A 144,179-nucleotide genomic window follows, 5' to 3' on the forward strand; every position below is an offset into this window, starting at 1 on the left:
AACTCCTCGCCAGCAAGGGAACAAAACTGGACAGAGAATGAGCTTGATGAATTGACAGAAGTAGGATTCAGAAGGTGGGTAACAACAAACTCCTCCTTTTCTTTAGCCTTGTTGTTCTCAATGTTCAAATATGGTAAATAGTTACTTTAGTCTATATAGATCTTTTAATCTAAAGTATTGTGTGATTCAGCTTGAGACATTTCCTACATTATTTCTTTGAAAATTTTCTCTTATTTTTTTTATTTTCTCTTCCCCAAGCTCCAATTAGTTGGATGTTTGACCTCCTGTTTCAATTATATATTTCTAATTTTTATGTAACGTTTTGTTATTCCCTTACCAAATCCATCTTGTATACCTGCGTATATAGAGTTCTTTTCTACTATTTTTTTTTCAAAAATCTGATAATCTTCGGTCCTAAGAGGGAGACAATACCTAACTGAGTGTGACTTTTCAGTAGTTTGCATGTCTCATCAATCATTGTTCTCAAGAGGATTGGGATTTCACACTTTGGGACCCCAAAACGAGGATGTTCTGAGACTTCTGTGTCCACACTAATTACCTTAGTTCTCATCAAAGAGTGCATTCAGTTTCTTTAGTGATGAGCAAGTTGTGTTAAATGTCTAGAATGGAGAGAGGTGACTAGTCAACCATATTACCTACTAATTTGTAATTAATCTCCTTCTTTTAATCCCCATTCTTTAGTTGGCATGTCAAACACCAATCCTTCTGCCTAAGATCTACAAAGCACATCTGCCACCCTCCTTGGCTACAATTTTCTACTTTCTTATCCTAGGCTGCAGTTCTGACTTCATTAGCAAGCATTCCTCTATTTCCTTTCCATATACCTAAAGAATGTTGACCTCATTTCTTTAGTCATTCTCATTTTCTTCATCACTGTAAATGTAAACTTTTTTTATTCCATTAACATCATCTCAATGTCATCTCTGGAGGTAAGAAAGTTAAAAATACATATTCAATCTCTCACTCTGATCCAGAATGCACATTTCCATTAATAATTTTTGAAAAAAGTAACAATAAAACTCATGATGATTTAATTGACCTTATTGGGTAATTAAAGTGGTACTGTAAAGTGGTAGTAAAGCAGGCACTAATTTTTTACAAGTAAATAGTCATTCTTTCTCTTACGATGCCTAACTTTGTGCTTGCTTAAAAATTTCTGGAACTTGTCTTGAGATAAAATCAAGGTTGGAAAACACTCCCTTGTAGAAAATGCTGAGCAGCTAATCTACAATACCGTTGCAGTCTAGCTGACACCAGCCAGACCACCAGATGGCCCACTCAAGATAATCATCAGAACAAGACATGCTAACCTGCACGTAGTTTCCCAAGGCCATTATCCTTTAAAATTCATTCAGCCAGCCTGTGGAACCAGAGATGGCCTTTGTAACACTAGACTACCATCTCCTCAGATTGCCAGTTCCTCAATAAACCTGCTTTTCCTTCCACCAACTCTTGTCTCTTGAGTTTGGCTTTCAAATGGCAAACAGTGGAACCTAGATTCTCAGTTAAAATTCCTGGCATCCAATGTGGGAGGTGTGTCTTGGGTGGTCCTGTCTGCCTGGTTTCCAATGGATGGAGCAATAGGCCATGGAAGTGTGCCAGAACTTATCTGTTCACACTACCAGACAGGATGACAACTACTCATGAGTACCAATTGCTCATGGCTAGCTAACCCCCTAGCTGGGATTTTAGGAACACCTTAGCAACTAACAAAACTTTTCTTGAGTATTTTGCTTCTCTGCATGGCCTCTGCTGCTTGTAGTGCTCAGCTGGTGCAAGGGAAAGCAGCATCTGAGGAGCTGACGGCCTCCAAGACTGGGTAAGTCAAACTAGTGTGCACACCAGGATTCCTCTGTTTCTGCTGTTTGGGCTTCTGTGCCATTTGGACCAGGCACAGGTTGTTTGTGGTACAATCTGTTGTGATATAAGATTCTAAAAGACACATCTCTGGTGTCCTTTTTCAGAAATTAGTTTGGGAGTGCTACATTTGTTTTGTTTTCTGTGTGTTTGTAGGTTTTTAATTGTTTAAAAACATGAAAAAGTTCAAAGGCATGCCAGATTTTCTGGGACTCCAGCTGGTTACATATTATGGCTCATTTTTGTGTGCATTTTTAAACTAGAGGGCACATTACAGTAGGAAAAATTTAGAGCTCAAATGGTTAACCTGCAGCTATAGAGTTAAGTAGGGTCTTCCAGAACTCTCTATTTTCCTATTTTCCTTCCTGCCTGCTTTGAATCTGCTGTTATTAACTTATTGGTGCTGAGATAAAACTCACTGTTTATGGTAACACTGATTCAAGGACACTTGGAGATTTTGTTTGCCTTACATAGCCCAGCCTATTTGAGCTAAAATATAGACAATGAAAATTAATTTAAAACTGAAGAAAAAAAGAAGGTAAAAGAGATTTAAAAAAAAAAAAACTGCCATGAAAACTGCTTTGCCAAAAAATTTGGTCTACACCCTGTGTTAGGTTACCTATAAGAGAAAACAAGGTTAGACATGTGGACAGGTCTCAATTTTGTCAAAAATAATTTGGATCCAGCTACTTTTAGTAGGCTAGTGAATTTTCAATGCTGTCTCATGACTAGTTCTGAGGTAAAAGCTATTTGATCTTCACTTACATTTATGTATATACGTTTAGATGTGTTTATGTATATATACATGTATTATATTGTATGTTGTGTCTACAATGCTACCAAATTGGGTTACAAATAAATGAATACTCATAAATTAAGTGTTGGAAAAAAAGCTGAGGGTTGGGAAGAAAGCTGAGGCAGGACATGCATGACTGACATAATGTCCTCTGGAATGTGTCTAGACTTGCTGGCTCCTTGCTTCTAGCCCTCCTAGGCTCCTATTCCCATTATCTCAAGTAGCAGAACATGTTTCTTATAAATGCTAAACCATCACAGCTGTAGATCATGTGCCTGCCCTTTTGACCTCCACATTTTCACCACCTGTTTCCCTGTTGGATTACCAATAAATAGCGTGGGCTCCCAGCGCTCAGGGCCTTCGCAGTCTCCACGATCACGATGGTCCTCTGGTGTCCCATCTTTCTCTCTCAAACTGTCCTTTCCTCAATCCTTTGACTCCGCCGGACTTTGTCACCCCCACAACCTGGTTTTGGGTCTGGCCACCCCAACATTAAGTAAGTGCAAATGCTTTTCAAGTTCATATGAAATGAGTAATCTTTAGTAAATAAAAATGGTTTTAAAATTACTAGCAAAATAAAAATGTCTTCAGAATTGTCAACATAGATTTTTGTATGGGTTTACTGGTTATTTTATATTTGCCTCTGGTAGAGATTTTAAGGTGCTAGAGTATGGCATAAAGATTATAATACTATGAACTCAACCAAAAAACAGAATAACCTTTGTTTGGGTGGGGTTTTTTTGGCAAATAAAACTAATTTAAGATTGTTGGTTCAATGAAATAAGAAGAATTTTCGAAGTTATTGGCAAAATACCCATGAGTTTAAGGTTCTTACTTAGGTGAACGCCTGATGTTCACAGGCTTTAAAAATGGTTAACAGGGAAATAAACTTAAATGATGATGAACTGTGTCTAATTGCAGTATCTCAGTTTTCAGAAGTCACCTAGATAAACTGTTAAAAATGAAAGAATTGAGTACATGTAAATGGGAGGAATGGTTGTAGGTGAAGTTTTTGCGTAATTTATTTTAAAATTATTCTGAATTTCATTATGGATGCTCATTGGATGTCTGGTCATTTCCAGTGAAGAAAGTTTTATGATATGGGGAAATATGCTTCTAAAAATTGTGCAGTAGTTTTATCTATAAAATGCTAACATCCAAGATAGTTCAACATTTCTTTCTTCCTAGGATTTCACTAAAATTTCAGGTCATTAAGAGTAAGAATTCTAGTTAACATATAATTCTATCAGTTGTGTTCTTATTGAGAAAATCAATAATGTTACATAATTTAGAGGTTATTTAAAAGTTATGTATGAAAGAAGTTAGAAATGGACCATTAAGTAGAAGACAGAGGTGTCAAGAAAGTTATGAATATGAAGGTGAATTTTTGGTAAGAAAGATTATTAGAATAAATTTTTTATGAGAAAAGATCTTATATGATAAATTTTTGTCCTAAAGTAAAATGACTGGTTATTTAGGAAAGAAGTAGTATAGGATAACTCAGAAATTTCAAGCATGTTGTAAGTAGTCTGTGTACATTGTTATAAGGTTTGTGAAAGAGCATTTATAAAAAGCATTTTGTGTCATTAAATTGGCTATAATTAAAAGAGAAACATTTATAGCGTTCTCTCTAAGATTGATTCCCTATGTTAAAACAAGATTTTCTTAAGGTATTGATTAATGAATATTCTTAATGAAACTTCAAAAAGGTTTTATTTTTAATTATATTACCTGTTTCTTTTTGAACACTTTCAGATTTATATCTAAAAAGTTCAACTTTTACTCTGTCTTCCTTCTTTCAGTTTTTTCTTTCCTTGATAATTCTCTCCAACTTTTTGTAAGCTTCCTCTGGATCTAACTATTGTTGTGGCCTGATGATGAAAAGTTTTACCTTGAAGATCTAGAAAAACAATGTTTTTTCCCCCTGAATAACTTGATTCTATACTTTTGGCTTTTCTTTACATGACTAATTTTTTCAATTTATTTAGGACAATTCTCATACAGTTACTAAGAATTATATATTCCCCTGCTATACTCATAACCTTGAACACAGTCTTCCTAGGTTTGATGAAACACAAGTACTTTTTTTCATCAGCTTTGGTTTCCAAGTTATCTAAATGAGCTTTCCATAGGAGAAGCAATCACACTGCAAGTGTTTTTTTTTTTTTTCTTTTTTTTTAATAACTGGCCTAAGAAACAAAGATTTTACATTTTATCAAGATAATTCCTGTGTTGTCTTCTCAGGTTTTTGATTTCTTAGGAAAACTGAACTTTAAAAGAGTTAAGGTTTTATATTCGTGTAACTTTCTGTATTGATTTTTAAAAGTTTTTTATTACTATTGGTTACATGAATAACTATATTTCATTGGCCTCTGATTCCATTTTGATCACTTATTTTGGAGCTTTTAACATCTTTGACAAACCTCCTCAAAATAAAATAAATATTGCTCATTCTTTATATTTTTTCCAGAGACAGGAAAATCTTTTTTCTTTTAACTATTTATAGCTTACAAAAATTGAACATAACAACAAAGATTACCTTTCTCTCTCTACCTAATAAGTTCAGAATTTCAAAACTGTTCAATCCTAGTGGGCCAGTCTGTTTTGCATTGCCAATGCACTGCTGCTAAAGCTAAACAAGATTAAGCACCCTTTGTTTAAGCTCAGGGACTATCATGGAAGGGGTTGGCGTGTGATATTGTAAGGATCGGTTCTGAGGGATAAAATTACTTTAGACCCTTCAAATCAAAGACAGATACACAGGTGCCTAAACAGCTAATGGCTCAATACATAAGACTTATAGACAAGTCAACTTTGTAATCCTGCTTTTTGGCTTTTGTTTTCTGGCTCTTGTGTTACTTAAAAGGGGTCAAAGTGTTAATTAATGCCTGCCCACTTCTATTCCTATCTGGCTCAGAATGGTTACTTGGTCTAAGTCTTTTGACTCTAAGTCCCTTGGCCATAGGGGTCCTACAAAACAACATGATGAACTCAGGGCAGGTAGCCACACCACCCCAGCATCCATTTGGAATAAAATAAAACTTGACCACCAATACTGCCTCTGGCATATCTTTACCAAAAAAGAGGGAATATAAAATAAAGAATAAAATTATAAGACCATCACCAACTGAATGGAAACTTCCTTGGTCAAAGAAACCCCAGGAAAGGAAACCTTAAAAACGGTTTCCAACATGAAATGGGAGAATCAGACACTCCTCATTAAACTCCTTCCCTTTTATGGTTTAGACACAAGTGACCAGCACTAATGTTTACATAGAAATCATGAACTGATAGCAGACTCTCTGTGACAATAAGATACTGAATTAAAAACAGAACCTAAGGCTATACCAGGCAAGGGTCTCACGGCACACACCCCTACACTTAAAGAATATGCTATGTTCTAACTGTCACAAGGTTTTTATTTTTCTCTAGCAGCTAAACAAGCACTGGCCTTGCGATAAGCAGTATTAAAATAATTTGAAGTTCCCCCAGATGTTGACTGAACCCCAGCTCCTGTGTCACCAGCCATAACTACAACTTTGATTGAACAAGAGACTGGTTCCAGTAACTTTTTCCTGATACCACTGACCATGGATTAGTTCTGGCCAGTTTACAGAAATTATGTACTTGTGTGCTTTTGTGTCCTGAAAAGAACCTTTAACATATAGGGCCTAATTGTAATACAATTAAATGTTAAGTCTCTACCCCAAGGTGAACATGAGTGGTGTGTTACATGCATATTTGTCTAATATACGTGTGTCAGGACCACCTTAATAAATATTCATAGCTCTTCCTATAACCTGTTAAATACGTATGTTTAATCAACATATCATTATATTCTCACAGGAGACCCAAGTATAACTGATAGTGGGGAACAAACTTATTGACTTTCTTATTGACATGGAGGCCATATATTTTGTAGTTAATACCAGTCTATCCCAATTTTAAAAAGACGATGGTAGTTGCAGTAATGTCAGGAAAAGCTGTAACTCACCCCTTCCTGCAAACTTTAAATTGTATTTTGGAGACCATAATGGTGGAAAAAGCTAAAACGATAAACTGTACTCTTAAAAAAAATCCCTATATATGTCAAAAAAACTAATTTGACTCAACACAAGGTACTGACAGTTGCCCTGTTGTAAATCAAAATGGCTCCCCAAAATAGGCACAAATTGACTCTCTTTAAAGTTATATGGCTGGTTATTCCAAGTTTCCACACTGGGAGGAGAATCTACTAATACTTTAAGAAATCTAGCAATAGTAAAATATATTAAGGCTCTAAGGACTAAATTAATTTCTCTTCGTAAGTTGCTTCTAGCAGGACCACTCAACCCACAGATGTGGCCCAACATCTTTTTCAACTGGGAGATCAATTCCTAAAAACCTGAAAACAAACAAGATCCTGAACATCAACTCACTGCCTGGCCAAATGTTTTCATATCTATGTCCCCAGTGGAGCCCCCATTCAGCAGGAAGTAGCCAGAATAGACTTGCTCCATTTCCATAGAAATGGATTTAAAAATTGGCAGTGAGGAATTTGTAACCGAAGCAGTCACTCCATTTTAGAATAACCATTCTTTCTCTTCCAATGCCTAATCTTTGTGCTTGCTTAAAAACTTCAGGAAGGAGCCCTGAGATAAAACCAAAATTTCAAAATGCCTTCTCAAAATACAAAGTTGAGCATTAATCTACAATCCTCTTATAGTCTAGCTGAGACCAACCAGACCACCAGATGGCCCACTACTCAAGATAATCATCAGAACAAGACATGTTGACCTGCACATAGTTTCCCAAGGTGCTTCCTTTTTAAAATCCCTTCAGCCAACCCGAGGAACCAAGATAGCTTTCGTCACACTAGTCGGACAACTTCTCGGGTTGCCAGCTTCTTGAATAAACCTGCTTTTCCGCCCACCAACTTTTGTTTCTTGAGTTCACTTTTGAACAACAAGCAGCTAAATCTGGGTTCTGTTACAATACTTTGGCCAAAACATACGACTCAGCCATATAGACCAAAATTAATTGAGAGGAAGTATCTGGAACATTACATGCCCTCAATAAATGGGTTCTATTTGCTAGGAGAGTTAACACTTTTTTAGTCTTCTGGAATAAGACAATCAAATTAGCAAGGAAGATGTTTGTTTTTATTTGTACATATCTTGGGTAGTCCAAAAGCTATATTTCCATATGTAACATTAATCAAGACATAGCACATTTTATTTCCTTGGTGACCACTACCAGGATAGCTTAAGATTATGTAACTGATCTCTATATCCAATTTTCAAAAGTGAGTGGCTTTCAGACTTAATTATTTTATCCTACTTCTCTCCTTGTCAATGTGAATTTGAATATGCATTTAAAGTATTATACATCTTAAGGACTCTCCATTATCTCCCTCACTCCAGTCCCAAGTTGATCACACCCAAATGTACATCTGAGAATTCTAAAGCACTAAACCACACGTAGTTTTTTCACAGCAGGTTGCTATATGACTCCTTTTGTTTGTAGTTTCCTCTATCTGAATTTTATTCCTCTGTGCTCCACATTTCTATCCACTTTTTCTCCACTACTTGAAAATCTTTTCTTTCAAAACTCAAGAATCATGTTACCACTTGTCCCACCCCAATCTCACAAAAAAAAACTCCTGTGGCTTTCACTGACCCTCCACCATCTCTGCAATCCCTGTGTAATTCTATCTAAGGTTCCTACCAAATAAGTTAAATGTCTGCCCATGTGTAGTTTAGCCTCCTCTTATGTGCTATAAGATCATGAGTCTTAATGAATGCACTTCAAAATTAATTGGAGAAGTTTTAAAATTAAGCTAGTCACTATCTTCTGTGGTAGAGCTCAAAGTAGTTTCCAAGCTCCCCGGCTGATTCTAATGTACAGACAGGGTGGAGAACCACTGCTATTAGGACCTCTGGTGTGGAAACATGTTTTATTTGTCTTTGAAATTTTAGTTCCTGATAAAGTGCCCAACACAGAGTAAGATATGAAAAGGATACAATATTAGCCCATCACATTTTATTAATCAAAGTGAAATGACTTCAAAAGTGTATTTTAAACTTCTAACGCTTCAAAACACTGAAAATTAATCAGCTATGTTTCATCAAATAATTCAGTTGCTTAGTTGAAAAAATCTTTCCAAGGGTTATTAAATAACGATCCATACAAGCCAATCTATGCATAAAACATTGTATGAAAATATGAATATTTATCCTTGTATGTGTATATTGCTCTATGGATAACCAGTTACACATAAAACTAGCCATGCACACACATAGACACACACACTGGAAAATCTAGATTGTGTACAACATTCTGATCTTTAGGTTTTCAATAAGCGGGGCTGGGGGGGCTAGGGGGAGCTATAATAGTTTCCAGAAATTAAATAAGACTGCTGTGAAACATAATTTAAAAGAGTCTGATAGAAACTAAGTAGATATTAAAGCATGCCGTCATAACGGGATTAGTTACATTTTTCCATCACATTGTTAAAATAAAAATAGGAGAGAAGAGGGATGGTAGGAAACAAATACAAAATAAAGTAAATCTTATCTTGAATTTAAAGCTAAAGATTAGCACTGCAGGTAGACAAAGATTTTACTAAAGAAAACATTAACAGAAAGCTTGGATTTCTATTGCCTGACACTGGTGCTGAAAAGAAAAATACATATGGATAGACTGATGGATTGATAGCTTTATTTCACACAGAAAACAGGACTCCAGAAATAGTTTCTAATTCAAAAGAATAGGAAAGTATTTCGTTTTGTTTCTGTTATTGCTGTCAGCACCCATCTCAAAACTGTCTGAATAATAGAGATTGTTTTAAAATGCCTTGTGTTATAAAGAAAGCATTCAGCAACCTTATCTGAAATAATTCGAAATGTAGAACCATTCATTGCCCTTATCTAAAAGAATCTAAAGTATAGAATACCTTATAAAAGTTAATTTATCACATTAGATAAAATACTTCATTTTAGGAAAAAAAGTCTAAATATTATTGAGAACTCAATAAAAATAATGTGGTAACTGTGTCAGCAGTTTGTGAAATAATCTAAGAATCATGTATCTGAATCCTCCTTTTAAAAAGGCAGGACTGTTTGTCCTCACCCATGTCTTACTAATGACATCTTGTGATGTGTTAGAAAGACACATTCTGCCATTTTTAAAAAGTTCTCACAATGCAGCCTTTCAACATTAAGAATGGGAGAACAGCTTTGACTCGTTAATGGCTAGGACATTTTTACAACTGCAGTACAATTTTCTAGGAACAGAGCATTTGAAAGCGTTTTTAATACCAGATATGCACCTCCCATTTTTCAGTAGTGTGGGGATATTTGAGCGTGAGACATCAAAAATAAAAAATGCTCCAGAGTTCAGTAGGGAAGGAAGACTACATTGAAGACTGTTGCAGGAGGGGAAAGAGATTGAACTCAACTCCACAGAAACAATTAGAGGATTTTTAAGCATTAGGGTGAGCAAGTGGAAAATTACTGGAGGATGTGATGGGGGCGATTGGCCAAGGTGACTAGGCTATCTATGTTTGCTAATTGTTACTTATCTATTTTAGGGTTCTATGCTGCCACAGAAACTGGGAGATAGAGGCTCTTTCTTTTTGGTGATTACATTTTAAAGTGGCAACTCCCACTTCCTTGAGAAAGAAGATCTTGGGTCATGAAATTGGCAGGGGGCTTAAATAAGAGTCACATGTCAAAGAGACAGAAAAATATATATATACAATGGAAAGTTCTGTAATGTAAATATTCTTTAAAAAGGGAGGTCAGGAGCCTAGAGTCATGAAGAAATCTGTCTGAAGTTTGATCAAGCTGAGGGAAACATTTAGACAGATTTTGTATGACATAAAGCAACAAGATTAGCTCTCAGGATATCAAAAGGCTCACAAGGATGAGGACCAAAAATAGTATTTCTATAGTGCAGCCACTAAGTGTGGGAAAGTGCCTGGATTCAAATCTAAGCTTTGCCATTAACTGGCTATGTAATTTTATCATTCTAAAACGTAAGCAAAAACAAAATAATTACAGGCAGATGTCAGCATTTCTGAGTAAGAAATTTGTTATATTGTATAAATTGTCTTAATACATCATCCAGACGCTGGATAATTAAACTTCAGGCCCTAATGTGGGAAGACTTTGAAAAGAGTCATTAAAAGGAAAAATGTTTTCCATAGCGAAATAAGTATTTGATGCATTTGGCAGAGGATAGCCAGTGGAAAGAAAGAAGAAAAGAAGTAAACTTAGAGAAATATTGTGAGAAGGACCAGATCCCTGATAGGAGCATGGAATCTAAAAAGAACAGTAGTCTGTGAAAAATTGGTGGTGGCATGGAGGGAAAAAAGACTTTGAGAACAAGTATGTCTATCACTCAGTTTTAAATTGTTTGCAATTTTTTTTTTAATTATTAAATTTTGGGGTTTTGTTGGTACGTAGTCTATATATTTATGGGGTACATAGGATATTTTGATAGAGGTATGCAATGCATTATAATCACTTAATGGAAAATTGGGTATTCATCCCCTCAAGCATTTATTCTTTGTGTTTCAAACAATCCAATTGTATTAGTTCATTCTCACGGTGCTGATCAAACCATAACTGAGATTGGGTAATTTATAAAGACAAGGAGGTTTAATGGACTCACAGTTCCACGTGCTGGGGAGGCCCCACAATCATGGCAGAAGAAAAAAGTCATGTCTTACATGGAGGCAGGGAAGAGATAATGAGAGCCAAATGAAAAGGGAAGCCCCTTATAAAACCATCAGATCTTATGAAACTTATTCACTACCATGAGAACAGTATGGAGAAAACCACCCTATGATTCAATTATATTCCACCAGGTCCCTCCCACAATATGAGGGAATTGTGGGAGGCTACAATTCAAGATGAGATTTGGGTGGAAACACAGCCAAACCATATCATTCCTCCCCTTGCACCTCCCAAATCTCATGTCCTCACATTTTAAAACCAATCATGCCTTCCCAACAGTCCCCCAAAGTCTTAACTCATTTCAGCATTAACTTGTAAGTCCACAGTCCAATGTCTCATTTTGTCTATGAGTCTGTAAAATCAAAAGCAAGTTAGTTACTTCCTAGATACAATGGGGGTATAGCAATTGGGTAAATACAGCCATTCCAAATGGATGCAATTAGCCAAAATGCAGGGGGCTACAAGCACCACGCAAGTCTGAAATCCAGTGGGACAGTCAAATCTTAAAGCTCCAAAATTTTCTCCTTTGACTCCTGTCTCACATCCAAGTCACACTGATGCATGAGGTGGGTTCCCGTGGTCTTGAAGAGCTCTATCCCTATGGCTTTGCAGGATATAGCCTCCCTCCCAGCTGCTTTCACAGACTGGCATTGAGTGTCTGCAGCTTTTCCAGGTGCACAAAGCAAGCTGTCAATGCATCTACAATTCTGGGGTCTGGAGGATGGTGGCCCTCTTCTAACAGCTACACAAGGCAGTGCCCCAGTAAGGACTCTGTGTGTGGGCTCCGACTCCACATTTCCCTTCTGAATTGCCCTAGCAGCGGTTTGCCATGAGAGCCCCACTCCTGCAGCAAAATTCTGCCTGGACATTCTCTGAAATCTAGGTGGAGGTTCCCAAACCTCAATTCTTGACTTCTGTGCACCCACAGGCTCAACACCATGTGAAAGCTGCCAAGGAGGGTTTGTACCCTCAGAAGCCATGGCTTGGGCTGTATCTTGGCCCCTTTTAGCCACAGATGAGACATGGGACACCAAGACCAGAGACTGCACAAAGCAGGGGTCCCTGGGCCCAGTCCATGAATCCAATTTTCCCTTTTAGGCATCCAGGAGTGTGATGGGAGGGGCTACCACAAAAGTTTCAGACATGTCCTGGAGAGATTTTCCCCATTGTCTTGGTAACTAACAGTTGTCTTCTCATTACCTATGCAAATTTCTGCAGCTAGCTTGAGTTTCTCCTCAGAAAATGGGTTTTTCTTTTCTATCACTTTATCAGGTTGAAATTTTCTGAACTTTTATGTCCTGTTTATTTTTCAGAACTGAATGCTTTTAACAGCATCCAAATCACCTCTTGAATGCTTTGCTACTTAGAAATTTCTTCCACCAGATACCCTAAATTATCTCCCTCAAGTTTACAGTTTCACAAATCTCTAGGGCAGGGGCAAAATGCCACCAGTCTCTTTGCTAAAACAAAGCAAGAGTTGCCCTTACTCCAGTTCCCAGCAAGTTCCTCATCTCCATCTGAGACCACCTCAACCCAAACTTAATTGTCCATATCCCTATCAGCATTTTGATCAAAACCATTCAAGAAGTCTCCGGGAAATTCCAAATCTTCCCACAACTTCCTGTCTTTTTCTGAGACCTTCAAACTGTTACCTCTGCCTGTTACCCAGTTCCAAAGTTGCTTCCATATTTTCAGGTATCTTTACAGGAGTGCCCTACTCCTGGTACCAATTTACGGTATTAGTCCATTTTCACCCTACTGATAAAGACATATCCAAGACTTTATAATTTATAAAGACAAGGAGATTTAATTGCCTTACAGTTCCATGTGGCTACAGAGGCCTCACAATCATGGCAGAAGGCAAAAGGCACATCTTACTTACATGGCAGCAGGCAAGAGAGAATGAGAGCCAAGTGAAAGGGGAAACCTCTTAATAAACCATCATATCACATGAGACTTATTCATTACCATGATAACAGTATGGGGGAACCACCCCCATCATTCAGTTATCTTGCACCAGGTCCCTCCCATGACATTTGGGAATTATGAGAGGTTCAATTCAAGATGAGATTTGGGTGGGGACACAGCCAAACCATATCACCAATCATTCTGTTCTAGCTATTTTTAAATGTACAACTAAATTATTATTGATAATATTCACTCTGTTGTGCTATCAAATAGTAGGTGTTATTTATTCATTGTAACCACTTTTTTTGTACCCATTAACCATTCCCAATTTCTGGGTAGTATGGACATTTTAACAATATTGATTTTTCTTTTTTTTTTTTTTATGGACTATGATAACAATTTTATTGTGAACATTTCTTTTTTTTATTTTTTTTATTTTTTTTTAATTTTTTTAATTTTTTTTTTTTTTATTGATCATTCTTGGGTGTTTCTCGCAGAGGGGGATTTGGCAGGGTCATAGGACAATAGTGGAGGGAAGGTCAGCAGATAAACAAGTGAACAAAGGTCTCTGGTTTTCCTAGGCAGAGGACCCTGCGGCCTTCCGCAGTGTTTGTGTCCCTGGGTACTTAAGATTAGGGAGTGCATGTTGATTTTGTATTCTGCAACTTTACTGAATTTGTGTATCAGTTCTAATAGTTTTTGGTGAAGTCTTTATGTTACTCCAAATGTAAGATTATATAATCTGCAAACAAGCATAATTTGACTTATTCCTTTCCAAGATGGATGCCCTTTATATCTTTCTTTTGTCTGATCACTCTAGTTAGGACTTCCAGTACTATGTTGAATAACAGTTGTGAAAATAGGCATCCTTGTCGTGTTCCAGATGTAAGTGGAAGGGCTTTCATTTTTTCCCCATTCAGTATGATACTAGTTGTTTGTCTGTCATATGTGGCTTTTATTATGTTTAGGTATGTTCCTTCTATAACCAGTTTTTTGAAAGTTTTATGAAGAGGTATTGAACTACAAAAGATTTTTTTAGCATCAGTTGAAATGATAATATGGTTTTTAATGTTCCTTTTGTTGATATGATGCATTGCATTGATTGATTTTTGTATGTTCAACCATCCTTGCATCCCAGTGGTATCACACTTGGTCATGATGAATGGTCTTTTTACTGTATTGTTGAAATTGGTTTGATAATATTTTGTTGGGGATTTTTGCATCAATATTTATCAGAGATACTAGCCTGTAGTTTTCTTTGTTTTATATATCTGTCTGATTTTGGTATCAGGGAAATATTGGCCTCATAGAATCAGTTTGGAAGTAATCAATTTTTTTGAACCATCTGAGTACGATTAGTGTTATTTCTTCTTTAAATGTTTGGTAGATTTCAGCAGTGAAGTCATCAGGTCCTGGGCTTTTCTTTACTGGCTCATGTTTCAAATTTCTTTCTGGTTCAATCTTGGTTGGTTGTACGTGTCTAGAAATTTATTCTTTTCTTCTAAATTTTCTTATTTATTGACATATACTTGTTCATAGTAGCCATAAATGTACTTTGATTTTCTGTGATCTCAGTTGTAATGTCTCCTTTCTCTTTCTCAATTTTATTCATTTGGGTGTTCTCTCTTTTTTTTAGACTGGCTAAAGGTTGGTCAATTGTGTTTATCTTTTCAAAATAAACAACTTTTTGTTTCATTACTTGTTTTGTATTTTCTTTATTTCAAATTTACATATTTCTTCTTTGCTCATTATTATTTATTATCTTCTACTAATTTTGGGTGTGTTTTACTCTTGCTTTTGTAGTTCCTTATGTTGGATCATTAGGTTGTTTATTTGGTATTTTTCTACTTTATTTATGTAGGCACTTATAGCTATAAACTTACCTCTTAGTACTTGTTTTGCTCTATCCCATAGGAGTTGGTATGTTGTGTTTCCAATATCATTTACTACAAGAAATTTTCCTTTTTATTTCTTCATTGACCAACTGGTCATTTGCATGTTCTTTAATTACTATGTGTTTGTATAGTTTTCAAAATTTCTCTTATTAATTTCTAGGTTTTCCTGTGGTCAGAGAAGATGCTTGATACTACTTTAATTTTTTGAATGTTTTAATACTTGTTTTGTGACCTAACATATGATCTACCCTTGAGAATTATCTATATGCTGAGGAAAATAATGTGTATTACACAGCCATTGGATGAAATATTCTGTAACTATCTCTTAGGTACATTTGTTATATAATTTACTCTGAAGCTTCTTTGCTATTTTTTTTGTCTGGGAGATTTGTCCCATGCTGAAAGTGGGGGGTTGAAGTCCCCAGCTATTATTGTATTGGGATCTATCTCTCTCTTTAGGTCTAATAGTATTTACTCTATATATATATCTGGGTGCTCCGTGTTGGGTGCATATATATTCATAACTATATTATACTCTTGCTGAATTAATCCCTTTATCATTATATAATGATCTTCTTTGTCTCATAATTTTGTCTTGAAATCCATTTTGAAATAAATATAGCTACTCCTTCTCATTTTTGGTGTCCATTGGCATTATCATGGGATCCTTGGGGTGTTGCTTCACCAGCTGCCAATCTCTGTGTCCAGCCGCACCTTCTGTTTGAGTATCTCTTGTGCTTTCTTGACTCATTCTGCCACTTGGCCTGGTAGGCTGCACTTGACTTGCTCTACTGGCTTGGATGCCACACCTGCCAAGAGCATGCCAGGCAAGCAAGGGGTATGTGGGCAAGCGAGCACAGGATCTGACCACAGCACAGAGCCAGGCACTGGTGGCTATGGTGGGATGGGCAGCTCCAAGCACCAGCACAGGTTCCGGCTCTGTGTGAGGCTGTGGCTGGACCACATGTACTGCACACAGCTTGCACTGCAGGCACCTATGTCTAGACAAGGGGAACACAGTGGCACTTGGAAGCTTGGAGATGCCAGGAACTGTAGAGCCCCAAAGACGCTGTCACAGCCTGGCTCGGGCAATCTGTAGATCTGGGCTCCCTGAAAAACTGCAGCTCTTCTCTCCTTCTCATCCACAACATGGTGAGTGGGTTGGGGGAGTGTGTTTCAGCTGTGTTTGTGTTACACCTCTTTCAGTTCTGCCATTCAGTGGGTCCCAAGTTCTTGTACCACATCCAGGAAGAATTAGGTATACGAACAACTGGAGGGTGAGCAACGCAGAGAGGAGCTTCACTGAGCAACAAAATAGCTCTCAGGAGGCCCAAACCGGGTAGCTCCTTTCTATAGGTAGGTCATCCCAACAAGTTGAGGTGGCCCTGGAGTGGGTAGCTCCTCTCTGCAGCTGGTCTTCCTGACATCTTTTTCAAGTCTTGCTTAGTCTTGGATTTTTAATGGGCTCAGAAGAAAGGAAATACCTGCTGATTGGTCCATGAGCAGCCATGGATGGACCCAGAAGAAGCACCACAAGTTCTCACTGTGGGCCATGGATTTCACTTGGAACTGGTAGCCTGGCCTCCAGGCTTCAGGCTATCCCAGGCTTGAAAGTGGGGCTTCATTGGGGACCCACTCCTTTCCACTCAGGAACTTGTCTGCCTCCTCTCCTGATGCCATCAACATGCTTTCCATGGCACCCAGGCTGTTTGTCCAAAGAAATGCCAGCAGGCTGGCACCAAGACACCCTCAGCCCCCTTCAGCCTCCCTCCCATGCTCTTCAGCACCCAAATTCCAGAGGGAGTCAAGGCGGCAGGGGGCTGGTGTGTCAATGCTTCCCTAAGCATGGCACACTTGGCTGGTTTGTGACAGGGTCTGTGCTTCACCTCAACTTTGCTCCAGAATCAGAGCTGGTGCTGGGAGCAGGGAGAGGCCAGGCTGTGGAAGAAGGCACGTCTGAGCCCGTGGGGGCAGTGGAGCTTCCTGGAACTCCAAGAGCACAGAGATGCCTGAGTCCAGAGCCATGGCTGGGCAGCTGCAGCTGAGCCCATGAGTGCAGGGCTCCCACCCTGCCAATTTGGTCGGGGGCAGGGCTCCCACCTGTTCTTAGCTGCTGCCAGCTCCACAGAGGAGCCTGGCCATGCCTTCCCGACTGCAGCAGGCATCTTCACAGTGACTCCTCCAGACAGACTGCTGCTGCCATCAGCATGGAATGTCTTTTTCCATTCTTTTATTTTCAGTCTATGTGTATGTTTATAGATGGAGTGTGTGTCTCATATACAGTAGATCATTGGGTCTTGTTTTTCATCCTTCAGCCACTCCATATTGTTTCATTGGAGAATTTAGTCCATTTACCATTCAATGCTATTATTCATAAGCAGGGACTAACTCCTGCCATTTTATTATTTGTTTTCTGATTATTTTATGGTCTTCTCTTCCTTCTTTCCTTCCTTTCTGTCTTCTTTTTAGTGAAGGTGATTTTCCCTAGTAGTATGTTTTAATTTCTTACTGTTTATTTTTTGTGTATCTGTTGCATGTTTTTTGGATTTGAGGCTACCATGAGGTTTGCAAATGGAATCTTATAACCCATTATTTTAAACTGATATCACTTTAACACTGTTTGCATCAATGATCAAACACACACTCAAAGAAAACTAATAAAAAATTCTACACTTTAACTTTGTCCCCCACTGTTTAACCTTTTTGTTGCTCTTTATTTCTTATTGTACTGTCCATGTCTTAAAAAGTAGTTGTAGTTATTAGTTATTATTTGCATAGGTTCATTATTTAGTCTTTCTATTTAAGACAAAACTAGTTTACACTCCACAATTAAAGTGTTATACTAGTCTGTGTTTTTCTGTGTGCTTACTATTGCTAGTGAGTTTTATAACTTCAGATGATTTCTTCTTGCTCATTAACATCATTTTCTTTCAGATTGAAGAGCTCCCTTTAGCACTTCTTCTAGGAAAGTTCTAGTGTCAATAAAACCATCCCTCAGCTTCTATTTATCTAGGAAGGCCTTTATTTTGCTTTCATGTTTCAAGGATATTTTCACTGGATATACTATTCTAGGGTAAAATTTTGTTTCCTTCAGCACTTCAAATATGTCGTGCCACTCTCTCCTGGCCTGTAAGGTTTCCACTGAAAAAGCTTATGCCAGTCATATTGGAGCTGCATTGTATGTTATTTGTTTCTTTTCTCTTGCTGATTTTAGGATCCTTTATTTATCCTTCGTATTTGGGAATTTGAATGTCAAATGACTTGAGGTAGTATTTTTTGGGTTAAATCTGCTTAGTGTTCTATAATGTTCTTGCACTTGAATGTTGATATCATTCTCCAGGTTGGGAAGTTCTCTGATGTTTTTCTTTTGAATAAACTTTCTATCCCTGTCTCTTTCTCTACCTCGTTTTTAAGATGAATAACTCTTAGATTTGACCTTTTGATGCTGTTTTCTAGATCTTGTAAGCAGGCTTCGTTTTATAATTTTTTTCTTTTGTCTCTTCTGACTATGCATTTTCAAATAGTCCTTCTTTAATTTCACTAATTCTTTCTTCTGCTTGATCAGTTTTGCTATTAAGAGACTCTGATGCATTCTTCAGAATGTTAATTGCATTTTTCAACTCTAGAATTTCTGCCAGATTCTTTTATTTCAATCTATTTGTTAAATTTATTTGATAGGATTCTTAATTCCTTCTCTGTGTTATCTTGAATTTCTTTGAATTTCCTCTACACATCTATTTTGAATTCTCTGTCTGAAAGATCATGTATCTCTGTTTCTCCAGGATTGGTTCCTGGTGCCTTATTTAGTTCATTTGGTGAGGACATTTACTGAGTGGTGTTCATGCTTATATATTTTCATCAGTGTCTGGGCACTGAAGAGATACATATGTTTTGTAGCCTGGGCTTGTTTGGGGTTGTCTTTCTTGGGAAGGTTTTCCAAGTATTCAAAGGAACTTGGGCCCTAAGCCCAATAATGCTGTGGTTTTTGCAGACTCATAGTACTGCCTTGGTGGTTTGGGATAAGACTTGGAAGAATTCTCTGGATTACCAGGCAGAGACGCTTTTCCTTTCTCTCTCTCTCTCTCTGAGTGAGTGTGTGTGTGTGTGTGTGTGTGTGTGTGTGTGTGTATAGCCACCTGGAACTGGGCGTATAGTAATGCAAGCACCCCTGTGACCATCACCAGTGGGAATGCACTGGGTCCATACTGGGTCAGCCTTGAAGCCAGCACAGCACTGGGTCTTGCCCTGGCACTTCTGTTGAGGGCAGCGAGCTCCCATAAGCCTCAGACATGTCCAGAGATGCTATCTGGGACCTAGAGACTGGAGTCAAAAGCCTTGGCAATTTACCTGATGTTCTATTCTACTGTGGCCAAGCTGTCACTCATACCACAATACAAAGTCCTTCCTGCTCTTCCTTTCCCTTTCCGCAGGCAAAGGATCCTCTCCTTGTGGTCACTACCACCCCTGGTCCACAGGGGGCTCTTTCAGGACACCACTGATGTTTACTTAAAGCCCAAGGGCTCTTCTGTCAGCCTGTGGTGAATGTTGCTAGGCCTGCGACTCACCCTTCAGGGCAGAGTGTTCCCCTCTGGCCCATGACAGGTCTAAAAATGCTGTGCAGGAGCCTAGGCCTGGACTTGGAAGCCCCAAGAGCTTGCTGGGTGCTCTATCCCTGTGGCTTGGTTAGTACCCGATTTTTGGGTTTTGTGCTAGTTCTTTTCTGTGTGCAGATAGTTGCTAAAATTTGGTATCCCAGAGGGGAATCAACAACGTAGACTTGTATTCTATCATCTTTCTCTGCCCACCTATTTGCGATTCTTGTAAAAAGTCTCTCTTTAGCCTCCCTCTGGCACCCTCAGAAAAACTGGCTACACACAACTGCCTTGTATGGGGGTTGCTTCAAGGAAATAAGTAAGGTGAAGGTAAAAAGCAGTCATCTTTTGTGAGAAAAAAAAGAGACAGGAAATTTAGTATAAACAGGAATTGAGAAGTACAAGAGGCCTCTCCCTGACAGCCACCCCATTCCCACCCTTTTCAGAAATACTAGAGGATAAGAAATATAAAATTTTCCCAGGCAGTAAAACTTAATATTACCTGAAAGGCAAAACTGAAAAGATACACAGGCAGTTGAAACTAGGTTATATGAATATAATAGCAGTAATCTACCAGATAGGATTAATGTAAACATTTAACAAGATTAGTGAATGTGCCTGGTTTCCGGTAATGTTAACCTATTATTGTTATTATTAGTTATTCTAAGTGTGGAATTAGGAAGAAGTACCAGGATCTATTAATGAGGTAGTTAGTAAAGATTGTAAATATAAGTCCCTCAAGTAAAATCAGAAAGGTTTTTTTGTACATTTCTATGAATAAATTGTCAGTAAGATTTGAATCCCAATAGTACACAATGACTAATATGCTAAAACTTTTGTAGATACAAATGCAGAATTCAGTGTCTACCACAGCAAGTATATGTCAAGAGTAGATTCTTTACTCCCAGTTTTTGAGCAGTTATCATAAGCATAAACATACATTGCAATCAACCTTTATAATTATTTATGTGTGTATACATACATATGTGTATATGTACACAGTAATTTCTGTATATGTATATAGAGCTCGGATTCATGTTCTAGTCCTTGCTTTTGAATATTTTAACTATATTGTTAGGAGATTTTTATCAGCCTACAAAATAAGTAGAGTTTATTGACTTCTTCATAATAGGTCTTATGGTTACATATATACACAATTTTGCATTTAATGGGCAGAAATAACACCTAATCTCAGATGTTGCAGGAAGTCAGGGACCTCAAATGGAGAGACTGGCTGGAGCCGTGGCAGAGGAACATAAATTGTGAAGATTTCATTTTGATATGGACATATATCAGTTCCCAAAATTAATACTTTTTAAATTTCTTACGCCTGTCTTTATTGCAGTCTCTGAACATAAATTGTGAAGATTTCATTTTAATATGGACATTTATCAATTCCCAAAATTAATACTTTTATGATTTCTTATGCCTGTCTTTAATCTCTTAATCCTGTTATCTTTGTAAGCTGAGAATGTATGTCACCTCAGGACCACTATTGTGTAAAAATTGATTGTAAAACATGCGTTTGAACAATATGAAATCAGTGCACCTTGAAAAAGAACAGAATAACAGCCATTTTCAGGGAACAAGGGAAGACAACCATAAGATCTGACTGTCTGCAGGGTCAGGCAGAATAGAGCCATATTTTTCTTCTTGCAGAGAGCCTATAAACAGACATGCGAGTAGGGAAGATATTGCTGAATTCTTTTCCTAGCAAGGAATATTAATAATTAAGACCCTGGGAAAGGAATGCATTCCTGGGGGGAGGTCTATAAATGACCACTCTGGGAATGTCTGTCTTATGTGGTTGAGATAAGGACTGAAATTCGCCCTGGTATCCTGCAGTACCCTCAGGCTTATTTGGGTGGGGAAGAAACCACCCTCGTAAATTTGAGGTCAGACTGGTTCTCTGCTTTTGAACCCTGTTTTCTGTTGTTTAGGATGTTTATCAAGACAATACGTGCACAGCTGAGCATATATCCTTATCAGGAGTTTTTTATTTTGCCCTTTGCCTTGCGATCTTTGCTTTGCCCTTTGCCTTGTGATCTTTATTGGCCTCAGAAGCATGTGATCTTTGTTCTCCTTTTTGTCCTTTGAAGCATGTGATCTTGTGAAATACTGCCTGTTCTTGCACCCCCTCCCCTTTTGAAATCCTCAATAAAAACCTGCTGGCTTTGCAGCTCAGGTGGGCATCACAGTTCTACCGATATGTGATGTTACCCCTGGAGGCCCAGCTGTAAAATTCCTCTCCTTGTACTCTTTCTCTTTGTTTCCCAGCCGGCCTACACTTATGGAAAATAGAAAGAACCTATGTTGAAATATTGGGGGCTTGATCCCCCGGCACTCAATTAATTTGCAATCTAGTGGCAAAGACTATCAAACAAATGAGCAAAAATAACACATGCTGTCTTTTGGAAAGTATGTATTTGTTTACCTCTAAGTTTTAGAGGTAACATAAACTACCTCCAGATTTTCTTTCAAGGAAACATAAATTCATATACAATTGCTGCTGATCCCACCTTCTTGAGAAACTCAGTTTGAGACTTCCTGGATCTTAAGAAAAACACCTCATTTAAAGACAGAATTCTGGTGAACAATTTGGACACTTTGCAGGCCATACAAATCAGTATAAAAGCCATCATTTCATCACATAAAATTTACTGTCATGATCAATCAAAAGGCAACCATCTCAGAAAAGATGAGGTGTCATTTCCATAAAGGTTTCTGTCATTCAAAAAATGAGTATGCACTTGTTGACTTTATCTGATAGATTGTTCTATAAAATTTCTACATAGATACTAGTAGGTTCTGCCTTGCCTAACTCTAGTAATTCCAATTTAAAGATATTCGTCTAACAAAATGAACACAAGAAGGTCAGTATCTAAATACAGTGTTCACTGAAGACAAGACCTATTCTTACTACAATTTGTGCTATATATTTGTACTTATCTCAAGTTTCTTTATATAGAAAGCCTTAACTATTAATTTCTGTGATAGGAAACATATACAAATGATAAGCTAGAAAGTAATTATCTTGCATATAACAACAATATAGATATTTTGTCTGTCTTATTTTATACGTATATATATTACCATGTGGTGAAAGTCTACATTTGTTCAAGATGTCATTAAAAGTTTTCCTTTCTTCATTATGTCCTCCAACTATTCATCAGCCTTTGAGGAAAGAATGTGCTTTAGGCTTAACAGCAATGGAGTTAAAAACAGAATATGCTAAAGAAAGTTAATATAGTAACACATGAAAGCCAGAAGCTCCAATAAAATAACTATCTTTTTCTGAAAAGAAAAGGGGAAAATAATTCAAGGGAAGACAAGTAGGAAAGAGGAATTGTGAGTTTAAGATTAAAAATGAAATGCATCATGCATATAAATGTTTGGATCAGAAAACAGAATGGCAAGACTCCTGAATGTTTAATCTTCAGAAGCAGCAAAAAGAAAATTAAAAGTTAAAAGGAAAAAAAAAAGACTGTTTGTTTTTGATCAAACCCTCATCTAAATAATTTGATGGATATGTTTTCCAGATTCAGGTTTTCTGGGGACACAATCTGTTAAGAGTCTTGTTAGACCTCACTCTGATGACCTCCATCTATGGCTCTGTTGCTCCTAGAATGTGAAACCATGAATGTTAGTGTCACTATTAGGCCAGAAATTGGTGACCCTTGAGTTCTTGCCCAAGGAATTCTTAAATTGCACTGCTCTTTTGACTTCACCTCTTGCATAGTTGGTGTTGGTCAAGGCCCTAATCAGAGATTCTAAACAACAAGTAGAATGCTTCATTATCTAAAGTTTTATTGAATTTTCTCTGTTGGTAGAATAATCATTCTATTTTTATTCCAAAAATAATTATTAAGCATCTCCTGTATACTAGGTTCTCTAAGGAGAAGAATACACAAATGAAAAAGATATGCAGTCTGAATGCAAGCTACATTCAGCGAGCTTATTTCTCCTTTGCTTTCTCTCTTTGGGTTTCACAATGAGTAAAATATTTGAACTGCTTCCATTTATTCAATAAATAATTATTCACCACGTACTGTTTTGTCAAGTACTATGCTAGAATCTGGAAATACAATATTAAGTAGATTAATATGAAATTTCTGGTAATATACGGAATTTAAGAACTGAGCTTTAAGGAGCTAACAAGCTAAAGATGCTACAAGAAAGCAAATAATATTTACAAGATTGTGGCACGTATTGTATTAGAGTAAGTACAGAGTGTTTTAGGAAAATTAGAGGGGAACATAATTCAGATGGAGATGAGTAAGGTGTCAGGAAATATTTCTCAAACTAGGTTCAGAAATATAAGTAAGAGGCCAGGCATGGTGGCTCACGGCCTGTAATCTCAGCACTTTGGGAGGCAGAGGCAGGCAGATCATGAGGTCAAGGAATCGAGACCATCCTGGCCAACATGGTGAAACCCCATCTCTACAAAAAATACAAAATTTAGCTGGATGTGGCGACACACACCTGTAGTCCCAGCTACTTGGGAGGCTGAGGCAGGAGAATCATTTGAACGCAGGAGGCAGAGGTTGCGGTGAGCCGAGATTGCACTCCAGCCTGGCAACAGAGCAAGACTACATCTCAAAAAAAATAAATAAATAAATAAATATATATATATATATATATATATATGTAAGAAAAGTGTCCTTAGCAGAAGGAATAGCAAATGCAAATATCTGGAGGCAAGTAAGAACATGAACAATGTGACTCAAAAAGATAAGTTTGTACTGAAGAGATGAGCAGGGACTATACCAGGCAGAACATTGCCTTATATTATAGTTTGTGTTGAGATGTGTGGACTTTATCCAAAGAACAATGGGGAAATATTTAAGCAAAGGAGTAATAAAATAATAATTATAGCTTAGAAATTACTACATTAAAAATGTATGATAGACAGCTAAATTAACTCACTCAACAAACATTTATTGAACTCCAACTGTGTGCCAGGCATTGTGACTCAAGAACTGAGATAAGAGCTATTAAAGAGCTCTTAGTCTACTAAGTCCCCTGCTATTAAAGAGCACTTAGTCTACTAAGGGAGCTGAGGGGAGGGAAAATAGTTAATTACAAGGCAGTATAAGACACAGGTTTTTCTGGGAGGTCCCTAACCTACTCTGGAATTCAGCGATGTCTTTCTAAGGAATATAGTACTTGAACAATGTGCGATATTAGTCTCAAGAAATAGGGGAGAGTGGTAGTAGAAGCAGCATTAACTAGGCCCTGAGCTAAAAGGTCATATGGTTTTAAAATAAGTTATTGCTGGAAAAATTTTAAGAAATTTTGCAGCAATGTTGGATTTGAAAAATTGAGTGTTGAGGAAAAGTATTCCAAATTAATGTAAACTTATTAACATGAAACAGAAATACAGAGGACATATTAAAAGAAGAATGAATCCACTTTGGCTTTGGCTGGAGTGTAGAATTGATAAGACAGCAAAGAGAGAAGTGAAGTTTTACAGGTGGGTTGGGCCATTTAGGAAATAATACATTTATAATAATTGCAGATTCTATGCTCAAGATTAAGGGGAGAAATCATTAGAGTCTGTTTTGTAAAGGAGAAAAAATCATATTTTCACCCGTAATATAGGTAAAAGACTCACTGAAAGCAGAAAAGCCTGTTAGCAGCTTGTTAAAAGGATACCCTAGTAGTCCAAAATATTCTCAACTCAGGCAGTGGCAGCTGGGATGAAAGGAAGAGAATGCTTCTTGGAGGTTTAAAGGCTTAATGATGTCTTTTCATAGCTTGATAGCTCGTTTCTTTTTAGTGCCGATTAACATTTCATTGTCTTGAATTTCCAACACTTTTGAGATCTTTTAGCTGAGAAAAACCTGGAGATGGTAAGATAGTTGTATCAAATTTTTAAAATTGCGTGTGTGTTTGTGTGGTGTGTCTGTGTTAAATTTTAGATTTCTTTAAGGATATTCATTTTAAAGTATTTATATTGCTTAATCTTAATATAACTTTATAAGATGGATGCTATTCTTTATGCTTTAAAAATTAGAAGTCTGAGCAAAAGAGTCCCTGAGTGAATTGGCCAAAATTAACAAGCCAGTATTTGAGGGAAAATGTCATGTGAACACATATGATCTGATTTTATAATCCACTCTCTTAGTCTAGACAGACTCAAAAGGAAAAAAAGGCAAATAGTTCCCTCTGCAATTCATTCTCCATATATGCACGTCTTTACAATGTTACTGAATATTAAGAAAAATTTTTAAGTAAAACTTTTCTCTCTTGCAAGATTTCTAACACTCTTTGCATTTCACTGCTTTATTTCATTATTTTTTCAAATGTTAAAGATTCATTATTATTTCAATAGCATTTTAATCTATGATAAAATATAATTAATATTGCAAATAATATACCAATGTACCATGCATTATTAAAATCATAAAAAAGAATATGAAAGTTTGAAATATGTATCTATAGAGTTCAAGTTCCAGAGAAATCAAAGTTAGTGCCTGAATGTAATTATGATTTCTTAAGATATAAAATCAAATGCGTTACTTTGTAGCCTGTAGAATGATGCTATTTTCTATGACAGTGAAACAGACATTCCTCTCTTTATTGGAACCCATATATAAAGCAAAAATTGAGCATTGACCCATAATGAGATTGAAATGTCAAGTATAGAAAAATAAATTAGATATGAAAAAATATTGTATATACACATGTAATTTGATAGCAATGCTTACATGCTATATAAAGCAAACATTCTTACTCAGAAACATCCATTTCTATGGCATTCATCACTCAGTCAAAAGGGTGCTTTTATTCCTTCATAATAGGTAATTTGCAGCTGAAATGGCTTTATTTAAGAAGAGGATTTCTAAAGGAAAATGTACCCACATTTTGGAGACCCTTTAAAATTGCAAACTCATGGCTGAAAGCTGGAAATACAAGCTAGACTGTAGTGTGGGAAATAGAGAATATTCTGGGAAACAGTGCACAGACATGCAATTATTCAAATCGGCACATTACACTTGACATCAAATAGAATTAGAAAATATTCTTAATAGCAATTCTTAATTACCTAGCAAGTATCCTAAAGGTTTTGTTATGAAATCTTCCCAACAATAAAAAGTATATAAAAGCTATAGTTTAAGTGTGTGGTTTTGGGGGCAGTTTTCAGATATGCAATTCTTTCAAAGTTTAGAAACTACATGGATGTCAATGCTTATTGACACATTTGGCTCACAGATGAAGCTAAATTGCTGAACTACAATTAAAGTTTTACATTTATTCTCAGCCAAAAGTTAGGGACTTTTAAATAATTTTAAAATTCTATTGAATTTTAAATTCCAAAAAGTACTTTTTAAATACACCTAAGCAGCCCAAGCATGATAGGAACAGTAAAAATTGAGCTTTATGGAAAAATCTAGAAAAAATAATTGGTTCCTAAGTTATAGAGACATGTTTGTAACTGTCTATAACTTTTATAAATCATTACTTTGCTCCCACATACCTTCATGGTCTCAAGAACTTGCCTATATTACATTTCCCATTTTTTTTTCACATTACTTTCTGTGGAAAGATTTTCAAGATTATCACACTACAGCATCCTTTTGGAACTGCCCAAATATTCATACTATTTATTAGATTTTTTTTGGATAAGGAATCATTTATACAAGAATGAAAGAAGAATTCTAAGTTAGAAAATTCAAACATCAAATATATTGTCCTTCTTTGTTGTTGAACATATCTCCTGAGAACAAGAAACAGTGGCTTAGCCCCTGTAAATATAGGCTACAATTGCTATATGTTAAGGCCAATTTTGTGTTATTATTCTCCAAGGTGAAAGTTATTGTCTACTGTTTATATTAGGGGAAGAAGATAGGAAAGACCATGACTAATAATAGGAGTGAAATTTCTGATAAGTTTTGTGTCAATTAAAGAAAAAATAATGTCTTTTAAACTTCTCCTTGTTAAAATAGTTACTCCTTACAACCTAGTTTACATCTATTATTTTATTTAAATTAGAATTTTTTAAACACATATTTTGTTCATATAACCAGTGTGAATGTACCCCTAAAGTCAGTATGTAAATAGAGTCAGTGCTTATTCATTTCTTCAATTAATTATCTGAGGCCCCACACACCTTAGTAGCAGTATATTGAGTACTTCTATCCTTAGGCAACGCTGCAACAGCCCCAAGTACCAGGAGAGGTAGTATAGCTGTTATACCTAAGCCACAGGATGAGCCCTCATATCTGATGAGTGCAACCCACTCCTGCTTTTCCTGGAACTTGGTGTTGCTGTGGAAGCTTAAGGGGTGCAGACAGTGCTCCTCTAAGTTCCCTGTAAGAAACTTCCAGGCCTGTGCATGGGTCTGAACAAGTGAGGCATTAGAGGAGTGTGATTTATGTGGTCTTTTGTGACTGGCTTGTTTCAATTTTTGCAAAATTCATCCATGTTGAAGCATTCATCAGTGCTTCATTAAGTTTTCATTGCTGAATAATATTCCATTGTATAAACATGTCACATTTGTTTATCAATAGATGAGTTGTTTCTACTTTTTGACTATATGGAATAATGCTGCTTGAAAATTCATGTACAAGTTTTTTGGTTGTAGTATATTATCTTGTATCTTGAACTTGGAATTGCTGAATCAAATAGTTACTCCATGTTTAACTTTTTGAAGAATTGCCAGAAAATTTCCAAAGCAGCTGTATCTTTTACATTCCCACATTCAAGATGTGAGCGTCCTGGTTTCCCTACATTCTCACCAACGCTTATTATTGGATTTATTATTATTATTATTATTATTATTATAGTAATCATAGTGGGTCATAATTGGTATCTTTTTAAGGGTTTGATTTGCATTCCCAGATAACTAATTATCATAAGCACTTTTCATATGTGTGTTAGCTATTTGCATGTATTCTCTGTAGAAATGTCTATACAAATCCTATACCTATTAGTTGGGTTATTTGTGTTTTATTATTGAGTTGGAAAAGTTCTTTACATGTTTTTAATATATGCTGCTTATAAGATATATAATTTTCAAATAATTTTTCCCATTCTATAGTTACTTTGTATTTTCTTGAAGTGTCTTTAGAAGCACAGAACTCTTAAATTTGTATTAAGACAAATTTCTCTATTTTTGCTTTAGTTGTTTGTGCTTCTGGTTCTGTATCTAAGAAAGCTTTGCCTAATTCATGTCACAAAAATTGACTCGTGTTTTCTTCTTTTTTTTTTGACTCCTGTTTTCTTCTAAGTTATATAGTCTTAAGAATCTTAAGCTCTTACTTGTAGACGCTGATTTATTTTTGTATAATTTTTGTTCACACTGAGAAAGGTCCAACACAATTTTGTCACATGGGTATATCCAGTTGTTTCAGTACCACTTATTTAATTATTTTCCCATTGAATTATCTTGGCATCCCTGTTGAAAATCAATTGAGTATTTTCAATTATGCTTCTATAAAACTGGGAGGAAGAAAAAGAAAATAAATTGAATATAAATATGTATTTATTTCTAAATTCTCTATTTTAGTCATCAATGTGTCTATTCTTTTTTACTTTAAAATATTTAATTGAAGGAGATTGTATATATTCAAAGTGTAAAATGTGATGATGTGATACATGTATGCACTGAATAATTATTACCATGTTCAAATTAATCAACACATCCATCAAACCCTTGCCGTGCGTTAAATCCCATGAATTTGTTCATGTTATATTATAACTTAAAGTTTGTATCCATTGAACAACAGCTCCCCATTTTCCTCACCCCCAGGCATGACAACCACCTTCCTACTCTCTGCTTCTATGAGTACATTTTTAGATTGCACATGAAAGTGAGATCATGCAGTGTTTGTCTTTCTGTGTTTCATTTATTCTACTTAATATAGTGTTCTCCACATTCATCCATGCTGTTGCAAATGGCAGGATTTTTTAATATCTGAATAATATTTTGTTGTTTATATGTGTATCAAATTTTCTGTATCCATTCATCCATCAATGGACATTTGTTTCGTTTCTGTATCTTGGCTATTGTGAATAATACTGCAGTGAACATGTGGGTGTATATATCTCCTCAATTTACTAATTCCAACTCCTTTGTATATAAACCCACAAGTGAAATTGCTGGATCATATGGTATTTCTATTTTTAATATTTTTTATAAAACTCCATATTGTTTTTCATAACTGTACCAATTTACATTCCCACAAACAGTGTATAATGGTTTCTTTTCCCCACATCCTCACTAATACTTGTTATCTCTTCTCTTTCTGATAATGGCCATCCTAAAAGGTGTCAGGTAGTAGCTCATTGTGGTTTTCATTTGCATTTCTCTGATTAGTGATGTTAAGTACCATTTTATATACCTGTGGGCCATTTTCTTGTCTTCTTTGGAAAAATATCTATTTAGGTTATTTTCCCATTTTTAATAGGGGTCTTTTTTAGCTATTGAGTTGCTTTGGTTTCTTATGTATTTTAAATACTAACTTCTTATCAGATATATGGCTTGTAAATACTTTTACCCATTTTGGGTTTTTTTTTTTTATTTTGTTGATTTCTTCCTTTGCTGTGAAGAAACTTTTTTGTTTGATGTATTCTCACTTGTTTTTGTTGCCTGCGCTCTTTGTGTCATATCAAAAAAAAATATTGCAGAGACCAATATCAAGGATCTTGTTCTTTTTGTTTTCTTCTAGGAGATTTATGGTTCTAGATCTTACATTTAAGTCTTTATTTTGCTTCAAATTAATTTTCCTATATGGTGCAAGACAAGGTTCCAATTTCATGCTTTTTCATGTGGATAACCAGCATCCCCAACACCACCTGTTGAACTGACTTTCCTTTCTCCATAGTGTGTTCTTGGCAATCTTGTCAAAGCTTAGTTGACCATAGAGATGTAGGTTTATTTCTTGGCTCCCTATTTTGTTTTGTTCGTCTACATGTTTTTTTCTTTTTTTGTTTTTGAGACAGAGTCTCGCACTGTCACCCAGGCTGGAGTGCAGTGGTGCGATCTCAGCTCACTGCAACCTCTGCCTCTTGGGTTCAAGTGATTCTCCTGTCTCAGCCTCCTGAGTAGCTGGGACTACAGGTGCACACCACCACACCTGGCTAATTTTTTATATTTTTAGTAGAGTCGGGGTTTCACTATGTTGGCCAGGCTGGTCTCGAGGTCCTAACCTCATCATCTGCCTGCTTTGCCTTCCAAAGTGCTGGGATTACAGGTGTGAGCCACTGCACCTGGCCAGTTTACATGTCATTTTTTAATACCAGTCTCATACTGTTTTGATTAATTATTTTTGCAATACAATTAGATATCAAAAAGTGTAATGAGTCCAACATCGTTTTTTCTCAAGATGGCTTTGTTATTTTGGGGGTATTTTGTGTTTCCATATGAATTTTAGAATTTTTTTCTATTTTTGTGAAAAATAATGTTGGTATTTTGATAGTGGTTACATTTACTATGTAGATTGCTTTAGGGAGTGTGAAAATTTTAACAATATTGATTATCCTATTCCTTACACACTAGATATATGTCGATCTATTTGTGTCTTCTACAATTTCTTTTATTAATGTCTTATAGTTTTCAGTGTCAAGATCTTTCAATTCTTTAGTTAAAATTGTTCTAAGTATTCTATTGTTTTTCATGCTATTGTCAATGAGATTATTTTAATTTCTTCTTCAGATAATTCATTCTTGGTATAAAGAAATGAAACTGATCTTTGCATAATTATTTTGTGTCTTAGAACTTTACTGAATCTGTTTATTATAACTATTTCTGGGTGGAGTCTAGAGCTTTTCAATATAGAATATCATGTCATCTGCAAAGAAAACTTAACATCTTCCTTTCCAATTTGGAAGCATTTTGTTTCTTTTTCGTGTTTAATTGCTCTAGCTAAGACTTCCAGTCCTATGTAAATAGAAGTGGCACAGGTGAGAAAACTTGTATTGTTCCTGATCTTAGAGAAAAAGCTTTTGGCTAATCACCATTGAGTATGGTATTTGTTGTGGGCTTGTTATATATTACCCTTATTATGTTGAGTTACATTCCTTCTATACCTAATTTGCTGCGGGTTATTATTATGAAAAGATGTTACGTTTAGTCAGATAGTTTTCCTACATCTTTTGAGATGATCATCTGGATTTTATACTTTATTCTGTTAATGGGCTGTATCACTTTTATTGACTTGCATATGTTGAAACATTCTTGCATGTTGTTTTAAAAAAAACACAACTCTTAGTTTTGTTAATCTTTTCTATTGCATTTCTAGTCTTTATCTCCTTTATTTATTCTCTGAGCTTGACTATTTCTTTCCTTCTGCTGATTAGGAGTTAAATTTGTTTTTCTTTTCTAATCTCTTTATGTGTGAAATCAGGTTGAGATCTTTCTTTTGAAATTTTGAGGTTTTTCTTTTTCTTTTATTTTGTATTTATTTATTTATTTATTTTGAGGCAGAGTTTCACTCTTGTTGCCCAAGCTGGAGTGCAATGGCGCCATCTCGGCTCACTGCAACCTCTGCCTCCGGGGTTCAAGCGATTCTCCTGCCTCAGCCTCCCAAGTAGCTGGGATTACAGGCACACGCCACCATGCTCAGCTAAATTTTGAGGTTTTTCTTTAGAGATTTTGAGGTCTTTCGTTTGAGATCCTTCTTTTGAGATATCTTGATAATATATCATTGTAGTTTTGATGTGCATTTCCATGTTGATTCATGGTATTGAGCATATTTTCATATACCTGTTGGTCATTTGTATATCTTCTTTTGAAAAATATTTATTCATGTCATTAACTCACTTTGTAATGGGATTATTTGTTTTTTAATGTTGAGTTGTTGCTTTTTTTTTAGAATTCTCACTTGTTTTACTTTTTACACTTTGACTATAATGTGCCTTGGAGAAGACATTTTTGAATTTGTATCTTTTGGGGAATCTCTGGGCCTCCTGGATCTGGATGTCTAATTTTCTTGCTAGACTTAGGAGGTTTTCATCTACTGTTTACTTGAATAGGTTTTCTAAACTGTTGATTTTATCTTTGCCTTCTGGGACTCTAAAAATTTGAAAATGTGGTCACTTTATAGTTTCTCATATGCCACACAAGCTTTGTTCATTCTTTTTTTTTTTTTTTTTCTTTACTTTTGTCTGACTGGGTTATTTCAAAAGATCTGTCTTCAATTTCTAAGGTTCTATTTTCTGCTTTATCTAGTCTACTGTTGAAGCTTTCAAATGTATTTTATATTTCATTCAATACATTCTTCAATTCCAGAATTTCTTTTTGGTTCTCTTTTAGGATATCTATATTTTTGGTCAATTTCTCATTTATTTCCTGAATTCGTTTTATCTTCTGTCTTACTACCTTAAATCATAGTTTGAACTCTTTTTCCAGGATTTTATAAATTTCTTTTTGAGTGGGATTTGTTGCTGGGGAAATTATTGTATTCCTTCAGTGGTATCAAGTTTTCTTATTTTTCTATGTTTCCTATATCCTTACCTTGATATTTGCGTAAGTGGTATAACAGTTACTTCTTCCAATGTTTTGAATTTGCTTTCATAGGGGGGTACTTTTTCCTGAAGTGGACCTATGGTGTTGATTGGGTAAAGCACTTTGGCTTTGATTGTGTGTGCATGGAGTAATGTAGTCTCTGTATTATTCCCATGGCTGTAAACAGCATTAGTTGAATTTGAGATTTCCATGGATTCAGGTGAAATTGAGCGGAGGCTGTGGTGAAGTTGTGCTTGGTACTGGGACACCAGGTCGACCAGTCTTTGGGCCCCAGTGGTGGTAGCAGTAGGCTGAGCATACCTGTCCTTGGGCCCCAGGGTGGCATAAGCTGGCAATGGTTTTAGCAGACCCAGTCAGGGTAATTATTAGGCCTCCAGGTGACTTGCTTGGGTTCTGGGAGTGGCAGCAGTGGGCCAGGTAGGTGGACAGGTTCTCAAGACCCTGGGCAGTGGACATGGCATGGGCAATGGCAGTAGCACTGGTGAAACAACCCAGGTGTCTGGCAGTCTGTGTTGGTGTTGAAACAGGCTGTGACAGGCTGGGCAGCCAGTCCTTAGGCTCACATCTGGCACAAATGGGTGGGTGCCAGCTGTGGCAGTAGTGGCATGTTGAATAGGTCTGACCTCAGACACTGAAAAGAGTGCTTAGGTGCCAATGGTGTTACTCTGGGCTGGGCAATTTCCAGGTCCCTGGACAGTGTGCTCAGGGGTTGGCAAAGCCAGGCCAGGTGGTCCTAACCTCAAGCCCCCACAGTGATTCATTCAGGAACTGGCCATAATAGGCAGGAATGGGATGATCCCCAGGCTCCCAGTGGACTGGTGTGGCTTTCAGTCATTCCATAAGTTTTTGTATGTTATGTATTCATTTTATTTTGTCTGAAGATAATTTTTGATTATATTTTTGATTTTTTCTTTTAACAATTAGTTGTTCAAGGGTGTCATTTTTAATTTCCACATATTTGTGGATTTTCTAAAATTTCTCCTATTGTTTATTTCTAGTTTTAGGCCATTGTGATAGGAAAGGATACATGACTTCATTGAATCTTCTTAAATTTGTTAAAACTTATTTTGTGGCCCAACTTATGATGTGTCCTGGAGAATGTTCTCTGTGTGCTTGCAAATAATGTGTATTCTGCTACTGTTGGTTGGCATGTTCTATATTTATCTTTTAGGTCCGTTTTGTCTATAGTGTTATTCAAGTGTACTGTTTCCCTATTGATTTTCTGTCTGGATGGTCTATCCATTGTTGAAAGTGAGTTATTAAAATCCCCTTCTATTATTGTATTGCTGCTTATTTCTCCCTTTAGTTCTGTTAATATTTGCTTTATATATGCAAATGCACCAATGTTGGTTGCACATATAGGCCTATTTTTATGACAGAATCACATTGCTTTGAATATTGTAGCTTTGTAGTAAGTCCTGAAACAGCTTGGTATCAGGGTAATACTAGCCTCATAGAATTAGTTAGGAAGTGTTCATTCCTCTTCTTTTGTTTTGACTTATATATGAAGAATTGGCATAAATATAGTAGACTTTACCATCTAAGCCTTTCAGACCCAGGATTTTATTGGTAGAAAGCTTTCTAATTTCTAAGCCAGTATCGTTACTTTCATAGACCTATTTAGATGTTCTTTTTTTTTTTTTTTTGCTAAATAAGATTTATTAGTTTTGTTTTTTAAGAATTTGTCTATTTTATCTGAATTATCTAATTAGAGAGCATCCAGTTTTTCATACTATTACTCTGTCTTTTCTCTTGATCCTTGATTTTATCTTTTACTATACTTCAGCATGTCTTATATGAAGGGTTATACATTAGGAAGAAATCAAATTTGTAAAAGTATAAATAATTATTAATGCAAATTAGTAAAAGTAAATTTGTAAAAGTGTTTATAAACATATATATGAATAGATAAATATATGACTATACACATACATATATGTATATATGTAACTTTTTGCAACATATATTTAGTTTATTCAGTTCAAAATACAATAGAATATTAGTAAATATATTTGTGCTTTTAGTATTTTATTTAAGTTCTGTTATTTTATTTTTTATGACTTTAATGTTGTATAATAAAAGTATCAAATATAGTCATATTAAACAAACAAAAACCCAGGAAACTATGGTATAAGTTGGGGTTAATCAAAACGCCATAGTCACTGGTGAATATTAGCTATTTTTCTCCCTAAACTAAAATATCATGAAGAACCATCTATTACTATTTTGAGTCCATATTTTTGGTAATAATAGAAATTTTGATGCTTTCTATGTGCTAGGAACTATGCATTTATCTTATTCATCCCTCACAGAAATTATATAAGGAATGCTTTCAACATCACCATTTAGTAGAAGACTTGAACTTGTAGATAATATTAAGAAAAACAAAACACCTATCTAGATGGTGAGGTTCAGAGTTGTGAGTTTCTGCTTTCTCTAGGAGTCATAGAAAAGCTCTCTGGCCCAGACAGAATCCATTAGCATTGAGAAGTTAGTGGTTCAAGAAATATATATGTGATGTGATCCATAGTAAATTACATTAAAATTGTTAAAGTGACCAGAAATGTGTTCATATATTCACCACATCTTTTGCTAATTCCCCACTCTTTTTCTTGGTCTGCTCTCTCAGGCAGCATTGCCACCAAATTATGGTAGTGGACATTCTAAGTAAAATGCTTAACTATTATTTTAATTTATTTAAAATAAAGTAAGCATCTTGGTTTTTCTGAAATAACAGCATAAGGAGGAAGGTTTAGTCATTAAACTTATCACTGGTTTGCTTTGCTACTTTTGTCTTCTTTGTGGCATAATATAGGCTCTCATTCTGTGCTGAGTACTAGGATGATGTCCATGGCACCAAAAAAAAAAAAAAAAAAAAAAGAAAAGAAAGAAAGAAATAAGAGCTTTTCTTTCTTTTATTTGTAATTTTTTTTTCCGTCCCAAATAAGAAAATCATTAGAGGAGCATAGTAGGGAGGTGTCTCCACTTCCTATTAAGAATCACATATTCTATAAGCAGACGATATTGAAGAAACAAGCTCTGTATTTTTAGAATATTATTTTATTTGGGGCCCATAAAAGTTTAGTTGTTGATAAGGTTCTAAATATTCTAGGATGATTCACACAATTATTATAAGATTGTAGTTTTTCTACTTTGTGACCTATTTACTAATTGTAAAGGGTTGACATTTCAAAATTTTATAGATTCATTTCAATTCTTTTTTGCATCTGAACTAAGCAGCTTCTTCAATAAATCATAAATAATGGGAAGTAAGGTGCTTAAAAATACCAATAATGAGATAATTATGTATAAAATGGAAAGTGTAATGGGAATTTTGTCTAAATAAAAAATATAAATCCCATTACTTGTTGCATTTAAGAATATGAAAAGATACATTATGAAGAAAAATATAATTTAAGTGTGCATCTAAGCAGCATTATTTCTTCATATGTAGTCAAGTAGGAAAATTAAGAAAAAGCTGATTAGATCCTTAAGAATTAATCAGTAATTTCTGAGAATGAGAAAGAAGAATCAGTGAACAGTAGCACAACTGAATGATTATGTACAAGATTCTTTATAAGCTAAAGGGTAGCTATTTCTTTAAATAAGACTTACAAAGTGGGAGAGCAGAATAAAAAAGTGTATGGAAACAGAAAATAAACAGATTCTGACAAGAGAATTATTCAAAACGGACAAATTACAAAAGTAGCAAACATGCACTCAGGCTGTGGATTTGCCTTTGGAATTTCACTTAATACAGTATTGCCAGTCAGTCATTCTTGCAAAAACAAAACAAAACAAAAAAATAAAATATGTCAGACATTAAAAAGACAGAATGAGTTTCCAAGTCAGCAGTGTTAGTCTAAACTCTTAAAGGGAAGGGGGAGGGGGAACCTATGTTTCAGTGATGCAAATAGCATATAAATCAGTCTAAGAAATTTCATCTGAGAAATGAAACTTCTTCCAAAATTGTCAAAATGCCAGGAAGATTTCATTAAGATAAGAGTTCTGAGCAACATGATACAATTTTTTGTAGTGTTACAATGCAATAGATTATCTTTTCCAAGTAGATGGACAGTGACCTTAGAAATTAAGTTTAACAATGGTGAATGTCTCTGAAAAGTTCAAAAGTGTAGGGCTTAGCAAAAACCTATAATTCTTTAAGGAGTTTCTTTTCTCTTCTCTTCTCGTCTCATTTCATTCGCTTCTCCTATTTCTTTTCTCTTCTCTCTCTCTCTGTTAGTTTATGTGTTGCACTAAGAAGTACTGAAAGTTTAATTTTATATTTATTCCAATATAAAAGATACTAAGTCATCATATTATTTGTTTCTGATGCCGTGTAAGGATTTCTAGGGTGAAATTTCTTACTAAGTTGCACTTTCTTAATTTTAGTTTTAAGTTGAGTTTATTCCTAGCCTTTTTGCTTATCTTTAATTGGAAAGAAAATTTAGCTCATACAGAGTTGGTAGATGTACAGTTTTACTGATTCCTTCTCCACTAGCCCACAAGAAAACTGGGTATGTGGTTAAGCTTAAAGGTCAAGGAAGAGCAATCATTATGTTGTATAAAGTTATAATAAAATGGTTAATTCAATAGACAAGATCACCTCACTCAATGCATTGAGTTTGTTTTGATCTTGAAAAAAAAATTTCACCTCATACCATTAAAAATTGTACATATCATTACATGATTGTACAAATAAATTTGCAAGAACTTACATAGTTAACCAAACGATAAAGACAGCTTGACAAATTTAAGACAGGGAAAAATGTCACTTTTGCAGGGAGGGAAAAAAAAATCATTTAAGCAATCCTATTTACATGGTAGTTCAGTTTTAATGACAGCATATGAGCTTTGGCTGAATGCCCAGATGCTGTAATTTTTTGCCTTGCTAGTGTAGCGAGTGCTGAAATCCTAAAGTAGCCATAGAAGCAAGTGATGGAACAGGAATGAGTCAAGAGTCTGGAACAACTGACTTTTTACCTTTTGCTACATTTGACTTTACAGGTTTTGAATTCAGGATAATATGTTTTTATTAAATATTCTCCTTGTGGAAATGGCTGTCACACTAAAAGCTGTAAGAAATTAAGAAAGGAAAGACATGCTTTTGCCCTCCAAAACCTGTCAGGGTATTGAAAGCATATCTATATCTAAACAGGGAAAGTGAAATTGAAAGTTAAGAAAATGTATCTACGTGACCTAGAGAGAAAATTTCCTCTTCTATTAAAGAAATGAGAAAATGTTTCAGGGTGGATGATTCAGGCTAAATGTCTATATTGTTCAGACACCTGCTGTAACTCACCACACCTGGTAAATGCAGTGTTTCATCCTTATTGTACTTAAAATACCTATCATTAATATAAAAATGAAAATAATGTCCAGCGTTTCTAGTCACAGCCTGAAAACAGACCGAGTCATTTTTCAGTAGTAGAGAAAAGGTTTTTGGAGGTGCTTTTGCAAATGATTTTGGTGCTGGCTCTCTATCAGGCCAAGTAGCATTATGAATCATGGGCTTTAGAAAGTGAAACTTCTCATCTCTCTGATACATGATGAAGAGATGGCATGATTATTAAATGGAAGATTGTGCTGTGAAATGGCACACAGCTCTGGCAAAATCAAAATAGCTGCTCTTAATGCAGGAACTGTGCTATCTTTAGATATTCTTAGATATCAAAACTTTACACTTTTGCCACAGTTTCCCTATTGAATTATGAGTCTACTATTCACACAAGAAGTTTCCTTTTTATATATAACTGGCAAATTAACACTTAAAAATCCTGATTTATTATCTATAAGTCATTTGATGAGTCGTGAAATTAATGTATTATAATTATTTAGCTCATTTTTCTCTCCCATTACACCATGGACAGGAAGTCTCATATTGTATTCATTGTGTTTCTAGTGCCTGGTAATGCTTTAGAAATATGTCTGAATGAAGAATTATTATTTTGTTTGTTTTTATTTATACGACAAAATCAAAGAAAGGAAGGAAGGGGAAGAGGGAAGGAGGGAGGGAGAAAAAAGGGAAGGAGGAAAAGAGAGAGAAAGAGACAGAGAGAAAGAAAAAAAGTTTCACTACCGAAGACACTCATTTATTGTTTGTTTCAGCAAAGCTTACTTGAATGGACAGGAATACTAACACAATACTTTTGACTGTACAGATAAATCTTAGGAGAAAACGTTAGCTTCTCTTTTATGGAGATGCTCAGAAGTATACAGTATGATTAGTAGGCAGTAAAGAGAAATAAGTATCACAGTTGCTCTAGGAATGTCACTGGGGTCATCAATCCATTTAAACCTTTCAAGCACGAGTCTGGCAAAGATAGGTCTAGCTGGATATGCTTTTGATCCATCTTGAGTGGTAACAGAGGTTACCACTCAAAGGATAATCAGGAATGATTACAGGGGACTGCTGATGCAGTCTAAAAGAAGTTATCTCTACTGCTGCAAGCCTTCTGAGTCAGTGTACCATCAGCAAGAACAAACCCTTGTATGCCAGTAAATGAGAGTAATTTGGCTTTTATTCTCTGCCATAATATCTCTACAGGAGGAGAATGATTTTAAATTAATTGTGTATGTTAAATGTCATTTAGAGTGAATTTGTTTGTGTGTGTACCCTAAAAGGATTTCAAAGAGGGGAATTGTTAATAAGTATAAATAATGAGTAAATAAAAAGAATGGCCTAATTTCCACCCTTTAGCTGAGAATTTATATATCTGCTCTTGACCAGCCACTGGCAATGAAATAATTAGCTACTTAATGGAGTACTGTGGGATCATGGATAAATTATAGATACCCAATTAAAACATATATGATCAGGTCTTAAATTCATTGACATTATAGCAACATATACTAAAATCGTGGTTAAAATAATACCTTAGGAAATATTATTAATTTAAGGAATGCCACAAATGTTCAATATTCAGAATTATTATAATTGCACTATAACAGGTAAAACTAGATCAAAAGTACACTTTTTATTTTAGTGTCATTAAATTAAAACATCAGTTTGAACAATGCTCTGAGAATTTTTGCCTCGAAACATACCTCAGTTGAGGAGAAAATAAAGTTGAGTTGGCTTGATTTTTATAGAACTAGAAATACCATTTGACCCAGCCATCCCGTTACTGGGTATATACCCAAGGACTATAAATCATGCTGCTATAAAGACACATGCACACGTATGTTTATTGCGGCACTATTTACAATAGCAAAGACCTGGAAACAACCCAAATGTCCATCAATGATAGACTGGATTAAGAAAATGTGGCACATATACACCATGGAATACTATGCAGCCATAAAAAAGAATGAGTTCCTGTCCTTTGTATGGACATGGATGAAGCTGGAAACCATCATTCTCAGCAAACTATCGCAAGGGCAGAAAATCAAGCACTGCATATTCTCATTCATAGGTGGGAATTAAACAATGAGAACACTTGGGCACAGGAAGGGGAACATCACACAGTGGGGTCTATTGTGGGGTGGGGGGACGGGGGAGGGATAGCATTAGGAGATATACCTAATGTAAATGACGAGTTAACGGGTGCAGCACACCAACCTGGCACACGTATACGTATGTAACAAACCTGCACGTTGTGCACATTTACCCTAGAACTTAAAGTATAATAATAAAAAACTTAAAAAGACATATTAATATGCATCATTTATTTTTAAATGTAATTATAAATTTTTTAATAGACAATAATAACCAGCCAAAGCTTATGTAGGTCCTTTCTACTTAAACCTAAAGGGAAATTAACTGGAGCTTATTCTGAGCCAAATTAAATAGAAGCAAAAATTAGTGTGATTGAGACTGCTTCAGATACTCAGAGCCATAAGTTTGAGCATACTGTCCAATGTGTGGCTGCCCCACTCAGCAGAGCATGTGTACATGTGAAAGAGGTGACATAGGAAGCTTATGAAAGTTACACAGAGTGTTAGGCCATCTAGAACAGAAAAGTACTGGTCTTAAAGAAGAAATGAATTGCTGGTTTTGTTTTTTCTATCTAAAATGTGAAGTAACTGGGATCAGTTTTGAGGATTTGCATCACTCTTCTCCATACGTGTATTATAGATCCTGTAACACATAGTTATCATACCTCCACTACTTTCCCCTGATCCAATTGGTTTTAAACATAGCCTATTGTTACTATTCTTAAACAGCTTAAATCTGTTTAAGAATAGTAGTTATTCTCCAAGTGAGTCATGTTTGGTAATTTACTCTCTCCCATTTGCAAATGGCAATCGATCGATAAAAATGTCAGAGTAATCCCTGACTCCCATTGCTTAAGCCCAGTGAAATATTTTTCCAGCTGGTTGATCATAGGTAGTTCCCATTCCTATAGCTTTTTTTATTAATAATAAACTTCTTGATGACCTTCATTTATTCAAAAATACATAGATCTTCCTTCACTGAGCAATATGAAAATCCCAGCATAACTCTATTATCATTAATTTAACCCCTTAAGGATGAATATGCCTATTTTATTTTATTTACACGTGTAAACTACATCAAGATTACCTTGGAAACTTTAGGATAAATGAATATAACATGTCTTTTCCTACTGCAGTAATTTAAGGCTTCCATTTCTTTTGCCATTTCATTTTCTCTTATGACCCATACTACTCTTAGCCTTTCTCCAGGGCTTAGATGAAGGAATGTTTCAGACTAATGGTAAAGGACGGAAGAAGGAGCTCCACTTCCCTCCTAGTGAAAATGTCATGTGTTCATGCCTAAGCCTGGGGAATTCAACACTCCCAATAGCACATCTTCCCATAAGGCCTATAGCGCTAGGCTTATTTTTCTCTTGGATATTTTTCATATTCCAGATCTATCAAAAATATTTAACAGAGCATGTCTCTGAAATGTTATTAAATGTAACTTCACATTTTTGTATATTAAGTATTCCTATAACAGTCACAGATTGCTTATCTTTTTTGAAAGTGTAAACTTTGAAGAAAGAAATGAAATAGGAACAGGTGAGAGAGTCTTTTATGCAATTTTTCCTCATGGTTGCTTACTCTTTCAAAACTTCAGAAAGCTGTGAGTTGTTGAGGGAAGGAGAGCAGGACAGATACTGTGAATCTGCATTAGCAGGCAAGAAAAGAAGGAACCGTAGTCAGAAGCAGTTGGATATACCACAAGAAAGGATGGAAGCATTAAAATGTGTCCTAAAGAAAGGCATGGCAATCAGAATTTATAACACCTAACCTAAATGGGAAGTAAGACTTTTTTGTCAATAAAATAAATGTTAAATAGGAAATATAAAATTACAGTAAATATACATGGAAAAAACAGGAATCAATATTTTATTGTCTAAATGGAGCCCTCCCTACTATAGATGACGCCAAATAGACAGCTGCTTCAGTTCTTCATGCAAAGTGCTAGGGTTGTATAAGCTTGGTCAGGAGCAGACAGAGATAAGAATGGATTTCAGCGGGAGGTGACATGTTCACTAAAGTTTAAAAATGAAGTTAGCAATCAAATGTGTAGATTTTAGCTATCAAAATGGCCAGGAGCCAAAAGAGAGAGAAGTCAAGCAGAGGCATGAATAGGCCAGAATCACAGACTGCAATTAAGATAATTTAGAATTGTGGAATCGAGCAAATTGTGTTGACCAAGTTCTAATGCCACTGAAAGATGATGAGCCCATATTTCATCTACTATGATTTTCCTGGACCTAAATATAGTGCTGGGTACTTGGCAAGTGTTCAATGCATGCTCCTTAGAGTACAATTCCAGATGAGGAAAATGAATAAAGACTGATGCAGAAGTAGGAATACATGCAAAGACTGGGAATACATGCAATGACAAGATTGGTTTCTCTGAAACAGAATAGTAGAGACATGATTTAAACCTCACTGTAAATCCTAATAGGATATGGCATTTGCCATCAGTTTTTCCCAGTAACTGTTTTTCCATCCTTCCTTAAAATTAATCAAACCTTCCTTACTTTTAATTAAGCACACAATCCCCAGACTGTCCAATGAGAGAATTCTCCATGGTTCTCTCATGCACGTGTTTCTGCACATCATCTTTTGTTCCAGGATAGCATTTCAGAGATATTTGTGTAGCAAATAGCCTTGGGAACTATAGATAGGCTGTCCCTCCAGGTTAGAGGACAGATACATTTCCTAAGCATATAATACAAATAGTAACTTAGTGTGGGCTAACATTTTGACAGGTTTGTTAGGAATTTCCTTATAAGGTTGGGAATTTTCTCACCTTAGATTTCCTCAACCATGACACAGACCCACTGTGTATATGGCATCCATGTGGGCCCACATATGTGTGTGCCCAAAGGGAGTTGGGGAACAAGGAAAACTGATATACATATAAAATTCATAATGCCTGCTCTATTGTGAATAATAAAGTCCTCTGGCTTTTTTCTGGAGTCTCATGTCTCCTGTCAGCACCTATTAAACTATGGCAGACTAAGTGGTAGGCTTGTAACTAGGATCAAACATTTTCTCAGTTTTGGTATAATCAAAACTATATTTATCAGCCTACCTTCAATTAGGTAAAAGACACAGCTAACTTCTAACTTCTGACTAATAAGGTTTTATTGAAAGTGTTTTATGATTTTCATGACACATTCTTATCATTAGAGACCATGACATTCGTATATTCTTCTTGCTGGATGAAATATAGATGGAGGTGTTGGGGCTTTATCATCCACCTTGGAATATAATGTGACTTTAGAAATAGAATCCATGCAGGACTGAGCAGTAAGATAAGTTTCATGATCTCTGAAACTGTGTAAGACTTTATACAATACATTTACATAATATTCTCTTTAAATTAAGCACCACAAGGTACCAGTCACTTGCAAAAAAACACCACTTATTCACTCAGCCACACCTCTCAAAAAACTGTAATGCAATACTTATTTTATAGATGACATAAACTAATGGTTATCAAACTTAAGAAACTTTGCCACCTGGCAAACTGCATAGAGCTAGAAAGTGGCATAAAACTAGCAAATGGCACTGAATTAGAATAGAGAAAGGCTAAAGTGAACTCAGTCTTGTTGATGCTACCAAGCACTCTATTACCCTTTTAGCTCTACAGGGGCAAGGGCCGTGCCCGCTCATTTCACTACCATATACCCAGCATCTAGCTAAATGCCTGATACAATCTGGTTAATCATAATTTATTGGCTCAATTAGAGATGTGAAGTCATTTAGTCACTCTGGCCCTCAGCCCCCTCATACATAAAACAAGAGTAATAAAAATTTTGCAAAAGTTGTTATTGGGATTAGAAATAATACGTGAATAAATGTATCATATATTCAATTTATAATTAAAGGTTTTTGAAATTAGTGAACATATAAGAAAAGTGGCAGTTGATTCATTCTGCTCTTTTGTTCTTTATTGACCAATTTTCCTTCCAGGGTTTAATTATGACAAACATATTAAACACAGAAAGACCCTACTTTACTTGACATCTAAATGTGAATGAATTTATTAATGTCACATGTTGCAACATTAAAGGGACAACTTGACACAGTAAGTAATTATAGCATCTATTGGACTTTAGTGTTGTTTTATTTTTCACAGTTTTATTTTTCGCACTTTAAGTATTACTGAGGTCAAAAATTGTCTTCTCTGCAAAAACAAACAAAAAACCAAATGCCAAATTAGTTAGCCTTTACACAATAATGAAGCCTAGAGATGAATATATTCCCAAACAGCTGCAACACATAATTAAAATCCACATGTTGGTTGACAGCCTGCGTCTTCCTAACCTCCAGCATTTCTCACAAGTCTGTTTTTACAAGCAAACAGAAAGAATGAGCTATTTCTAAAAACAAACAAACACACACACACACACAAACACACACAACTCTATACCCAATATTTAAAAACATTGAGCAATTACAGCCTGAGACACTGAAAACTCGATAGCTAAGTTATCAAATCTAATATAAAGAGAGGGTCATTCCAAGATGAATGGACACAGGTCAACAGACTGTAGAAGATAACAAGGATGAGAGAAGCAGCACAATTAAAGACAAGGAGGCAAATGGAAGAAGATAAGTATTTCCTTTGTTCTTCCTGGATAAAAGCTCAACTAGGTGCCTATTGAAATGAAATTGGTTGAATACCAAATAAACTCAATTTTTAATTTGCTGAAGATCAAACAAGAAGTAAGAATTCAATCTCCAGAATTATTTGTATAGCTAAGACATTATGACTGCTGTAATGTAGCTTATTCAATAATGTGGGCTCATTACTTATCAAAGAGAAAAAAAGAATAATAATTTTGTCCTTAAGATTTCTATAAAATCCCAACAATAAGTAAATGAAGCTGATTGTCCCAAATGATAATTATCATTAACAGTCTACTAAATATATGGGAATATTATATTTTAAGATGGCATCTCCTATAGATGGTAACTGCACAGGCCCTTCTAAGCTGAGAATGCCTTTTCTTGAAAAACATATGAAGAAATCTAGTAATTTCTAATAGGAAGAGATTAGAAAAGGATATATATAACTTATATATGCAAACAAATATTTTAGATTATTATTTGGTGTTTCTTTTTAGACTAATCTCTGTCTTATTTAGACCGTAAGTCTATAGAATATATTTCTATAAAATTAATACTTTAAAAATAAGAGAGAGACTTAGTAGATCATTAGTATAATATTTTAGATCCAATTTTTCCTCACATAGCAAGTATAAAATATTATTGCTGCCCCCATTTCTTACTACAGATTTTACAACTATTTTGGGATACGGTCTTATTTCAGTCAGATTTAAACTCATTACTAAATTCACTTGGTGGAAGAGAAATTATCTGTCATCTTATTTTGACAGGATGTTCTCCTGGGCTGTATATTTTAGTTCAAATATAGATTCTGCCTCCTTCTGTCGTTTTGAGTCTTGTCTAGTTGGAAAGGGTAACCAGGTAGAGAATATGGTATTTATTTAATGCTTACATCTATTGATGATCTAAAATAGTCGTTGATATTTTCTTTTATTTCAACACTTTAAATGTTCAATTTTTTCACTATTTGTTACAGCTTAAATCTTAGATGCATACTAATCATTGTTTAAGAAGTAGAATCCACACATTTCATATAACTATGAGAGCTTGGCATGAAAGCTGGGACAGCTATGTTTTGGAAGACATACACTATTACTAGTTCTGATATATTTGTATGATTTACTATTTTTGAATGCATCTTATGAAAGAACAGTCATCCCATGGCTAGAAGATGAAGTCATTTCAAGCTACACAATAAGAAAAAAAAGTAATTTTTCCCTTAAAACCAATTCTGCAAGTGTTCAACAGAATTACTGGCTACAAAATTAAATGTATTTCCCATTTTGTGTTATTAGTACTAGTTTTTTTTTTTAAATTTCAGCAGTGTTAAGGTTTTCTATCTATTTCAGTGGCATTTTGTCAATCTTCTTTTATAACATTATTCTCAACTTATGTTAAAATATTAAAAATAATTATTACAAAATGTAGGTCCTTTACTAAACTTCTGACCTGTTTCATATTGCCACCAGTGTCTTGTTTTAATGATTCTTGAGTACTACTCTTTCTCAGATAGAAAATTCTTATTTCTAATATTTTCCGACAATATTATAAAACAAATTGATCTTAAATTCATCTTAAAATATAATTCAGATCATCATGACAAATTAATTTTTCAAACATATAGCAAGTAAGCCAACTATATCAAATAGAAAAAAATTCTAAATTTCAAAATTTGTAGATATGTAACTATAAATACAATAACTGTGAAGTGACAGCATCAAAACTCAGTAATTGATTTCTAAAAAAAAATTTGCAAGAATATTGCAAGAATTAAGCCCTAACCACATTAGGGCAAAATATTGCCAACATTTGTTAATGTATTTAAAAATATGCACATATCTGTAAAACTACATTTTCAATGCCAATGTTATTTCTTGGTAGGTAATAGGAAAGGACTCTCAGAAAGTAGGCAGACAAGATTGTGGTGGGATAAGAAAATGGCATTGGCTCAAAAGTTATAGAGGACAAAAAAGTAAATTTTAAAAAATAGCAGCAAGGAGAACTATAATAAAACCTTATTGCTCCTTCTTGGTCAGTTTTGAGTAAGTTGGAAGTTAATGATCTGAAGATTTGCCTTTGACTAGAGTGACCAAATAAATATTGTCCAAACTGCAACAGTTTTGAGAGAGAAAAGAGTCTCTGTTAATCACAACAGGACAATAAGTGCAGGCACAGACTGTCCCAATCAAATCAGGAGTATGGTGAGCAGACTACCAAAGATAAACGAACAAGTTCTGGAGATACTGTTAAAAAATAGAACTATTAAGGTGGGCTAGACACTGTATGAGGCCAACTCAAGTATATCCTGAGATTTATGAACTCCAATCTGAATATATACATATATGTATATATAAGAAAAAAATAATTGATCATATATATACATATATATAAAAACATTATATATATACATATATATGTATATATAAGGAAGGTTTATTCCTTTTCCACAGTTTAACAATTTTACTGTTTTAAACTAGAATATATCCACAGATTTTAGTTAAATGAAAAGTGATTTCTAGGCATTTCCTTCCTATTTCCATTGAACCCTTCTTTCTCTCCACAATAACTGTCAAATAAGAAACTGAAGAGGAAAGTATGGCTGAAATAAATACTGAGAGTTTTGACCTACTGATATTGTAATAAGAGAAGCAACAAATTCATAGATAAAACTGCAAAGAAGACTGTGACTTATGAGGAATCCTGAATCTGTAAAGTGGGTAGTAAGTCATTTCTGATCAAAGAGTATAATGGGATAAACTAATAGGTTTAATGATAAGATTAATTTTTATTATTATTAATGGCTAACACAGAAACAGCACCTAGTATATAGCAGGCAGTCCTCTAAACATGCCACATATACAGCCATGTATCACTTAATGATGAAGATACTTTCTGAAAAATGCATCCTTAGGCAATTTTGTTGCTGTGGGAACATCATAGAATGCATTTACCTAAACCTACCTTGGTAAAGCCTACTACACTGAGGCTATATGGTATAGTCTATTGCTCCTAGGCTGCAAACCTGGACAGCATGTTACTGTACTGAATAATGTAATGACAGCTATAATGTCAATAAGCAATAGGAATTTTTCATCTCCATTTCAATCTTAACAGACCACTGTCGTGTATGTGGTCAGATATTGACAAAAATGTCGTTATGTGGCACATGACTGTACAACTATTTTAAACCTCATTTCAACCTTACGAAGTAGATATAACCATTAAAGCCATTTGACAGATGAAGAAACTGAAGTACAATATAGTTTGTAATTTGCTAAAGGTCAAACAACAAGTAAGAATTCAATCTGGTCAAGTGAAAGTCATCCCAGGGATGCAAAGATGGTTCAACATACACAAATAAATACATGTGATACTTCATATCAGTAGAATGAATGACAAAAAACAGGATCATTTCAATAGATGCCAAAAAAAGCATTTGATAAAATTCAACATCCTTCAGGAAAAATACTCTCAAAAATGGGTATAGAACCTCAATATAATAAAAGCCGTATGTGACAAAAGCATAACTAGTTCCATATTTAATGGGGAAAGATGGAAAGTCTTTTCCCTAAGATCTTTATCAAGTTAAGGGTGTCCACTTTTGTCACTTTAACTCAACATAGTACTAACAGTCCTAAGCAGAGCAATTAAACAAGAGAAACAAAAAATGGAAAAAAAGTCAAATTACTAAATTGGAAAAAGAAAGTCAAATTACTCTTATTTGCAGATGATATAATCTTTTATTTTAATGACTCCACTAAAAAACTATTAGACCTGATAAACAAATCCAATAAACTTGCCGAATACAAAATCAACATACAAAAACCAGTAGCTCTTCTATGTGCCAACAGTAGACAATCTGAAAAATAATCTCAATTACATTAGCTAAAAATACCTGGGAAAAAAAAACCTAACCAAAGAAGTGAAAGATATCTACGGTGAAAACTATAAAACAATGATGAAAGAAATTGAAGGAGATACACAAAAATAGTAAGATATTCCATATTCATGGATTGGAAGATCAGTACTATTAAAATATCCATACTATCTAAAGCAATCTATGGATTCAAAGCAATTCCTATCAAAATACCAATGAAATTTTTCACACAAGTGGAAAAAACAATCCTAAAATGTATGTGGAACCACAAAAGTTCCAGAATAACCATAGCCATTCTGAGTAAAAAGAACAAGTCATGTAAAAACAGTAACTTGTATAAAGTGCAACTCAAAGAAATCAAAGAGAAAATTACAAAAATACAAAAATGTGACTAAAGAACTCATGTGAAAGAAAAAATTGGACAGTAAAAGCATGTTAATAATATGCCAGAGGATGAGGCAATTGGAAGATTTAATGTGTAGTTATAATTCAAATAGGAATAAAAAATTCTAAAAAAGTATTATTTTTATGGACAAAAATCATTCATCACATTCCAAAGTAAATCAATTAAAAGAAATCTTCATCTATGTACATATTGGCATTGTCTGTTAAAACTTACAAATCACAATAGATAAAACAACATGCTTAAAATACAATGTGATAAAACATGAGATTAATGAAAATTACCTAAAAATCCAGTATGTTTCTTTTAATCAATGTGATAAACATTCTTAATGTTACGTAGAAATTAAAACTGCAACTAATCATTATAAACAAATAAGCAAATAAGAAGCTATGTATAGAAATACATTAGAAAACAGGAAATCAAGAGAAAGGACTAAAAACTAGTTCCACCTCTGCTTCTTAAATGCACGCACACACACACACACACACACACACACACACACACACACAGAGAGAGATTCAAGACAATGTATTCAAAAGAAAAATGAAAAAAGGCCAAACTATATAAATTATACATAAGGAAGGCAATATATTCTCCGATATGGAAAAGATTTTAAATGAATAAAAAGATTGAAATTAGTATGTATTCCAATATAGTTGACATTCTCCATGAAGTAAATGTGTTTCTATAAATGGTAATCAAATTTCTTCAGAAGAACAGGCCAACAAAAATAGAAAAAAAATAAATTTTCTTTAAGAAAAGCCATGGGATTAGGTGATTTAAAGGTAATTTTTTAGCAAGTCATTCCAAGAAGTTAGTTATCATGCTATGTTAGCTGTACCTTAGTATGAAAAATGTTGACTTATCAATTCAATACAAAAGATACTGCTGGGTATGGTGGCTCACACCTATAATCTCAGCACTTTGGGAGGTCCAGGCAGTAGGATCACTTCAGCTCAGGAGTTTGAGACCAGCCTGGGCAACCTAGCCAGATCCTGGTTCTACATAAAAATTAGCCAGGTGCATTGGCATGCATTTCTGGTCCTAGCTACTCAAGAGGCTGAGGTGGGAGGATCACTTGAGCCTGGAAGATCAAGGCTGCAGTGAGCTACAATTACACTGCTGCACTCCAGCCTGGGCAACAGAGCAAGACCCTGTCTCATAAAAGAGAAAGGTACCCAACCTCACCAAGTACAAGAAATGGTAGTATGTATTAGTATTATTTCCAAAATAAATACAGAAACAGTAAAATAAAATGTGGGTAAACTGATTTTGACTTTATATTCAACAGTGATACAACATGACTTTTTGGACTCCCATGATTATTTGATGCTAGTAAATCTAACTTGTAAATAAGTTCAATATATTAATACAGAAACATAATCATTTGGATCCAGGACAAAATATATTTTTGATATCAGAAATATTACTGGATTCAAGGGAATATAGTTTTAGATTTTTAAAACAACTAAATATTTCTGTAAAAATGCATATTCACTGAAAAATAATTTATACGTTTAATATGATTCCAATCAAAATTGTCAAATATTTGTGGGAATCTAGCAAAATAATTATCAGAGTCATCTGAAAAAGTGCATCTGGAATTACACACCCCTCAAAAAGTGGGATGTATAGATATCCTTGTTAGTTGACTACTGCAGCTCAAAATTTTACCAAAGACTTAGCAACTTAATACAAAACAACTTTATTCTCTCACAGCTTGTTTGTTCAGGATTCTGGGCAGGACCTAGGAGAATCCTCCTCAGGGTCTTGAAATCAAGTTGTCAGCCAGACTACCTTTTCATCTAGAGGCTTGACTGGGAAAGAATCCACTTCCAAGCTCATTTAGGTTTTTGACATAATTAATTGCTTTTTATTTTATTTTATTTTAATTTTTTGAAATGATATCTTGTTCTGTCGCTTAGGCTGGAGTGCAGTGGCATGATCTTGGCTCACTGAAAACTTCGCCTTCAGGGTTCCAGCGATTCCCCTGCCTCAGCCTCCTGAGTAGGTGGTGTTACAGGTGCCAGTCATCACAACTAGCTAATTTTTGTATTTTTATTACAGTCGGGGTTTTGCTATGTTGGCGAGGCTGGTCTCGAACTCCTGACCTCAAGTGATTTGCCCGCCCCGGCCTCTGAAAGTGCTAGGATTACAAGCGTGAGCCACCGCACCAGGGCTTAATTCTCTTTTAATTGTATGACTGAAGTACCCAGCTTCTTACTGACTATCAGATGGAGTCCACTCTCTGGCTGTAGAGACACCCACAACTTTCTGCCATATGGCCAGTCAAGGTCAGCAGAAGAATGTGACTCTCCAGTCTAAAGCTAAGACAAAGTTATATATAGTATAACATAAGTGAGTGCTATTCCTTGCCATGTAAAGTAATGTAATCAAGGAATTGTCATCCCACTACTTCAGCCATATTCTATTGGTTAAAAGTAAGTCACAGGTTCTACCCACATTCAAGGGGAGGGAATTATACAAGGCCATAACTTATTGTGAGTCAGCTTTGGGAATGTCTGCCACAGTGTGTACACTAATAGATATCACTAGGTCACAGTATTTAAAACAATATAGGCAAAAGCATAACTGCATTTAAACAAAATATAAAGAATAGCAATGGACTGTATGTGTGTAGTACAATTTAAGATATACTAAAAATAGCATTTAGGATAGAATGCAGCTGAAAGAAAACATGGTTGTATAAATAATGGATCTTTGAGTTACATAACAGATAGGGGGGGAAATACGAAATAAATTTTTAATTGTTTCTATTGTATTATGAAGATTTTAAATATACCTGGGCAAGAGTTTCTTGGACTAGATCCATTGGCCTCATATATGGAGAATTTTCTCAGAATGTGGTAATAGGTTAGCTTTCCATCACAGTTTCCAGCATTGTATTGGGTGAGTGAATCTGTATGTGTGTGTGTGAGTGCACATACATACGTATTTTAATGGAAATTGCTAATGATTGTATTAGTGCACCAAGCCAATACAGATTTCTGATTACAAGAATTTTGTACCTTATTCCATTACAGTGATGGTATATATAGAAATCAAAAATTTGAAGAGCCAAAATTACTGTGGGCATTGTCAATATTGGAATGGAAGTGAATTCAATACAGATTATAGAAGCAAATATGTTTTTCTCTGTTCTGTTAAAAATAAAAAAGAAAGAAAAAGAAAAACAAGACCTCTTCTAGTAGACAACTAACTTGCTGCTAACATAAGTTGAGCCAGGCAGGTGGCTTGTGTCCATGAATCCTATTTACTTGAAAGGCTGAAGCAGGAAGATGGCTTGAACCAGGAGTTCAAGGCTGCAATGATCTATGATCATAGCACCACATTGCAGCCTGGGTGACAGACAGAGATCTCACCTCTTAAAAGAATATATTGATAAGTTGTAGTGAAGGGATAAATTAAGACAACAACAACGAAAATCATAGAAAGAATAATTTAAATGGCAGAATAAAAATTATGTTTTAGTAATCTTTTTAAATCTAAAATTGATTTTTTCCTTAGCCATCTTATTTGCCTGTCTCAGAAATGGTCATTTTTTCTATAAATAAATCACATAGACATTATAATAATCAGCTATCTCTTGATTTCTGAAAATCATGATAAAATTAGCAAAATTATAGAAAATTAACATTTTCACAAACACTGATAGCTCTCTAGAAGATAAAATTTCTAAATGAAACAGGAACAAATGATAAAAAAGATTTTAAGACAATAAAAATGATCTGACAAAAAGATATTAATGTAATAATATGGAAAGCAAGCTTTACAACTTAAAAAATATAAAGTAAGTAGAGAAACAAGTTTTAGAAAAAGCAGGGGGTGGAAAGAGGAAGAAAATATTTTTTTCTGGATTATAAAAAATTATTTCCACAGAATTTTTATTCAATTGTTATATTTTCATCAAAAGTAAAAAGGTTTCTCATCTGTTTTTTAAAGGATACATTCGACTTGTATCTCCAGTGCAGTCCTTCTAGGTTATGCAACCTAAGTTCTCAAAGTCAAAAATAAGTTTTTTTAGAGAACTAAAAGTTTCCAAATGTAAAAGCTAAGATCACTATTTGGAACAGATTATGGTTTAATTTTACACAAAGTAAAATATGATTTAATTTTAAAAAAATGCATAAGATTCAAAAGTCCATCTCAGTCATGAAACATAAAAAGCACCACCACCACCAACCCATAAATAAAATACATAGGCCGGGCACGGTGGCTCATGCCTGTAATCTGAGCACTTGGGGAGGCCGAGGCAGACAGATCACCTGAGGTAAGGAGTTCAAGACCAGCTTGGCCAACACGGTGAAACCCCATCTCTACTAAAAATACAATCCCAGCTACTCGGGGGGCTTAGGCAGGGAGAATTGCTTGAACCTGGGAGACGGAGGTTGCAGTGAGTCGAGATCATGCCACTGCACTCCAGCCTGGGTGACAGAGCGAGGCTCCATCTCAAAAATAAATAAATAAATAAATAAAATACATAAATAACTATAAAAGATATTTGGAAGGAATTCAAACATGTCTTTTTTTTGGAAATATCGAATTGTTACTACATTTATGTCTATTAAAATGTATATTTAACAGGAAAAAAATCACTGGATATTTTCCCAGAAGCTTCAATTTTGTGAAGAGGAGATACTGTTTTTTTTTCAGCGTTAATATTTCAAACTTAAAAAATACAAAGCAAGGTTTCAAAAGGTCAACTTTCTGGTAACTACAAGTCTTCAGATTGTGAGTTCAAAAGCAATACTGAATTTCAAAGAGAAAATTTTTTTTTCCTTTCTTAACTCCAGATTCAAGAACATGACAACTTAAAAGTCAATCTTAAAAGTCATTGTAAAGAACACCTGGCAGTGAAATGGAAAGTGCTCACTTGCTCAGTTGTACCTAGCCAAAACGAGCAACACATACCTGTATAAAACATTCATGCATGGAGACACAGCTAGTACTAATCCATCTGTTGTTGAAAAATATATAAATGAAGTCAAAGAAGATGAAATAAACAATCCGAATATCCCTCTGAAGGAACTTCTCCGCTCAACGTTCTGTGGCAGCTGGTCTAATATGATTCAACTGGTCTTCTGTTTATGTTTCTTACATTCTAATTTTGTTTTGTTTTGTCCATTTTTCCCTGTGAAACATGACATATTTTTCAGAAGACTTCTATGTTGTTTACAAATATGATGTCAGTGTGATTAAAATTTCAGTAGATGGAAAAAGCAAACTAAAGCATTCTTTAAATTAAAATTAAATAGTTTTTCCATAAATATTTCTAAAGAAGGAAGAAAAATCTTATGAGGTACACTGTCTGTTTTAATAACGTGTAATCTGCTAGTTAAACATCAAAGAATAAAATCTGATAGAATGATTTATGGCTATGCAATAAAAATGTACAAGTCATTACTGGCAAATTATCAGGATAGCTTAACACACTTGGCAATTTTAATGAAGCCTACATAATTCCTGTCTTATTTATTTATATTTTAATAATCTGTGCTTTTATGTAATCATTGTTGCCATAATAAAACAACATGCATGCAGAAGTGATGGCAGTTAGATACATAGACCAAGATTCAGAATTGAGCATTGACTTTATCCAGATATTTGAAGTTATCTATCACACATAACAGATAAGTTTTGAGTAACTAATTCATCAGATGTGTAGGAAATTTTACTCCTGAAATGGAGTTACCATTGAAATATGCTCAGGTCTCTAATGTATGTTTCATTTATTTAATTAATTCAACACATATTTATTATGTGACTACTAAGTGTATGCTAACACTGGGGAATATTATTTTGAAACATTCTCGCTCCTTGTTGAATTTACAGTTTAATGGAGGAGGATAACAAATTTTAGTTCAATGTTATAATGTACATAAGATTCAAAATTGCACCTCTTTTTGTGTATAGAAAGGGCTTAAGGGTGTTAGTAATCAGTAAGATCAATATGAGTAATAAATATGATGAGCTATTCATACAGAACCAAAATTCACTAAGGAGTTGCTAATAACAGAGCAGTTTCCAGAACAAGAAAAGCAATAAAATGACTTTTCCTGACATTGATCCCACTGCTCTTTAATTATCACATCCTATTATATGTAAAACGTTGGAGAGTGACCACAATACAGAAGCAACATGGAAGTTATGTTATGTGAATTTTCTCGTGACTTAGTGAACCAAATCTATTTAACGTTTTTTCTATATTCAGGCATTTATATGGTCTCCAATTTTTCAAATTCAATAAACATTCTTCATTTTATAAAATTTTTTCATTTTTTTTTAGGTTTCAGGGTACATATGCAGGATGTGCTGGTTTATTACATAGGTAGATGTGTGCCATTGTGGTTTACTGCACCTATCAACCCATCACCTAGGTATTAATCCCAGCATCCGTTAGCTCTTTTCCCTAATGTTCTCCCCTCTAGCAACAGGCCCCAGTAAGTGTTCTTCCTCTCCGTGTGTCCATGTACTACATTTATTGTACTTACCATGCTATTTTCTTACAATAAAAAGCTAAATTTGAAATTTTTAGGTTAAAGAGAATATATTTGGATAATTTTGATGCATATGGTTGGATTTCTTCAAAAATGCTATGTTTGAGCTGGGTGCAATGGCTCACACCTATAATCCCAACACTTTGGGAGGCCAAAGCAGGCAGATCACTTGAGCTCAAGGGTTCAAGACCAGCCTGGTCAATATGGTGAAACCCCATCTCTACTAAAAACACATAAATTAGCTGGGCATAGTGGCGGGAGCCTGTAGTCCCAGCTACTCAGGAGGCTGAGGCAAAAGAATCACTTGAACCCCGGAGGCAGAGGTTGCAGTGAGCTGAGATCACACCACTGCACTCCAGCCTGGATGACAGATCAAGACTCCATCTCAAAAATAAAATAAAGTGGTATGTTTCGGTCATACTGATCATATGTGGAAAAGAATATATTTTAGTGAAAACTCTGTAACTGTACTTTCCAGTAAGGTAGTAATTATCCTTAGAGGGCTATTCAAATTTTAATTAAAAAAAATAAAATTGAATTTTAGTTTCTTAGTTACTTTAGTCATATGTCAACTGCTCAATAACCATATATGTCTGATGGCTTTCATACATGATATTAAAGATATGAAAGCATTTCCATCATATAGAAATTTCTGCTGGACATCATCACTTTGTAATATACTTTTGTCAATATTTTTAGCCCTTTTCTATCTACTGTACTAAAGTACTTTTTTGTTTAACATTTTTTAATGAGGTTGAACACGTGTGTGTTTTTCTTTTACATTTCAAGAAATTTTTACATATCATAGATATGAACTTATGTCTTTTAAATATCAGTCATTTTATTTATTTTCCATACAGAGATTGTTGCTGTTCTTGCTTGATATAGAAGGTAGTTGTAGAGGGGGATGTTTAACAATGAAAATATAATAAAACCTTCTTTTATTCTGAGTTTGTGTTCCTATCAAACTCTCTCAAAAACAAAAATTATAAAAATTATTTTTAAAAAGTATGTCTTTGGTAGAGACCTGGGAATAATTCATGTTACACATGAGGTAGGGGATATAACTTTTATATTTACATATGGCAAATCACCTGTCCATATATTTATTGACTAATTTCTCCTTATTGTATTATTTTGAAAAACTTCCCAATATAATTCCCTAAAATTTCAACTATATCCAGGTTCTTTTCTAGACATACATATTTAGTTACATTGGCTAGTCTACTTTTGTACCTTGCTGACTAGTGTTAAATAATATGTTTTAAAATATGTTTCAAAAATTTAAAAAGCTAATCCTCATCTATTATTCTTTGTCTTAAATGTTCTAGGTATTTTCACATAACTCTTTGTAGGTGATATCAGAAGTGATTTAAACTGGTTTCATTTTTGAACTTAAAATTAAAAATGTAACTGGTTGATATAATGTACATATAGTCTTAAATTTTATTTTTATTTCAATTTAATAATATAATGTTTAGACTATTTTATTTTATCAAGAAGTTACATTGCATGTCTCTATATTTATTCTTTTCTCTTCCTAGGTAAAATTGTATATATAGTCTTTTCACGCAAATCTTACACGTAAGAAAAACTATTCCCAGCAGATGACATGATTGTATATTTAGAAAATCCCAACGTCTCAGCCCAAAATCTCCTTAAGCTGGTAAGCAACTTCAGCAAAGTCTCAGGATACAAAATCAATGTGCAAAAATCTCAAGCATTCCTATACACGAATAACAGACAATCAGAGAGCAAAATCATGAGTGAACCACTCACGATTGCTACAAAGAGAATAAAATACCTAGGAATACAACTTACAAGGGATGTGAAGAACCTCTTCAAGGAGAACTACAAACCACTGCTCAAGGAAATAACAGAGGACACAAACAAATGGAAGAACATTCCATGCTCATGAATAGGAAGAATCAAAATCGTGCAAATGGCCATACTGCCCAAAGTAATTTATAGACTCAATTCTATCCCCATCAAGCGACCATTGACTTTCGTCACAGAATTGGAAAAAACTACTTTAAATTTCATATGGAACCAAATAAGAGCCCATATAGCCAATACAAACCTAAGCAAAAAGAACAAAGCTGGGGGCATCATGCTACCTGACTTCAAACTATACTGCAAGGCTACAGTAACCAAAACAGCATGGTACTGTTACCAAAACAGATATGTAGACCAATGGAACAGAACAGAGCCCTCAGAAATAATGCCACACATCTACAACCATCTGATCTTTGACAAACCTGACAAAAACAAGCAATAGGGAAAGGAGTCCCTGTTTAATAAATGGTGTTGGGAAAACTGGCTGGCCATATTCAGAAAACTAAAACTGGACCCCTCCCTTACACCTTATACAAAAATTAAATCAAGATGAATTAAAGATTTGAACATAAGACCTAAAACCATAAAAACTTTAGAAGAAAACCTAGGCAATGCCATTCAGGACATAGGCATGGACAAAGACTTCATGACTACAACACCAAAAGCAATGGCAATAAAAGGCAAAATTGACAAACGGAATCTAATTAAACTAAAGAGCTTCTGCACAGCAAAAGAAACTATCAACAGAGTGAACAGGCAACCTACATAATGGGAGGAAATCTTTGCAATCTATCCATCTGACAAAGTGCCAATATCCAGAATCTACAACGAACTTAAACAAATGTACAAGAAAAAAACAACCCCATCAAAAACTGGGTGACAGATATGAATAGGCACTTCTCAAAAGAAGACAGTTATGTGGCCAATAAATATGAAAAAAAAAAGCTCATCATCACTGGTCATTAGAGAAACGTAAATCAAAACCACAATGAAATATCATCTCACGCCAATTAGAATGGCAATCATTAAAAAGTCAGGAAAGAGATGCTGGAAAGGGTGTGGAGAAATAGGGAGGCTTTTACACTGTTGGTGAGAGTGTAAATTAGTTCAACCATTGTGGAAGACAGTGTGGCAATTCCTCAAGGATCTAGAACCAGAAATACCATTTGACCCAGCAATCCCATTACTGGCTATATACCCAAAAGATTATAAATCATTCTAGTATAAAGACACATGCACATGTATGTTTATTGCAGCACTATTCACAATAGCAGACTTGGAACCAATGTAAATGCTCATCAGTGATAGACTGGATAAAGAAAATGTAGCAAATATACACCATGGAATACTATGCAGCTATAAAAATGACGAATTCATGTCCTTTACAGGAACATGGATGAAGATGGAAGGCATAATTCTCAGCAACCCAAACAAGAACAGAAAACCAAACACCTCATGTTCTCACTCATAACTGGGTGTTGAACAATGAGAACACATGGACACAGAGAGGGAAATGTCATGCACTGGGGCCTGTCAGGGGGTGGGGAGCTAGAGGAGGGATAGCATTAGGAGAAATACCTAATGTAGATGACAGTTTGATGGGTGCACGAAACAACCGTGGCACATGTATACCTATGAAACAAACCTGCAGGTTCTACACATGTATCTTGAAACTTAAAGTATAATTTTAGAAAATTCCAGCTATATAATTATCATTCCTGTTTAAAAATGAGCATTTTAATTTTATTTTCTAAGCAATTATTGGTGATTTTTAAAGAATCTTGATGTTTCTATATTAATCTTGAAACTGACCAGGACCCAGACCTATTTTGTTAATTTTAATAGTTTTACTTTAATAGTCCTGGATTTTTAGTACACATGATCATTATCTCTGCAAATAATGATACTAGCTAGAGAGAGAAAAAAATCTCATTAACATCATCTTTGGTGAAGATGTGTGTGGTTCCTTTGTGCTTTGACTCCTCCATTATGCAATTAGTCCTAATAGATCATCTTGTCAGTGGTATGCACTTGTTTCCAGACTTAACCCCTCTAGGAAGTATTTTCCCACGTAGGAGTAAATTGTTTGTATTTTTAAGAACCTGGTTTAGAGGGAGAAAATGGCAAGAAGTAATCCTGTTTTATCTTAGAGCTATTGAACTATTAAATGCTGCTTATTTATGGCAGGGGAAGGAATATTCCACTTATTCTATGGTCTACCCATGCATCCATCATCAATCCTTCCAAAACAGGTAATGGTGATGGAATATGCCAAACTGTCTTTAATTTCCTTCCTGAAAAAGCGAAATACTTTCCCAGAAAGAGAAATCGTGTATCAGTTTCAAGTGTCTTCATCAAATTACCTACAGCATTTTGTATCTGGCAAAATTTACTTGAGGCTGTGATTTGCTCCCGTTTCATTTTGCACTTCACTGCTGATGAATTCTTCGTTTTGTGTTTACTTTTATTTTCTTATCTCTTTCCTCTTTTTTTTTTTCTAGATTTATTGGGTGTCTTTGATCAGATTCTGTTTCATCCCCTGTAACTGTAGAGTTTGGGTATTTACCTATGTGTTACAGCTACTCCTCCCCTAATTAGGCTGTAAAGCTCTATGTAATTCCCAGCTAACCTCCAGCACCATCTTAGTGTTTCCAAAGGTTTTTACAGTTAAACACTGTTGTGAAACTAAAGGGGGAAATAAATGTGAAGTTATTCAGGTTTCAGAATGGTATAAAAATTTTACAGGAATTATGACTTTAGTACTTCCAACCATGTTGATAAGATGGCATCTTGAAACCAACATGAGATCTTCAGCCTTAGATTCTTCTGACTTAATTGACATTCTGTCTACCTCATCCCAGAAGTAAGCTTGTTCTCTTTTCCACTTCCTGAAGAATTTTATCCCAGCTGAAAGGCATTCTGGAATGGAAAGGGCAAATAATAATAATAATAACAATAAGCCTCAACTCCAGGAAAGTTCTGACTTTTAGGATTTCCAGCACAATCACCACCACCACCACGACCACCACCACCACCACACATTACCTTATAGAAGAGATTTTCATCTTCCTTGTAATTCCTAAAAGAATCACTGGTCCCAAAGGCTAGAGATGCTGGGGAGGGGCTGCCTGTTTCACTCACGCAGCAGCTTCCGCCTCCCCCATCCTGGGCGCCCATCCTCCAGCTTAGGTGTCAGCTGTCCATCACCTCTACCCCCACTGTCTCATTTGTGCTTTTTTTCTCTCGTAATAGAAAAGTGGGGAGCCGCTGGGGAGCCACCCCATTCATCCCCATATTTCCCCCTCTCATAACTTCTCCCCATCCCAGGAGGACTTCTCAGGCCTGGCGTGGGGCTCCGGGTGGGTTCGGGGGCGATTCAACCTGTGTGCTGGGAAGGACGAGACTTCCTCTTGAACAGTGGGCTGTTGTAAAGATATTTGAGAAGTTTTACTAATAAAGTTTTATTTAAAAAGAATCAGTGGTATCCAGCCACGCACATTCCAAAGGGTAAACACATATGCACCAAGAAGATTTTCTTGCGTTAATATTTCCAAAATAATGTGTCTGGAATTCCGGTTGATATTAGCATCTTTATAAGAAACTAGATAATTGTAATATCACTGTGTACTAGAAGCTGTGATAAAAAGTGATGCAGAATAATGTGACAATTGATTACTGAATACACATATAGTATTTCTCAATATTCATTTTTTATCTCAATATTCATTCATTTTAAAATGAATATTCATTTTTCTCAATATTCATTTTATTGCAAAGTATCAAGATGTGGTTAGATTCATATTATTCTGAAAACACTGATGAGCTCATCTTTTTCATGTCTACATAGAGGCCAAATTGACCAGGTTCATGACCAGTACAAACATTTCAGCTATTTTAGCAGTCAGTACCAATCACTCTAGCTAAATTGGTCTGTCCATGATTAATATCAATTGCTAAGCTGAAAAGTTTATGTGAATGCTTAGGCTGCAGTCAAGTGGTCATGTGAGTTAGGTAAACATCAGTGGGGTAATATTATCGATAATATGTTATCTGTTTTCCCATTATAATCTTTATTGGATTAAGAGTCTAACATATATTAATAGCTTGATTTTTTAATTAGAAAAAAATTAAAAATGTTTTAACATTATTTAAAACAGTATATTTATGTTGATCTCTTCCCTTCCTCCATACTTCCCACATAAAAAAGAGAATGGATGCATTCAATTCATATCAACAACATTTATAATGCCACTTACAGCTGTGCCTTAGGCCCAGAGGAGAACTTGGGAAAAGAAAGTATTTTATTTGTTAAGTGTGAAAAAAGCGTTTTGGTGTTCCTTTTATATTCTACATGTTCATTATTCTTATTACCTATGATTTCTCAATATTTGAATGTAACCAACATTGTGATTTTCCTATAAACAAATTATTATTTTTCTTTATAGTTCATCACATTTTACCCAACATTAACAATCTATCGTGCTGTTAACTGACGTGAATGTCTCTAAATAGATTCATTGGTATTTGTTCTTATTTTAACACATTTTATTTAATATAAATAATATTTTTTAAACATTTCCAATTATTTACAGAGTTTAAGGAAAATGATTGAAGCACTGTTAAATACCTAGCAGCAACACTTTGTGTTCTTCAGGTTTTGTCTGGGTGTCATATCCTGGTCAACAGCCCCAAAGTATTTCTTGGAGGTAGAAAAAAAATGGAGATCTGATAAACAGCAAAACTGAAGGGCAGATTGCAAGCAAGGACCCAGGTTTCTATCAGCGTTGACTTTTGAACAAAACACGATCGTTTAGGAAGTCTGCTTCTGTTTATGTACTGAAAATATCTGTTCTATATTCTATAGTGATCACTGGTCAATTTAAAGTTAACACACGCACGCACACACACAACATATGTATTCGGTCCATCATATGGATAAGATAATTTGAATACAGATTTGCAGTCCATAATGAAAAGAGAGACTTGAAATTTTAAATTCTGAAGTTATAAGAAAGATCATATACTTCCTGAGTTCTATAAATTCACCAAGCTTTATGGATGAGTTGAAATCATCCATAAAGGCCCTGAAATAGACTTCCTGTATGCGTCCCTCCACTCTTCACTCCTCAATATGCGGGCAGGAGCCATTAAAGAAATGACATCTGCCCAAGGAAAATACATTTTGTTCATAATCTCCTCCAAGTTTCAGAAGGTAAATTCTTTGAAATCTTTGTAATTATGGCATATTGATTTATGTGTTCATGAAGATATCAAATGTATTGATTTGAGTTTCCTTGTAAAATTATAAAAGACTAATAAAGCCATTCTACAAACACAGTAAAACAAAACAAAACAAAACAAAAAGTGCACTTTTAATCTGGTCTCTATCTACTCTTGGCTGAATCTGTCATTGAAGAATAATGCTGATGTTTCACCCGCTGTTTCTCAGCCTGCCACGTTGCCTAAAGACACTCTCCAGATTGTTCCAATGTTTCCTTAGTATTTTTTGTTAGCGATCTATAATGTCAAATATGTTTTGTTAACTAATACAATGAAAAGTCTCATTTTTCTTTAATATATTGCTACTCTGCCACTATTTGGGAATAACGTGACTTTTGCTCACTACCAGATACTAAAGTTTCATAAAAGAATATGTTGTTGCATTTGACATTTAGTCACTGAATAAAAAAGTAGTGGCCAAGATATGGCCAGCCGCTGAGAATAGTACTTTGTATTGGTTAACTTAATTAATTTACCTTTAATAATAATGTCTGAGACTGGTGGCTATCATTTAAGACTCTATGCCCATTTGTCGCTCGTTACTTCAGCAGACATTTATTGAGCATCTAATATAGTTTTCATATGGGTCAAGACTAAAAAGATTAAATACTAGTGCTTTCATGTCCTTTGTATAGTTTAAGACATATTTGTCCAGAAAGTGCTATGTTTAATTAAATGTAGTTAAGTACTCTGAGTTAAAAGAGAAAATTTTTAATAAATCTTTCATAGTTTCTAATTTTATCTTATCATTCATTATATAGGTGTACCCCACAAACTAGTCTATCAAAAATCAGTCTGTTAAAAACTGTAACATAAATGAATAATCTTTGTGGTGACCTGCAGAACCTTGCTTTGGAATCAAAGAAAATAATGCCATAATTGAATAGCCAATTCTCTTCCCTGTTTAATGCACTGAGTAACAATAGGCATTAACAGCCTTATCAAATAACTACTTCAAAACCAGAGTCCAATCTCTTACAAGTTATGTGATCTGAGGTAGGTATATCAACTATTTCAAACTTCCGTCCCATTTTCATGTGAATATTTCTCCCCATAAGATTGTTGTAAAAGCATTTCACAAGTAATAATCATTTTGCATGTTGAAGAAATGATAATAATAATAGTAATAAAATATAATAATTGGAATGTTCATGCCTAATCTAAAAGCTACAAACTTAATGCTTTATCTCTGAAAAAATACAATCCATTTAAAGTTAAGCATATATTGCTTTCTTTCTTAGAATGTTGTACAACATTCTAAAGTTTTTACCGATTATGGGTGTATATGGTACTAATATATAGCAGACGTATAGAGACTGATTATTTCTAACCCAAATATCACCATTAAATGACCTTAAATTAGGGTTTTGTTCACCTTGAATTATGTGAGCAGTGAAAATTTTATGTACGTATTTTCAGGATTGATTATCTGATTATTGATTATCATCTAGAGACATTTTTAAATTATAACTTGCACTCAAATGCTCCTTATAGTTAGTTATAGTGCTAATAAGCTATTTGTCTTAACACTAAGCACCAATCTATTAAAAACTGTGACATAAATTAATAATCATTGGTGGCGATTGGCAGAAAATAATCTATATAAAATTACCGCAAAAAAAAATCAAGGGTGAAGTTACAAAAATTGAAAACGAATGCTACGAAATGTTTAAAAATGGGGAAGCTAATAACAGTAAAAGTCTTAACATGTTACTATTTCTTATTTCTGGAAGCAGAAAGGATGTTATGAAAAATACAAGTGCCATTATATAAGACTAGTAGGGATCTGTTAGTGCCTGCTCTTATCTAGAAAATATTACATATTATCATATCTGTAAAGGCAATCGTTTTTATGACTTTTTTTGTAACTTTGGTTATTGTTAACATTTGCTTAACTTTTTTTGTTAGACTTGTATTTTTCTTTTTTTTTCTTTAAATTCAAACTGTGGTAAAACACATGTAACATGTAAAGTTACAATCTTAATGATATTTAAGTTTACTGTTGAGTAGTATTAAGTACATTCACATTGCTATACATACAATCCCCAGAACTCTTTTTGTCTTGCAAAATTGACATTTTTACCTTTTAATCAACTCCCCATTCCCTTCTTCCCCCAGGTTCTAGCAATTACCTTTCCACTTTCTGTCTCTATTAATTTGGTTATTTTAGGTACCTCACATAAATGGAATCATACAGTATTTATTTTTTGTGACTGTGTTGTTTCACTTAATGTACGTCCTCAAGTTTCATCCATGTTACAGCATGTGTTGAAATGTCCTTCCTTTTTAAGGCTCGATAATATTTCATTAACATACATATCATTTTCTGTTCATCCAGTTATTCTTTGATGGACACTTGAGTTGCTTACACCTTTCACTATTGTGAATAATGCTGCTGTGCATGTAAGTGTACAAATATCTTTGCGATGCTGCTTTTATGTCTTTTGGGCACATACAGAGAGACAGAATTGATGTATATTTATTACACAGTAGTTCTATTTTTAAATTTGTGAGGAACTGCCTTACTGTTTTCCATAGTGGCTGCACAACTTGACATTCCTACCAACAGTGTGTAAAGACTCCAACTTCTCTGTATTGCACCTAACACTGGCTATTTTCTATTTTGTTTGTTTTTAGTAATGATACTAATGAGTATGAGGTTTTATGACTTTCAACCAATAGCTGGTTGTTACACATTTCCATTTATAAATTTGCTTCAAAATGTAGTGGCTGAATCATTTATTGTGTGCTTTACTATACTTTATTTTTTAAAGGAAGATCTCAGATCCACTAAAATGTCAACATTGAAATCAAGATAAAGAGGAGAAAGAGGAGGAAAAAAGAGGAGGGTAGAGGAGGGGGTAAGAGAGAAATGTTCATACCAGTGGGATAGAAGAGTATGTGAACTAAATAATGCAGTGGTAACTGCATGAATCAAATTCTAAGTGGTATGACAAATGGTAATAACTGATGAGTACTCCCCACTCTTAGCATCATAAAGATGTTGTATCTTTAACCAAATTATGAATGACTGAAACAGGATTATACAGTGGAGAATCAATGTATATTTTTTAAGGACAAAATTATTTTTGTAGATTTAAAATATTACAGTAATTCATCTTGGCATTATGCTAGATATCCATACAGAAAAAAGACTCTGGTGTCAAATAAATGACTCCAAATTCAGTTGTGCTACTTAGTAGTACTCATATGAGTTTTGTAATTCTCATTTTTTCTCTACTTCGTAATGAGACTAATAATGCCTTTGCAGACTGAAGTTAAATAAAGCTATCTCTATTTGCAGATGACATAATCTTGTGTATATGGTATTCTAAAGACCCACTAAAATTGTTTAAGAACCAATAAACAAAGGTGTCAAAGATGCAGGATACAATATCAATGTACAAAATCAATTGTATTTCTATACACTATTAGACGGATAATTAAAAATAAAATCAAGGGTTAATTCTATCTACATTTACATAAAAAATACCTAAGAATAAATTTAACACAAATTAAATCAGAGTATGCAAAGCACATACTCTGAAAACTACAAGACATTGCCGAAAGAAGTTAGAGAAGTAAATAATGCAAAAAGAAGTCACGTTCATGGATCAAGAAACTTAATAGTGTAAATGTAGCAATGTTCCTCAAATTGATCTACAAAGTAAATGCAATCTCTATCAAAATCCCAACAGGCTTTGTTTCAGAAATTGACAAGTTGATCCTCAGACTGGTATGGAAATACAAAACAATCCTTAAAGAGCTAAAATTATACTTAAAAAAGTGAGGATTTAAACTACTCAACTTCAAAAGTTATAATAAAGCTACAGTAATCAAAATTGTGTGTTGCCAGGTACAGTGGCTCATGCTTGTAATCCCAGAGTTTTTGGAGGCCAAGACAGAACTGCTTGAGCTCAAGAGTTTGAAACCAGCCTGGGCAACATAATGAGATCTCATCTCTACAAACAATTAAAGTATTAGCCAAGCAAGGTGGTTTACATGACTGGCTACTAGGGAAGCTGAGGTGAGAGCATTGCTGAAGCCCTGGAGTTTGAGGTTACAGTGAGCTATGACCACGCCACAGCACTGCAGCCTCTGTGACAGAGAGAGACCTTAACTCTTAAAAAAAGTAAAAGAATGTGTGACATACTGGCATAAAGATATATATCAATGGAATAGAACTGGGAGTTCAGAAATAAACTCTTAGGTTAATGCTCAGTTGAATTCTGACAAGGGTGACAAGACAAATCAGAAAAAATAATTTTTTCAACAAGTAGTGTAACATAACAGGATATCTACGTGCAAAATAATAAAATTGGACACGTTCCTCATGCTATAAACAAAAATTAACTGAAAATGAGTTACAGACCTAACTAATAGCTAAAACTATAAAAGCCTTAGAAAAAATATACTAGTAGTAAATTTGTATGTCCTTGTGTAAGACAAAATCTTCTTAGATATGGCACCAAAAGCATAAAGGACAAAATTAAAAATTAGATAAATTGGACTTCATTAAAATTAAAAACGTATTGCTTCAAATGATAAGAAAATGAAAAGGCAATCTAAAAATCCGAGGAATGCTTGCAAATCCTTATTTCCAGTAAGACACTTATATCTACATAATATAAATAATTATTTCAATTCAATAAATGAAAAGATAAATAACCCAATAAAAAATGGGCAAAGAATCTGAGTAGACATTTCTCCAAAAAAGATATGCAAATGTCCAATAATCATATAAAATCACGTTCAACAACATTAATCATAAGATGATTGCAAATGAAAACCACAATGAGATATAACACCCACTAGGATTGTTGTAATAAAATAGACATAATAACAAATGTTAGAAATGATATGGTAGAATTGGAAAATTCATACAATTCTCATAGAAATGTGAAACGATACAACCAACTTTGGAAAAATGTCTGTCAGTTCCTTAAAACTTTAAACTCACAGTCACTACGTGAACCCGCATTTATACTCAGTATTTGCCCAAGAGAAATAACAAATTCGCACACAAATATACATAGGAGCATTATTTATAATAATCAAGACATGGAAAAAGACCAGGTGTGGTGACTCACCCTTGTAATCCCAGCACTTTGAGAAGCCAAGGCAGGAAAATCGCTTGAGCCCAGGAATTTGAGACCAGCTAGGGCAACATAGTGAGACTCACTACTAATTTTCTAAAAAAATTAAAGATTAGCCAGACCTGGTGGCATGCACTTGTAGTTCCAGCTACTCAGGAGGCTGAGGCAGGAGCATAGTTTCAGCCCAGGAGTCTGAAGTTGCAGTGAGCTATGACTATGCCACAGTACCCCAGCCTGGGCAATAGAGCAAGACCTTGTCACCAAAAAAAAAAAAAAAAAAAAAAGTAGAGAGAGTCCAAATGTCCAACTGGTGAATGAATTAACACAATGGGACACACACACACACACACACACAAGCACACACATAATGGAGGGTTGACTATGCTTAGTGGCTTACTTTCAAAGAGTAGAGTATTCAAAATAAAATTGTGGAGAAACATGAAAACTGCTACATTGGCCAGGCGATCAAAGTGAATATTATAATTGATAAGTCAAGTAAATAACATGTACTTCCACTATGCTATACCATCGATGCTTCACTTCTATGATATTCTTTCTAAAAACCTGTAACCCTAGTCTAACCATGAGAAAAACACCAAATCATCCCAAATTAAGGATGTTGGATGAAGTGCCTGTCCAATACACAAAACCGTCAAGTTGGTGAAAAACAAAGTCTGAGAAACAGTCACAGTCAAAAGGAGCCAAAAGAAATCTGAATACTAAATGTTATGTGCTACCTTGGATGGGATCCTGGAACAGAAAAAAAAAAAGGTAAAAACTGAGCAAATCTGAATAGAATATAGACATTTGTTAATAATAATGTATCAATATTGGTTTATGAATGCTAACAGACCACACTAATATGTTAATAATATAAGAAATTGGGTATGCTGTACTCAATTATATCTTCTCATTTTTTCTAGAAGTCTATAAAATTCCACAAAGTAAACTTTACTAAAATATCATAATAAAAAATAATGTTGCTTAATAACAAATCTAGTCAAAAATAAGCATGACACTCATTAATATAATTGTTTAAATTCACTGACTTAAAATGGTGAATTTTCTACAATTATTATAGATGAAAATATTACATCTTAAGTTCTCTTAAAGTTATTAATTCAATACAATCCAAAAAACTCAGTGTTTTTCACAAAATTTGAAAAGACCTACCTAAAATTTAAATGACATAGAGCCACAAGAGCCAGGACATTTTTAAGAACAAAAATTGCCACTATTATATTTCAAGAAAAAAGAGTATTTCAAACATTGTGGAAAAGATAATTAGACCAATGAGGCCAGGCGCAGTGGCTCACGCTTGTAATCCCAACACTTTGGGAGGCCGAGGCAGGCAGATCACGAGGTCAGGAGTTCAAGACCAGCCTGGCCAACATAGTGAAACCCAGTCTCTACTAAAGATACAAAAAATTAGCCGGGCATGGTGGTGGGCACCTGTAATCCCAGCTACTTGGGAGGCTGAGGCAGGATAATCGCTTGAACCCGGGAGGCAGAGGTTGCAGTGAGCTGAGATAGCACCATTGCACTCCAGCCTGGGAGACAGTCCGAGAATCGAGAATCCGTCTAAAAAAAGAGAAAAAATCATTAGACCAATGAAGCTGAATAAAGAAAACATACAAACCCACACTTTAATGAAAACTTGGTATATATCAGCAGAAGCATTACACCAGTCTGAAAAAAATGAACTATTCAATAATTTGGTGCTTGTTTAATTGAAAGTCTAGGTGGAAAGCTCTAATTTGATCAAACTTGCCATCAAAAATATGGAAAATCAGGGTTTAATTTATATACTTGAAGGTATCAGAGAGCACCAATTTAGCCAAGTCCGGAAATATCAAGATCCTAAAGAGAAGGGAAATACAGATTTGTGACAGACCAGTATTTATGATTCCTTTTCTCTACCTTTTGCAGAGGCATTTTCCCAACGCAAATGGCAGCATAAGCATCTGAGAATCTGAGCAGCCCTTGCAAGCACCTCACAGAAGCTGAAGAAACAAAAGTTGGAGTTCAGAACCTATCAATGTGGAGGCATTCTAGCAATGAACTCTAGAGTTAAGATGGGTCTCCCAAACAAATGAAAACAAACTGTGAATAAAACATTCCTTTCAGAAAATAAAAGCAGTCACTGAATGACCTCAATCATTGACCTTAGTATGGACATTTGCCTTTGTCTTAGCTATGGCTGAAAAGCTGAGCATGGTTGCCAGTCCCACACTTAAGACAAAAAGAGGAGCTCAGGATCTCTAGGAGGAGGGCATTGTTAAATACTCTTGTTTTTCAGTTAGTCTTATAAAAGACTCAACAGGGGACTGAGTATGAAGTAGAAAAAGAGAGAAAACTGATAATAGAAATAAACCCAAAGGAGATCCAGATAATGGAATATCAGATCTGTCCTTTATAATACCAGTATTTAACATGTTGAATTAAATGGAGAAAATATAGAAATTCAGCAAAGAATGGGAATATAAAAAAGGAACACAAATGGAAATTTCAGATCTGAAAGATATAATAACTAAAGCCAAGAAACCAATAGAAGAGTTTAACAGCAGATGAGACAGCCTGTATTCTCTCCAAAAAAGAAAAAAAGACTAATGAGGTGGAAGATAGTTCATTAGATCCAGATTCAAGCCTAGAAAGAGAGGAGGGGAAAAAGGATGGAAACTATACTAACGTGCTTAAGAGACATATGGAATGTGTTAAAAATGCTTAACATCATCTTTAAAAATAGAGTCTCAGGAGGAAATGGAAAGAAAAGGGTTCATAAGCAATATTTGAAGGAAAATAAAAGATAATCTTCCAAAATTTGAAAGACATTAAACACTGATTCAAAAAATATAATGAATCACATGCAAAATAAGTGGAAAGAAAACAACTACTAGGGACATTTTAGGATACCAAAGTTTTAAAAAATATTAAAAAGCAGGCAGAAAGAAAAACATAGATCCCTTACCTACAAGTAATAGAACTGACAGCTGACTTTTCTACAGAAACAATGAAATCAGATGATAATATAACTGAATTTTCATAAAACTGGTAACAGGGCACTAACTTAGAATCTGATTCCAAGAGAAAATGTGCTTCACAAGTGAAGATAACATAAAGGCCATTTCAGATACGTGAAAATGAAGAAAACTGATTACTAATGGATCCATACTAATAAAAATACTTAAAGCAATAAAAAAAAAGATCTCATGTGGAAGTCTGGAAATTCAGATAGAAATAAAAACAAAGATTAAATATATGAATATATGTAGAGAAATCTAAATGAATATTGATTGCATTTAACAATAATATTAATACATGTGTGCATTTAAACATTGTGAATAATTAACTGAAAACCACAGGAAAAGAAAGTGGAGGTGAAAAAAGATATCAAAGTGTTTTTAAAGTCCTTGCATTGTCAAGGGAATATTAAAAGCATTAAGTTAAATGAAACATTAATAAATCCATAATGCATATAGTAATTTCTCATGTAAACACTCAAACATTGTTTTAAAAATATGGCAGATAAGATGAATATTAAGGCTGCACATGGTGGCTCACACCTTTAATCCTAGCAATTTGGGAGGCCGAGGCAGGCAGATCACTTGAGGCCAGGAGTTCGAGACCAGACTGGCCAAGATGGAGAAATCTCATCTCTACAGAAAATACAAAAATTAGCCAGGTTTGGTGGCGCACCTGTAATCCCAGCTACTCCAGAGGCTGAGGCAAGAGAACGAACCTGGGAGGCTGAGATCACACCACCGCACTGCAGCCTAGATGACAGAGTGAGACTCTGTCTCAAAAAAATAAAAAATAAAAAATAAAGATGCATATTAATAGTCTTACTTAATCCAAATATGAAAAAAGGATAAAATAGGAAATATAAAGCAGGTGGGAAAACACTGCAAATAATAAGATGGCAGATTTAAACACAAATTGATGAAGAACTGTACTAAATGTACCAACTGAAAGATAAAAATTGTCAGATTGTATTTGTGAAATAAAGACATAATTCAAAATTTAATAAGCCAAAAAGAAAAACAAGCAGGCAAAAAAGGATTTCAAAGAAAAGACAAAGAGCAAGATGGTAAATTTAAATAGAAATTTATTAATAACTGTTCAGCATGAACAAAATAAATACCCTAATTTAAAATAAATAAAAATGATTTTGCTTGATTAGAAAAATGAAATTCAACTATAGGCTGATACTAATATTAGAAGTAATAGACACTAAAATGACAAGCATGATAAGAGATGCGGCATTTTGAAACGATAAAGGAGTCAACCAACTCAGAAGTTATTCCATCCAAAACATGAAAATACTAAATACAGTGGTCTCAAAATATATAAAGTAAAAATAAACAAAGCTGCAACAATACTGACAGAAGGCATGAACCTCTTGGGTCAAAGTCAAAGGGACAATTTATTACTCAAATAATCACAGTAGACAGAATATCACTTGTAGTACTTCCCGATCCTCACTTCCTACAACGTATCTCAACGTATCTCATCATGTGAAGCCTGTACAAGCAGTAAGATGCATTATAGGGATAGAATCCAAGTTCAGAAAACCCTCCATCTTATAAAAAGGCTGCCAGTAAATGTAGCCAAACTGTCCCCGAGAAGGAGACATTAAATATATTCTTTTTTTTTTTTTTTTTTTTTGAGACGGAGTCTCGCTCTGTCGCCCAGGTTGGAGTGCAGTGGCGAGATCTCGGCTCACTGCAAGCTCTGCCCCCCGGGTTCACGCCATTCTCCTGCCTCAGCCTCCTGAGTAGCTGGGACTACAGGCGCGTGCCACCACGCCCGGCTAATTTTTTGTATTTTTTAGTAGAGACGAGGTTTCACCATGTTAGCCAGGATGGTCTCGATTTCCTGACCTCGTGATCCACCCGCCTCGGCCTCCCAAAGTGCTGGGATTACAGGCGTGAGCCACCGCGCCCGGCCTAAATATATTCTTATCCTGGTCAGAAAACAAATTTTCTCTCTGCCCACAGGAAAGCACTATCTATCTTCCAAGTTTTTTTCTATACATTTCTAAAAAGACAGTCTGAAATAAAAGCTGATTCCAGGTGGTGGTATGCAGAAACAAAACGAGGGCTTATTGCTCATATCGTGTGTGTGTGTGTGTATATATATATATATGTGTGTGTATATGATATATATATGTGTATACACACACACACATATATATATTCAAAAAGCAAAGAAAAACACAAAAGATGCAAAAAGGTAAATGAGAAATCAAACCCAATAGTGAAAAAAGATATTGAAAGTGTATATGATCTAAAAAAAAACTTGTATCCAGAAAACATAAAGAACCTCTGCAAATCAGTAAGAAAAAGAGAGCCAACTCAATTTTCAAAAACAGACCAAAAGCATAATCAAGAAAGTTACAACAAAGATTAAAAACTTATTAAAATGTGATCTATTTTATATATCATCTGGAAATGCAAATTAAAACCCAAATAGCATACCAGTCAATATCCAACATCATAGCTAAAAGTTAAAAGATAGAAAATACCAAATTTTAGTAAAGATCAAGTTTCATCCCTAATAATGGGATGATCCATTATGGGACTATCATGCCCTGCTAATGGGAGTATAAATTGGTATGATTATTTTGGAAAGCTGCTTGACAGTCTTGACTAAATCTAAAAAAGAGCATGCCCTATGACCTACCAATTCTACTCTTGGTATATAACACGAAAATTGTGTGCATATGTGTATCAAAAACTTTCTAAGGCAAATTCACAGCATCCTTACTCATAATATTCAGAAACTGGAAAGAGTCCGAATCTACATTAGAAGTAGAAAAAACAAATACATTGTGGGGTATTCAAAATGTAATACTATAGAGTGATTAAATAAATAAACTGATGCTACAAACAAAAACACAGATAAGTCTTACCTAATGTTGAGGAAAATTATTCAGGCACAGTCACATAAAAATACTGAATAAATTCCCTTTATATAAAGTTCAAAAACTGACAACATTAATCTATTAGACTAAAAACTAGAATGCTAGTTAACATTGCAAACAATAGTGAGAAGGACAGCTTTTGGTGTAATTCTGGGGTAATGACAATTTCTATTTCTTCATCTGGATGGTAGTAAAAGATGTACGTTCACCTTGTGAAAATCCATCAAGCTTCACTCTGCTTTGTGTACGTTATTCTTCAATATAAAAATTTACCTTAAAATTAAGTAAATTTAGGATAATATTATTATGACTTTGTAAGACTAAATGTGATAAAGGAAAACATTGATAAATTTGATTCCGTAAACAAAGATAAAAGGTAAGCCTTAGATTGTAAAAGATAATTGCAATAGTTAAAAATAATAAAGAACTAGCATCAAGATTTTATAAACTCTGACAACCAAATCTAAAAAAAGAAAAGAAATTGTTCATAGGTTATGAACAAGAAATTCATAGAAGATAAAAACTAAATTGTCAATGAGAAAATATTTAATCTCCCTAGAAAACAAGGGGTTGTAAAACCACCACCACACCACCACCACGAGATATCACTTCAAACCAATATTGGAAAAATAGGAAGTATATTAATATGATAAGATATTAATAAAAGTCTTAATAGTTCTGAAGCTGCAACTTATAAATTTGAGCATTCTCATTGTGAAAAAGAATATGTAAATATGTTACTTTTGAAAATTTTACATAACTCTAAAGTGTGAAAACAAGGATTTGGGTGGGAGCCATTTCAGATGAAGATGCCTGTATATATCTTAACTTTCATTAACTTCATGGTAGATCTGCTTCTGTACCCAAGCAAGAATGCTTGGAACTCAGAAGTAGTGTAAAATGTGGGGGTGGTGAGGAATAGAAATAGGTATGGCCAAGTTGGAATTTCGGGAATAATAACACCCATTTGTTAATCTAATTATTGAACTAAGTAAGATACATAAAGTCATCAGGCAAAGAAGATCAAAATCTTGTGCTTACTACTGAAGTCTAACTTGGAGATCACAGCTTAAATGCATGATTGTATTGTGCTTCCTAGTACTGAATCCCAGGATGAAGCTGACTCACCAATCAGCCACAGCCAGTGAAAGTAACTGCAGGCTTTCTCTTCAGTGGCCTTTACTTAGCCTCTCACGTTGCCAAGAGTAATCAGGAAAGAACACATTCAGGAAAAGTCCTAAGAGAATTAAAAGAGGAAGATGGGAGAGTTATGAATGCCCAGTTCCTCATTCCAAAATCACCAAATAATCCTTTCCATTTCCCCAGAGGAGGAGCAAGAGAGAAGGTGGGAAGAATTCAATTCTATAATTGTCTCTTCATATGAAAGGAAACATCAAGCTTGGTATATTGTTTCCTGCACTGTCAATCTGCTTAGAAGAGAATGTGCAATATTAAATAAAATTGAAGACTACATGTCCTATGATATGTCTAGTCTACTATAACGTCTATATCCTAGAACTGTGATTCTACACAAAAGGTATGCTTGGAAAGATAAGCACATAAACAAAACAACTAATGTACTCCCTATGCAGCTAAATCCCCAAATTAGGGCTAAGCCCTGGAGTGTTATTGGCTTTGCTTAGGAAGGAATTCAAAAGCAAGCCAACAGTGAAGGAAAAGTTTATTAGGGCAACAATGTACAGCAAAATGGCTACTCCATAGACAGAGCAGGGCTATCCCACAGGCAGAGTGGCCAAGAGTAGCACTCATGGGCTGCTGGCTAGCTATAGTTATATCCACTCTTAGTTATATGCTAATTCAGGGGTGGGTTATTCATGAACTTTCTGGAAAAGAGACGGGGAGCTCCCAGAGCCATGTAAGCTAACTTCCAGGTCATTGCTATGGTGAGGTAGGAGGCTGGCAGGACTCGTCTCCAAACCAGAATGAATAAGGCTGAGACCAGGAAGCCACCCTAAGGGCAACCACTAGGTGCCCTCACTGCCCATCACCATGAGGCGCTCCAACCAGCAACATGACAGTTCACCAATGGCATGGAAACACCCAGAAGTTACTTCCCCTTACCATGGCAACAAATGGGAAGATATCCCACATTTTTGATCTATTTCTAAATGATCTGCCTCTTAATTAGCATGTCGTTAAAAGTGAGTATAAATATGACTGCAAACTGCCCATACACTGCTACTCCCAGCACACTGCATATGGCCTAGCCCTGCTCCTCAAGGAGCAGTTAACTGAACTGCATCTCAGCCTCTGCCTCAGTAAAGCTGCTTTTCTCCACCATCGGCTCACTCTTGAATTCTTTACTGAGCGAAGCCAAAAACCTGCCCTGCATCAATGGCGTCATTCGTAAACTGCCATGGTGCTGGTAAGAGCACCTTATGCAAATGTAGTATAATTCACATATAATGAGCAATGAGAGCAACTAATCATCATCTTGTTCCTAGCTGGTTTTGGCCCGTTTATTTGCTACATCTTGTTTAGATTAGCTCCTGTTTTGTTCAGCAGGGTCTTGTGAGGGGTGCTCGGAAAATAAGTCCTGCTGATCTTTGAGTTCATGTCCAAATGATGAAAAAACACACAGCACTTAAAAAGAATGAATTTACTACCCATCTGACAAGTGATTAATAACTAGAATATATAAGGCGCTCAAACAACTCTATAGGAAAAAAATCAAATGATCCAGTGGAAAATGAGCCAAAAATTTGAACTGATATTTCTCAAAAGACATAAAAATGGCAAACAGGCATATGAAAATGTGTTCAACATCGCTGATCATCAGAGAAATGCAAATCAAAACTGCAATGAGATATCTCACACCAGTTAAAATGGCTTACATCCCAAGTCAGGCAATAAATGCTGGTGAGGGTGTGGAGAAAAGGCGACCCCTGTACATTGTTGGTTGGAATGTAAATTAGTACAACCACTATGGAAAACAGTTTGGAGATTCTTCAAAAAAACTAAAAATTGGCTACCATGTAATCTAGCAATCCCACTCCTGGATATATACCCAAAAGAAAGGAGAGCAGTATATTGAAGAGATAACTGCACTCCCATGTTTGTTGCAACACTTTTCACAGTAGCGAAGATTTGGAATCAACCTAAGTGTCCATCAGCAGATGAATGGATAAAGAAAATTTGGTACCTGTACACAATGGAGTACCATTCAGCCATAAAAAAGAATGAGATACAGTCATTTGGAACAACATAGATGGAACTGGATAACATTACGTTAAATAATATATATGTTAGGCACAGAAAGACAAATATTGCATGTTCTCACTTATTTGTAGGATCTAAAAATCAAAACAATTGAACTCATGGACATAGAGAGTAGAAAGATGGTTACCAGAGGCTGGGAATTATTGTGGAGGCTTTGGGGGAGGTAGGGATGGTTAATGAGAACAAAAAAAGTTGTTAGAAAGAATTAAGACCTACTATTTGATAACACAACAGGATGACTATTTTCAAGAATAATTGTACATTTTTAAATAACTAAAAGAGTGTGATTTGATTACTTGTAGCAAAAGGATAAATGCTAGAGGGGATGGATACCCCATTCTCCAAGCTGTGATTATTTCATATTACATGTCTGTATCAAAACATCTCATGTACCCCATAAATATATACATCTACTTTGTACCCACAAAAATTAAAAATAATTTTTTAAAAAATATATAGGGTTACCTACATTAATGATAATGAAAAAAATTTTAAAACAAATGAAAAATAAAAAGAATAAATTTGATCTGCATGGAACCAACTTTGCATAGAACAACTTTGGGAAATGTTAAGAAATAATAGCAAAATTTTAAAGTAAATTACTGTATACATTTTAAAACAAAACAATGTTTGGTATGGATGAATACATACATAATAAAGGGATTAAAATACATATATAGTGTACCTATCTAATTCAGAATACCTGTAGAAGGGAAGAATGGAGAAAAGGGCATGAGATATCCAACTCTCTAATGCTTTAGTCTTTAATAACTAACAGAAATACTGAAAACACTATAGCAAAACATAAACATGTATTAATTCAAGTGTTGGGCTCACATCCATGTCAGTGCATTAGCATATTTCATGAATAAGTTATTTAAAATATTTATTACAGAAAGGGAAATGTACCAGGAATATAGAGAAGAGCAGTAGGTCAGCATCTTTCACCTTATGTAGGACTCTGCCAATCTTTGCAGCCTTAGCTTCCTCCCTTCCCCACATACATATCATATTCCAGCTGCATCAAAGCACTTGAGTTTCCAGAATTTTTTTTGGGGGGGTGGGGGGTACAATTTTTATCTAGAATTGTCCATACACGTACTGGTGGATATTTAGCTCACTTTCAATTTGTTGCAATTATAAATAATGCCACAATAAATTATCTCCTATGTATTAATTAGAGAGTTTGTCTCGAGTACTGGTTCTCACTCTACATGTAAAAATCACTTTGGGAGATATAAAAAAATACTATTGCCCAGGCCCCCTACCTCCACACAAGTGATTCTTATTTTATTAATCTGAGTGCTGACTTCAGCACTCATGCATATTTTCCACAGACTATCTAGCCGTTTCTCACGTGTAGAACCACTGCTCTAGTGAACTTGTATTGCCATATAGTGATCTTCCTGGCCTCCTCTGGGTTCTCATTGCACCCTGTTCAAGAATCTATTGTATTACATGCAGCTTTTTTATTTTATAATAGGTAGATGATAGACTCCTCTATAAATTTAATCTATATGAATATGAGGATCTATCAAAATAATTGTGCCATGAGTGCTAAGAAAGGGGAGCAATACAATTACAATGAAATAATTTTCTAAGTTGGTAAACTGGGAAAGTTGCATCTGATCAAATGATGTGTTTCCAATCACAGGGCTAAACGTAGCATGCAGTACAAAATAAAACTAATAAATATTTGCTGATCAATTAAATGTGTGACTAACATCAATGGCTTATTGATTCTAGATTATAAAATTGTACTGGGTATTTAAAATTACAAGTGTCTGAATGTTTCCTAATATTTATCAAACTAAAACTACTATGAAGATATTTTGAGTTTGTAATAGATATGGTTTGGCTCTGTATCCCCACCCAAATCTCAGCTCAAATTGTAATCCCCATGTGTTCAGGGAGGGACCTGGTAGAGGGAAGTGATTAGATCATAGGGGTGGTTGGTTTTCCCCATGGTGTTCTCCTAATATTCAGGGAGTTCTCATGAGATCTGATGGTTTAAAGTGACAGTTTCCCCTGTGCTTTCTCTATCCTGCCACCATGTAAGACGTGCTTGCTTCCCCTTCACCTTCCACCATGATTGTAAGTTTCCTAAGGCCTCCACAGCCATGCAGAACTGTGAGTCAATTAATCCTCTTTTGTTAATAAATTACTCAGTCTCAGGTAGTATTTTTATAGCAGTGTGAAAAAGGACTAATACATAGTTCAAACTCTAAAAGTTTCTGAAAGGTATGGTTATGGTAGAGATTTTGGTATGTTTTTATATAAAAATAAACAAATCTTTAAAATTTGATATTTATTGTGTTTACATCAAACTATAGGCCAGTACTACCTGAACTTATTTGACCAAGACAAAAGATGTAAGTTTTAGTATTGTTATAATTGTATGGATAAGAAATGGAATCTCAGAAATGTTAAATAATGTCCAAGAACACTTGGGAAGTGCTAGGATGCAAACTCAGCTTCATTTCTTTATAATACCATATAGTATCTATTAAAAGGCAAAGATTTTTAACTAATATAAAATCTATTTAGAGTAGATGTTGAACACTAATTTGAATTGTTGTTGAATTTTGAATGCTAAGAAATTCTTAGTATCGATATGTGTGGATTTGATCCTGCAATTGTGCTATTAGCTGATTATTATGTTAACTTGTTTGTGTGGTTGCTTTACAGTGACACTGGCCTGTGTGTTTAAGTGTGTTCTTGTATTATCAAGTAGCAATCTTTCCTTTCTATATTTAGGGCTCCTTTCAAGATCTTTTGTAAGGTAGGTCTGGTGGTAATAAATTTCCTCAACCTTTGCTTATCTGAAAAGGATTTTATTTCTCCTTCACTTAAGAAGCTTAGTTTGGTTGGATATGAAACTCTTGGTTGACGATTTCTTTTCTTTAAGAATGTTGAATATAGCCCCCAATCTCTTCTGGCTTGTGCAGTTTCAGCTGAGGGGCATGCATTAGCCTGATGGGGTTCCTTTGTAGGTGACCTGCCTTTTCTCTCTAGCTGCCTTTAACATTCTTTCTTTCACTATGGCCTTGAAAAATCTGATGATGATGTGTCTTGGGGATGATCTTATGTAAAATCTTGCACAAGTTTTCTGCATTACTTGAATTTGACTGTTGGCCTCTCTAGCAAGATTGGGGAAGTTTTTATAAACAATATCTTGAAATATGTTTTCCAGATTGTTTGCTTTTTTCCCCTCCCTTTCAGGGATGCCAGCAATTCACAGATTTGGTCTCTTTACATAACCCCATAATTCTTGGAAGTTCTGTTCATTTCTTTTTATTCTTTTTTTCTTTATTTTTATCTGACTGTGTTATTTAAGAATACCAGTATTAATGTTCTGAGATTCCTTCCTCGGCTTGGTTTTCTCTACTATTAAAAGTTATGATTGCATTGTGAAATTCTTGGATTGTGCTATTCAGGTCCTTTTTTTATACTGGCTATTTTATCCTTCAGCTCCTGTATCACTTTATTGTAATTCTTATTTTTCATGGATTGTGTTTTGCTGTCCTCCTGAATCTGAAGAATCTATGTTCCCATCCAATTCTGAATTCTATTTCTGTCATTCTAGCCAGTTCAGCCTCATTAAGAACTCCTGTTGGAGAACTGGTGCAATCATTTGGAGGACATACATTACTCTGGCCATTTGAGTTACCACAGTTCTTGAAGGAAGATAATTCAAAATAATAAGAGTCATCTATGACAAACCCACAGTTAACATTATACTGAGTAGGCAAAAGCTGGAAGCATTTCCCTTGAAAACCAGCACAAGACAAGGATGCCTTCTCTCATTACTTCTAGTCAACATAGTATTGGAAGTCTTACGCAGCGCAATCAGACATGAGTAAGAAATAAAGGGTATTCAAGTAGGAAGAGAGAAAGTCAAACTATCCCTGTTGGCAGAAGACATAGTTTTATACTAAGACACCCGATAGTCTAGGCCCAAAAGCTCCTCCAGCTGATAAAAAAACTTCAGCAAAATTGCAGGATACAAAATAAATGTATAAAAATCACTAGCATTCCTCTACACCAACAAGGGCCAAGCCAAGAGCCAAATCAGAAAGGCAGTCCCACTAACAATTGCCACATAAAGAATAAAATACCCAGGAATACACGAACCAGGGAGGTGAAAGATCTTTACAATGAGAATTACAAAACACTGCTAAAAGAAACTAGAGAAGACACAAATGAAAAAATATCTCATGCTCATGGATAGGAAGAATCAATATCATTAAAATGGCTATACTGCCCAAAGCAATTTACAGATTTAATGCTATTACTATCAAACTACCAACAACATTCTTCATAGAAATAGAAAAAACTATTTCAAAATTCATATGAAACTAAAAACAGCCCAAGTTGCCAAGACAATCCTAAACAAAAAGAACAACAAAGCTTGAAGCATCACGTTACTGAACTTCAAACAATGCTACAAGGCTAAGTAACCAAAACAGCATGGCACTGGTACAAAAACAGGCACATAGACCAAGGAACGGAATAGAGAGACTAGAAATAAGGCTGCACATCTATGACCATCTGATTTTCAACAAAGCTGACAAAAGCAATGGGGAAAAGACACCCTGTTCAATAAATGGTACAGGCGTAACTGGCTAGCCATATGCAGAAGATTGAAGCTGGATTCCTTTCATGCATCATACACATAAATCAACTTAACATGAATTAAAGACTTACATGTAAAACCCAAAACAACCTAGGCAATACCAGTCTTGACATAGGAAAAGGCAAAGATTTCATGACAAAGTTACCAAAAACAATCACAACAAACGCAAAAATTGACAAAATGGATCTAATCAAACTAAAGGGCTTCTGTACAGCAAAAGAAACTATCAACAGAGTAAACAGACAATCCACAGAATGTGAGAAATTTTTTGCAAAGTATGTTTCTGACAAAGGTCTAATATCCAGCATGTATAAGGAACTTAAACAAATTTAAAAGATAAAAATGAACAACTCCATTAAAAAGTGGACAAAGGACATGAACAGCCACTTCTCTAGAGAAGACAGTCATGTGGCCAACAAGCATATGAAGAATAGTTTAATATGATTGATAATTAGAGAAATGCAAATCAAAACCACAATGAGATACCGTCTCACAACAGTCAGAATGACTATTATTGAAAAGTCAAAAAATAACAGAGGTTGGCAAGGTTGCAGAGAAAAAGGCAAGCTTATACACTGTTGGTGGGAGTGTAAATTAGTTCAACCATTGTGGAAAGCAGTATGGCGATTCCTCAAAGAGCTAAAAACAGAACTGCCATTCAACCCAGCAATCCCATTACAGGGTATATACCCAGAGTAATATAAATTATTCTACCATAAAGACACATGCACGTGAATGTTCATTGCAGGACTATTCACAATAGCAAAGACATGAAATCAACCTAAATGCCCATCATTGACAGATTGGATAATGAAAATATGGTACATATACACCATGGGATATTATGCAGCCAGAAAAAAAGAACGAGATTTTGTCTTTTGTGAGAACACAAATGAAGCTGGAGGCTATTATCCTTGGCAAACTAACACAGGAACAGAAAACCAAATAGAACATGTTCTCACTTATAAGTGGTAGCTAAATGATAAGACCTTATCAACACAAAGAAAGAAACAACAGATACTGGGAGCTACTTGAGAGGGGAGGTTTTGAGGAGGGAGAGGAGCAGAAAAGATAACCATTGGGTTATCTTAATACCTGGGTGATGAAATAATATGTACAACAAATGCCTGTGACACATGTTTACCTATGTAACAAATATTCACATGTATCCCCAAACCTAAAATAAAAGTTTTTTCTTAATTCTTGTATTATCAAGTAGCAGTTATAAGGCAAAAGATATATAGAACACTATAATTTGTTTTGTCAATAAATCTAATAATGACACTTTTTTTTTTTCAAGTCACAGGAATTACATTTAATGGAAGGAATTTCTCAATTTTAAGTTTTTCTATTTAAATTTTTTGTTTTAAGCATTGGCAACTTCTGCCACTTTCCTGATAGCATGTTCTAGCAGATGGCAAAAGGGAATGTGTAAGAAGGCAAGCAAATATTCATAGAGAAATTGGAACCATTTATCATGCATAGATGAAAGCTAGGTTTTTTTTTCCTTGAATGCATCCTCTTGGTAGTAATTTTATTTGGATTTACTTAATATAGTCATACTTTCTAATACAGTAAAAATCATTTCATGTTTACATGCTAGAAGAAAATACATCCATTTTAATGGTGGTCTCCAAGAAGTACTAGGACCATTGTTCAAACAAATTTGAAATGTACTCCTTTCTTTAGCTCTTTCCACCCATGCATCAGAGATGAGAATTTTCTTCATTTTGGTGATTTTCAAACTTCATCATTATTTTGCCAATGATGAAGGCAAATATTACCCTTTTTAGGGCGAATATTACCCTTCCCATTTCTAACTTCCTCCTTTGTCTTTCTGAAACCATTTCATCTTAAATGAAACTGGATTTTCTTCCAGCATTCAGTTTAGTTATATTTAGTTACATTTTTATGTTATAGATATATTTAGCACTCTCATTTAGGTACTGTGATATTGTGAAATATATATTTGGCCTTCATCCCCATCTGACATACAAATCTTAAAATCCTTGGAATCTCCAAAGTGTGTTTTGAATGCTAATATGGACTGATAGTTTTAGGATGGGGTAGCTCACCAGAAAGACCAAGGCAGTATTAAAGGGTCGTGACCTTCAATCCCACTCCCCAAGATCCAGAGAGGAGAAAGGGCTGACCATCAAGTTGATCACCAATGGCCAATGATTTAATCAATCATACCTACTTAATGAAGCCTCCATAAAAACCCAAGAGAACAGGGCTATGGAGAACACTGAGCTTGCTGAACATGTGGAAGTTCCTGGGGGGCGGAATCCAAGGAGGGCATGGAAGCTCTGTTCTCCTTCCTCCATACCTCACCCTATGCATCTCTTCATCTGTATCCTTCATATATCCCTTTTAACAGCCAATAAACATAAATAATTGTGTCCCTGAGTTCTGTAAACTACTCCACATATTAATCAAACCCAAAGCAGAAGTGGTGGAAACCCCAGTTTGAAGCTGTTTGATCAGAATTCCAGAGGCCCAGACTTGAAACTTGTGACTGATATTTGGAGCAGGGGGATGTCTTGGGGACTGAGCTCTAAACCAGTGTGATTTGACACTATTCTCAGGTAGATAGTATCAGAATTGAATTGGAGAATATGTAGCCTGTATCCACAGCTTGTTGATGGGGAAAAACCCACACACATTTTATCACAGAAGTCTTCTGTGTTGACTGCTCTGTTGCTGCAAGTTCAAATAAGGAACACAGTATGAGAGTTTTTCCAAAACATATACACTTCTTCATTTTCATTTATATTACCACCTGTTTCAAAAAATGCTGACTTCTCTTACCGTACAATATTTTCATTGTTTACTTTCTTTTGAAAGGCTAATGTCTTTTCTAAATTCCTCTAATTACAATTACCCCTCAAACAGCAACATCATTGAGATTTTTGTCTTCTAATACTGTGGCATTTTCCCACAGTATTCTCACACAGACAAAATAGAGATAGGTTTGTCTTGTAAAACACTGAGAGAGATCATTTAGGGAGCATGAAGTGAGCTCCAATAAGACTTACAGAAGAATATCATACTTATTAACAAATGCACCCCTGATTAGAGTAAAAGGGACAAAGAATGTTCAAAATGCAAAGGGCTTCCAACTTCTAAGGACAACAAGAAATCTGAGAGAGTTACTCAGCTGCAAATGTCACCTATTTCTTTGAGAATAGGAAAGATGACTGAAATGAAGTCAAGGTATCTGAAGAAATAAATGGACTGTGAAGCCACTGTTAGGAACCAGAACTATACCTCACTCAAGTAACGTTCCTTGCACTTAAAGTAGGGGAACCTGGCCACAAATATCCAACTGGATTCAGAATTGCCATGGACTAGTGAGGAATAACTGCTTCCTGCTCTTCTCCTTTTTAAATGCAAATGTCTGTTGCAATTATTTTATTTGTGCTTCCCACAAAAGGGATCCTAACCCATATTTGTACACCCATATTCATAGCAGCATTGTGCATAATCACTAAAAGATAGAAGCAAACCAAGCATCCATCGATGGATAAGTCAACAAAATGTGGCATACATATAAAATGGAATATTATTCAGCATTGAAAAAGTAAAATTTTGACCCATGTACAACATGGATGAATCTTAAGGACATTATGCTAAGTGAAATAAACCACTCACAAAAGGACAAATATTATATGATTCTACTTAAATGAGGTATTTAGAGAAGTCAAACTCATAGAGATAAAAAGTTGAATGGTAGTTGCCAGGAGTTAGTGGGAGAGAAGAATAGGTGGATAGTGTTCAATAGGTACAGTTTCCATGTATGGAGGTGGAAGTGTTGCAAATGGGTAGGTGATGGTTGAACAACAATGTGAATGTACTTACTGCCCCTGAACTGTACACTTTAAAATGGTAAGTTTTTATGCTATACTTTACCACAAATAAAAAATTATTTCAATATATCCTTTATTATATAAAAAAGGGTAAGATAACTAAAACCAAAGATAACACCTTAGTCTCACATTTAACCAGCTGGCATATGTACTCTAATTGAAAGCTTCTTCTTAAATAACAAATGAATAGAAGATAATCTCATAGGTCTCAAGTCTGTGAAAAGTTAATGGCAGTAATCTTCATATTGAAGACTATCCAAATTACTAACACAAGTGCACTCTTGTTTTTCAAGCTAACATGTTTACCAAACAAAAGATACTAGCTATAAATGTTAAGGCCATGTACTGACTTCAGTGGAATAAAGGAAGGCCATCTTCCCCAGTGCTGGGCAATATTTCCACTGGGATTTTCCAACCCAATAGGTATATGATAAATACTTGATGCATGATTATTGTCAGAATGCTCACTTCAGAGGTTTTCTTTATAATTATAGAAGCATTAGAATAGGCTTTACTTTGTAAAATTCTATTTTTTCTTTTACTTATGTCATCTTCACATTGAAAATCATTTTTGAGGCCTTACATTGCAGTAGGCTTGAGTATTTACTAAGTACTCCAAACCTTCAGACTTCCTAGTATTGCTGAAAAGAGAAATCATAATGAAGGAGAAGACAATTCAGCCCGGAAGTCAAATCCAAATATCCTCCAAATGCTCTGTTCAGCATTTTTTTAATTAAAAGTTTTATAAAGTAAAAATATTACAGTAGGCTAAGGTTAATTTATGATTGAAGAACAAAAATATTTTTTATTAATTTTGTGTAGCCCAAGTGTACAGTGTGGGACTCATACAGTTAATGGGCACAGAATTTCCATTTGGGGAGATATATTTAGATACACCTAATACACATAATTATAATCCATTTTACTCCTTCTCAAAATTGAGGAGTAAAGTGGATTATAATTTTTTTCAGTACTGCTGAAATTATTTAGTGCTTAAAGTTACATAAAGAGTTCAATCTATTTTGAGGACACTTCTCCTGCTTCTTTCACTGAGGTCACTGGAAGACTAAATAAGAAGAAAAGAGGGCGTTTAGGACATAGAAAATTTAAAGTACCTTGTAAAAACTAATTGAAAAATAATATTCCATTATTTCAGAAAAATAACACATTTTTCAACAAACAAAATTTACATAATGCAAAAGTAAATTTTAATGAGATGACAAAAATAACAAAATTAATAATATGATTAGAACAAGAAAATCTTCCATGTACTCCATAAATTTTAAAATTTTATTGCCTGCTGTGGTTAAAAACATTGTGCTAATTGTCTAGTTAAAAGTCAAATGTTTTATAAGTTTTCAACTAATAAAGCTAATTTTGAAAAACACAGACTAGACAACCTTCTTACTGATACTAAATGCCGTTTTTCTAGTAAAACTGAAGAATACATGTGCAGTCATATGTTGCTTAACTATGGAGATACGTTCTGAGAAGTGTGTCATTAGGCAATTTCACCCTTTTGTGAACGACACAGAGTGTACTTGCAACAAACCTAGATAGTATAGCCTCCTTCACACCCAGACTAGATGGTATAACCTATTCTTTCTAGGCTACAAACATGTACAGCATGTTACTGTATTGAATACTGTAGGCTGTTGTAAAATAATGCTAAGTAGGCCAGGCGCAGAGGCTCACGCCTGTAATCCCAGCGCTTTGGGAGGCCGAGCAGGCAGATCACCTGAGGTCAGGAGTTCGAGACCAGCCTGAACAATATGATGAAACCTCGTCTCTACTAAAAATACAAAAATTATCCGGGTGTGGTGGCATGCTCCTGTAATCTCAGCTACTCGGGAGGCTGAGACAGAGGGAGACAGAGGTTGCAGGGACCCGAGATTGAGTCATTGTAGTCCAGCCTGGGCAACAAGAGCAAAATTCTGTCTAAAAAAAAAAAAAAAACACACAATGGTAAGTATTTGTGTATCTAAACATATCTAAATGTTTAAAAGGTACAGTTAAAACACAGTATAAAAAATTAAAAATAGTGTACTTGTGTAGGGCACTTACCATAAATGGAGCTTGCGGAACTGGAAGTTGTTCTGGGTGAGAGAGTGAGTGAGTGGTGAGTGACTGTGAAGGCCTTGGATTTACTGTATACTTCTGTATACTTTATAAACACTGTACAATTGGGCTACACAAAATTAATAAAAATTTTTTGTTCTTCAATGTTAAATTAACCTTAGCACACTGTAACATTTTTACTTTATAAACTTTTTAATTTAAAACATTTTTGACTCTATTGTAACACTTAACTTAAAATACAACACATCTTACAGCTGCACAAAAATATTCTCATTCTTTGTATCTTTAGTCTATAAGCTTTTTACTATTTTTAATTTTTTTATTTTTTTTTTAGTTTTAAACTTTTTAATTAAAAACTAAGACATGAGCACACACATTAGCCTATGCCTACACAGGGTCAGAATCACTAATATCACTGTCTTCCACCACCACATTTTGTATCCCTGAAAGGTCCTTCAATGACACACATGAAGCTGTCATCTATAATAACAATGACTTCTGGAACACCTCTGAAGGGCTTGCATGAGGCTGTTTTATTAACATTTTTTAAACAAGTAGAACAAGTATACTCTAAAATAGTGATAAAAAGTATAGCATAATGAATACATAAAGCAATAACATATTAGTTTATTTTCATTATCCAGTATTCTGTACATAATTGTATGTGCTATATTTTTAAAAAATTTTAGATTCAAGGGTACATGATTGGGTTCTGTTTTTATCCAATTTGCTACTCCATATTTTTGAAGCGAAGTATTTAGGCGATTTATGTTCTAAGTTAATACATGAAGTTTTGTTCCTATCATAGTGTTGTTATTTAGTTGCCTTAGAGTTTCAATTGTGTAATTGCTTTATAGGATCGATGAGCTTTCTACTACATGTGTTTTTATGATGGCAAGTATCATTCTTTTGTTTCCATATTTAGAACTCCTTTAAGCATTTCTTGTAGGTCTAGTCTAGTAGTGATGAATTCCCTTAGCATTTGCTTGTCTGGGAAATACTTAATTTCTCCTTCATGTATAAACTCTAGTTTGGAAGGATATAAAATTCTTGGCTAGCATTTTCTTTCTGTAAGAAGGTTAAAAATAGGCCCAAAATATCTTCTGGCTTGTAAGATTTCTGCTGAGAAGGCTACTGTTAGTCTGATGAGATTTTCTTTACAGGTGATTTGATATTTCTCTCTACCTGCTTTTAAGATTTGTTCTTTCATGTTGACGTTAGGTAGTCTGATGATGATATCCCTTGTATAGCATCCTCCAGGTATTCTTTGAACTTCTTGGAACTGGATGTCATACCTATAGCAAGATTGGGGAGATTTTCCCATTCCCTCAAATATACTTTCAAACTTTTTAATGTTTATTCTTCTATCTCAAGAATGTATATAAGTTGTAGGTTTTTAAACTTTCATTAATCCCATATTCTTTGAAGGATTTGTTCACTTATAAAAAATTATTTATTTTTGTCTGACTGGGGTAATTTGAAAGACAAGTCTACAAGGCTGGAAATTTTTCTTCTGTTTGTTCTAGTTTATTGTTAAAGCTATCAACTATGTTTTGAAATTCTTTTAGTGAATAGTACATTTCTAGAAGTTCTATTTGTTTTTTTAAATATATCTATCTTGTCATTCATCTTCTAAGTTGTTTTCTTATTTCTTTATGTTTGCTTTCAACTTTCTCTTGGATCTCACTAAGTTCCTAACATTCCATATTTTCAATTCCTTATCTGACATTTCAATTTTCATTTTGGTTAGGATTTATTGCTAGAGAGCTAGTGTGGCCCTTTGCATGTGTCATGACCCTCTGTTTCTTCAAGGTTTTGGGGTTCCTCTGCAAGTTTCTTCTCATCTGGAGGTGCTGTCACTTCTTATTTTTGAATCAACTTTCATTTGGGTGGGGATTTTCCCCCTTGAGGGTGTGATTGTTGCATATGTTGGATAAGATCCTTTGGCTTTGCTTCTGTGCTTTTAGAAGGCCAAGGTTCTGTATGAATTCCTTGGTTATACATAGCCTTAAAGTAGTGGATTTTCCTCAAATGCTAGTTGTTTTTAGGTTGTAGCAGCAGTGGCTTGTGGATAATGTCAGGCTCACTGTCTCCTACAGAGACGGGGAGGTGGAGGTCTCAGGAGGCTTATTTCATTCCCCAGTGCTGTGCTCGTCTGTCAGTGGAATTATATTGGGTTTTACAGTTCACCCTAAAGGACAGTAGGTGGTGACTCTGGGTAAGATCTGGCTGTGGCTGTACAATGATGTCAGCAGGAGTTGTGGTGGGCCATGCAGGTTGATCCTCTGGCTAGTAAGTGGTACTTGCAAAAGAGTCAGTTGCAGTGATGGCAGTGGAATTTTTACTTGGCCTTTGTTGAGAAGGGGAAGTACCATGCTAACTCTGGTGACGAACAAGGCATGGGGCTCCCAGGTTGTCCCATTCTATGCTCTGCCACGAAGGCAGCTGGAGGGGGAAAGCTGGGTATGGCTGGGTTGGGAAAGCCTGTAACCAGGATCCCTGAGGTATATGCAAGTACCAACCTTGGTAGACATCTAGGTGCAGCTCTTAAGCTGCTGGAACAATACTCCAGGGAGGGGGAGAGGCTCCTCTCTGGCACCACAGAGCCTGCTCAGTGTTAGAGGGAATGACAAGGGTTTTCAGCCTAGCAGATGACCATGTGGTCTACCCAGCTCTTACAACCCCAACTCAATGGGTCTCCATCTGGCATCTGGCCCCAACAACAGGTCCAATCAGTTAGGCTGGTTCCAAGCCATCCATATCCAGATTGCTGAGCCATTCAGGTTTCTGGACTGCTAGGCTCCCCATGGCAGAAACTGCAGTTCTCCTCCCTGGTCCAGTCTCACAAAGGGAGCAGCGACCACCTCCCTCATCACCACACAAACCCACACTACATGCTTGTCTGTGTTCTGACAGTGAGAGCTCTTTCCCCTGTTGAGATAAGGCCATGGCTCTCATCTCCATACCCCTGGGTGGTGTGCTCAAGGCCTGGGGAACTGGAACCAAGCTAGTGGATTGTTCCACTGGCCCCTCAGGGCCAAGTACCAGCTGTGATTGGGGGTGAACTGTCCCCAGGCTGCCAACAAAACATTAAGGTGGGATAATGGTAGTGGTGCTATGGTCTGCCCCTGTAGGAACAGCCAGACAAACAGTCTTAGGAGAGACCTGCAAGCATGGGGCACATGGTTTGGATTTGCCTCGGTCCCAGAGCAGTGGTGGCAAGGCCTCTCAATGGGGTCTGAAAGTGTGCCTGGGGCTGCTATCTCCTGGCATGGCAGACAGCAGGAGCTGTAATTTACTCTTACTCTTACCTGCCTAAGACAAAACGCAGAGCCTTGTGGGATAGGCACGCAGAGGTGCATCTTACTGCACTGCCCAGAACACTGGAACGTTTTGGGCTCCATGTGGAAGCCTCTCCATGGTCTCCAGGCAGTTCCCTCTGCCAGTCCAAAGGCCTGCATAGGTTGTGGGAACTCCTGTATCTGGAATCTCAGAGATCAACAGCAGGATTGTGGTGCTCTTGAGTTCTTTCACTCAGTCTTTCCTTGGGTCCAGGTCCTGCTCCATGGGCTGGTCCTGGTGCCTGGCAGCACCAAGCCCTGCTTCCGCCCTTCTCAACCATGGTGTCTTCTGACTCATCTCAACTGAATTATAGTGTTTCCTCTCAAAAGATCTGTTCCCTTTTGGTCCCTTTCCATGGAAGAGGCACATCCCAGCTGCATCTAGTCAGCCATCTTTAGGAATATCTTTATTCATCTGTGCTACACTTTTATATCATTGGCAGTACAGTAGTTTTGTTTATACCAGCATCACCACAGACTGAGCTATGATGTTATGTCAGCTACAAAGTCGCGAGGTGATAGGAATTTTTCCGTTCCATTATAATCTTGCGAGACCACCATTGTATGTGTTTCCTCCTTGATCAAAAGGTCATTATGCAGCACATGACTGTGCATCTCTATGCAAGAGTGACACTATGCCAATATAATTAACTGATAGTAATTATTCCTAAACTTTTAAAAGTTGTGAATTCTTTCAAATATTAAAAATATTTAAGCATTTATTATAATCTTACTTTTATCTTATAAGGAAAAAGTAATTTACTCTTACAGAAAGTGTATTTATAGACAAAAGTGGTAAGTTCTGTACTTCTATACTTGATGTTACTTTAATCTTAGCAGTTATAAGCAACAGACTTTAAATTGTGTCATTATATGATTGTTATGATTACTTTGATCTTGTTTAATTTTTAAAAGAGTTACCTTTTTACAGCCTGTAGCAATGTCATTTTATGATTCACACTTTCATAGGTAATCATACTGATGGCTCAGAAAATCTTTCTGTATTTTGAGAGCCCATATTAAATCAATTTATAAAATAAAGAGGAGGGATCAATCAGACAGCAATCCAGAAAACGTTTGTAAATGTATTATACCTTAGGTGTCTTAAGAAAAAAAAACAAATTGAAAATGAGTTCTACCTTCCAAAGAGAGGCTGTTCTCCTTTTTCACTTTGGCTTCTGTAGCTTGTGGCAGCATTTTGTCCACTGGTCTTGGTTGACCTGACTCTAGATTTAGATGTCTCGCTGGACCATATTTTATATGTAGAACCTGTATTTTATTACACTTTGAGACTACAACTTCTTGCTTTATTAGAAAATAATTAAAATGTTGAAAATTAGGTTGGAGAGTTGCCAACCTTTCCGTGGTTACTTAAAGGGCAATGGTTTGATAACATTTGCAACTAGGGAAACATTAAGGAGAAAGATGCACAGAAGATGCACTTAAATTTTCTATGAAAATAAAGTCTAAATGTGATTACACACAGAAAAAGTTTTTGTAGCTTGAATGATCTACTAAATAGGAAGTTAATTAAAACACAAACTTAACGTAAGATAACTGTCTGTATTTATTGAGCACTGATCTTCATGAACTTCAGATTATTTTTTGACTTGCCAAAAGTATCTAATATAAATTTTTTAAAAAGTAAAGAAAATTGATAACAATTCATTCTATAGTCAGAATGATATAAGAATCCAATTTTAAAGTGAAGTCAGAAGAGGAAATTTCATGTACCTCACAAAAATAAATGTATAAAAGTTATTAAAAATATTAAATAAAAATGTTAATCACATTCTGTGTTATTTGATGTTTCACAGACTGTAATTGTGTTTCCTTATACACGTTATTTGTGTGTGAATATTAAGATTTTTTATGAATTATAAATTGTTTCTCAGTTTATACAGTTGCTTTTGTTTACTTTTCAATGTCCTATGCCAAAGTCAAACTCTCTGATTTTTACCAAAATAATAAAATGTATAGAATTTAACATTTTAAATGTTAACTATATTGGTGAAATGTTTGTGTTTTTACCACCCTTGACAAAAATGATAGCATATTCTTTAAGATCTTAAAACAATGAATCAGCATTTTAAATGAATGTTAAATTTAAAGGTAATTATTTGGCACTATTATAACTCATTCCTTATGAACATTGAGGACTCATAGATAATGACATGATAAAAAATTAGAATTTAACAAAAATGTTTACCAAAAATAATATATTTGCCAAAAAATAAAAAGTCTATTGACTGGATGTGAAAACTTGAGTGTATTATACTGCACTGCTAATTTCTTTTTGTTATTTTAGTAGTTTACAATCAAAGCCTTACATGCAAAAGATGATGCTCAATGGTTCATGCTCAGAAACCAGCAAGACAAGCCTAAGAGAGATTCCCTATTCACCTCTACACTTTCCCAACGTCAACTCAACTGCTCATTTTCTACCAGTAACACTCCTTACCCTTGGTGTGTGCTTATGTATGTAGGTGTGTTTGTGTGTGGGCATGCACACAAGTAGGCACACAATAGTATTTGAACTTAGGTATTATCACTTACATTTTAAAATTTCCTCAGTTAAACTGAAATAATCTAATTCTCTATTTGCCTTAATTTGCAATGAGAAAAATAATGACTGGTTTATTTTTATGTTCAGAATACTTTTTCCCCAAAACAATTGTTGTGTATGTAATTAAGTACTATAAACTGTTTGAAGGCAGTGACTGAATTTTGATATTGTCAGTATCTCTCCCGGTGGAAAACAAATATCAGATATTCAAGAATGACTTAATGAATGAATGAATGAATGGACTGTCCTGCTAAGAAAAAGCATTTTTCTTATTTTTTAAAAGGGATTACTGGATGGAAATAAAAAATAAATAGCACTTAGACTGTCACCGGAATTTAATATAGCATTTGACCAGCTTTCTCATAATATATTTGTAAAAAAATTTATATAGAGGAACATAGATGAGATTTTAATGCCAATTACGTTGACTAGTGAGTGATTAATCTATTATCAAGATCGATTAACACCAATTTTCAGACTAGGATGGAGGTCTTTAAATGGACACTCTCTATTCTTGATCCTGCCCTGTTCAATATTTATATGAAGAAGATAAGGAAGCATATTTGTGGAATTTGTACAGTGATTGAATTTTTATTCTGCATACTTTTATTCACACACACTCTATCTGCTCTCCATATTTTCCAGAATGTGATTTCCAAAGCTGGATAAAAAGTGTACTTGGTCCTCCAGGGCTAAATATAACATATGTAGAAAATAGTGCTTCTAAGATTTGAAGCAACCATTTTATGATAAACTAAAATACCTCATCAATTTTTAATGTTATTTGACATTCAAAATACACACCCAGAATAAGTAAAAACAAATAAAAGCAATAGCAAAAAGGTTAACTTTTATATCATCTCCCCAGACATGCCTTTCTCTATATAGGTCAGGTTTCTTGCTTTTTGATAATTAAGTTCTAGATTCATCCATGTTGTCACAATAACAATTTGAACCTGTAAGAAGTTATGGTAAGTGAAATAAGCCAGAAACAGAGAAACTACTAAAAAGATCTCATTTATATGTGGAAACTAAAAAAGCACAAACTCATAGAATTAGAAAGTAGAATAGTGGTTACCACAGGCTGGGAGGTGGGAGGTGGACAGGGAAAGGAGAAATGTTGTTCACAGGGCACAAAAATTTAGTTAGACAGGAAGAATAGGTTCTGATGATCTGTTGCACAGCATGGTGACTATAGTTAATAAAAATGTATTGTATATTTCAAAATAATGAAAATAGTAAATTTTAAATGTTCTCAGCACAAAGAATTGAAAAGCATTTGAGGTGGTGGATATGTTCATTGGCCTGATTTGATCATTTCACATGTATATACGTCTCAGAACATCCCATTGTACCCCACAAATACACACACTTATTATTTGTTCACTAACAATAAAATAAAACTTTAAAAAGAATCAAGATCTAAAAACACCTTGAGAACTAAGAGTTCTGATTTTTTTAAAAAAAACGATAAATATAAAGGCACTACATGTAAGTGAAAATAAGCATAGGAAAAAATCCTAATAACCAAAAAAAAAAATATACGACTTAGTACAATCTATGATGGTCCCTTCTAATCCAGCTTTATCCTAATTATATTGAATGTTGGCTATTGATGGATCAGACCTACAGTGTCACAGGATCTTTAAGGTGTTGCTTTGCCAGCCAGAAACCTCGTGGCTGGCGGCACCTCAGTTTGAGTTTTCCCCGTGCCCACTGGGCTCATTCCACCCACTCAGCCCGGCAGGATGTGCTTGGCTCGTCCTACTGGCCCACAGCCCATGCCTGACAAGGATAAACCAGGTGTGGAGCTGCAGGGAGTGTGTGAGTGAGCAAGCGTGGGGTCCGGTCACTGCACACAGCCAGGCACACTGGCTGCTGCGGCAGGGCGGGCAGCTTCAGATGCCGGCACAGGTATCGGCTCCATGCGAGGCTGTTGCTGGACCAGATGTACCACAAGCAGCTTCTACTGTAGGCACCTGCACCTGGAGGAACGTGGCAGCACTCAAAAGCTTGGAGATGCCAGGAGCCACAGAGGCCCAAAGAAGGTGTTAGCCCTGGCTTGGGATCCCCGAGGTCTGGGCTCCCAGAAGGGCTGCAGCTCCTCTTTCCTTCTCATTGCCTGCAGTCTGGCGAGCTGAGGGTGTGCGTCCAGGGGGGCCGCGTTTCAGCCCATTTGTGTTACTGGGACACGTCCACATCTTTGCTTCACTGTGGAGTGGGTGCAAGGACTGAGGAGAGGCCAGGGAGCAGGAGCAGGCACTTCCAAGCCTACGGGGGCCGGGGGCTTCCCAGGCCCCCAAGAGTGCAGGAATGCCTGGGTCCAGAGCCACAGCTGGGCAGCTGCAGCTGCGCCCGGGAGTTCGGGCTCCCACCCTGCCAACTTGGTAGGGCATGGGGCTCCCACTAGGATCATCTGTTCCTGGCCCCCACTGGCTCCATGGAGCACGCAGGCCCAGCCGAGCCTCTCCCGCTGCAGCTGGCGTCTTTGCAGTGGCCACTGCAGACAGTCTTCTGCCGCCATCACAAGCACACTAGGAACCCTCTACAAAAGTCAGTGAAGTGTCCAAATAATCTGTTTCCATTTGTGTAGTGTCTCAGAGAGAACACCATCTGGTATCCAGGAGAGTATATATCTATTGCACTGAAAATATTCTTTTTATAATGCTTAACTCATCATATATCTAGAAAGCCTAGTGCCTAGGTTTTTGTTGTTGTTGTTTTGTTTGTTTGTTTGTTTTTTCAGTTAGTTGGTTGGTTTTTCCTTATTGATCCAGTCCCTGGTTTTCTCTCTTCTATGAGAGGTAGGAAGGAAAACTGATATTTTTATCAATTTTACTTTACAACAATAATACAAAGACAAATTAACACACATTATAGTAAATTGAGTTCAAAACAAAAGTTGAACAAATACCTATTGTGTAACCTTTGAATCCAAAACTGCATAAAATACTGGGAAATGTGAGGAAGATGTGCTATGTTCAAAAAGCAAATAGAAGATTTAGGGAGACAGACAGGAATTCAGGTAATTCCAATACTCTGTCACTGCTGCTATGATAGAAATATGCACAGAATATTATAGCAAAATGGAGAAGACACTGTCTTAACCTAATCTGCAGGGACTTATGAAAGATTTCCTCTAGAAGATAATTCCTGAGTTTCATCTTTAAACCTTTTCACATTTGACCTGAGAATACTTGCTGTTTGCACTTGTGGCTGCAGTGTTTACCCCGAGATAACTTTGCCACAAAATATCTCGCTTATATTATTATTTTCACATTGCTCTAGTATATCAACTTTGGAAAGAAAAGACATCATTCTATTTATAAAATTCTGTTTTTAGTGTTATTTCCATTCACAAAATGTAGTAATTCTCGATTGCTGAAAATGTCAAATCCTAGAAAATGTACCATTCCTATGCATGATGTTAACATCGTTCTCGAACCATTGTTGGCTGAAGATTGATTTGATGAATCTGATTTTTCCAAAATAGATGATTCTTATGACTCAGACTATTCTGATGTTATGTTTAGAAATAAACTCCAAGAATAGTTTTTATATTTTATTTTCACATTGAAAATCAGTCAGATTTGCTTCAGCGTTAAAGAGTGTGTTTATGTAAAATTAAATGAGTGCTGGCAGAGAGCTGCACATTTTTTCTAAATGGGAAAAAGAGGCTGAGTTTAACTGAACCAAGCAAATAAACAAAATGGTATGATTTGTAGCATAATTTTTGCCACAGAAATGGCATTATTTGAAGCATGATCTTTGAAACTTTATTTATACATGTATATTTGAATAGTCCAATATTTCTCATGTAGAAAATGTCATCGAGATGAATGTGGAGCCATGGAATGGAGAGAATAAAGTTGGATAGTTTCTTAGGGGTCAAATTGAAGGGTTTTGTGTGTCATGCTAACAGAGTACATTTTATTTTATGGATACATTTAAAAACAGAGATATAGTCAAATACTAACTTTAGTTATATTTCTATGTAGTAAAAATTCAAGGGGGTCTGGGAAAATAGGGAAACCAATTACTACAATAGTCAACAAATCACTACAATAGTCCTGGCAAAAGATGGCAAAAGTCTGAGACCCAACAATGACGGATGAGAAGGAACTAAGTAGAAAATAATTAGTAGGTTAGATTATAATAGGATGTTGATTAAATGAAGAAATTGAGAAAAAAGTCAGGAGGCAAGAATCATCTAAATTTTTCAGAATTGGGTGATGGGGGGGTAATTATACCACTAAATAAATTAGAAAGCCAATGATATTGTTCAATATTTAGATGTTTTGAATTAGAGTTAATTATGAGACATTAAATTATTGATATTTATGAAAACTTTGAATTATGGTTTTGAGACCCTCAAATTTCTGGTTTTGAGACCCTTAAGAGACTAAAACTGAAAAGATATTTTAGGCAGTTATAAGCACAGAGAAGGCACAAATGCTCCTCAACTTACCATGGGATTACATCCTGATAGTCATCGTAGGTTTGGAAATATTGTATGTTGAAAATTAATTTAATACACTTAACCTCCCACACATAATAGCGTAGCCTAGCCTACCTTAAGTGTGCTCAAAACATTTATATTAGCCTGTAATTTGGCAAAATAATCTAACACAAGGGCTGTTTTATAATAAAGTGTTGAATATCTCATGTAATTCATTGAATGCTGAACTAAAAGTGCAAAACAGAATGGTTGTAAGTGTATTCAGAGTATGGATTCAACTGAATGTATATCACTTTTGCACCATTGTAAGGTTAAAAATTCATAACATCAAGTTGAACCATCATAAGTTGGAGACCATCTGCAGTTAGAACATTGGAAGGTTATTCTGGGATAGTTTAAGTATGTAAAGAGAAGTTAGCAACAGCAATATTTCTGGAGTTATCACTTTTTTATTATTGCTTATAAAACCATTCTATAACTTAATTAATTAAAACAAAAATGATGAGATACTTTTCAAAACCTTGTGGATTAACTAAAGGAATCCTTTGCTAGTCGTGCCTAGGCTCACTGATGTGGCTACACATTATATATATATATATATATATATATATACACACTTACAGATCACCTGGAGGCTCATCTCAGGTGACACACCTGGGCTGACTGGGCTCTATTTGTCTGCAGGCTTTTTTATCACGGGCTGCTTCTCACCATAGGAACCTTATGTCAATATTCCAAGAACATGAAGGCTGTCCCTCTAATGCATCTTGAGAACTGGGCTCCGGATCCCAACAGTGTCACTTCTACCACATTCTCTTGGTATAAGCAAAACCCAAGGGCAGTCCACATATGTGGATGGCTGGGCAGGGTCAGGGTAAGGAGAATCTACCTCCTTTGGGAAGGAGCTGAACAATGTTGTTTAATCTACCATCTCTGGGAAACTCAATATGTAAGGGCAAGATATAGAAAATCATGCTTAAAAAATAAGACAATTATAATAACTGTAGAAAAATAATAAGTTACATCGTGGAAGCCAAAAGAAGAAAGAACACTAAAAAGAAGACGTTGGCTAACAGGATCAAATTTTGTTGAGAATGAAATTACCATTTGACCTAATGAATAGGTGTGCCTATTAGAATGAGTAAATTGAAGGTCATTTGTGATCATAATGAGAAAAGTTTTTGTGGCAGAGTAGGAATAAAATCCAGACTGCAGTTTACTGAAAAGTAAGTGAAAATAATAAATGGAAATAGTCATGTTAGGTTATTATCTCTGAAATTTTAGATGAGAAGGAAGTAGAGTGAGATTCAGAATCATGCAATTTTTTAATGGGAGTATATGAATATATCTACAGGCTTAGGACAAAGAGCCAATGGAGATATAAAGAGTGGAGAGAGACAGACATAGCAAGGAGACAGAGGCAGAAGCAGGGGAAGGGGTAGGGTTGCTGTGGGAGGAGAGAAAGTTGTGAGAACAAGGAGAGAGATGAGACAGAGACAGAGAGAAACACAGAGACAGAGAGATAGACAGACATGCACAAAGACAGAGACACAGAGAGAAACGAATTTAGAGATAAGGAGACACAGAAAATAGATACAGGAACAGAAACAGGGACAAAGCCATAGAGAGAGATATAGGGAGATGTGGAGATGGAGGTATACACACCAAATCACAGGCTCAGAGAAAGTCAAAGATGGATTAGAGAGAAGCAGTACAGAAACTGACACAGAGGATAAGAATAAATGTTCAATAACAAAGTTGAAGGAATAGGGCATGGTCAGGACCAAGGATCAAATGCCTGAGACTGGAAAGTTATTAGAATGAGTGTTAATACATATAAGTCTATAATAAGTTGAGGGAAATAAATGAGGAATCCAACTGTGGTTGTCTCAATATCTTACAGGAGAGGAAATCTTTCAGCTGAAAGGAAACGTTGAAGATGTATTAGAGCCGTGGTTTCAACCATAGGCGCAGGTTAGAATCAACTGGGAATTTTTTTTATTTTTACATACCATTGCCTAGCCAACCCTCAGGGATTTTTCTTTAATGACTCCTGTGTGAACCTGAGCATTAGAAAATAAATCTCTTTAGGTGACTCAAAACTACAGGTAGGCTTAACAACCCCTAGGGCCTTGATGATAGCAAAAAACTTTTAAAATCGTTCTTGTGGATAATATTCTGGGGAGCAGACCATGAACGAGTGAAAGGATAATGGGTGCACTGACAGCCCTATGAAGATTAGACCCCTCAATAGACAAGGGCACTACTCCCGCTGGTCGTATGAGTGTCTATGTTAGCACTCAAGCTGCCCAACCAGAGAGGGAAGAGGATTGTAGGATTTCCTAGGAATGGCGAAGCCTAATGGGATGGAATAGAGGAGTTTGCTGAAACATTAGTGCCAGTGAAAATCAATGATACGGGCTAGTTAGGGAAGGAAGCCAGATGGACTGGAAGAAAAAAAAAATCATGAAACTGTAAGTATAAAGTCAAAGGACAGTTACAGTAAAGGCATGTTTAAGGTAACTATCCAGAAACTTGGGCCTAACGATGGTTTACGGTGTTTAGAAATATCTAAAACGGGACAGCCCTTGGTTCAGGGTGTGGAATAGATGGATAATGTGAAATGGAGGCGAGATCACCTGAAATTAAAGAGATTAAGCTACTGTGCAACCACAGTGCTGCAGAGGTACTGACATTAAAGATAAAGTCACTCAGGATAGTTTTTGTAGAAAATTATCTTTCTTCTTGTGCATCAAATAAGAGGGGGATCAAATAATAAGAAATAAGAAAATACGAGAATGTAGATGAGTTAAGCCACTTGTTTAAGGTCATGCAACTAGATGTATTGCACCTAGATCAGGGCCTGGTACATAACAAGCATAACAAGCTAATAGTTATTCATTGCTTGTTATCAGCAATAGCTAATAGTTATTCAGTGTTTGCTATGTATTAGGCCCTGATCTAGGTGCAATTACTATTGCTATTGCTATTGCTATTATTATCATTAAGAAACAGAGGCAACAGTTAAGAGTATTCAACTCAAAGGTATGTGTCTTTTTTTCAAATATACCAAGAAGTTTCCTTTTCTGCCTTACAATTATCCCCCAATCCCCACTAGTTCCCTGTAAGTGATAAAATTCTACTTTAAACTCAGGAAGTTGGCTGAAGTTGCTAACGTGAGAAACCTTGTCTGTATCATTAAAACACTCTTACACACAAACCTCTCAGATTAATAGAGGTTGGTAAATGCTCCACTCTCCCCAGGGAGCCCTTTCTGGCTACCATTTCAGAAATTACCACTGTCAACCCCAATGACCTCAGGAAGGCACTGCTTTTAGCATTTCCATTTGGGTGAATACAGTCGGACTAGAATATTTAAACATTTTCTATAAACTCTGGGGAATATCTTAATTCACATCAAAGAGTAGCATGCACATTCAGTGGTTCGCAAGCCTGGTGTGCATCAGGATCTTGGGTAGATCTGAATCCTAACATTAGTGAAGACTTCTAAGCTTATTTCCAATAAGCTCCTCAGGAAAGCAGATCCTTACGCATTTAGCTTGGCTGTGGTCTGAAGATCAACTTGGGAAAAAACTGCATTAACTCCATATTTTGCAAACTTTCTAATCTTAAGAACCACCTGAGGGAATTACTAATCATAAAAAAAATTCTGGGCGTTTTCTCTAAAGAATATTATTTGGCACATATGAAATTGGATGTGGGAATCTATATTTACATGAGCCTCCACATGATTTTTATAAGAAATAAAGTTTGGGAAATTCTGCATTAACTAATTCTATGGACTGAATATTTGTGTCTCTCTCAAATTTATATGTTAAAATTTGAATCGCCAAGATCATGGTATTAGGAGGTGGGACTTTTGGAAGATGATTAGGTCATGAAGATGGATCCCTTATGAATAGGATTAATGCCCTTATAAAAGAAGCCTGAGAAAGACCCCTCACACTTTCTACCATGTGAAGACACAGGAGGAAGGTGCCATCGATGACCTAGAAAGCAGGCCTTTGCCAGACACTGAATCTGCCAGCACATGGGGCTTGGACTTCCTGGACTCCAGAACTCTGAAAAACAAATTTCTGTTACTTATAAGCTACCCAGTTGATGGTATTTGGGTAATAACAGCCCAAATGGACTAAGAAAACTAACCTGGCTCAATAGATTCTCATTCTCCCCAGTCAGTAAAATTTCAGGTTTCCTAGAGCCTTGTTCCCCTAGGTGAGGAGCCACAGCATTGACTTAATCTGGAAGATTTTAGAAGTTCAGAATCTTGGACCTAACCCCAAACTAGTGAATATGAATCTTCATTTTACCAAAAACACTAAAGAATTACAGGTTAAAAATTTGAGACCCTCTGCCTCAAGAGTTCCCTTTCTTCTCACTCCCAGTCAATCTTAATTTGGAAGAGGCCATCTTTCCTTTTTACTGGGGAGCATTTCCTGATTCCTGTTAGCTCTTTTTCAACAGGAATTGATCAAGCAAGAGTCTTATAACATTTAGTAGTTCATCTCAGGTAGGCCATTTCTAACTCAACTCCCCAGTTCACAAAAGCTGAGAATCAAGCCTGACCCATGGCCTTGGATGATTTTTCTCCTGTGTCACCAACTCCCCTGGAGAGAAAATAGAATTAGTACCACTGGGAAACCACAGAAAAATATATTCCAATCAATATTAGAAACAATCAAACTAAGAATCAGAGGTAGCCATGGATGTCAAAAAAACAGATATCAATGAGTAACTGTGAGTTGCATTTCACAAGAAGCTTCCAAGAAAGTGCTGGAAGACTATCTGACAGAATGCTTAAAAAAAAAAAAAAATCCAGAACCTAATGCAAGATTATGATTTCTTACTTTTAATACCCCTCTCAGTCATTTTTCTATTCTTACAAACATTAATAGGTAACATTTGTCATGTCCTAGAAAACAGAATGAGATTATCCTTTATATGAGCACTTTCCAAATTGTATTCTACATTTAATTTTATGTAATGTTATGTTTTTAAAGTACGCAAATAAATAAGTTTGAGGATCAGTCAGTGAACTATCATCATACTTCTTAGAGCCTTTTTAATACATTAATGTTCTCTGTGGCCACCTCCCACCCCCAGATGAATAGGGAGAAAGCAGGGATTTTAACAATGCTTGACCATGGATTGCTTTTTTTTTTTTTTTTTTCACAGAAACTCTCATAGCAGTACATACAATTTGAAAAATGAAAATATATAAATAAGTCCTCAAAAGCATCAAATCTACATACAAATTGTATTGTTTTCCTACCTAGCAGAACATCTATATATTCTGCCACCTTGCATGGGAAAATGATCCTGCGAATAAACATACGTCATCACCACCATGTAGTATGTGCCATTTTAACTTTCACTTTTTTCAAAATATAAAGTACTACAGTAGTATTAATAACCTTAGTATTTATTTACCCAAATTTCACTACATTTAACATGCTTAAAATACTGGAAAACAATATAATATTGGAATTTTCTTCCCTTATACTTAAAAACTGGAATAATGATAAGTATACATGTTTTTAGTTGTAGCTAGAAATTTTAAAACAATTATCAAAACCATAGAAAAAATGCGTTTTAAACTTAGGTAATCTTCCTGGAAATAGATAATTGGACCGCGTTCATTTGAAAAATCTGACACTTTCCCAAATGTACTGTCGGTAATAGTAACTCAACATAAGGTCTCTGGAAAAGCTCAGATTACCTCACTGAGCTCCAATTGTGCATGTACAAACTTGGAAATACACACACATACACCCATACGCATGATAACCTGATATAGTGTTCCCAATACAATCATGTAGGCTGTCCTAATGATAGATGTTGATCATTGCACAATTGCATCAGCAGCAGCCATTGGAATCAATTATTGAGATGACTAAAATAGTCATGTTGGCTTTACTGTCTTCTGGTCATTTTGTGTTTATAGCTCAGCCTTTGCAAAGTCATTTTAAATGGATGTGAAATAGGAGCATTTCTTCAATCAGCCTTCATGACAACTGGTTCCATGGCCCCTACTGATGCAATAAAATTATTGTCATTTTTCCCTTTGCAGCTCAAGAATGGAATAAAACATGCTACATGAACATTTTTATATTGTCATGATTTATCATCCAGAAAAAAAGGAGATTTTAATACTACTTTGAAGGAGATGGGGAACTGCCAAGGTAAATAGAAATGTCATTATGCTGAATTGTGAGCTCTTTTGGTGTTTTTCAATCCATAAGTTACAGAGTGAATATATACTTTAAATAGTTCTAATGTAAAATGAAAATGTACAATTTTGAATGACCAACACACTTCATTTTAAAAAATCAATTTTGAAGTTGAAACAAGGTACCAGAAATAAATTTTAGAAATTCCTTTAAAAATAATCACTAAAACAATTTCAATAGTAAAATATCAATTTATAAATTTATTTTGATAACATTAGAATGCTTGATAACTCTTCTGTCCAGCTTTCTAGAAACAGGGTTATAGATCAAATAACTGGAAGTAAATGAAGGTTACAGTTACATCTGAGAATATATCCTGTTTATGAGACCAAGGTTTGGCATATAGAGTTATGGTGTCTGTATATAAACTATGCACATTAAAATAATTTTATCTTTTAATATTCATATCTGTGGCATGGATCTAACCATTTTAATTACCCAGAGATAAAATTAAGTCTGCACAATATCAGTAGCCTGAAAATAAACTAAGCCATTTTTCTTCTACATTTTCTTTTTTTTATTATTATACTTTAAGTTTTAGGGTACATGTGCACAATGTTCAGGTTAGTTACATATGTATACATGTGACATGCTGGTGTGCTGCACCCATTAACTCGTCATTTAGCATTAGGTATATCTCCTAATGCTATCTGTCCCCCCTCCGCCCACCCCATAACAGTCCCCAGAGTGTGATGTTCCCCTTCCTGTGTCCGTGTGTTCACATTGTTCAATTCCCATCTATGAATGAGAACATGCGGTGTTTGGTTTTTTGTCATTGTGATAGTTTATTGAGAATGATGATTTCCAATTTCATCCATGTCCCTACAAAGCACATGAAATCATCATTTTTTATGGCTGCATAGTATCACATGGTGTATATGTGCCACATTTTCTTAATCCAGTCTATCATTGTTGGACATTTGGGTTGGTTCCAAGTCTTTGCTATTGTGAATAGTGCCGCAATAAACATACGTGTGCATGTGTCTTTATAGCAGCATGATTTATAGTCTTTTGGGTATATACCCAGTAATGGGATGGCTGGGTCAAATGGTATTTCTAGTTCTAGATCCCTGAGGAATCGCCACACTGACTTCCACAATGGTTGAACTAGTTTACAGTCCCACCAACAGTGTAAAAGTGTTCCTATTTCTCCACATCCTCTCCAGCACCTGTTGTTTCCTGACTTTTTAATGATTGCCAATCTAACTGGTGTGAGATGGTATCTCATTGTGGTTTTGATTTGCATTTCTCTGATGGCCAGTGATGATGAGCATTTTTTCATGTGTTTTTTGGCTGCATAAATGTCTTCTTTTGAGAAGTGTCTGTTCATGTCCTTCGCCCACTTTTTGATGGGGTTGTTTGTTTTCTTCTTGTAAATTTGTTTGAGTTCATTGTAGATTCTGGATATTAGCCCTTTGTTAGATGAGTAGGTTGCGAAAATTTTCTCCCATTTTGTAGGTTGCCTGTTCACTCTGATGGTAGTTTCTTTTGCTGTGCAGAAGCTCTTTAGTTTAATTAGATCCCATTTGTCAATTTTGGCTTTTGTTGCCATTGTTTTTGGTGTTTTAGACATGAAGCCCTTGCCCATGCCTATGTCCTGAATGGTAATGCCTAGGTTTTCTTCTAGGGTTTTTATGGTTTTAGGTCTAAGGTTTAAGCCTTTAATCCATCTTGAATTAATTTTTGTATAAGATGTAAGGAAGGGATCCAGTTTCAGCTTTCTACATATGGCTAGCCAGTTTTCCCAGCACCATTTATTAAATAGGGAATCCTTTCCCCATTGCTTGTTTTTCTCACGTTCGTCAAAGATCAGATAGTTGTAGATATGCGGCGTTATTTCTGAGGGCTCTGTTCTGTTCCATTGATCTATATCTCTGTTTTGGTACCAGTACCATGCTGTTTTGGTTACTGTAGCCTTGTAGTATAGTTTGAAGTCAGGTAGCGTGATGCCTTCAGCTTTGTTCTTTTGGCTTAGGATTGACTTGGCAATGCAGGCTCTTTTTTGGTTCCATATGAACTTTAAAGTAGTTTTTTCCAATTCTGTGAAGAAAGTCATTGGTAACTTGATGCGCATGGCATTGAATCTATAAATTACCTTGGGCAGTATGGCCATTTTCACGGTATTGATTTTTCCTACCCATGAGCATGGAATGTTCTTCTGCTTGTTTGTATCCTCTTTTATTTCATTGAGCAGTGGTTTGTAGTTCTCTTTGAAGAGGTCCTTCACATCCCTTGTAAGTTGGATTCCTAGGTATTTTATTCTCTTTGAAGCAATTGTGAATGGGAGTTCACTCATGATTTGGCTCTCTGTTTGTGTGTTATTGGTATATAAGAATGCTTGTGATTTTTGTACACTGATTTTGTATCCTGAGACTTTGCTGAAGTTGCTTATCAGCTTAAGGAGATTTTGGGCTGAGACAATGGGGTTTTCTAGATATACAATCATGTCGTCTGCAAACAGGGACAATTTGACTTCCTCTTTTCCGAATTGAATACCCTTTATTTCCTTCTCCTGCCTAATTGCCCTGGCTAGAACTTGCACCACTATGTTGAATAGGAGTGGTGAGAGAGGGCATCCCTGTCTTGTGCCAGTTTTCCAAGGGAATGTTTCCAGTTTTTGCCCATTCAGTATGATATTGGCTGTGGGTTTCTCATAGATAGCTCTTATTGTTTTGAGATACATCCCATACATTCCTAATTTATTGAGAGTTTTTAGCATGAAGGGTTGTTGAATTTTCTCAAAGACCTTTTCTGCATCGATTCAGATAATCATGTGGTTTTTGTCTTTGGTTCTGTTTATATGCTGGATTACATTTATTGATTTGCATATATTGAACCAGCCTTGCATCCCAGGGATGAAGCCCACTTGATCATGGTGGATAAGCTTTTTGATGTGCTGCTGGATTTGGTTTGCCAGTATTTTATTGAGGATTTTTGCATCAATGTGCATCAAGGATATTGGTCTAAAATTCTCTTTTTTGGTTGTGTCTCTGCCCGGCTTTGGTATCAGGATGATGCTGGCCCCATAAAATGAGTTAGGGACGATTCCCTCTTTTTCTATTGATTGGAATAGTTCCAGAAAGAATGGTACCAATTCCTCCTTGTACCTCTGGTGGAATTCAGCTGTGAATCCGTCTGGTCCTGGACTCTTTTTGGTTGGTAAGCTATTGATTATTGCCACAATTTCAGATCCTGTTATTGGTCTATTCAGAGATTCAACTTCTTCCTGGTTTAGTCTTTGGAGAGTGTATGTGTCCAGGAATTTATCCATTTCTTCTAGATTTTCTAGTTTATTTGCGTAGAGGTGTTTGTAGTATTCTCTGATGGTAGTTTGTATTTCTGTGGGATCGGTGGTGATATCCCCTTTATCATTTTTTATTGCGTCTATTTGATTCTTCTCTCTTTTTTTCTTTATTAGTCTTGCTAGTGGTCTATCAATTTTGTTGATCTTTTCAAAAAACCAGCTCCTGGATTCATTGATTTTTTGAAGGGTTTTTTGTGTCTCTATTTCCTTCAGTTCTGCTCTGATTTTAGTTATTTCTTGCCTTCTGCTAGCTTTTGAATGTGTTTGCTCTTGCTTTTCTAGTTCTTTTAATTGTGATGTTAGGGTGTCAATTTTGGATCTTTCCTGCTTTCTCTTGTGGGCATTTAGTGCTATAAATTTCCCTCTACACACTGCTTTGAATGCGTCCCAGAGATTCTGGTATGTTGTGTCTTTGTTCTCGTTGGTTTCAAAAAACATCTTTATTTCTGCCTTCATTTCATTATGTACCCAGTAGTCATTCAGGAGCAGGTTGTTCAGTTTCCATGTAGTTGAGTGGTTTTGAGTGAGTTTCTTAATCCTGAGTTCTAGTTTGATTGCACTGTGGTCTGAGAGACAGTTTGTTATAATTTCTGTTCTTTTACATTTGCTGAGGAGAGCTTTACTTCCAACTATGTGGTCAGTTTTGGAATAGGTGTGGTGTGGTGCTGAAAAAAATGTATATTCTTTTGATTTGGGGTGGAGAGTTCTGTAAATGTCTATTAGATCCGCTTGGTGCAGAGCTGAGTTCAATTCCTGGGTATCCTTGTTGACTTTCTGTCTCGTTGATCTGTCTAATGTTGACAGTGGGGTGTTAAAGTCTCCCATTATTATTGTGTGGGAGTCTAAGTCTCTTTGTAGGTCACTCAAGACTTGCTTTATGAATCTGGGTGCTCCTGTATTGGGTGCATATATATTTAGGATAGTTAGCTCTTCCTGTTGAATTGTTCCCTTTACCATTATGTAATGGCCTTCTTTGTCTCTTTTGATCTTTGTTGGTTTAAAGTCTGTTTTATCAGAGACTAGGATTGCAACCCCTGCCTTTTTTTGTTTTCCATTTGCTTGGTAGATCTTCCTCCATCCTTTTATTTTGAGCCTATGTGTGTCTCTGCACATGAGGTGGGTTTCCTGAATACAGCACACTGATGGGTCTTGACTCTTTATCCAATTTGCCAGTCTGTGTCTTTTAATTGGAGCATTTAGTCCATTTACATTTAAAGTTAATATTGTTATGTGTGAATTTGATCCTGACATTATGATGTTAGCTGGTTATTTTGCTCGTTAGTTGATGCAGTTTCTTCCTAGTCTCGATGGTCTTTACATTTTGACATGATTTTGCAGTGGCTGGTACCGGTTGTGCCTTTCCATGTTTAGTGCTTCCTTCAGGAGTTCTTTTAGGGCAGGCCTGGTGGTGACAAAATCTCTCAGCATTTGCTTGTCTGTAAAGTATTTTATTTCTCCTTCACATATGAAGCTTAGTTTGGCTGGATATGAAATTCTGGGTTGAAAATTCTTTTCTTTAAGAATGTTGAATATTGGCCCCCACTCTCTTCTGGCTTGTAGAGTTTCTGCCGAAAGATCCACTGTTAGTCTGATAGGCTTCCCTTTGTGGGTAACCCGACCTTTCTCTCTGGCTGCCCTTAACATTTTTTCCTTCATTTCCACTTTGGTGAATCTGACAATTATGTGTCTTGGAGTTGCCCTTCTCGAGGAGTATCTTTGTAGCGTTCTCTGTATTTCCTGAAAGTTCTCCTGGATAATATCCTGCAGAGTGTTTTCCAACTTGGTTCCATTCTCCCCGTCACTTTCAGGTACACCAATCAGACGCAGATTTGGTCTTTTCACATTGTCCCATATTTCTTGGAGGCTTTGTTCGTTTCTTTTTATTCTTTTTTCTCTAAACTTCCCTTCTTGCTTCATTTCATTCATTTCATCTTCCATCACTGATACCCTTTCTTTCAGATGATCGCATTGGCTCCTGAGGCTTCTGCATTCTTCACGTAGTTCTCGAGCCTTTACTTTCAGCTCCATCAGCTCCTTTAAGCACTTCTCTGTATTGGTTATTCTAGTTATACATTCATCTAAATTTTTTTCAAAGTTTTCAACTTCTTTGCCTTTGGTTTGAATTTCCTCCTGTAGCTCAGAGTAGTTTGATCGTCTGAAGCCTTCTCTCAACTTGTCAAAGTCATTCTCCGTCCAGCTTTGTTCCTTTGTTAGTGAGTAACTGTGTTCCTTTGGAGGAGGAGAGGCACTCTGCTTTTTAGAGTTTCCAGTTTTTGTGCTCTGGTTTTTCCCCATCTTTGTGGTTTTATCTACTTTTGGTCTTTGATGATGGTTATGTACAGATGGGTTTTTGGTGTGTATGTCCTTTCTGTTTGTTAGTTTTCCTTCTAACAGACAGGACCCTCAGCTGCAGGTCTGTTGGAGTACCCTGCCGTGTGAGGTGTCAGTCTGCCCCTGCTGGGGGGTGCCTCCCAGTTAGGCTGCTCGGGGGTCAGGGGACAGGGACCCACTTGAGGAGGCAGTCTGCCCGTTCTCAGATCTCCAGCTGCATGCTGGGAGAACCACTGCTCTCTTCAAAGCTGTCAGACAGGGACATTTAAGTCTGCAGAGGTTACTGCTGTCTTTTTGTTTGTCTGTGCCCTGCTCCCAGAGGTGGAGCCTAGAGAGGCAGGCAGGCCTCCTTGAGCTGTGGTGGGCTCCACCCAGTTCGAGCTTCCTGGCTGCTTTGTTTACCTAAGCAAGCCTGGGCAATGGCGGGTGCCACTCCCCCAGCCTTGCTGCTGCCTTGCAGTTTGATCTCAGACTGCTGTGCTAGCAATCAGTGAGACTCCGTGGGCATAGGACCCTCCGAGCCACGTGTGGGGTATAATCTCATGGTGCGCCGTTTCCTAAGCCCGTCGGAAAAGCGCAGTATTGGGGTGGGAGAGGCCCGATTTTCCAGGTGCCGTCTGTCACCCCTTTTCTTGACCAGGAAAGGGAACTCCCTGACCCCTTGCGCTTCCCGAGTGAGGCAATGCCTCGCCCTGCTTCGGCTGGCGCACGGTGCGCTGCACCCACTGTCCTGCGCCCACTCTCTGGCACTCCCTAGTGAGATGAACCCGGTACCTCAGATGGAAATGCAGAAATCACCCCTCTTCTGCGTCGTTCTCGCTGGGAGCTGTAGACCAGAGCTGTTCCTATTTGGCCATCTTGGCTTCTCCCCTCTTCCATATGTTTTTTTCCTCCCATATCTGGTGCCCCAAACTGCATTAATATTCACATTAAATTGTAATTATTACTCTGAGATTTTTCTTGTTACCTCAGGTTCAATCTTACGTTTCTCAGCAGAGGCACTGTCAGTATAGCATAGTGAAAAGAGTGTGGCTTTTGAGCTAAATAGCCCCAGTTTTGAATCTTAACACTCCCAGGTATTCTTCTTCCATTAACAGGTAACTTTATTCTGCCAAATCCCAGTTTCTTTATTTGTAACATAATAATAATAAGTGCCCCACTAGCCAGATTGTTTAGGGAATAAAGTTAGCAATGTACATGCACCACCTTGCACATATGAAGTGCTTAAATGTAGAGGTTATTGCTCTTAGGGTGATTTTATTATTTCTTTTCTTTACTTAATTACTTTTGAACTATCTTTTATTTATAATTATATTGTTTTAATTTTTGAAGAGTCTTTCTAAGCAACTTTGGTGAAGTTTTTAAGAAACCAATATGAACTTGTCGTCTTTCTAATAAAATAAATTTATGATTTAAAATTACTAGCATAGTTGAACTAACTGACCTAGCTCCTGCCACTGTGTCTTATTATTCATATATCATAATTTTTCTATTTTATTATATATGATCTAAAAGATGGAATAAGATTTCTTTGTTTTTTTGTTCTCTGTGTTCTAAATCCCATTTATTTAAAATTACTTTTCATTATTACCCAGTTTTCAAAAACACTCTTTAAGTAATGGATTTATAACCATAGATATAGAATATCACCAAATAAAATATTAGTGTATGAAAACTAGATTGTATTCCAGGAAAGAAGGAGAGGTCTGCTTTTGGAAATCAATATCATATGTCACTATTTTATTGTTTTAAGGAAATGAAAAACATAGATATCTTGATGATAAAGTAAAAGCTTTGAACAAAACTTTAACAGCTATGCTTAGAAGCAGAAAATTTGGTAAATCTGAAAAAGCAGGAGAGGTCATTATTCTGAATAAGGCTTATCAGAAAACTATAGGAAATATCATGCTTGATGTGAAACAATCCCTTTAATGTCAGGAACAAGATGAAAAGAGCCAATAGTTGATATTGTTCTGAAATGCTAACTGCATGTAATAAAGCAAGAAAAGTAGTAAATAGTACAGATATAAGAAAGGAAGAAAACACACTGCTATTATTTGCAAATTATATATCTACGCACCTAGGAAATCAATGACAACTAAATGGAAGTATTTTAAAGTAAGAAGAAAGTTGAAATGACCTTTGTTTTTTAAGACCAATATAAAAAATGTCATTTTCTGATATCAGGACAACAGAGATAAATAATTATAAAATGTAATAAGTAACGGTCAAATTTATACACTAAGAAATAAAAGAGTAAATACCTTGAATATTTGTTAGTTATGTAAACAATTATAAAAATCAGGCCAAATCATACGTGAAAAGGGGAAATACTGTATTTCTGTTTCAGAAGACTCAAATATCAGACTGATATGGTTTGGCTGTGTCCCCAACCCAATCTCATCTTGAATTGTAACTCCCACAATTCCCACGTGTTATGGGAGGGATCCAGTGGAAGGTAATTGAATTATGGTGGCTAGTCTTTCCCATCCAACTCTCATGATAGTGAATAAGTCTCGTGAGATCTGATGGTTTTAAAAGTGGAACCGCTTTCTCTTGGTTCTCTCTTCTCTTCTCTGCTGCCATGTGAGATGTGCCTTTCACCTTCTGCCATGATTGTGAGGCCTCCCCAGCCACATGGAACCATGAGTCCATTAAACCTCTTTCTTTTGTAAGTTACCCAGTCTGATGTATGTCTTTATCAGCAGCATGAAAATGGACTAATACACAGACCAACCCCAAATCTTATTGAAATGTCAACCAAAATTTTAAATGTGCATACTCAACACTTATAAAACTCAACATTTGTAAGCTCAACACTTGTAAAACTCAAAAGAATAAAATTTGTATACTTACATACCAGGACATTCAAGTATTGTTTGTATTACCAAAAGATTGAAAAATAACTGGAAATGACACAAATAACATCAACAAGAAAATGGCAAAGATTGATTTTCACTCTTTAAATCATTGGTTAATGTATTGTTGGTATGTATGCAGTAAATGACTAACTCAGTAACTGTTTGTTGTCCCTGCCTATCTCAAAGAAAGGTATGACACTTGTTCCTCACTCCTGAAAGGAAATCTCTAAATCCCTGGAATATCCTGTTTCTGAAGAATGTCTTTGTTTTCATAGAGACTTTGGGCCATGACAGAAAGGGCTTGGAACACTTGACATCAGCTTGACCTACCTTGGAGCTTCCCTGGTTTGGAATATAGTCTCGCACCACATAACAACGTTTTAGTCAAAGAGACTGCATAAACAACTGTGCCCATATTTTTACTGTACCATTTCTACATTTACATCTGTTTATATACACAGATGTTTACCATTGTGTTGCAATTGCCTACAGTATTCAATAAAGAAACATACAGTTTTGTAGCCTAGGAGCAATAGGCTACACCATGAGCCTAGGTGGGTAGTAGGCTATGCTATCTGTTTGTGTAAGTACACTCTATAATGGTTTCACAAGAATGAAATTACCTAACACACACACTTTTCAGAATGTATCCCTGTTGTCAAGCAACATATGGCTGTACTTTGTGCATGTTGCCATGCATCATTGCTGGTAGAAATAAGCGCTATCCCTTCAAATCCACTGGGAGAGGACAACCTAAAGCTTGTTCCTGGTATCTCCTAGACATTGCCATGTGTGTATTTTTCCTATTCTTATTTTAATCTACATTGTTACACCATAATAAACAGTAAACATGAGTCTAATGGCTTTCCTTAGTTCTGAGAATCTTGCTAATGAATCATTGAACGTAGGGGTGGTCTTTGGGACTTCCCAAACTACAGCATGATTTTACACTGAGGCGGTTTTTATGTCATACTTTTAAAATGTTTTAAAACACACACACACACACACACACACACACACACACACAAAGAAAGAGAGAGGATTTCAACAAAAGGATCAGCCTCTTGTCAAATCATTGTTTCCAGGTTGCTTTTAAATTATTTTTACATTTGAAAATTTACATGTGACAAATTTTCTACAAACATATATATTTATCTGGTTTCAGTGCCGCATGCCACGACCATTTCTGTGGCACCACAATTTTTGAGGCAGCATAGCAGAGTGAGTGAGGTCATAAAGCCATATATTGCCTAAAGTTGATCCTGGCTCTTAACATGAATTTAGTCTATTATGTAACTTAACTCTACCTTGATTTCTTTATTTATAAAGCAGAGATAATTCTAGAGTTTTGTTATTATTGTTAAGGTTCCATTAATTTGTACGTAAGAAGTCAGATCAATGTCTTTAGTTTAGTATTATCAATAAAAACTTTTTTGCTTTAATTTTAAAATTTTATCCTTAAATAATTTTGGTTTGTTTCAGCATACATTTTCATCCAAAAATGTTGAGTATGCATACTAAGTTATTTTTATGCTAATTAGCAGTAAAATTGGCTATGTATAACATTTTCAGTTGATGACATTTGTTTTAATTTTATAATATTTCTTCATTGCTCCAGGAATTTAATGTAGCACAAGAAAAAATTAAAATGACTTTAATTTTTATTTCTTCATAGTTAGCATTTTTTTCTGTTTGGATGCTTATAGGCTCTGGACTTTATTTTTAATTTAGGGTTATTTTTATAATTCAAATTTTTGTAAAACAAGTTTTTACTGTATTGCTTTGGATTCTTTCTAGTTATTCCCATAATTTGAATCTCCATATCAATCACTGTCTCTCTCATTATTTTTATTTTATATCCTTTCTTTCAAATTTGAAAAATATTTTCTAGTTTGTCACTTCATGAGTGATCTTTCCCCCAGGATTAATAATATTCAATAAATGCTCTAATGTTGATTTTTGGTTATTATGTTAATTTTGTTATTTTACAAATATTTTCATCTTCTTCACCTCCATTTTTATCTTAGCCACAGACTTGGAAATTCATTCTGCTCTCTATTCTTCTTAGCTTATACTTTGGTTTTTGCTTCTGTTTGACAGAGGCTATGTATGCCATGAAAATCTTCAGGATAAGCCTTTAATTTCACTCTATAAGCTTCTGTCATAGGCCTCATTATTGTGTCTATTTTTCCTCTAGCTAGAGGGGATTTGTTCAGATAGGGTGTTCACTAATAAGCATAATGTGACTCTCCATTTACACCACTCTAGATTTACTTAGACATAGGTAAAAATATTCTTGTGAGGTCTACACACAGAAGGCAAGTTTAGATGACCACCAACCATTTTTGCAGTTTCTGCGGGCATGTCTTTAGTACCACTTATGCCTCATGACCAGAACTCTCCCTTTGCACTCCAGAACACCCAGACATCCAAAGCCTACATATATAGAATTTTATATTTGAAGCCAGATGCTGTGACTCACAGTCAGTTTCTCATCTCAGGTTCTGTTGTTTCTTAGTTATTCATGTGACCTATAAAATGAAGTGCTAATGGAATTTGGATCAGGAAAACCTACTTTGGGTTTTTCTTCAAGCAGTGTTTACACAATAGATGTCTGACTACTTAGAACTGTCTTGCTGGAGGAATCTCCGACCAGCATAAAACAAACACAACTTCGCTCTACTTACTTTCAGAGCCATATATTTGGGTTTTCCTGCATTTCAGGTGCTAAAACATACATGCATCATCAATCTCAGGAGTCCATTCAGCACCAGGGGTTTTGTAGACAGTGGAAAACCATCTCATATGTTGCCAACCTATTGACTAAAAAACCTAATGATCAGTACTATTAAATGTTCTCTTCTGAGATAGGTTAGCTGATAGTTGGTTCAGGCTAAGAAAAGAATTTCTAAGAAGTTACCGTTTTAGAAGTCTTCTTTCAACTGTTTCTAATGCAATAGAAAATATATATTTACGCACAATAAATAAGGTAAATAATAGATTATCATTAAAGCCTGAAATATAGTAACATAATTAAGCCTTAAAGCAATAGAAAAAGAGCCAAGGAAGTTATCATTCCTTTATAGGCTGTAATTGAATCAAGCACACTTAATGATAACAAAATTATATGGGGTTCTACATTTATAACCTCTTTGCCTCTTTTATTGCCAAGGAATGCTCAAAGGAAGAGAGGAGGCAGAAGGAGTTTGAACTAATTAGAGGACATACTAATTACTGTGTTGATGTTTCAGCACAACTAGCTCACTAATCAATAACAGAGTCCAAGTGAATGTCTACAGTTTAATGTTGCCTTAAATATCTCAGTGAATTTTCAAAGGCACATTTAGTATCCTTGTAGCTTGCCTATGACCTTGTTAATTTGCAGCAAAGCATCTCAAATACAATTATTTAAGAGTTTTCACCATTAAAAAGTAGGTTTATAAAGATCTGGGACTTTGTAACACACAGGCTGTTTTTATCTGCTGGCCTTGACACTTTATTTCATGGCTGTTTGATGACCCTTGGCATTGATACAACAGCATTTGGTTTTGTTTTTCTTTCTGGGGAAGTGTCTGGTATTGACCTCAATCTCTTGCTTTTATTGCCTAGTAACTGGTATATTCCTATATCTCTCTTTAGATAAGCATATACCAATTAACCTCAAGTATCCTAATTCAAAGCTGATACTTTTCATAAGCTATGAACTCTGAGTGCTTTGAATTGACCTGAAGGCTGACATTAGAACTTGTACAGACCAATACATGTCTTCCCTAGTTTTGAGTTATAATTCAGTGTTTTGGAAGAGAATTTGTAAAATTTCCCTGTATGGGACTAAAAAAGACAAGACAATATGCCTCACCTCCAACCCTCACCACACAATCAATTTCCCCTCCATCTTCAGAAAAAGAGCAAATTAAGATGTGAAACTGTATCATGTAGCAGGTCTTAGAATACAGACTCTGAGGCCAGGCAACTTCAGTCATAATACTAGTTCACGTACTTATGAAGGAGTAATATTGTATAAGATATTAAAACTTGTAGCAGTTCAATAGAACAAACTTCATAAGATAGTTGCAAGGATTATGTAACTTTATGAAAACAATTATGCCTGCAAAAATTTTGTAAGAATTTGTTTCCTTTAAAAACACTGCCTGCTTGATATTTTCATATAAGTAATATGGATTGAAGAAGGATATGCCCCCTGAACTGTTTCAAATAACGTAGTAAATTAAGTCTTACTGGATGTTGTCTGTTCACTTGTTTTTGGTAAAAGAAGATTGATAAAATAAGCCAGAATATTTACACCATGTGAAGCAGCTGTCAAGTGGTAAGCATAAACCAATGATTCTCTTTGCCTTCTCTGTAACATAAACAAACAAACATACATTTACAGTCTTTTAAAAAATTAATGTTTCAACTAGGGAGCTGAAATTAGTGTGAATGATACTAATTGGTTATTAATTTATTTATTTCTAAGTATTTATTGAGTGTTGATACTACAAGTGGCAAGCATCATTCTAGGCACTAGGAATACAATAATGTGCAAAGCTAACAATTATCCTTGCCCTATAGAACTTACATTCTAGTGGCAGGAGACAGACAATTAATACAATATTTAAATTATAACCTATAAACGTTTGTGAGTAAATGCAGATGCACACGTGTTAGAAGGTAATAAGCTATATAGTTAAAATTTTTAAAGTAAAACATAAAGTTTAAAAGTAGAACAGTGTAAGGAGGTAAAGGATGTAGGAAAGCTGGTAGTGAGGTTGCAATTTAAATAAGATAATGAGGTCATCACTGAGAAGGTAAAATTTGAGAAAAGACTTGAAAGAATGTTTATAATGCCATTTTGGATAATGAATAAAATGACAAGTTGGGGGGATGGTTTAAACAATTCATGATCCAGAAATGTTGCCTAATTACTTGAGTAGTTCAAGCCTAGAAAAATAAATAAACTTTGATTTTGACAAGGACCTAAAACATGAAATAAATATTGATAATAAAGCATCAGGGAAAGGTTGTGGTTTTACCTATTCTAAGTAGCAGAGTTTTGACTAAAATTGTCTTATAGAGCAATTTCAAGTCTGGTTTCTAACGTTTGTCTATCCATCATTCTATGTGGAAAGATTATTTTATTTGAGGCCATTTAGAATTATCAAAAAGGTGAATTGAAATAGGAACTATACACATTTTTGGAGAGCCAACTTAGGTGCATATTTTTATCTATACAATAATGCAGGGCCTATAGCTGAGGCTAGGACATGAATACTAGACTGAACTGAGGAAACAGGTCCTAATTATGGGTCTATTTCTTCTGCTGATTGTCTTTATGATTTCATGTCTTAGTTAGATTGGTCTGTTGTGTTTACCAAAGCCCTTATTATCACTCACCAATCAAGAGCTTGAACAAATTTCCCTATGAGTGAGTTTTATTAATAGATTGCTGTATAAGTTGTTCCCCACACTAGAGTCTACAACAAGCTAAATGCCTGCTTCTTCACTCACCCATGAATGGATAAGTTCTGCTCCAGTCATTTCTATGAATTAGGACTGCTGAATCTTGCCTCCTTGGTGGATCCAGGAGAGCATGACAACTTCGTACTAAAGTCAGACACAATTTTGACAGCTGCCTCTAATACATAAACATCTGGGTAAACTTGGGCAAATTCTTTAACTTGTTTATGTCCAATTTTTCCTTATATGAAAATGGAAACAATAAAAATATCGACCTCAAAGCATTATAATGAGAATTAAATAAAATTGAACACAAAAATCAGGGCCGTGTCCAATAGATATTTAAAGATTTATAAGCATCTCTCTTAATGAGTTTTGCTAAATTCTTTTCCAGACACTCAAGTAAAACCCATGCAGGGGAAATTCGATCTAGATGTCTCTAGTATTGAATCTAATCCCCTGGGATAGTACTGTATAGTCTCAATTGTGAGCATCTCCCTTTTGGGAATTACAGAAATCTTGAGACTTTCCTAGTATCCAGTCTATAACTATTCCCAAGAGACAAAAGTACTGAATAACCCTGCTCAAAATGACTGGATGGAACCGAACCAAGAAATGTCACTTCAAAATTGGTAGTGAAATTAAATAAAGGGAATTAGGCAAAATAAGTTTTTTCCTATATCAAGGATGTATTGTGTTGTCATTCTCAAAGAAGAAAATGTTGTTAGATGATGAGACTGATCTCAAGTATATGAATAATTATTAAATAGGAAATATTTAGCAGCAGGTTTTTTAAACAAAAAGTAAAATAAGAAGAAATAGGTTTAGCTGGTAGCATCAGAAGAAGTCATTGAAAGAAAGATGATATCTCACACATTGCAAATCTTCAAGATACTGATTGTCTCATTATCTGGGGTAGTTTAGGTAAATCCCTGCTGCTGATGGAAGAACAAGTTACATAACCCATCTACCGAGTTCTCACTGCTTCTATGATTCCTCAACTGCACTTTTAGAGCCAGCATGTAAAAGTAACAAGAGAGGACATCAAAGTTTCTCCTGGAAATAGACAATTTCCTGACATCTACAACATTTATATATATAAATAGATATATATAAATGTGTATATATATTTTTTTATTTTTTAAAATTCCTGTCCTAGGAACAGCAGCAGAAGACAAACAGGCCCAGGCACTGTTGTAACCTGGCTGGGTGTGTGCACACTGGGGGCAGCACTGACATGCTAGCCCCCTGCCATCTCAGCCCCCTCCAGACTTTGGGCACTGAGGAGCACAGGAGAGAGGCCAAGGTGGGGTTGAGGGTAGCTTGGCACTAGGCTGCAGATGCCCCTTGGCACAAACAGCCTGGGTTTCAGGAACAGCAGCAGAAGACAAACAGGATCACAGATGGAAAGGGGTGGGTCCCCAGTGCAGCCCCATCTCCAAGGTGGGGAAGGCCTGAAGCCTGGTGGCCAGGCTACTAGTCCTGTCAACCATATATATATATATACCTCCACAAGGTAGCTGATTTTTGAAAAACATTATATATTCAATTTACATTTTGCTCTCTAAAAGTTTAAGTGCACATTACTCATTACTAGTGAATAAAAATTTACAAAGAAGTCAATTTGCTAGCCTACCTTCACCTTTGGGAATAAGAAATATTTTTTCAGATGTTAATACATTACAGTAACAGCTATAATGCAATGTAGTATTGAGTAGTTTGACTTCTTATAAAGAGCAGTGTACTTTTTTTTTATTTTAAAATAGCAATAACTTCTATTTTCTTAGAAAATCTTCCTTGTCAGTAGTAATAAACCACAGCCACCTCTAAGTTATTAAGTGTAATTGTCTGCACTGTGGAGCACTTGACCTGGTGTTTCTTCCACTCACTCCTCAAGATAACTTTCATTTTGGCAATTTCACTACTCATCCAGAACTACCCCAGTAGGTGAGCAGAGAAATAAAAAAGAGATATAAGATCCATCAGCTAATTGTCTCCTTTTTAATAGCTTAGGAACAATTTGATGGAGCTTGAATATAGTTGGTAAAATAAGGTTTGAGAATTATCTGTGATTGACATAACACTTTCTGTAGTCAGATGAATTACAATGCATGATCAAGGTTTAATTGAACTAAACTATAATTAGGTTTCTGCTTTGTATGAGGATTCTATGTATCCCAGATCATTTTTGTCATGAATTTTTAAAAATTCTGATACCCTCCAAATATTTTCATTTTACCTTTTCCTTTTAGGCATTCAAAAGTTGTCCCCACGTGACTTATTTAAATAATCAAACATAAAAGAAATAAATAATATCAGGATTGATACTTATCTTCTGTCTTCATTGACAATAGCCAAGAGCATATTCTGTTTTGCTGCTTCTTGATTTGGAGTAAATCAAAACTTTGCCCAGGGAATATTTGTCTTTCCCTCAAACTGATACACTTCACTTTAAATAATTAGCTAACACTGAACTTAAATTTGCTTTCTTATAGGTCCACCTCCTTGCCACTTCATAATGCCTCTAAACTACCTACCATGAAGGATTATCTCCTCTAAGAATACAAATATTTGTAGTCAGTCACCATAGCCTCCTGAGTTGTTTTTTCAGAAAACTATCCATATTCAGTTATTTTAATATTTTTCCAAAGTCAGTCCCTCCAACCACTACATTTGTATTGCTCTTTTTAAAATTCATGTCCTAGTTTTTATTGTATGTTTTCAAGGTTAAGAAGTCAATGAAATATTTTAAGCTATCTCTCTGGAGCTGTGCAAAAAAGATTGATGACCTTCCAGTTCATTCCAGAAGTGGTGGCTCCCCACAATTTCTTATCAGTTTATATAATAATGATAGCAGCCATGGCCAGACTCTAGTGGTGACTGTGATGATGCCAGCTGTAGTGAGGGAGGTGCAGCCCACGCTGCACACTTCAGGAAACCAGCAGGACCTGAGAACAAGTGGAAGCCTCATTCCCTTCTGAGTTGGCAGGGTGGGAGCCTCTCTCTCTTCGGGTGTAGCTATAGCTGCCCAGCAGTGGCTGCAAACGCAAGCATCCCTGTGCTCTTGGGGGCAAGCAGCAGGAAGGAGCCTTGCTCTCACAGGAACAGCTGCAGCCACCCAAGCCGTGCTGCAGGCCCAGGCACTGTTGTAACCTGGCTGGGTGTGCGCACACTCGGGGCAGCACTGACACGCTATCACCCTGCCATCTCAGCCCCCTCCAGACTTTGAGCACTGAGGAGCACAGGAGAGAGGCCAAGGTGGGGTTGAGGGTAGCTTGGCACTGGGCTGCAGATGCCCCTTGGCACAAACAGCCTGGGTTTCAGGAACAGCAGCAGAAGAAAAACAGGCTCACGGGTGGAAAGGGGTGGGTCCCCAGTGCAGCCCCATCTCTAAGCTGGGGAAGTCCTGAAGCCTGGTGGCTAGGCTACCAGTCCTGTCAACCACCTATAGCTGCCCATGGACCAATCAGCATGCACTTCCTCTTCTCTGAAGCCCATAAAAACCCTGGACTCAGCCAGGCTCAAAAAGAGATGATGGGACAATCAGCTGCAGAGAGGAGCTGACAAGCTGTGGAGAGGAGCTACCCACCCCAGGGTCTCCTCTCTACTGAAAGCTGAAAAGACATTGGGACATCCAGCTGTGGAAAGGAGCTACCGACCACAGAGTCTCCTCTCTGCTGAGAACTGAACACTCATCAGGACACCTTGGCTGCAGAGAGCACCTACCCATTGTGGGTCTTGTCCGAGCTGTTCTATTGCTCAATAAAGCTCCTCTTCACCTTGCTCACCCTCCACTTCTCCATGTATCTCATTCTTCCTGGGCCATGGAATAAGAACTCAGGACCTGCCAAATGTCAGGGCTGAAAGAACTGTAAAACAAATGGGGCTGAAACACACCCCTTGCTCACCACATTGCAGGTGACATGAAGGAGAAAAGAGCTGTGGCCCTTCAGGGACCCCAGACCTAGGAGCTCCCTGGGTCAGGGCTGTGACAACCTCTCTGGGGCTCTGCAGCTTCTGGTGTCTCCAAGCTTCCAGGTGCCATCATGTTCCCCAGTGCCAGCCCTGGAAGCTGCTTATGGTACATCTGGTCTAGCTGCAACCTCGCAGCATGACTGGCTGTGCGTGGTGTCCAGACCTCACTCTCACTTGCTCACACACCCCTTGCTGCTTTGCTCCCAGGCATAGGATCCAGGCCAGTAGTGTGAGCCAAGCACAGCCTGATAGGCCAAGTGGGCCCAGTGGGCCCAAGCAAAACTTGGGCAAAGGCTCCATTGGCCAAAGAAGTTTCCAGCTGAACAAGCTACACTCCAGGGATCCCATAACAAAAATGTACCAATAATTCAATAGAATCTCATTCTAGATGAAAAAACAAAGAGAGAGTGGGAACAAAGGCAATTCATTCCATAACAGTCATTGAGAGCTCATTTTTTCTCCCAAAGGACTGGAAATGTGAGGAATGATCTGATCTATTGGGAAATAGCCCTGAAAGAAAATTTCTGTGGGATTTCTGAAATGCTTTCAAGACTTTTGTCTAAAATTACTAATATCATTCAATTTGTTCTCAAAAATGAAAAGTGATCTCCAGTCTTTTCTTCAACCCAACCTAAAAATAAGGAAGTAATAAACATGACTGCTTTAGATAACTTGTGTTTCATTCTTTTTTTTTTAAGAGACAAGGTCTCTCACTCTCTGCTGCCTGGGCTGAAGTTTAGTGGATGATTATAATTCACAGCAACCTTGAACTTCTGGGTTCAAGTGATCCTCTGGTAAGGTGAGCTCCTGAGAAGCTAGGACTAAAGAAATTTGCCACCATGCCTGGCTAATCTAGATAATTTCTAAAGATACAATTTACATAATACAGTTGTGACTGGAGTTAGCTAGTTCATTTTAAAATATATTGGTATCAATGAAGTCTACTATGGGTGCAGCACTTCTTCCCTATGCCCTACCTCCCACACCAGCACTCCCTTTCTCCAACCAAACTCCCACACACAGACAAACCCTTAGATAACAATCTCTAAACAAACTCCCCTGAGTAAGTGCCTTTGTAAGAGATGCTTTTTATTCATCTATTCATTCTTGTATCCTTTGAACCCAAATAGGTATGTAAATACAGGTTGTTGATTCAATTAATTGTTTACTGAGTGAAAATAAGATAAATGAGACTGCGTGCATGATCAAGGCTAAAACAAACGCTAGGAAAAGAAATCAGAAAATATTTTTAAAAATCAATACCCATGTTCAAAGCCAGAGTCTAGAAATCACATTTCTAATTGTCTTCTTGATTTTTCTTTTATTCTGGAAAAGATTAAAACACAACTTTTTATATGTATTTAATCCTCTGTTTTCCACCCATTTCATTTAACCTCTGAAATATAGATATCTTGCTTATTCAAAACAGCACACAAAAAGTTAGTTACTGGAAAAAACTATTCTAGTAAGTGTCATTACCCTAAGTAGCACCTAGATCTTTTCACTTATTATAAACACTCTGATAAACCATGCATATGGGGAAAACCCATAGGCTCAAAATAGAATACAGCATACTATTAAAACTTGCAGAAGCTTTATTTAAAAAATAAAAATAAAAAATCAGCTAGATTGGAGGTGACTAAATGACCCATCTGATTAGTGATTTCCCTAAAACAATGTACAGTGGATTTTGCAGAATAAAATGAATTTATCTTGCAAAACACTCAGACATGAAGTTCATATGTTTTCAGTGATGTAATAATAAAAAAAAGTATTCTTTTGATCTCTCTGTGATTTTTCTCATTGCAAAACATAAAGAAGGCTAAAATTAACTCTTGTTAAAGCTTATGTGATGATGTATCCTGATCTCATTTATGAATATATACTTTTTGAAATTTTGGACATCGATTTCCAAACTATACCAGATAATGAGTTTTTTATATGATTTTCTAATTTTCCTATGAATAATAAATACTTTTCCTGGAAATTAGATAGATAAAGCTCTATTATTTTACTTCAATGCTCTTCAATGCTTTTCAGTGACCTTCTATCTCTCATCTCTTGTCTTTGTCAACGATTTCTCCTTTTCTGATACTAAGAAGCTTATTTGGTCCTTTGATTCTTTTCTCCTTTTTTTTCAGGTATAATTTGCAGCATGCATTTCACACTTACTAAAATTCTCTATCTTTTATGATAGAAAGCAACATAATTTTAATATTATTCCTTAATGTTTGACCCAGAAAAGCCCCTCTGCTTATGACAAATATTGGTTAATAATTTCCCTATCAGTTCTAGACTCTTATTGAATCAAAACTGAAGCAACTGCAGAAATCTTTTGGCTTCTATTGTTCTTGATTCCTAAACTAACACGTGCTGGCCCTAAGCTATAACAGGCTGAATGTGACCATAGTGGCCAGAGGTAAGAAGCTGAATTTATATCTGCTGCAGAGTCTTTTGATGACTGTACATAAATTTCATTAGAAAAACCAATATAATGTTGACTAGTAAAACTAATGATATGCCAGGCACAGTGGCTCATACCTGTAACCTCAGCAGCTTGGGAGGCCAAGGTAGGAGGATAGCTTGAGCCCAGGAGTTCAAGACCAGCCTGGACAATGTAGTGAGATCTCATCTCTATAAAAATGTTAAAAAATTAGCTGGTGTGGTAGCGCACACCTGCAATCCCAGCTACTCAGGAGGCTAAGGTGGGAGAGTCACATGAGCCTGGGAGGCAGAGATTACAGTGAGCCATGATTGTACCACTGCACTCAAGCCTGGGCAACAAAGTGAGACCCTGTCTCACATACACATGCAAAATCTAATTATATTATAAAATTATGTAAATTAATTTTAATATGTGTTTTGTTTCTACATGATAACTAACATTAATCTAAAACCTTTTAAGAGGTAGAAACTTATAATCATCAGGTTTGTTTTTTCTTAATTTAAGTAAATAGCATTTTTGTTTAACCATACTGCTTCAAGGCCAAAGTTTCACTTTCATCTTACTAGTTCTATTCCATGCATCAAGTTATTTTTTCTTACGTTTTTAAAAACCAAAAGCTAACCCTTGATACACATATCTGTCTTGATGATACTTCTTTTCCTGTTTCTTGGGAGATAAAATCTGTTCTATTTCTCAAATTTTTATTAATTTGATATTTTAAAATATTAGCAGTAAATCATGACGTTATATTTTAGGTGCATCTGTTTCACACCTTTCATCATTAAAAATTAAAATAAACTTAAATCACATATTTACATGTGTCTGTGGGAGTGTTTACAACATTAATATTAAAAATATGCCTGATAAGTGAATTTTGCAAAATACTGTTAAACTTCATATTTGCTTTTGTTTAGAGAGTAATATTTAAATGATATTACAAATAAACAAAATCAGATTATGTTTTTCAGAATACAACCATTTAACAATTTACAATAATACTATACATGTGAAGGGCATAATAAGGGCTTATGCTGACAAGTTGGACATAAAATTGAGATCTGAGATTTTAAGTATAAAATAGTACATAACACATCACAGGAGAAATAAGCAAAGTCATGTTGAAATACATAAAGTGTTCAGGGTCAATATAAAAAATTTATTTTAAGGAGATGCATTAGCAGTAGAAGTCAAAAATAAGTATTGGAGAGCCATGTTTTGGCAAGGATCACTGAAGCCCTGTCCAAAGGAAATGGCTTCACTGCCAATGGCTCAATCACACCAGGTCCTCTGGTAAATCTAGTCCTCTCATATTCAGATGCCAACAAATATCTGGATCGTAAGACTTTCCTGCCCTGCTTCAGCAAACTTCAACATATAATTTGGCTTCCAATGTAGACCAGCTTAAAGGGAAAGATTGTGCTGGCTACGCTCCTGTAAATATGCATGCACACATGATAGCTCTATTTATTTTTGGAAATTAGCATATTGACATTCTGGTTTTAAATTTTTTGCGATGTATAATTTGAACCCATACTCTGATACATGCTAAGGGCTAAAAGTCATTCATTACATAAATAAATGAATAAATAAAAGGTAGATCTACATGCATTGTTCTAATAAATTTAATATTGTGAACCTCTCAATGTGAAAGCCAGATCAAGTGAATTATTCAAGGTATAAGATGACAGGTGAAGCTTATTTGCAATCTGACTGCCCTCTTTTCCTAGAGGTACATCTACCTCATATAGTGTTTTTCCTCTAAACTTTTACTTCAATCATATCAATGTCTCTGAGAACAACAAGAACACTTTTGCATTTTCCCATAAATGAAGAGAGAACAATACACACTCTAAAAACACATAAATTTGGTGGATCAAAAACACACACTTAAGTATTTTCTCTGCCAAAACCTAGCGTTAAAATTATTTTTAGATATAAATTTACAAGGTCAAATAGTAACTAAGTCTCACAGGACAGTAAAAGAGACACTAGAATAGAAGTTTGGAATTGGAAAGCAGAAGAAATGTGGGAACTCATTTAGCAAAAAGTAACACATTTTAAAAAGTTAAAATCTTGGTATCTAAAACTAGTACTATAGGGAAGGCAGAGTAAATTCATTCTGAACTTCTAATAAGCCTGGAAGCAGGTGGCATCAGGGCTTCTGGAGACAGAAATGAAAGCTGCAATAAAGGCAGGAGAGCTGGCTGAAAGTCTAAGCGGTTAGGCCACCCCACAGGTCTCCTACCCACACCATCCAAATGAGTCATGGTGCCTACTCACACTGGCAAAAGATTGAAGTTCAATTCTCTGAAGAGAGTAAATCAGAGGATCTGTGGACTGGGGATACCAAACATGATTTGCAGTCAAGATCTTTTACTGAAAACAGCATTAAACATAGGCTTATAAACAGAATGTTCAGATCCCAGCCCTCTTTTATTATTCAGTCCTTAAAACTCCACTGCCAAGCTTATATCTTATTAGAAGATAAGGGGAAGAAACCTTCTCTGGAGAATCTGATCGGTCAATGAGAAAATACATAAGCATCTTGACATTAGGTTTTCCCCAATAAATTGGCTGTTCCGCCAGCTCAGCTTGCAATCCATTTATTCAATAATCACTAGGCCCTGCTCACATACAGAAATTCTTGTAGGATTATTTAAGTGAAGTTCATTGAAATAAATTTGTATAAAATTGGGTCTTTCTAAGTGTACGATTCAATGACCTCAGACAAATATATACTGTAACAACCACCACCAATATCACAATATGAAATATTTCCATCACCTCAAAAATTATCTTCTGTCCCCTTGCAGACAATCACCTCCTGACACTCTTGAGTTCTTGACAACTACTGATTTGTCTTTTGTCCCCATAGTTTTTTTTTATAAATGTGATACAAGTGGAATCGTAATTTATGTATGCTTTAGTATCTGGTTTCTTTCAACAGCATAATAGTTTTGAGATTAATCCATGCTGATGCATGTATTAGTAGTTTGTTCCTTTAATTGCTAAATAGTATCCCATTGTATAGCTATCACAGCTTAGTTTTCCATTGACCAATCAATAGAAATGTGAGTTGTTTACCGTTTTGTAGATATTATGAATAGTGTCTAATCTCCCATGAACATTTATGTATGTATGAGTGCCTCTATATATACGTGATATCTTAATAATAGTGTTCTGATATATTAAATATATATATATTTATTTATCTTGGATAGTACATAGTTGTAGAATTGTGGTGTCATATATAGTAAGTTTACTTAACTTTAAAAGAAACTGCCAAATTATTTTCCAAAGTGGTTGTATTATTTTGCCTACTTACTAACCATGTATGAGTATTCCAGTTGCTTCATATCCTTACCAAATATTGGCATTGACAGTCTTTTAATATTATCCATTTCACCTATATGTAAACTGTCGACTTATTGTGATTTCAATTGCATTAATTAATTTGATAACTTATGAAACAGAGCATATTCTCATGGGATCAATTGCTATCAAAATATTTTACTTGGTAAAGAATCTGCTGGATGTTTTCTTTTTGGGTTTGTGTGTGTGTGTGTGTGTGTGTGTGTGGTTTCTTATTAGTGTCTTTCAAAGGGCAGAAATTTTTAATTTTGTTGTAACCCAATGTTTTAATTTTTTGTTTATGTGATTGGTATCTTCTTCATCCTAAAGAATACCATGCTTGCCTAACTCAAGATGCAAACGTTTTTTGTTTTGTTTTGTTTTTTTCTAGAAATTTAGCTTTTATACTAATTCTCTGACCTGTTTCAAATTAATTTTTTATGATGACGTCAAGGTGATGGTTACGGTTCTTTTGTTTGTTTTTTGTTGTTGTTTTGTTTTGTTTTGTTTTTTACCCTTTTTTTTTTAACCCAGCTTTATTAAGGTACAACTGCCAAATTCTTTGGCTTTATATTTCATTCCATGTGTCAGTTGTTAAGCCAATACCACACTGCCTTGGTTATTATAGTTACATAAGTATCTAAATCAGGTAGCATAGTGTGAATTCTCAGCTTTTTATATTGAAAATTGCTTAGCTTTTCTAGGTCTTTTGAAATTCCATATAGATTTGTTATCTTATCAATTTTTATAGAAAAAAGGCTTCTAAAATTTTACTGAAATTGCACTAAATTTGTAGATCAACTTGCGGAGAATTGGTATCTTAATAATACTTAGTGTTCTGAGATGTGAAAACAGATCACCATTTACTTTACTCTTTTTAAATATACCTCAGTAACAGAGTGTAAATTTTAGTTTACTTGTCTTGCACATATTTTGTAAAATTTTCCTAATTATTTCATATTCATATAATATTCTAAATGACATTATTTTCATATTTTAATGTTTAGGTACTTCTTGCCACCCCACATATTTTATTTTTGTATATTGATCTTGTGTCTTGTGAAATTGATAAACTTGCTTATAGCCCTAGTATTCTTTTTTTTATATGCCTTAGGGTTCTTCTGTATAGATGACCATGTCATGTATGAAACAAGATAGTTTCTGTTATTTTGTCCCAAATTTATTTTTCTTGCCACATTGAAAAGAAAAAAGCTATGTAAATGCTTATGATCTCCATCACAAAGTTGAATAGAAGTGGTAAGTTGGTAAGTTTGGACATCCTTGTCTTATTCCCATCCTCAGTAGGAAAGTATTCAGTGCTTCATTATTACATATGAGGTTAGCTATAGATTTTTCTTAGTTGCCTTTATCAATTTGAGGAAGTACCAATCTTACTAATTGCTTAGAGTTCTAAATGTAAACTGATGTTAAATTTTATCAAGTTAACAAGTTTTTCTCCATCTATTAAGATTATTATAAAGTTATCACTTTGTCATGTTTTGAGGATTTTTGTTTTGTTTTGTTTTGAGATGGAGCCTGGCTCTGTCGTCTAGGCTGGAGTGCAGTGGCGCGATCTCAGCTCACTGCAACCTCTGCCTCCAGGATTCAAGCAATTCTACTGCCTCAGTCTCCCAACTAGCTGGGCTTACAGGCGTGCACCACCATAGCCAGCTAAGTTTTGTATTTTTGATAGAGATGGAGTTTCATCATGTTGGCCTGGCTGGTCTTGAACTGCTGGCCTCAAGTGATCCACCTGTCTCGGCCTCTCAAAGTGCTGGGATTACAGCCGTGAGCCACCGCTCCCGGCCTGTAGTGTTTTGATATCATAAAATACACAGAATAACTTTCAAATTTGAATCAAACTTGCATTCTTAGGGTAAATTTTACCTGGTCAAGATGTTGTGAATCATTGTATTGGTTATTAGTTGTTTAGTTTAGAATTTTCATGTCAATGTTCATGAGGAAAAAATAGTTGATAGCTCTCTTTTAAGGTCTGTATATTTGGTATCAGTAATGCTGACCTAATAAAATAATTTGGAAACATGTCTTTATTCTTCCAGTTCTAAGATGAGTTCTTGTAGAATTGGTATTATTTCTTCCTTAAATATTTGGTAGATTTGTCCAGTGAAGCCACTTGGGCCTGATGTTTTATTTTTAGACATTTTTGGGTATTATGGTTTGTTAAAAAAAAATTGTTAGTTTGTGTCTTCCAAGGAATCTGGTCATTTTACCAAGTTGTTGAATTGGTTGGCACTAAATTGTTTTATGTTTCCTTATTATTAATGGCCTTAGAATCTATAGTGGCATTCCTTAATTTTGGTGACTTGCATAGTCTTTATTTTTTTCTTAATCCATCTGGCTAGAGTGTTCTTTCACTGTGAAATTTCTTCTTTGACTTATAGATTCTTGAGAAATGTATTGTTTAATTTCTAAGCATTGCAGATTTTTCAGGTATTATCTATAAATTTATTATTATTTATTAAATTTATAGCTTCATGTTCTTTTGCTCTGAGAACATACTTTGAATGGTTTCAACATTTTGAATATATTGAGATTTACTTCACGACCCAACATAAGGCCTATTTTGTGAATATCACAGTTACACTTTAAAATAAAGTTTATTCTTGTCTTTTGACTTTAGCATACTAAATGTCAATAAAGATAACTTGATGAATTGTGCAGTTAAATATTCTGTAATGTATTATTTGTTTGCTTGTTTATATTGTCTATCAGTTCTTGAATACTCTATTTTGTTGATTTTTAAATTTTTTTTTTCTTTTTGCTTTACTTTGTAGAATTTTCACTGACCTTTCTTTCAGTTCATTGATTTTTTTCTCAACCCTGTCAAATGTCATGATAATTACATCAAAGGTATTTTTCATTTCTGACATCATGTTTTTCATCTTTAACATTTTCTTTGCACTCTTTAATGAAGTTTCTATTTATCTGTTAAAATTCACCATCTGTACATGAAGGTATTTTACTTTGTAACTTTTCATCTTGCATTATTTAACATATTAATGATAAATAATTATATTAAATTAATGATATTAAAGTCCCAATCTATAATTTTCAACCTTTTGGTTTTTCTCTGAGTCCAGATTTTTTGTTATCTGTTTGTTTTGTTTGGTCTGTTTTGCCCTCTTAGCAATAGATTCTACTCCTATGCTTTGTTTCCTTGCACAGGTAGTCCTCAACTTACAATGATATGACTTACAATTTTTTGACTTAACAGTGGTGTGAAGGCAATGAGGATTATGTAAAAAACATAATTCAAATTTTGTGTTTTGGTTCAAAATAGTTTATAATAACTTTACTATAAAATAAGCTTTGTGTTAGATGACTTTGACCAATTATAGGCTAATGTAAGTGTTCTAGGTTTTAGGTAGGCTAGGCTAAACTATAATATTCAGTAGGTTAGGTATGTTAAATGCATTTTCTACTTATAATATTTCCAATTTAGGATTGCTTTATCAGGGTGTAACCCTATTGTGTTAGTCAGAGAGCATCTGTATATCTTGTATTTTTTACTGAATGCCAGATGTTATACTTAAAATAGTAGATGCTGATTTAAATAATATTTATGCTCAGAAATATGCACATCTGTTCTGTTTCTTTCTATTAGTAGAATCACTGTTGAGTCAATCAGTCTCAAGTTGAGCTGTGGTTGGATTTTTACTGTTACTACAGTTATTGCAGTGACTTCCAGTTTCTTCAATTGTAAGCTGCTACTTTTCTGTGCAGAATGTGACGTCTGAAATAGTGGGAGGTTTTTCTGAGTATTCACGTTGTACCCCAAATAGGCCCTATATAACTTTGCTACAGAAGTGTCTCTCTTCTCTTACCTATTCCATAGAAACAGGCTGCTTTTTCTTCTTAGTCATTATAAAAATAGTGGTATGACACTGAGTTTCTCAGTTCCCCGGTTCTCTTAGGAAAATCCTCAGCAATTGAGCTCAGAGGTAGAGTTTTGTTAGAATTCTCACTCTTCACACAGTGATAGTAGAATTCTGCTGTATATGAGTGCAGGATCCTGAACCTAAGCAGATTGTTCTCTTACACCGCTCCTCTCCGATGCAGTAGCAGAACTCCACTGCATATTGCATATCGATTAGGGCAGGGCAGGGGGGAAGGTCATCAGCATGGGAGAAAATACGTGAAAGCAAGTTTCCTGTCCTTCCCCTAGTAGGTCATTCAAATTACATTGTCATAATCATAAACCAAAATGTAACCTTTACTTATGACAAACTTGGTAAAATAATGATAGGTGGATGACATGTTTAAAACAATTTGAGATAAATTTCTAGTGCCTGAGCTCCTACATCACTTAAATTATCCTCAATTTTTTTTAATGGTGTGCTCATTACAGTACTTGTTTCCTCAAAAAGCTTATGGAGTGTAATTTTTATAAACAATTGGTGCAATGAGGAGGAACAAAATCAGCCAACAATGCAATGTTTTCAAACACCAGCCTAATGAAAAATCTCAAATAATTTAATTGACAAAAATTCTGAAGGTATTAGAGCTTGCCTCATAAACTGAAGTTAAATTTACAGTGCCAACGAATAAATGAAATTCCCAGTTGATAGCAATTATCATAAGGGGAAAAGCCACTGTAATAGGTGCCAGTTGGCAAGTGGTACATTAGTTGGCAGTCTCTGTCAATGCCACAGACTGAATCGACATCCTTACTGAACTATCATCTCACCCATAGAGGTGTTCTGTATACAACATGGTTGACACATTTTTATAAGAGTACTGAAAAGCTCTTTTGCTATGCCTATTCAGTGTCTATTCTGTAAAAACATCATAAAAAATAAAGAGGATTTTGTTTCATTAAAATATATTTTATGTCTAGAAACACTGGCATATTTACTTTTTCAAATTTTATTGACAGGTACAATGTTTTTTAAATGTGCATGTGTTACTACAAAAATAGGTTTGCCATTTAAAAAATATTTCTACTTTACTTACCCAGAAACCTAGGCTAAATTCATGCCAAAATCTCAGGAGCAATTGCTTATTTTATTGAAGTTAAAAAAACATTGAGTTGCTAAACTACAGAGAGTAGTTACAGTGTAACACAGTAACAGAAAGGCTACCAGCAGGAGGAAGAATTTAAGAAACAAGTTGACCCAAATGAACAGGCTCTAAACATAGAACAGCTGAGCTGCACCTTCCTAATATTGCCAGGCAGTTTCTGGACAAATGGGGAATATCCTAGAAGGAAGGACTTGCTGCCTAGTGGGTAAACTGAACTCCAGACTCACTTGCTGAACTCAAAAGAGACACTTTCACTGTGATTAATTGACATGTTTAATATAAAGCCCATAAACAGGAGAAACCTTTTTACTTTACCAAGGAAGCATAAACATGCCATTCACAGACCATTCCATTCCAAAACGCACTTAATGCTGACAATACTGCCTCTGAATCCAAACTTTACCTATGGCTAATCCTCAAATCTGTCTTTTGTACCTGGAGATAAATGTAATAAACATTGGGCAAGTTATTCATAGAAGGAGCTTGAAACTTAGTGTCATTATTTGTGGTTGCTTCCTGGATCTATGCATCCAAAATAATTATTAATATCAATTATAACTTTTATTTGACTAGCATTTTTTTCTTTTATGTTATTTTAACTTTTATATAGATCTATTAATATAGATAGATATTAATAATTCAAATATATATGTATACCAGATAAATTAGATTAAAATGACTACAATGTGTATAAAATAAAATAATTTTTCTTAAAGTGGTTATTCAGTTTTCTTAATTTTTTCTATGCATACAAAATAATCTATACTATACAGTATTCTATAAAACAAAATGGTTCTATAAATTTTCTATATTCTTTACAACAAAATATTCTATATTCTATACAAAAAAATGGTTGTATGTTGTTTCATAAATTTTTTCACTCAACAGTTTTTTAAAAACATCTATCATGAAAATATTACACTTCCACAACATCTTTTTGTTGTTTACACAGTATTCCATTTCAAGAGTGTTTCATATTTTGTTAAATAACTCCACATAATGAATTTTTGGTCAACAATGGACCACATTCTAAGACAGTGCTCCCGTAAGATTACAGTGGAGCTGAAAAATTTCTATCACCTGGGGATGCTGTAGCTGTCATAATGCTGCAGCGCAATGCTTTACACAGGTGTTTGTGATGATGCTAGTGTAAACAAACCTACTCCACTGCCAGTCGTGTAAAAGTATAAAACATATAATCATGTACGTAATACTTGATAATTATAATGAACGTCTAAGTTACTGGTTTATGTATTTAGTATACTATACTTTTAAGTGTTTTTTACAATATACTCATTCTACTTATGAAAATAAAGTTAACCGTTTAACAGCCTCAGGCAGGTCCTTTAAAAAATATTCCAGAGGAAGATAAGGTTGTTATGGGAGATGATAGCTCCACGTGTATTTCCCCTGCAGACCTTCCAGTGGGACAAGATGTGGAGGTGGAAGACAATGATATTCACGATCCTGGCCCTGGGTAGGCATTGTATTATGTGTGTGCCCATGTCTTGGTTTTTAACAAAAAAGTTTATAAATTTAAAAATAAATTTAACAAATTTAAAAATAGAACAAGTCTTATTGAATAAGAATATAAAAAATCGAAACCTTTTCGTGTAACTATGCAATATGTGTGTGTTTTAAGCAAAGTGTTATTACAAAGGAGTCAAAAAGTTTAAGAAATAAACATCTGTACAGTTAAAAGTTTCAAGTAAGCTAAGTTTAATTTATTAAGGAAATTTTTAAAATAAATTTAGGATGGCCAAAGTATAGTGTTTATAACATCTATAGTAGTGAATAGCAATGACCGAAGTATTCGCATTCACTCACCACTCACTCACTCAACCAGAGCAACTTCCAGTTCTGCAGCTCCGTTTATGGTAAATACACTATACAGGTGTACTATTTTTCACCTTTTATATGGTATTTTCACTGTACTTTATTTGTGTTTAAATACAAAATACCTACTATTGTGTTACAATTGCCTACAGTATTCAGTACAGGAACATGCTATACAGGTTTGTAGCCTAGGAACAATGTATACAGTACTCTATACTATCCAGGTCTGTGTAAATACACTCTATGATGGTCTCATAATGACAAAATTACCTGACGATGGACTTCTCAGTAAGTATTTCCATTGCTAAGTAACCCTGTGTGTGTATGTGTATGTGTGTATATGAACCTGTCTTTCACTAAAGTTTTGTATACATATTTGCGCCATTTTCTTGAGCTAAATTAATGAATTTTAAAAGGGATGCAAAATATAACTTGAAACTTTGGGTCTACATTCAAAATTCAAAGGTTACTAAAATGTTCTATTTATATGTGGATAATTATTTCTGTCTTTTAACTTTTATCCTTTTAATTATTTGTATTAAAGTTATTGTATATTTTTTCCTTCAAATGTAAATGTCTTACAAACATGGACCATGTAAATTTCTCCATTTATACTTAACTTGGTACCTGGTAAAAAGTAATTTACACCAAACACTAAATGGTGGCAATTATTCATTTCAGTATCATTGAAAATATTTGTGAAATTAGTTTGATCATAAGAGAAACTTAATAAGTTATTGTTTAAAAAATCAGACTTAGGCCAGGTGCGGTGGCTCACGCCGGTAATCCCAGCACTTTGGGAGGCCGAGGCGGGCGGATCACCTGAGGTCAGGAGTTCGAGACCAGCCTGGCCAACATGATGAAACCCCCGTCTCTTCTAAAAATACAAAAAATTAGCCGGGCGTGGTGTCGGGCGCCTGTAGTCCCAGCTACTCCGGAGGCTGAGGCAGGAGAATGGCGTGAACCCGGGAGGCGGAGCTTGCAGTGAGCCGAGATCTCGCCACTGCACTCCAGCCTGGGGGACAGAACGAGACTCCGTCTCAAAAAAAAAAAAAAAAAAAAAAAGAAAAAGAAAAAATCAGACTTAACTTTCCCATCTAGATTTGAATCAGTTAATGTCTTAAGACGTTTAAGATCTTAAAAAGTAAGCCAGGTAAGAAATGACCTTAGCTATTTAGCAGCTTGAAGAATAAGTTGTCTTGAACAGGCAGATATCCCAAATATACAAAAATCTTTATGATTTGACATTTCTGGCAATTTCCTTCTTAAAATATATCACATCTATTTTTTTCTTGATAGCAAGCATAGTTATAAAGATACATGCAGACTAAATTGAAATGGTGCATATAGTTTATCTTTAAATTTATTGCAATGTTTTAAACATCTATTGTATGTTTGATGTTAGATGTTTGGAAACGTTACAAGAATGAATAAGCTGTAGCTGTCAAAATTGTTGCGATTTAGGAGACAGGTAGGGAAAATCACAAAACTATTGATACAAAGTAGAAATTAATAAAGAAAGTAAAAAACATTATCTTGATGAGTCACAAAAAGGGATTCGTTTTATTTGAAAGATTAGAATAAATTTAAAAGAGAAAATAACATTTATGAGAGCGTTGAAGAATGCATAGGATTCTGAGAAAAGAAAAAAAAAACGGAGATAAGGTAACCAGATCAAATGTTGGTCTCCCAGTTAAAGGTGCTACATTTCAGAGAAACAACAAATATTACTGATACATAAATATGCCCCGTGCAATAAATGGGGCATACTTAGTGTGTTTTTAAATTTTTTATCTGAAATTAAAATTTTATTGGTGTTCTGTATTTTTATTAGCTAAATATGGTGACCCTTGAATGGAACAGTTACAGATACAGCAAACTATTATAAAATGTAGGAAGTTGGTGAAAAATGGGTATTGTTTTGAAAACCGCATGCCATTCAATGTGACCAACAAAGAGAAGCAATGCTGATAAATGGATGGCACTAGAAGATCTAGGTTCAAGTCCAGATTTCCACACTGGCCTGTACTTGCATGATGTTAGACAAGTTGTCAAACATCCCAGTTTTGTTCTCCATTGATGAGATTATTTTTCATTATCCTCCTGATTTCATATAATTATGAATATTATGAGATGGGGATTCATGATCCTACTTGGAGGGTTATGAAAGTTTTATATATCTACCTATCTATCTATACACACATATATATATATATATATATATATATATATATATATATATATATATTTTTTTTTTTTTTTCCCTCCAAATATGAATGTCCATGGTATAGGAACAGGGTAACATGTCCAAGGCCATGGTATAGGAACAGAGTAACAGGGACTTAATGTAGAGTAGAATTTGATCTCTAAATTTAAAACAAGAGACAGCAAATAAAGTTTATATTTGTCACAAGCGAGGAGATAGTCAAAATATTTGGCAAAGACTGTGATACTGACCAATCAGAATAGATACAATAAATAATCTAATTCTTTTCTTCATAATCACATGAGCCTGTCTTGTCATATACCTGGCTGTCTCTATAATGTGAAACTGCCAGAGCTTAAGTGCAAAATCAGGAGCAAGAAAAAAAAAAAAGCTTACAATTTACCATCATAACTAACAGTGTTCTGATTTTATCACATCCCCAAAAGCTCTTCATTGGATATCTTTTAAACAATACTTATAGTTTCATTTTCTGATTGCAAAAATATTACATATTTGTAGTGGAAAATTCAGAAATACAGAGAAGAAAAATGATATATTTGATTGAGTGGATAAATAAAAATGCTATTTTATAGAATTAACAATAGTTAAAAAAATTTGGGAGGAGACTTGACACCCTAACAGTGATGACAACAATAATATATTCGCACACATATACACATACTATGCTAAAATCTACAAATAAATGGAAAATAACATTTTAGACAATCAGTTTAATATACACAAAGGATAAGAACAGGAAATTCAAGGTAGAAATATAAATTATCAATAAATATATTCAAGGATGTTAAATCACAGTCAAAGATATTAAACACAAATGAAAATTTAAAAAAAAAAACAATAGTTTATCTTAATATTATGAGATGGGGATTCATGACCCTACTTGGAGGGTTATGAAAGTTTTATATATATAAATATACAATGAAATAATCTTTGTTGTTAAATATATGGGGATATTGGCAGTACCTTCTCTTGGAGATAGGGCAAATTCTAATATCATTTATGGAGGATCACTTGAAGTATCTACAAAAATTTTTTAAGTGCAAATTCAAATAGTTGATAATACAAAACTCCATTTCACAGGAAAATAAAAATCGTGTATAGACATATATGTAAGGATATTCTCTGTTACATTAGTTGTAATTTTGAAAACATTAGATACAGTCTAAACTTCTATAATAACAAAATCACAAAATCAATTATGGCACATCCATATAGTATCATAACATGAAGGTAATAGAGACTGATATATAGCTATACATGCATTTCATTTAAAAGGTGATTATGAACTATTTTACATAAAAATAAATTTATATCTATTAATACATGTGTATCAAGATATATTGCATTATTATATGATATGTACTGACACTCATTATATATTGCATGAATATATATTGCATTATTATTTTTAAAATAAGAAGTATATAATTGTGTGTGATTGTGTGAGAATGTGTCTGTTTGCATATGTAAAGTGAAATTTCTTCTGGGGCTAGAACACGAGGAAGGATAAAAAGAGAAAGCAGCAGCTTCTGGACACAATGAAAACAAAGTCTTATAAATGTGACATCTTTTTGGATTAAAGTATGCACAGGGACAGAATGTGAGAAAGAAGAGATTATCACAGATTTTTAAAGAAAAGAAGCTATCTGACGTTGTAAAAAGAGGCTCTTCCATTATGAAAAATGGATAAGTTTATATTAATATGTATGTGGCCCTAAAGAATGGTTGACGCCAGGGCTTTAAATTGAAGAGTTGTCTTCATAGAAATTATAGGCCTTGGAACTGATGAGTTTGTACCAGAGGAAAAAAAGTATTGAGAATAAAAGACTCATGAATTTATGAGTCATGGACTCAAGGTAGTCAAAAGTTTGATGAAAACTAATCTGATTTATCATTACACACTGCTGCTTTCTCCCTGCAGGTAAAATTCAGATCTCACTGATAGGCTTTCCTCCTTTTAGAATGCAGATCTCTGAGGCATGGGACTGTATGTGATCCATAATGCTGAAGGCTGCCAACCAGCCAAGATGGATGACAAAACTTGGAAAGCACTCGTTTAGGCCTGGATCTCATAGTCCTCTTTATTTTATTACGATTGGTATATTCTCTCATAGTTTATATGTATATTTACTGGCTACTTCATAATGATTCTTTCAATAATGAAAATATAATCCATATATAATTCTTCGGTAGTTTAGTCAAGGTTTGAAATGTCAATAATTAACAGGAAAAAAATGAAGGAAACACCTCTTGTGGCAACTTCTTCAGATTACCATCAGACTTTAAAGAGATACTCTAACCACTGAAATGGCACAGCTGAGTAATGACATTTCACCATATATTTCAGTACTGTATATTGCATTAAACCAAACAAGGATAATAATCATCTGAACTAAGAAACTGTTTGGCACACTGAAGAGGGTAAACTGCAGACCTTTAAGTATTAGTAATTGAGCATATTTAAAAAATTCATGGTGAATTCCAAGTCTCCATTTTGAGTGTTTATTAGGGTCCCTAGTTAAAATAGGAAACATAAAAAATACGTTAATTTCTGAAACATAGTCAGCTGATGTTGCTTTCTTGAAAGTCAACTAGAGATTACCAGTAAACTATTTTTATCCTGAGCATACAGAGTTGGAGTGGGTGAGGGAGTTGGAAATGGAATTTCTTTTTTTTTTTTTTTTTTATAAAACTAACTTTTTTTTTCTTTTTTTTTTTTAATTATACTTTAAGTTTTAGGGTACATGTGCACATTGTGCAGGTTAGTTACATATGTATACATGTGCCATGCTGGTGCGCTGAACCCACTAACTCGTCATCTAGCATTAGGTATATCTCCCAATGCTATCCCTCCCCCCTCCCCCCTCCCCACCACAGTCCCCAGAGTGTGATATTCCCCTTCCTCTGTCCATGCAATCTCATTGTTCAATTCCCACCTGTGAGTGAGAATATGTGGTGTTTGGTTTTTTGTTCTTGCGATAGTTTACTGAGAATGATGGTTTCCAATTTCATCCATGTCCCTACAAAGGACATGAACTCATCATTTTTTATGGCTGCATAGTATTCCATGGTGTATATGTGCCACATTTTCTTAATCCAGTCTATCATTGTTGGACATTTGGCGTGGGCAAGGACTTCATGTCCAAAACACCAAAAGCAATGGCAACAAAAGCCAAAATTGACAAATGGGATCTAATTAAACTAAAGAGCTTCTGCACAGCAAAAGAAACTACCATCAGAGTGAACAGGCAACCTACAACATGGGAGAAAATTTTTGCAACCTACTCATCTGACAAAGGGCTAATATCCAGAATCTACAATGAACTCAAACAAATTTACAAGAAAAAAACAAACAACCCCATCAAAAAGTGGGCGAAGGACATGAACAGACACTTCTCAAAAGAAGACATTTATGCAGCCAAAAAACACATGAAAAAATGCTCATCATCACTGGCCATCAGAGAAATGCAAATCAAAACCACTATGAGATATCATCTCCCACCAGTTAGAATGGCAATCATAAAAAAGTCAGGAAACAACAGGTGCTGGAGAGGATGTGGAGAAATAGGAACACTTTTACACTGTTGGTGGGACTGTAAACTAGTTCAACCATTGTGGAAGTCAGTGTGGCAATTCCTCAGGGATCTAGAACTAGAAATACCATTTGACCCAGCCATCCCATTACTGGGTATATACCCAAATGACTATAAATCATGCTGCTATAAAGACACATGCACACGTATATTTATTGCGGCATTATTCACAATAGCAAAGACTTGGAACCAACCCAAATGTCCAACAATGGAAATGGAATTTCAAATTTCAGGGTCATCAACTTCAGTCATCAGAGGAGTCAGTGGGATTAGAGTAAGAATATGTAAAAAGAGAAGAAAATAAAAGATAAGGTACAAGATGTTGGCAGTAGAAAAGTATAATCTAGTATTATAGACTGATATGGAATATTCAACTTAAACTACACAAATATCATATGGAATAGCTAATGTTACATTTTTTACTTTGCCTTGTCTTTGAGATTAAAAAACTTTTATCTGTTATTTCACTTTATGATAGTCAGTAGTGTTCTGAATCAATCCCTGTTTCTTTCTAAACCTGTTGCTTTACAATTGTCTTTTCATACCTAGTAACAGTAATTGTAATTTGCTAGGACTCCCAACAGAGATTATTATTTCATACATATGTGTAATATATTTCCTATTTTAAAAGTAAACATTAGCACTAAATTCCTATAATGTCAAGTATTTTCACTGTGTATACATTAAAAATAAAGAGCAAAATTTGATATAATTTAACATAAAGGATACCTGCTTGCTGCATCTTACTTTATGTGATAACAACAAATTCACCCAGCAAGTAAGCTGTTCTATCATGCTCATTCAAAAAACTTTGCTGTTCAACAAAGATATTATCTATAGAACTACCTTATTTTGTAAAAAAAAAAAAAAAAAAAAAAAAAAAAAAAAAAAAAATCAGCCCCACTAGCCCATCAAAGTGTGTATAAGTGCCTATCATAGACCTCCTGAAAAAGGGGATTAACTTATATCTACATCTGGCACATTACTGTAATTTCACAAAATTCCAAATCCCACAGACTTTTGTAAACACTTCACAGATATGCAAGAAAAATCTATTTTTTTCACGGTGCTCCCAGCTCAGTAATGATAACTGGTGCCAGGATTGTTCTGTTACTGTTCCATATAACTTGAGTGTTCCATAGGAGCAGTAAGTTTATGACTACAGAATATGATTTAGTGTTTTCTACCTTCCACACAACATGTTATTTTTAATCAATTTGAGTATATAAAAATGTAATATATATTGAAACATTATATTCAAAACAACCAAAATTATCTTAACCAAAACTCCAGGTTCCAAAGAACTTCTTCCATAGAGAATTTAGTTTTAAACATAATTATTTCCCATAGGACAGATCTTAAGACCCTTCTCTACTCATTTTTAACATTTTGATCAAAGGTATCAATTTTCAACTAGCATTTAATCAGGACTGGATGTTTGTTTGTTAGAATCTCTATGACTAGCCATTACACAGCTTACCTGGGGCTTCATAAATTAGAAAGTTGAATTTGTTAGTGTTGTATGGATTTTCTTAACTTCCAAAGTCTAATAATAATCATGCTACTAGTCAACCTGGCACTGAGCTGGGACCTGTGTACACTTTGCCTGTAACTCTTACAGTATCCTGAGAGGTAGATCATATCAAGCTCATATTATTTATAAAGAACTGAGACTCAGAGATGATAAGTAAATTATACTAAATCATATAATTAGTGAATGATAGAGAACAGATACGAAACCAAGATTTTCTCTTCTAAAGCCCAATTCCAGGGTCAAGATAGTACAGAGATGAGTTTGTTCATTTGTTTGTTTCTTTGTTTTGTGTGCTTCTTAGCAGTTGCGGTTATTGAATAAGTCGGCCCAAGGGGCTACTTTAGTCAAAAACTCAAAAGTATTTCAAAATTCTGAAGAATGACCACATAAATCTCCCCTTGATGGCACATAAATTTTGCTTTGCAAGTCATTGTCATAGAGCAAAAGTAAAATATGGTAATTGTATATTCCCAGCCGTGCAGTCTCTAAATTTTTACCTTTCTAGTCATATATCAGGAGTTTTGGGGAAAGTGCCTTTTTTATGCAAGTTTTCCTCTTAACATGACTGTCACTGTACTTTGAATAAATTCAAGTAAAACAGTGGGATACTCAAAGACTATAGAATAATTGTGTTTTTTTTTCAGCAGCTGCTTGTGGCTGACCAGGAAAATTACAATTAGGAAGCAGACACTCTAGCGGGCCCCACAAGAATACAAGATGACAGAAAAAAAAATCAAGACTACAATGAACCAAACATCTGCATAATTTTAGCTACTATGCAAACAATAGGGCTGCAGTGTTTTGTGCATACAGAAAAGACACAGACTCCTGCCAAAAATGAGAAAAGATGCTGAATTTATCAAAAGTGGGAGGCCTGCTTCAAGGATTTGTTACATTATGCTAATAGCACTGCAAAAAGTTTAACTTCCTTTTAAATTGTGCTTGCCTCCACCTCTAATAAAACATGAACCCTATGCACTCTTTTCATTAATTTTTTCCTAAAATGTGAGATAATGCAAAAGGATAAAATGAAGTGTAGTACTATCCAAATTGTAATTAAAATGCTTCAAAATGAGAACTTTATTAATATTTTACATGCCTCTTCTAGTAAAGATTCCTAACATACAGAAAAACCTTCAACCAAGAATAAACTCATTATTCCAAATCCATAATTATTATAAATTGTGAAATATAGCTTTTTGCTATAGCTTATAGCAGATGATAGCTGCGATTGTAGCATTTAGACTAAAATCATGTGAAGAAATATATTTGCAAAATAATTGGTTGGTTTTTTTCCAAGCACTGGAGATAAAGTAGGCTACTGCAAACTTTAAGAAGGGATGCAGAAGTAGGCATAAGAGAGAGACTATTTCTGCTATAGTACAGTAGTCCCCCTTACCCAAGGTCTTGCTTTCCACAGTTTTATTTACTTATAGTCAACCACTGTACAAAAACATGTGAGTGTAGTACAATAAGGTATCTTGAGACAGAGAGTGACCATATTCACATAAATTTTATCACAATGTA

At 35.3% G+C, this 144,179-nt stretch overlaps 1 long non-coding RNA gene across 1 annotated transcript, besides 2 other annotated features; it reads left to right on the top strand.

The window, feature by feature from the left end:
* Positions 1-3,030: 3,030 nt before the first annotated feature.
* LOC124901968 (uncharacterized) lies at positions 3,031-61,429 on the top strand. Its single transcript, XR_007060983.1, has 2 exons — positions 3,031-3,170; positions 57,663-61,429. It is a non-coding gene; the product is annotated as an uncharacterized LOC124901968 (long non-coding RNA).
* Positions 110,199-110,700: an enhancer, noted in NCBI's record as "H3K4me1 hESC enhancer chr8:84932099-84932600 (GRCh37/hg19 assembly coordinates)". NCBI's record gives its function as "activates a minimal SCP1, AML or CMV promoter by ChIP-STARR-seq in primed H9 embryonic stem cells {active_cell/tissue: H9 hESC(primed)}" and the evidence as "EXISTENCE:reporter gene assay evidence [ECO:0000049][PMID:30033119]".
* Positions 110,701-111,200: an enhancer, noted in NCBI's record as "H3K4me1 hESC enhancer chr8:84932601-84933100 (GRCh37/hg19 assembly coordinates)". NCBI's record gives its function as "activates a minimal SCP1, AML or CMV promoter by ChIP-STARR-seq in primed H9 embryonic stem cells {active_cell/tissue: H9 hESC(primed)}" and the evidence as "EXISTENCE:reporter gene assay evidence [ECO:0000049][PMID:30033119]".

This window comes from Homo sapiens, chromosome 8 (genome assembly GCF_000001405.40).
Source record: "Homo sapiens chromosome 8, GRCh38.p14 Primary Assembly".
NCBI lineage: Eukaryota > Metazoa > Chordata > Mammalia > Primates > Hominidae > Homo > Homo sapiens.